A 143,731-nucleotide genomic window follows, 5' to 3' on the forward strand; every position below is an offset into this window, starting at 1 on the left:
GTCATCTGATAACATACATTGACCTGTATATCTAGAACAAGAAGACATAAGAGAGAGGAAAATTCAGAGAAGTCTTAAAACATCAAGGAGTTGTCCTATATAATCAACATTTACGAAGGCAAGCATATTTTTTTGTGAAGTAACAGGAATTATGAGTGCTTCTACAGTTAGTATTTATATGGTTTATTTATTACGCTTTGATAAATTAAAACAAATAGAAAATAAAACATCCCCCCTGGTTCTTCTGGTCTTAATCAACACCGTCAAGCAAGGCCTTCGATGAAACTCCATTAGCTACATGTGAGTATTATGGAATCCAGAGCTGTAATTTCAGTAACCATAAAAAGTTAAAAACACTTAAAAAATAAGACTACAGCAGTTTGAAGTTAGTCACTTCCTCTGAGGTAAAACAAACCATATATGTATATATGTCTACTAAATGCTCCCTATCAAATAACATAGGGTCAACACAGGGGCCAACTCTGTACGAAATCAAAATTAGAAAAATATGCAGTTTCAATACTGAATTGCAATCAGCACCTCATAACAAAATCACACCTGTTAACATATTGAGAAAGTAAAAGAAGACAAGAGCTGCTCAGCAGAAGCATTGGAACGCTTTCTGATGCCAAAGCACACAGCAAATTGGTACATAGCATCAAATTTACTTGTATTCATGGGTATTTTTTTAATGAACTTGGGTAACTATATTCACTCATAATAAAGAAACAGAGAGATATATTACTGTGAAGTGAATGACACTATTAAAACTAACATTGAGGCAATAATTCGGAAATAATGCAATAAAAGAAAGAAACATTCTACTTATATGTTCTAAAACGAATAATGAAAGGACAAACTGGCTTGCCCACTAATCATTCAACGTTTCCATCTTTCCAGTGTTGGAAAGCTAAAGAGAAGATATCCTCTCTGTTTTCTCATAACATAACATCTGCCTCACAGAATTGAGAGATAACATGAATCTATTTAATATGGTGCATTACAACAAACTTCCAATGTAAAAAGGCCAAGAAAGGGTTTACAAATTCACTTGTATTCAATCTTAAGCACAACAGAACAGACAACAGTTATATCATAACAGCAGTTATCTCATAAGTACTACTGCAGTGCATAAGTTGATCAGATTGCTAGTCCCATCCTTATATCAGAATCTTCAGTGAAAAAATCTAAATCAAGCAAGTAGAAAGTGACACAACAATTTCAAGGAGGTACACACCATGCCATAAGAAAATAGACGTCTTCATATTGCTTGATGCGCTCGTGGTCCTTCGTGTAGCTAAAAAACTGAAACATTGAAGTAAGAACTGCAAAGTTCACGGGCCGTGCACACTGCATAATTCAGCAATGCCCATCAAACAGCAAACTTCGTGAAGCAAGAATGAAACTGGCATGCATGATAATGGAAGAAACAGGGTACCTGGAAGAAGATGTCCGTGGGCACAGCAACAATTTGACGGTTCACTAAACGGTATGCGTGCTTGTTCAGATCAATAGTCGTGTCTAGCTTCTATGTCTCACACCTCTGAAAAGTTAGCGTACAACATGCACTAAATGACGTTTTCGCTCACCAGCTGACATACAACCGGATCCCTTCACTGTAGGCCAGCGGCTAGCAGGGGCCTCGTCGCAGCTGTTGGATAGGCCGGACTGAAAATGCATGGACACAAGTGGAGGAGGAGGACAGAGCGACAGATCAGACAGTGGGAAAGTTCATTGGCGGTGAGTGATGCGGTGGTCGAATGCTTAGAAATTGACTCTGCTTTTTGGAGGCGTCAGCTGGCTCAGTCTCCTTCCCATCAGCTTCCTCTCACGGCAGCGCCATCTTCTCATCGTCCTCGCACGTGCTGATCGGAATGCAGTGGAGATATGAGCACTGAAATCATACCCAGTGATGCAATCAGCCCAACCGATGAGCTCCATGGCTCCATGCCAGAGTCAATTCAGATATAAACACAAAATATGAACTGATGTCCTGCTGACAACGCAAAACACATGTGAAGAGGCGGGAAGGAAAGCCACCTGTGGCTCTGGCGGCGCTACAGCTGCCTCTTCGCACCACACACCGCTACCTATCGCTGGTCTAATCACCTCCTCAAGCATCTCTCTGAGCATAGCACCTGGTAAACCCACCCTAAAACCTAACCCTCTTTCCTAAGCACGTTGTCAGCCATTTTTCTTCACCAACACGTAAAGGATTTTGAAGTTTCAGATGCCTAAACATAAGGATGCGTGGAGAAGTAGAGATTAAGATTGGTTGAGTTCTTACATGTTTCATGCAACGGTCTTGCATTCTATGCTGGAACAATATCGGCCCAGGTTGTATATCACACAGGCTCAAGCGGTTAAGCCCATTAAATGAACAAAACGGTCCACTTTATGGCCCGCTGCAAAAAGTTGGGACTCGCTTGTAAAGAGTCGCCACCAGAGCCCTCTTGTCGATCTTGTTGAGAGTAATTTGAATGTAATCTAAAATAATAGATAAAATAATAATTTGAACTCTTTTTAATCTTTTATTGATGATTGTTGCAAATATGTACATGTTGATGAGATGTCTATTTGAGAGACATCCCTCAAATGGATACCTATTCGATCAATCAACAGGAGCAACTATCTGATAGTTAGATAAAGATCACTTGATTTCTAACACTCTTCTTGATCGATGCCGGTCTATTTATTTATATATTTCATCTTGAAAGCTAGTCTAAAAACTCTATAGAAAAAAATATGAGGAGAGTAGTAATGATATACTGTTAAAACTCCTTTAAAACCCAGTAAAAAAATAAGGAGAAAATGATACATCATATATTAATTATTGTCTCTTTGTTAATTCATATGAGAAAACCTTGTAAAAGAAAAAACACATAAGCGAGTTTAGAGAATAATAGATATGCCTTATATACATGATTTAAAAATCTGTGAGAGGTATGACATATGATCATGTGTAGATATTGCCTAATTAAAAACCTTTTATTAGAAACTTTGTAAATACAACTCAGAAAAGGGAAAAAATATAATATGATGTATGAACAGATTAAATTTAGGACGATACTCTCCCTGATTCTTGCAAATCTTGAGGTTGTCGCATACTAATATCATGAACATATTTTTGAAATATCGAAGTTGGTAAGGACTTTGTGAATAAATCTGCGAGATTATCATGAAATGAATGTCCCACCATATAGGAGCACAAAGCCTGTCTGTGATCTGGAGTTGTGAGGATCTGATAAGTAACCAGCATCACTGTATCCAATCATATTTAAATATTGGTTTTTTTTTGAAATTAAAAGAATAGACCAAAATCTTTGGTGCCTTGGAGATATCGAAAGATATTCTTGACTCCCTCCCAATAATATTTAGTTGGAGCAACACTATGCCTAGCTAGTAAGTTCAGTGCAAATACGATATTAGGTATGGTGTAATTTGTAAGATACATAAGCGCTCTAATGGCACTAAGATATAGAACCTTGGGTCCTAGTATCTCTTCTCCATCTTGCTCTATGTCTAGAGATCGGACAACTATGGGGTTTTAGCTGGATATGATTTGTCCATATTGAATTTCTCCAATATTTTTTGGATATAGGCAGCTTGATGTACCATAATTCCTGAGGAAAGGTGCTCAAGTTGTAGACACAAGCAAAATTTAGTTTTACCCAAATTCTTCATCTCAAATTCTATCTTTAGATGATCACGTGCTTTATCGATATCTTATGTGTTGCCAATGATGTTTAGGTTATCAGCATACACATAGATAATACAAAATCTTGTCAAGGATTTCTTGATGAACACGTAAAGACAATCATCATTGTTGGAGTAACCCTTTTGCAAAAGAAACTCACTAAGTCAGTTGTATCATAGTCATCCGGACTGTTTTAAGCCATATAGTAACTTATTAAGCTTTACACAATATATATTGCTATTTGCGTTTGGATTCGGAATTTGTATTCCATCGGGAACCTTCATGTATATGTCCGATTCAAGTGACCCATATAGATATACGGTCACAGCATCCATCAACTGTATAGATAGATGATTTTGAACTGCCAATGAGATGAGATATCAAAATGTGATTTCACTCATGATTGGAGAATATGTTTCATTAAAATCAATGCTGGGTCTCTGCGTGAACCCTTGTGCTACAAGCCTTGCTTTGTATCTTACCACCTCGGTGTTCTCATTCTATTTCTGGACGAAAACCCATTTGAATCCCACAGGGAAGACATTTTGAGGTGTAGATATTACTTTTGTGAATACCTCTATTTTTGTGAGCGAGGCTATCTCTACTTGGATTGCATCCTTCCATTAAGTCCAGTCTGAGCGTTGTATACACTCTGCTATGGTCTTGGGATCTGGATTATTTTGGAGGTTGTTTGCAATCATAGTGGAAAAATGTGTGTTGACAATTGTAGTCTTTCGCTTCAGAATCTAGATAGTTGTTGAAAATCTATTGTACCCTTGGTGACTATTCGTGATTTCCTAATATGATTGAGTCGGGATATTCCGATATCCCAGCATCATTAATTGAGTGCACTATTGAGCTGGGTTATGGATGTTGCCCATCCACTGGGTGTATACTACTCATTAGGTGTCTATCAACTTAAGATTGACTTACACTTATTGTTTTAGAAGGTTTATTCCTCTGTTTTCTTTGGCGCTTGCAAGAAGCTGTATCCTCCTTTGTGGCTGTACTTCTCCCTCTCTTATTTTAAACAGAGAGTTGAGTGGTTTTTATTGGTACCTACACTCTTTCGAGCACATTTTTGACAGGATTATAGGATTTTGTGACACATTTGTAGTCAATAAATGTATTTGGCAGGTTATTTGCAATATGTTACAAATTGATGATTTTCTGAACTTGGAGTCCAGATTCATGAGTACGTAGATCTGAGGCGGAAATGCCTTAGACATTCCAATTGATTTCCTGATATTTTTTCTGGTACTTGAAATCTCCCCCTAATACCGGGAAATGGTCCTCATTAGATATAAAATCATCATACCGGGCCGTGAATAGGTCTCCTGTGAATGGCCTGAGGTATTTAATAATCAACGGAGATTGATACCCCACATAGATCCCTAATTTCCTGTGTGGGTCCATGGATGTATGCTACGATAGTGAGATTGATATGTATATAGCGCAACCGAATTTACACAGATGAGAAATATTTGGTGGATTTCTATGTACTAATAGTAGAGGGGAAGTACTATGATATGCAGTAAGTCATAATTAAATTAAGTAAGTAGTGTGTAAAACTGCATGATCCTAACAAGAAGTTGGTAAGTTGTAATTCTGTAATAAGGGTTATGCAATAAGCTTAATTCTCTTGATAAGGGATTTTGCCAAACCGTTTTGAGTATGGACATATGGGACATAATGTTGAAATTGAATTCCTAGGGCCATACAATAGTCATTGAAGGCACATGAGGAGAATTCTGCAGCATTGTCCATTTGAATTGATTGAATTTGATTTTTAGGATAATGTGCTCGTAATTTAATAATTTGAGCTATTATTTTGGCAAATGCATGGTTTCTTGTGGACAAGAGATACACGTGAGATCATCGTGTAGATGTATCTATTAGAACTACCTGAATGGTCCAGTTAATAGTTGGATATGATCATATATATCGCCTTGAATGCGCTCAAGAAATTTGAGTGGTTCTGCTTAAATTTTAAGATAAGATGGCCTTAAAATTAGCTTTCCTGTGGCACATGCAGTGCACATAAAATCTAAAGATTGAGATAATTTAGCATCACATAAATCATGACCAATGAAATTGCTGATAATTTTTCGTATCATCCCTATGATGGGATGACCAAGGCAATCATGCCAAGTTTGCAATGCATTAATATTCTGAAAAAATACCTTATATGTAACATTTGCTACAGGTTTGATGTATGTGTAGTACAATCCTTATGATAAAAGAGGGAATTTTCTCAAGTACATGTTTACCATATCTGTTGTTTTTCGTTAAGAGGAGATATTCCTCTTTGTTGTCATCATGAGTTTCAATATAGAAACTATTCTGGAGGATATCTCTATAACTTAGTAACGTACGAGTTGAATCATGATATAATAAAACATCCTCGATTATAACTTGAGTACCCACAAGTAGAGTAATTATGGCATGACCTGAGCCAACAATTACTGCATCATGTTCAGCGATTGTCAAAATATTTTCTTGTCTCTTAGTAAGAGTTTAAAAATATTTTGTTTCCCTAAGTACAGAATTTATGGTGTCACTATCCACAAGGCGTATTTCTTCCTCCATCAGATTGACTCCCATAGAAATCTATATATAGAATTGAAGAATTTAATATAAAATTCTTTATCAGATATATAGAATACATACAAACTTTATTTAGTATCATAAGTGCTTATACAATATTGTGACATACAATTTATAATGATGACAACTTATTATTATAACAACTAATAAACGTAGATAACATAGTATCTTCGAAATTAGGAGACTAAATAAGGTCTCTAAACATGTAATGCGAAGCAAATTCGACGATCATATTTTTCGTGTTCATGGGATCTTCTGGCAGCTAAAGAGTCTGGTTTTTACTTGGTTCTTGTGGAACTTGTTGTGAACAACTAGTCTCCTTGACGGTGTGTCAGTTTAAAGATTGGAGTGTGCTTCATATATCTGTCCTTGAGTAGGTCGGTTACGTCCCACGGATTGTAAGTAGATATCAATTAAATATCTCGGGGTTCGATATTTCTTAGTAATGTGTTTGTAGCAGCCACACTTGCGATAGACATTAGATTTGTCAATTGGGTTTAGATATGACTTTCCCCTTTTTCGGTGCACGTGGCTTCTGCTTCTTGTTGTGTCTGCATTTATATTTGAAGTTCGTTTGCTTCTAGAAGAGCCATCAAACTTATTGTTATTCTAGATTGAATGTACTTCAGGTAAAAGAGCGTCGCATATTGGACACTGATGCTGATTCCTTAGAAGGAGTTCATCATGCTTTTTGGCCTAAAATAATACATATATCAAGTTAGAATAAACTTGATATTCTCTTACATGATATTACTATAAGATTCTATCAGCGAGAATCATAATAGATAAAGTTTCTCTATCTTTTTTCACTTATGTAGGTTTTTTTCATAAAAACTAAACTTGAAACATATCTTATGAACAACATGATTGTAATCTCCGACGTATTTGAAGTCCATTTATGACTTGGATTAGGAAGAATGACTACCTTCTGTTTTTCATATCTTGTTTTGAGAGCTAGTCACATTTTGCTTGGATTTTCTTCCATCAGATACTCAGATTTGATATTCGGATGGATATAGTGTCTTATTATGTATAATGCACCATATTTAACTTGATCTGTGATCAGTAGATCTCCCTCTTGTGGAGATTGTATATCAAACTCTTTGTTGGTCATCTTGACCTACATGAATTTAAACGATATATTTGATCCATTTACTATTGGTAAATTAAAAATCATCATGGTATTGTTGTAATATGATGCAAATATGTAAAATCAAGTTGAGACTTGAATTACATAGTGTAAACCTCAAATTATGTAGCTAACACGTTAAAGATAATCACAAAATATGATATAGATCTCTGAAACGCCCCGGGTTATCCCCGGTGCTTAAAACCATTATTATACCAGTTCCTAGATCAATCGCTGGTAAATAAAAGTCTTACAATAGGTAATATCAATGCCACACAACTCAAGGGGCGGTGAGCATAATCCACCAACCTAATAAAACATACAGCACTAAGCCCAAGTGCATTATTATAAGGGTCCACGACAACAGAATGCACAACAGAGACAGCATGGAGAACACTCCACTCCACAGGCAACTCTGGTGCGGACGCGACCAAGCCTACTCGTCTTCCTCACCATCTGCCTTGGTGAAGTCCAGATCGTCCTCTAAAAGTACAAGCAAGGGTGAGTACAAGATTACTCAACAAGCCTCAACCCTTGCCCTACGACAGGGGTACGAATACATGCTTAAGAGGATGACAAGGATAAACTGTAAGGTTGAATTTTACAGAAAGCTAAGTTATACACATGCATGGTTCATTTTATGTAAAGCGGTTTATGAAAAAGACATCAGTGATAAAATATGGTTGTCTAAGTTTTATTGTTGTTGGACACCCCATCCACGGTAACTCACGGCTGGACCTATATTCCAAAACAGGCATACCTTGCCCACTCACTCACAAGAAGAACACACGCAACCTGGCTAGTTGCTGCGACCGAACCATAGTTCGTCTATGACCGAGGACACAGCTATTCGAATAGTTTTACCCCTGCAGAGTTGTATACTTTACCCACAATCTGAGTTCAACAACATTCCACCGTCGTGGAAGCACGACTCAACAAAGCCATTACTCACCACAGCATCATCACACTAACTGCCTACGGGTGCTAACCAAGGGTTCATGACCTTTAGCCAGGCCTCCAACCGGGTCACCAAGCCTGCACCGTCTACACCTGCTCCATGCTTCCCCACTGCACGCCTGTCTCCAAGCGATAGTAGACTAGCTGGGGGATTTAGACTAAGCCCTGCCCATACAGGGTCGAGTGGTTGTATTGTATAGACTAGGTAGGATATCACATCAACTCGGTCCTTAAACAAGCCAAGGCAAGTATCTCCTCATATAGCCCGCCACACGGGCAGCACTCCTCCCGAAGCCTGTATCAACGACAGTGCTCCGACTCCCTAGGCATTCCCGAAGAAACCTTGATTTGCCCCAGTCTAACCCCAACTCAGGAATTAACCTTATCATCCGACCATAACCCACACAACACCAAGTTTTACACCTTTAAAAAGCTAGATATGAATAAGCATGAAGTAACAGTAAAGATTGTCATTCCTAAGCACACTAGTACAAGGTAATCGCCTAGGCTATGGTGAGATCCTAGGTTTACCAAGATTAAGCATACAGGATAATACAAATGGCTGGCTAAGACTACATTAGGTTATAACTAGATCAACAGTTTAAAATATGCCAACTAGTAACACTGCATGCATTATATCGGAGTGAAACGACTGCTACAGGTTGTGTTGATAAAACTGGGTTCAATATGGTCAAATTGAAACGGATTGAAACTTGCCTTCGTTTAAGTCCTCGAGGGGGTCCTGCTCGAACTCATGGGTTCCTGGCACCTCCTCCTCAACGAACTCTCCGGTGTCTAGTCGCAACAAACAAACAAGACAACACACAAATAAATAGAAATAAATTTGTAATAATTATGAAAATGGTATGAATGGATAGAACTTGAATTTAGAAGAAAATCGGTGGAAGAATCGTCGAAATAGAAGTTGAAACGGAGGATTTATGGGCTTTGGAAGTTAATTGGTGGAATAAAAGAAGAAGGGGGAATATTCTCTGAATATTCCACTGAATTTCGGTTTTCTGGAAAAGGTGAAAGAGTATTGTGCATGGCAGGCTATATATGGCGTTGGGCATGGTGATTGGGCTGGCCTTTCAGCCAAGCCGGCCCACATCGGCCCGGTGGGGAAGCTAACGGCCGGGCTAACGGTCGTTAGCCAGCCGGGCCCGCCTGTCGGATTAAGTGAGAGAGAGGGGGGTGATGGGAGGGAACAGCGGGGAGGAGGCGCCGTGGCCGGTTCTGCCGGCCGACTTGGAGACTGCGGCGTGGAAGGCCCACTGTGGTGGCTCGCCAGAAGACGGCCGGAATGACCTTCCCGACCGTATCTCATGACGGCGAGCACATTGGGAGAGAGAAGAGATGGTGGGGACTCCATTTTTGCGAAAATCCGGGCGAGGGGAGGGATAGGATGGGCTGGCATCTGGTGGCTATAGCGGCGGCTCGGGGAGCTCGGCGTGGAGCTCGGCGAGGACCGATGAGGAGGAGAAGGGTGTATGGGAGGGTGGAGGTGCTCGGTGCGGTGCTCGGCAGCCAAGAATGGCAGCGGTTGGGGCTTGGTCGAGGGAGATCGACGGTGGGGGTGAGCTCGGCTCAGTGGCGAGAGAGGGCAGTGAGAGTGAGAAAGAGAGAGATGGGAAGGGAGCGGCACTTGCCTCGGCGAGCGTGGTGGAAGGCGGTGAGGAGCAGAGGGTGCTCGACCGGGCTTTTATAGGCGAGAGCTTGCCAGCAATGGCACGACAGCAAGGATGGCATGGCACGCTCGGCGTTCGGCATCTTGAAAGCGGCCGCAGGCGAGAGGACAACACGGCGGTCGTGCGAGCTTCCGTACGCGCGTACTGGGTGGACGACGCAAGGTAGGAGAAGAGGGGGGGCTGGGGCGAGCGGTCAACACCGCGGTTTCCAGCGGTCGGCTTTCCCGGGCACGGTCGTCATTCGTACCGTGGGAGTTGACAGCTAGGATAGAGGGAGGGAAAGAGAACGGCACGACGGCGTGGGCGCGCGCACCGTGCGGCAGTGGGGAGTACGGTGAGGTACAACGGCGGTGAAGCTCCACGTGCACTCGCGTATTGGCTCGGTCACGGCGCAACGCGAGGAAGGAGAAGGGGGCATGCGCGGGCTGGGCTGACGCAACGCGGGAGGAAAGAAGGGAGAGGGGATGTGGGCCAAGGAAGGAGGGAAGTGTTCGGCCCTGGGGAAAAGGAATAGTCGGGCAGGGTGGATGGGTGGGCTGGCCGGTGATAGGGAGAGGAAGGGAAGTTGGGCCGGACCAATAGAAGGGAGAAGATTTGATATTTTGGAAAAAGAATTTGGAATGATTTTGAATTGTTTTGAAAGGTTTTGTTTGAACAATTTGAATTTGAGTTTTGGCCAAAAACTGGGATGTTACAATCTCGTAGTAGTAGGAGGCATAATCTGACATTTGTCAGTAGATGCATATGTTCTTGTTATCTTATGTTATGCTAAGTATAATATTTGAAAGAGCATATTGAAGGTAGTCATTTTTATCAAGATGATAAAATATAAACCTTATAGTAATTGTGATAATATGCAAATATGCACTAGATCCATATCTCCATTACCTTGTGTTTCACAAATATTAAATTGAGGTAATCACTTAATTTTATTTTGCATTGTAATTCTGCTTGAATTAAGCACTTTTGGGCATAAAAGCTCTTTGGGCTTAATTAAGGTGAATTATTGTATAATCTTGCAAGAAAATGAATCTCAATTGTAAAATTTAAGTTGTCGTAAATATAATTACCTGTTATAGGGAATACATGAAGAAAACACATTGAATATTACACAATATTCTAGAAAAATAGGGCCTGGAATGTTAAATTACAACAGTAAACAATACTAAATGTAATTATAGTCAACATCGAGGGCCTAAACATGAAAAGTACTTAATACATAGTAATAGTAATTGGACCATCTTGCAAATTGTGAGAAACCTGGTTTTTTTTTTCAAAACGGTTTATGGCCTTTGTGGTTGGCGCTAGCGCATAGGGGCCAGGCAACCTGGGCCAAAACCTAGGAGCGAGGCAAGCCGCAGCATGGGACTGGGCCAACACAGCCTTTCAGCAAGCCAAGAGGAGGGGTGCACGCGCGGCGTATAAGGGTGGTGCGGCTCCGCGATTAGGGTTTCAACCCGCCCCGCCCACCACGCCTCGCTGGCCACGTCACCGCACCACCTCCTCGGCTTCCGTCGTCATGTCGCCTCGCCGTTTAGCGCGGGGTGTACTCCTCCCCATCGAAGGAGGAGGTCAGGTCACTTATGTCGTCGTTGATGTGGGCCTTGAAGTGGAAGCCCGAGGATGGCAGGGTCCAAGATCCCAAGCGAAGGCCGGGTCGACTGTCGGTGTATCAGGAACCGGGGGTCCCTGAGTCCCGAGGCTAGGCCAGCCGTCCGCCACGTGACACCATCCCGCGAGGTTCCTCCTGCGGGGTGAGGAAAGTCCAAGTTCCGGGAGAAGGTGCTCGGGGCCACAGTCCCTGGTCCCCGAGCACCCCAGTTCCCCGATGGTCCGCAGAGTCTAAGTACCTAGAAGAAAGTGCCCGGGGAGGTGCCCGGTCACCCCTGAGCACCCTAGTCCCCCGACGATTAGAAGAGCTAAGTTCCGGGAGAGGGTGCTCGGGGACTGCGAGCGGCAGTCCCCGAGCGCACGGTTCCCCGAGGGTCAGTGTGAAAGTGCTCGGGAGAGAGTGCTCGGGGTTGCATGTGGCAGCCCCCGAGCTCTCGGTTCCCCGAAAGATCTGTGCAAGAGTGCTCGGGAGAGAGTGCACAGGGCTGCACGTGGCAGCCCCCGAGCGCTCGATTCCCTGAAGGTTCGCACAAGAGTGCTCGGGAGAGAGTGCTCGGGGAGGTAAACAGCACCCCCAAACACCCGGTGCCCCGAGGACAAGGATAGGCATTCCCGGGAGAGAGTGCTCGGGGAGGTGAACAGTACCCCCAAGCGCTCGGTGCCCCGACGACCCAGAAAGGCCCCCGAGGGGCCCACCGATGAGGTGTCAATCAGTCAGAGGTCTGAGGCCTCATTTAATGAGCATGCGCGGCCTGACATCCCCAACTGCTCCCGCCGCAGTGTCAGTTCCTGCCACGTTTTGGCAGAGAGGCGTGGGGCCATTAATTGCACGGGTCCCGTCCCGTATCACCCGATGTGTCTCGGGATAACGTCACCAGGATCAAGGTATTCCGCCTGCCGCCCTGCCGTGGCAGAGGAACAAGACAGGGCGGGCACGCCGGGTTGCTGTGTGGCTGCCCGGTGAGCCCTCTCTACGGCGCCCGTTGCCAGGGCGTTTATGGTGACAGGTGACCGGGCGTGCGCCACGTTTCCCACCCCCCGGTCACCTCGCCCAGAAGAAATGATGACGCCTTTTCCAGTCGTGGCATCTTGGAACTTGTGCCCCCTCCTTCCCGTTCGGGGCATGCCTCAGCCGGCGAGTGCATAAAAGAGTCGCACACACAAGAAGGAAAGGGGGGCCCGGAGAGAGACAGAGAAGAAACAACCCAAGAACCGAACAACCCATCAAGCGAACAAGCAATCGAGCAAGAGACCGCAAGAATCGAACCATAGACCAACTCGAGGCATAGTCCCTGCCAAAAAACAAGGAGTCTCATGCTCTTAGTTAGACAAACATTCTTGTAACCAACAACATCTTTGAGGGACTTCCTCAGGACAGTTATTACATCCACACAGGAGTAGGGTATTACGCCCCCGTGCGGCCCGAACCTGTCTAAATTTCCGGTGCATTTACTTCTATTCTGCACTAGGTCATCACCCCCATCCACCGGCCGTTGCATTTACTCTCATTCATTTCTCCGACGAACTCATTCAGGATCATCCCCCCGGCCGAATCTCTAAAAAGGGGTCTCTCGGGATCCCTGCGACAGGAGTTAATCCTCCGACACTGACGGTTCGCCATTGAAGTTGTGAAGCAACAGAGGACGCGGCCAGCCGGAGTATAGGGCTTCGTTGAGGTCCCTTCGCCTGCGGGAGTGGTGATGATGGGGCCTGCACCACGTGGAGGATAGGAGCCGCCCGAGATGGATCCAACCATCGAGTCATTGAAGAAGGGGGGGGGGGGGGTAACCCACAACGATCCACCATAGTACCACTCGGGTTAACCGAGGGCGTTGGCGTGACTTCGCGGGTCGCTGGCAGGACTCGCACCGAAACGGATGCGCCGCTACTGATGCAGCGCACCGCTGTGGCGGCAAGTCAGCCAAGGCGACTGTCATGCCCGGTTTTTTAAAAGAATAACCAGGTGCATTCCACATGTATGCTAAAATTAGTTTCATCATACATACAGTGACATTATAAGTGATATATAGTTCTATATCGAATAAAACAACTTTATTGAAAAAAATTACAGAGTCTACAAGATAGCGATGGAAGAACAGAAGAGGACTCATATGGATCATCTGGGCGCACCATAGGCAATCAACTGGGGGCAATATGACCTGGAATGCTCCATCTCCAATCAACGGTCTTCAACTTCCTTGATCTCCTTGTAGTATTCTTTAACTGAGCATCATTTATTATTGGAAAAAGTAAGTATAAGTATATAGCGTACTCCGCAAGTATAGGAAAGCATGACATGAGGCTTAAGTCAAAAAAAAGTTAGACACTGGTTTACTACAGTAAGCAACTTTAACCTATAACTATAAGAATCAGGCATCCTATTTACTAATTTTGAAGACACAACTTAAACAAGACAACAGCTCATCGGACTTCATCCGACTATCAAACTCACCAGATATTCTATATTCAGCTATCATAACTCATCAGGTAATCCCATTACCTGGCTACCCGGCCATCCATACCAGAACTATGATCCCAACTAATCAAGAAGAAGTTCAAGCCGCTCTTGACCTTGAGCACGGTTGATCGATCAATTTTATACACTGCAGAGTTTTCCCATCTTTCCCTACGAGTCGTGATTCCATCACATGCATTACCAGGTGACAGTCTCCATGTTGTTGTGCCATCCCAGCACTTACACACTTCCTATGGTGTGTCGCTAGGAGATCACTACAAGATATTTACAAAGCTCCCGTTGACCCACAAGCACCCACTGAGGTTTCACCACTAACAGTGATTACATCACTGCAGAAGCCCCCTCTTGTGCCACTCAACCATCTAATGGTTCTCACAGAATTATAGATGTGACTAATTAATTATCCAGGTCATACCCATATAGGCCTCGTGGATGGTTGTGATTTAGCTTGGTTACAGGTTTCAAGAACCGGTCATTAGGACCCCACACAGGAACAGACACATTCCCACCGTGCATCACAACACATGAGCCTTCCTGCACCATCCTCAAACCAACCATCCTATTAGGATCACTATACCATGTTGCTACAAAATTATCATTCCCGGTTCATGTTGCAATAGACATTATTCATGTACAAATTATAACCCAACCATGATAGCGATTAGCATATCTGCCCTTTAACCCAATGATTCATCAACGGCTAATCAAAGGATTCCAATTTAGACAATCATGGATGAAGGATAAACAATTAACTTAAAATCCTAGAGTATGTGCAATATGTTCAAGGGCACTTGCCTGGATGCTGCTCGTGATCTTCGTAAACTTGGTTCTGGCATATCTCAAAGTCTCGATCATGTAGCTCTTCGAATCTCTAGAAACACCATATTCTACTCACAAGATCTACCGATAAAAGAGAAACCACAAAACATTTAAGAAATAATACACCTAACAGAGACAACACCTCATAAAATCTCTATGGTTGGATAGGTCATGAGATTAGATGAACCAAGCAGTACTGCTTGGATTTGAATGAAATTCGTTGAACAAGATTTGAAAAGATGAATTCTATTTGAATTATAAGAGCTGGAACAGAATTAACTATAGAAGGCATGGGTTAACGTGTAAACATCCTAAATAGAAAAGTAAATATAGAAATAAGGGATCTCTAGAGGGATTGTTTGGGATTCTCAACAAGAGAGAGATATCAGAGAGCAGAGCATGGGAGTTCAGCGTGGAGGAGTCGGTCGGTGGTGGGCTCTCAACGTTGCGAGTGGGGAAAAGGCATGGGGTTGACGGAGATGGCGCAGACAAGGTCGCCGCGCAGCCATGAACTCGTGGAGGGCTCAGATTGACCCAAGATATAGAAGGACACACACACCGGCGAGCTGAAGGCGGCGAAGTGCATGATTAGATGGCGACGACGACTGCGATCACTGATGTTGACGTTGGGAAGCAATGGTGTTTCAACAAATCAAGGAGAGCACGGGTGTAGAACGCGAGAAGACAAGCTCAATTTTATGGTTGGTCTTGTCAGATAAGTTCCGAGGTAGCGGCAAAACAGAGATGAACATTCTCAGCTTCGATGGTGGCCGCACATAGACACAACAACGAAGACGCTCACATTCTCGAAGATTGTCTGTGAACTTTGAGAAACCAACTAAATATAAGTGTTCATATTTCTTGGGAACACAATGCTAGGGTGGAGTTTGGACAGCAATTTACTTGAAAAGGAGATCAAACAGCGGAGATGGGAAGGGTGATGGCTGTGGCATGCTTCGGTTGGTAACCACGTTCTGGTTGTGTAGAAGAATCTATGGGATATGTCGTGACACAGTCGATGCACCCATACGATCACTAGATCAGTCGGGGAACATCGAAGCCATTCGCAATGGCGTGCCAGTCTGTGACGGCGAAGACCGTGGCGACGCGAGGATGGATCCAAGGGGATGGGTGTTTGGCTAGGTATCACATGGTACGACAACACAGGGGAAAGTAGGAGGGGAAGGGGCTGGTCCTCACCTTGCTGCGATCATCGGGGAGGTGGTCATCGGGGTGCCGAACGGCAACATCGACGACAACTATAGCATTGGAGGTCCAGCTTGTGTTCCCACTGCATCGCTACCGATCTGAGTGATCCCTCCTATAGTCGCATAGAAGAGATGATTGGACACACCGTGACGTGGGTGGTGTGGCTGGATCTTTGCTGAATCATCAAGAACGCCGATGGAATTTTTGGTTCGCGCCCTGGACGCAAGCAGACACAGAGCAGCGCAGGCGGCGACGTAGATCCCAGTATTATCTATCCTCCTATAGATAAACTATCTAGGAACACGGTGGGGGACAACCTGGGGTACATCTTGGCAAAATATCAAGGTATTTGGCTGGAAGGATCGCCAGAAATGTGGATGCTAACCAGTGACGACATGGCTATCCACAACAATGAACGGCGTCCGGGTAGGACAACAGTGGTTGATAGGGTTTGGGGGGAAATTGGAAAGGGCATGGGACGCATGTTGTTCCTATTTATAGAGCTAAAGGCGGCTCACCACGAAGCTGGAAGACGAAAATGAACGGGTGGAAGATGAAACAAACAGCTCAAGTTTGTGGACGATATATTCACCGTCCAGACTCCAAATTGGACATTGTTTGCCCCTATCTTGTAGTACTAAAAAAGATCTACAACTTTGGTATTCATTGGAACTTCTAAAAATGTCACTTTGATTTACAAAAATGCGTCACAAGATAAATTGTCGAATTCAACCTTATTTGCGCAACACTGATCTCAGGGGCAATAACTCCTAGATCCATTATCCAAATGCAGACTTACATAGATGCAAATCGAAGCTTTCGATGAGGTCTACAACTTTGATATTGTCAAGATTTGCATTTGAGGCAATATTGTACTCTGAAACTGCATGGGAACATGAGGCTGGACGACGAGGAGTAACTGGCACCCAGAGTAATGACCACTAGAGACAATTAAAGGGTCAGTTATGACCTTGAATTGAGAGAAATAAAGAGAGAATTGATGAGGGGATTGAACGAGGACAACAACATGTTCAATATGTCAAATAAATAACTCGGGTGCACCTTAAATTCATTGGTTTTGGGAGCTCCAATGAGCAGTCATGGAGTCGGGAAGGTGAATGGTATTGTTCACGTCCTCCTCTCTATCTGGAGATGGAAGAAGTGACAGGGTAGCTTGGGCCATCTTTGGTATATGAAGGAATTATGGAGAAATAAAGATACGAAACTTCAGAGCTTTGGAGAAATGGTGACAAGATATAAAATGGAAGAAATTGATACAAGGATTTTGAATAATATTGGGAAAATAGAAAAATGATTTATCCAACCTTGAAATTCTTTAACCTATTCTAATATTTTATAAATACATTTTTCATCACACAAAACAAATTCTTTTTAAACTCTAAAATTTTTTAGAAAAGCTTTCAAATTTCGGGAAAATGTTATTTTATTGTTTTAAAATGCTCACAACCCAAAATCAAAAATTTGGGGTGTGACAGCGACTTAGGTCTGGTGCCGTCGAAGTGGTCGGCGCAGGTGTCGGTGAAGGGAGCGTCAATTCGACGTCAACGTGGACGTCAACCTCCATTGGTGGCGGGGAAGCTGAGCGGGTCATCGGTGTGTACGTGAATGGCGCAAAGCCATGCACATGACATTAGGCATGGACTTGTGCGCGTGAAGGGGCATCGTCACTGGGCACGGTCAGGGTTGAAGGTGGGTGGCTTGGGCCAGCATGGTGCTTCACCGCCAGAGAACAGCAAGGCATGCACGGGTCACGACCACCATGTCTGTGGGAGCGGCGGCCATGGTGGCTGCAATCCAGGGCGTGGTGGCGACGCCAACCACCATTCCGATGAGGACCACGGTGGCCATGGCCTGGCTGGTGCAGGACACGAAGAAGAACGGTGACAATCGAAGATAAGTTCATCCTTGCCATTGCTCACCTTTCGATCTTCTTCTTATCCTTATGTTCTTGATTACTCAGTGAAAAGCGTGTATGATAACGTGTTGAGGGTAATTTGGATTGCAATATGAAATGGTAGACAAAACAATGATTCTAATTCTTTTTAATCTTTCAATGATGATTGTTACAAATATATGCATGTTGATGAGGTATATGTTCGAGCAGACACCCCTCCCGAACGGATACCTATTCGATCAATCAACCGTCAGGAGCAATTGCTCGATGGTTAGACGAAGATCACTTGATTTCTAACATATCTCCGAATTATTTCTCGAGATGTGAGATGTGCTTCAGAAACAATTAAAATTCAAATGCACCTGTCAGGAATTAGATCTTCAAGGAACAGAAAAGAACAAAATCACAAGCCACAAGCTGCGAACTGCTCGCCGGGATGAACCTGCTTTGCTTTCCTCTTGCTCTGGCAAGATATCTGCGTGTCAGTGTCTCAGTGATCTGCCACTGGCAGACACATTGGCATCAACCCAACAATCTGGATCAGCGAGCGCTACATCATCTGCAAGGTGCGTGGCCAGGACATCCAGCACGGCAGCAAGGCCATCCAACTCATGCCCCAGGTCCTCCCCGGCAACGAATTCCCGCACCACGTTGTCCACCTCGATCAGGCTGCACCCCGGCGTCTTCCTCGTGCTCCGGCTCCTTATCGCCTTCCTCGTGCTCGCCACGTCGCCCCACCGCTCCGCTGCGGCGTACACGTTGGCCAGCATGACGAGGTTGCCCACGTCACCTGGCTCCAGCTCGGCCAGCCGCTCGGCCGCCACCACGGCCGTCTCGACGTCGCCGTGGCTGCGGCACGCGCTGAGCAGCGACCCCCATACCTTGGCGTCGGCGGGGACCGGCATGCCCCGTACGGTGTCGAGCGCGCGTTGGATTCGCCCTGACCGGCCGAGGAGGTCGACGGCGCAGCCGTAGTGCTCGACGCCGGGTTCGACGCCGTAGACGTCCTTCATGCGGTCGAAGTAGCCCAGGCCTTCCTCCAGAAGCCCGGCGTGGGAGCACGCTGACAAGAGCCCGACGAATGTGACGCCGTTAGGCCTCACCCTTCCTTCTCTATCCATCTCCGCGAACAATCTGACCGCCTCGTGCGCCCGCCCGTGCGCTGCCAGGCCGCCAATCACCGTGCTCCAGGAAATCACGTCCTTATCGGGCATGCCGTGGAACAGCTGCAGTGCTTGGTCGATGCACCCGCACTTCGCATACATCTCCACCAGTGCGTTGCAAATGTATGTCTTGCGCAGCATGCCGTGCTTATTGCAGTAAGCGTATATCCACCGGCCTAGCTCCAGGGACCCAAGTTGTGCACAGGCCGGCAACACTGCGACGATGCTCACGTCGTCTGGTTCGAAGCCTTCCATCTGCATCAGTCTGAACACCTCGATTGCACCGGAGAAGTCGCCGACTGCTGTGTACCCGGACACTAACGCGGTCCAGGAAACCACTGTCCTTTCAGGCATCGAATCGAACAAAGTCCGTGCCCTCCTCATCTGCCCCAGTCTCGCATGCGCCGAGATAAGCGTGTTCCAGGATACCACATCCTTCTCCCGCATTTCATCGAAAACCTTGCGCGCGAGCGACAGATCGCCGCAGCGCGTGTACATCTCGATCAGGGAGTTCTGCACGATGCCGTGGGACTCGCACCCGCACCGTACCACGTGCGTGTGCACCTGCTTGCCCAGGTCAAGAGCCGCCAGGCCGCCGCAGGCCTTGAGAAGGAACGGGTACGTGAACCGATCGCCGCCCCCGGAGAAGCCACCGCTCGACGGGAGCGGGGGGCACCTGAGCATGCGGACGTAGACCTCTACCGCGTCGCGGTGCCGGTGGTTCTGCGCGTAGGCCTTGATCAAGGCGTTCCGGAGGTGGAGGTTCGGGTCGGGGACCTGGGAGAACACCAGCGCGGCGTGGCCGGCGCGGCCGTGCGCGTTGCAGAGTTGAACGATCTGGGTGGCGACGTAGCTGCTCTGGGAGAGGCACAGCCGCACGGCGTGGCCGTGCACACAGAGGAGGTCCCGGAACGTGCCGCAGGCGCGGACCCTCTCGATGACCGCGTCCTCCAGCTGCCGCACTGCGGAGGACGGCGCCGCCATGGCATAAGCAGGCAAGGTGTTCGACGAATAGGCCGTCCAGGGGCGGGTGTTTTCGAGAGTTTTTCCGCGGGAGGACACAGATTTTGATTTGCGTATCAAGGATCACATTTGTTAGCAAGGTAGTAATTCTAGCGCTGTTCTAGTCTATTTTTGAACAAAATGAACTATGCAGGATGATGTTGGCAATGTATTATTATCGTTTTGAATTCTTGCATGTCCTAGATTTTGATAATGCTATGACCTGACATTAGCCATAGTCTGCCTACCAGCGTCACATCTCTCTAATATGCTCTCTTAGTCCAGGCTATTCTTTTCTTGGCTCCCACCTTTCACCATCAATCCTCTCTTTCCTCGCTATGGCGGTGCATCTTAATTGACCACCTCCTCCAATCCACAGTTGATGGTGTTGCTGCCGCTTGGGTTGTCAGCCGTCACACCCATGCCAAATCTAAGGTTAGGGGCAAGTGAATCCTAGACCCTAACTTTAAAAATCTATCGAAAAATTCTTCAGAGAAAAAGAGGCCATCGGAGCACAAATCATTATACACAAATCAAAGTTTAGATTTGGCTTTGGTTTTGGTTATTCCCATTTGAGTGATGGTTATCATGAACAAAACGAAAAAACGACACAAAAAGTTATCAAACAGCTTCAAAAGGAGGATCACATCATAGTTCTTGAGAAGGAACTAGAAAATGAGCCACGTTTCAACACACCCAACTCGAGAATATTTTCTTTTGCTCCTTATCCTTGACTCCACTTTCTCTCCGTGACGCTAACCTCCGTCAAAAGGCAAATTCTCTGGATCCAATTTTCGCAGACCAAGCAAAGGTATCATCTGAGCCATAACAAGCACAAAATGTTGCTTTGACCGGTCAATTAGCCTTGTGAAGCAGTTTAAGATACGCTCAATCGTTGTTGATAACGACATCGATCGCCAGAAGGACCTATTTTACACAAAATGAACTAGCAGCCTTGTTTGACTAAGGCGTATTGTGGGCTAGTAGCTGTGCAGGATGATGTTGGCGATGTATTATTGTCATTTTGAATTCTTGCATGTCCTAGATTTTGATAATGCTATGACCTAGCATTAGTTGTCGCTCGTACGCCTATCCATTGTCACCCCCCGACAGTGTAGGGATTAGTCGGCAAGCTCCTTCCTCGCCAGTCGTCACATTTGCCTTTCCTGTTCTAGTACGCTCTCTTAGCCTAGGCTATTCTTTTCTCGGCTCGCACCTTTCATTCTCAATTATGGTAATCGCCATCCCCTATCCTCTCTTTCCTCACTACGGCAGCACACCTTCATTGACCACCTCCTTCAATCGGTGGTTGGTGGTGCCGGTGACACCGCCTTGATGCACCGCTACCTCCGTCATCCATCATCAGGCTGTCAGCCTGCCACACCCATGCCAAATCTAAGGTTGGGGGCAAGTGAATCCCGAACCCTAACCTTAAAAACCCATCAAAAGATCTCTTCAGAGAAAAAGAGACCATCGGAGCACGAATCATTATACACAATCCAAAGTCTATAAATCAGGCTCTGGTTTTGATTGTTCATGTTTGAGTGATGGTTATCATGAACAAAGCGAAAAAACAACATACCAAGTTACCAAACACCTCCAAAAGAAAGATCACATCATAGTTCTTGAGAAGGAGTGAGAAAAGGAGCCGTGTTTCAGCACACCCAACTCGAGCATATTTTCTTTTGCTCCTTATCCTTCTCTCCATGACACTAACCTCCGTCAAAAGGTAAATTTCCTAATTCAACTTTTGCAGACCAAGCAAAGGTATCATTCGTGCCGTAACAAGCATAAATGTTGCTTGGAGCTAGTCAATTAGCCTCATGAAGTAATTTTAGATACGTTGTCATCGACAACGACATTGATCGTCGGAAGGGTTTATTTTGCACAGCTCCAACTCCAAAATTCATAATAAATCTGTAAACTAAAATAAAGTAATTTATATTTTTTTTATATAAAATAAGAATGAGATGACCTATTCAAACATCCTCATTTTATTAATACTCTCTGGCTCTAGCTCTAGAAATTTTTAGAAGTAGCTTGGGAATATGTGCACTCTTTTGTCGCTGGACCAATCATGCCAGCTTTACGGGATTCTCCTGCGTGCGCTTTCGGGAAAGAAGTGGCCACATTTCCAGCGTTTTTGTGCCGGCCGCGGACTGTCCAAATCACGGATTCTAGCTGATGCGCACGCTTCGAAGACGGGCAAAAAACCTAGAGTTTCAGTTTCAGTTTCAGGCTGGAAAAAGTGTCCCGCAAATCGTGGTTAGCTTCGGCTCATGCCTTCTGCATGCATGCATGCATCTCTCGACCGCAGAGTTCGTGTTAGAGGAAAATGTAGATCTTTTGTGATACTTAATCTGGCAACCAATGTGTCCTTGAGTGTTTTGCCTATGGTTTCAATCTCGATCGGTATCTCTATCCCACCCTTTGTAAATAAACTTTTTTTGGTAAAGTAGATTCTTATCTTTCAAAAAGTTTGAAAAACTTTTTCTTTGACTCCTTAGAACATTTTCTAGGAAATTGAATGTAGGGACATCTGTTTTGTATAAAATTTTAGTGGCACTAGTTTAGAAAAACTAAACCTCAATTAAACAGATTAATCATTGAGATAACGATCAAATTATTGGGTTTTATGGAAAGTGCACAACAAAAAGGTTGAGCAAACCAACTGCACCGCAGTCCAACCACTGTGACTGTGAAGCTAGCTGGGTAGAGCTTACGTCCTGTTACATGAATTCTAACAGAATTTCTACATTCTAAACACGCTTTACGAATTGATCCGCACAACTGACAGATTAGAAGGTCATTTGTTTGCACACACGAGATGCGCATTTTAAACTACTGCCTACCATGGGTTGAAATGCAAAATGAAAGGTCACTCTCGATATACATGAGAGAGATACCGTACGTGCATAAATTACCGTGCCGTGCGTACCTTGTGGTAACAAGAAAACGTGTGTTTATAGTAGTCAAACCGAGGAGCAAGAGCAACAGCAGCCGGCCAGCCTCTCCACCGATAGAGACGACGACCGACGACAACGACACCGGCAGCAGCAGCATCACCAGTCCACCGCCAGCTGACCCACCTTATCCGCGCGAGTAGCCCTGTTTGAAATGCATGGGTTCCTTTTTTTTTAAAAAAAAGGCTTAATTATTTATCACTGTTCTATTCTTCGTTTGAGATAATAAGTTTGACTCTATCCTGAAGCCATTTATATTTATCATCGGTATGGCTCCTCTTGAAACACTGCCGCTGAACGAGTGAATTCAGCTCGAATACGCAAGCCAAGCTCGAACCTAGAACCTGAACGGTTGCAAGAGCCCAGTGCTACTTGAGCGCTACGGACCTTTCGGTCATATGCTCGTTCGTAAATATAACAATTATATGGTAAGAACTGAGGATATAACAATTATCTAGACTCTAGTACTATAGATCATGGAACGCAATCAAATAAGCATGCGCGTTGTGAGTACTTTCAGGCTAGAATAACCGAACAAGTCATCGATGGACCTTTAGCTTTTGTGTCGCAGGCAACTTTTCATACGTAATGTAAAGTATATGGTTTCCATTTTTCTTTTGGATAACCAAATCGGCTACCAAAACTTCGACAGAGTAAATCAAGTAGATAACCACAGGCCTACCTTTGCTCGAAGACTGAATGTTAGGCTTGTTTGGATGTAAAATATTTTTGGAGTTCTCGAAAAATACTACAGTTTTGGAAAATATCTTTGTTTTGGAAAGCTCAGATATGTTTGGATATAAAAAATCTTGTACATTTGAAAACTACAGTATTGATAAAATTATGGTCTTTTGGAGTTCTAGAAACTTCACTTGAACCTTTTTTCTCTAAACTATAGTATTGCGCCACTCTAGTTTATAAAACTACAGTTTCTCAATATCATAGATTTAGAAACTACGACATCCAAACATACTAATTCGCAACCATATGAATTAATGAGAAACAAAAAATAGAATAAAGATATATAGATATATGGTAGAAATTCAGTTCAGAACCGTAGATTGAAAAACACTTGGGATTTTAAATGCTTGGATAGGTCACAAACTATGTTGACTCTATCGCCGCGTTATAAGATAGATACGGATATTTAGATTCCTACGAAATTCCTCTAAAATTACTGGGAACGCTCAAACAACACCCGTTTTTATGGAGTGATGGAATCCCATGGTTCCAAAGTGGCTAAGCTCATGCCAATAGTATCTTGTTTTCAGCTGCTCTTCGAAAGAAATTGCATTTCCCAGCTGAAAATTTCACCGGAGCAAAGCACGGAGTGGGGCCCACACATAGAAAAAAATCTAGAATGTACTGGCATCTTCGTCCCCGCACTTCTGTCCACCCGCTTGTCTGTGATGGCAGGCACGAGCCCGAGCAATCGTTCTAAAAGAAAACGTCAACACCACCACTACCCACACGGCCACACCACTTGACTTTGACCGTTGACTAGCCGACGTCACCCCACAGTTCTTAAGGCCCGCCACACTCTCTCACCTCCCCTGTTCCCACAAACTCATCCCTCGCTCACCATGGACGCGGCCGTCGTCGGGCAGCAGGCGAGGCGGCGGATCCAGCCACCGGCGCCGATCGTGATGGCCGCGGCTCCGCCGACGCCGGCCGCGTTCAGGTGCCCGATCTCGCTGGAGGTGATGCGGTCGCCCGTGAGCCTCCCCACCGGCGCCACGTACGACCGGGCGTCCATACAGCGATGGCTCGACTCCGGCCACCGCACCTGCCCGGCCACGCGGCTGCCGCTGGCGTCGACCGACCTGGTCCCCAACCTGCTCCTGCGCCGCCTCATCCACCTGCACGCCGCCACGCTCCCGCCATCGCCTTCGCCGGAGCAGGTGCTGTCGCAGCTTGCGGCCGCGGACGGGGAGCCCGCGGCGGCGGAGAAGGCCGTGCGCTCTCTGGCGGCCAAGATAGCGCCGGAGAAAGGGAAGCAGGCGTCCGTCGCGTCCGCCGTGGCCGCCGATCTCGATTCTGCTGTGCCGGCTCTCCTCTCATTCGCGAAGGGCGGGGCGGGTGCTGACGCGCGGGTCGACGCGGTGAGGATCTTGGCTACCGTAGCTCCGGAGCTGGTCTCTTACCTCACCGAGGACGGGGCAGAGAAGCGTGGGAGGATGAAGATGGCCGTGGAGGCCTTGGCCGCCGTCCTGTCCGCGGACCGAGTTAGGGAAGAGACTAAGGAAGCCCTCATCGTTACCCTCGTGGCCGGTGATTTGGGCCGCGTCTTGACGACGCTGCTCGGCGCGGGCGCGAACGGCGCCGCGGTCCTCGAGGCGGTCCTGACGTCGCCCGCGGCGGACGCCGACGCCAAGACCGCCATCGCCGACCGGTCGGAGCTATTCACGGATCTCGTGCGGATCCTCAGGGACGCCGCGTCGCCGGCGGCGATCCGGTGCATGGCCGCGGCGGTGCAGGTCCGCGGGCGTCCCGCGCGCGCGTCGATGGTGCGGGCCGGCGCCGTCCCGGCCCTGGCGCTGGCCGTCGCGGCCGCGCCCACGGCCGCCGCGGAGTCCGCGCTGCGGCTGCTAGCGGAGGCCGCCCGCTGCGGCGACGGCAAGGCGGCCATCGCCGCGGACGCCGCCGAGGTCGCGGCCGCCGTGATGGGCCGGATGATCCGGGTGGGGCCGGCGGGGCGGGAGGCCGCCGTTGCGGTGCTGTGGCTGTCCTGCTGCGCAGGGGGCGGGGAGCGGAGGATGCGGGAGGCCGTGGCCGCGGCACCCGAGGCGGTGGGGAAGCTGCTCGTGGTGATGCAGGGGGACTGCTCCCCAACCACGTCGCGGATGGCCGGCGACCTGCTGCGGGCGGTGAGGCTGGAGCAAGAGCGGAAGGGCATGACCGCCGCCTACGACAGCCGCACCATCCATGTCATGCCGTACTGAACCGCCGGCGCCAGAGCCGACCAAACCGCCGGCCGAAACGCGTCGCGCTGCACCTCTAGCTCGCAGTTGTAATTTATCAAGCTATCAAGCTAACCCCTCGCGATCAGCGCGTGAGAGGCATCAATTTGGGGTTGCACAATTGTAGTGTATGTAACGTAGGGGATCGGAATCGGATCATCTCATCTGCTTGCAAATACGCTGTTTGCATTGGAGAAATGAGAAATCGCTGTAGAAACTCGAATAAGAACGGGAATTTCGTCGCACAGACATGCCAAATTCTGGCACCGCTCTGATTGGATACGAACGCGCGGAAGTCAAAACGAAGACAAAATACTATCTCTGCAGCATCATTTGCACATGTGATTCTGATCTGTGCGCGTATTGAAGTAGACGGCTACATTTTGTTCCCTTCTGAATCGGTGATGCTTTCTGGAGCAGCTTACAGCATAGGAGTACAATTCAGTCACCTGTCGACGTCGTCGCCTCATCAGCACGAGACGACGGTCTAAATGAAGGAAATCTAGCGCACACCATGAAGCTTTTCTGAGCAATAGAATAGTAGTCCCTGTCATAAATATATATTTTTGGATAAGACATGTATTTAATACATAGCTGTTACTATTATTTTTATTAAATATATTTATAAAATTCATTGAATTTGTGATACCAAGAGAGCATTTGCCAAGACAAATATACAAATATGATTTTATTGAGACAAATATACAAATATGATTTTATTGTCTCCAAACTAAATATTTTAAAAACTACTAGTAGTTAAAATTTTAAAAGTTTGACCGAAACTTTTATAAAATGACATGAATTTTGCAGCTGCCAGCGGTATAAGGGTTATGACACATTGTTGTGTCACTAGATCAAGCATATGTTGCAACGGATCGGTAGCTATAATGAAGAGCATGGGTGAGATAGGATTCCCTTGCCGCACTCCTCTCCGATGCTGGAAGCTATCTCTGGGCTGACCGTTGAGGATAGCTCTTGAGGTTGTCGTACCGAAGAGGATGAAGATCCATTCTCTCCATCGAGGCCCGAACCCTAGCGCCTGTAAGACCACAAGGAGGTAACCCCAGTTGATGGTGTCAAAGGCCTTGCTAATGTCCAGATTCATGAAGAGTGAGGGAATCTTCGCCCGATGAAGACGTCGCATAATGTTTTGAGCGTATAGGAAGTTGTCTTGTATGCACCATTTCTTTATGAACGCACTCTGACAAGGGGAGACCAGATCGTTTAGGTAAGGGGCTAGCCTGTTATCCAGGAGCTTAGAGAGTATCTTTGCAATGCTATGAATGAGACATATCGGTCGATAGTCTCCTACATTTCTTGCATCCTCCTTCTTAGGGATGAAGACAATGTGTGTTGAATTTATAAGATCAAACCTGAAGGAGTTCATGTTATAGGGTTGGTTGAAGGCTACCGTAAGGTTCTCCTTTATAGTCCCCCAACATGACTTAAAAAAAAGTCTGGTAAACCCATCTGGGCCCGGTGCTTTGTCCCCTGGCATGGCGTTAATAGTGGCTTTGAGCTCGTCTTGGGAGAAGGCGGCATCCAGGGGGATAGGTCTCTGGGATGATATCTAAGGGCAGCCCAATCGAAGGTGGAGGGAAGAGGTTAGGAGGACCCAAGGTGTTGCTCGAAGTGCGCTTTTACCTCCTCTTGTTTTCTGTCTTGGGAGAATATCATTCCGCTATGTGTTTGCAAACATTGGATGTAGTTCTTCCTCTTTCTTGTGTTTGCTCTCATTTGAAAATACTTTGTATTTGCGTCCCCAAAGTGGATGAACTTGAGTCAGGCATGTTGCTTCATTCTCGCCTTTTCACTCAGTGCAAGACCAATGCATCAGGCTTTTAGCTTTTTGCGCAAGTCCAGCTCTTCCATTGTGAGCTGCATGTTTTCTTGTGCAATGTCGAGTTGAAGGTTTATTTCTTTGATAGTGGCTAGCTGAAGACGAGTGTTTTCGATTTTGTTTTTTTGCCATGCCTTGATGACCTTTGCGTTCATGCCATTTGGATGTGCAGACGCTTGATGGGATGGCTTGCAGAAACCGATTTGTTCCATGCCTTCTCAATGGCTTCTTCAAAGCCCTCTATGCCAACCCAAAAGTTCTCGAAGCGGAAATGATAATTGGCGACTTGCTAGAGTTCCCCATGGAGGAGCAACGGGTTGTGGTTAGACATGATGGTTGGGAGGGCGTGCAAGAAGCAAGAAGGGAAAATAAGGTCCCAATCCACTGCGTAGAACATCCGATCGATCCTTGTTTGTGTTGGCACTTTTTGCTCATTGGTCCATGTGAAGAGACGCCCATTGAGGTGAATTTCCTTGAGACGAAGATCATCTAGCATGGATTTGAAACATCCCATTAGTCTCCTATTTAGATTAATGTTGTTTTTGTCTGCTGCTTGGTATATGAGGTTGAAGTCTCCTATTATGAGCCAACGATCTTGATGGGGTACTAAGATGAGCTTGAGTTCCTGTAGGAAGTTTATCTTCTCTTGGTCCCCCTAAGGACCATAAACTCCAGTAATGGCCCAGGATGTTCTGTTAGCTCTCATGGTGATCGAAGTCGTGATAGCATTGGGAGAGAGGTGGATGTTGGATAGAGTGAAGTATTCATCAGAGCATGCGAGAAGGATGCCTTCGCGGGCCTGCTGCGCCAGCAGGAAGGAAAAGTTGTCCACAAACTTTGGCCCCAATGTTTGCAGCATGATTGTTATGTCGACGTTGGCGAGCTTGGTTTCTTGCATATAGATAATGGTATTGTGGGTGTCTCGGACTTGCTCACAAACAATGTCACGTCTGGTGCTTTCTTTTAAACCACACACACTCCAGTTGAGGATCACACGATTGTGTTGCAACATTTAGTCAACGTGGTAGCTCATGAAGAAGCCACGGGTGGGGCTCCAGAAGTAGCATAAACAGAAGCATTTAGGACTGCACTTATGGAGGAGCTGCTCGAAATTCTTTGGCCCCTGGCAAAAGACCAAGCAGCATATGGCATGTTTGGAACAGGTTGGCGGATGACAGCCATGACGATAAACGGGATAGAGACGAGATACATTCGCAGCGACATCGGCTGACTGGTGGGCGATAGAGGGTCAGTGACTACAAAGACAAAAACAGAGGACGCGTCCTCGGTGATGACACACCGAGGGTTGAGCCAAATGAGTTGATGAAGACTATGGGCGTGCGAAAACGCCGATGGTGACCATGGGCAATGTTGCAGCCTGAAGGGGGTGGTAGAGCGGTAATCCACGTTCACTTAGGAGTAACCATAGATAAGAGGCATTTTTATCAGCCAGATCTACAGAAGGGGTGCTAAGAAGAGGGGCAGCTGATAGGAACACAGTGAAGATGATGGCGTGTTAATAGGAGCGCTAACACTGTTGCCAGGGAAGGTAACATAGCGATAGCTTGGTTCTCGATGGTCAAGCAGCTTGTACTCGTGGAAAAAGGGGCTGGCGAGATGATCCAATGTTACGACAAAAGGTGACAAGGCCCTCGGATGATCATGCACGAGGGCGATGCCAATGAGTACGCTTGGTCATATCATGTTGTCGTTGGAGGAGAGTAGGAGCCAAATGAGTTGATGATGAGTGAGGTGAAGTCTAGAGGCAACGAGCGACTAACATTTTGTGGGGGCAACGTAAACCGATATGTGATCAATAAAATTGATCTTACGATTATACAAAAAAACGGTATGAAGGTGACCAAAGAAAAAAAACTTTGATTGAAACAATTTTATGATCGGAGCACACATCCATATACTACATGGGAGGATAAATATACTGCTATGGATAATCGAATTGAGCATCGTGGAAGTCTATATACAACACATGATGGCACGATCAGATAATAAGGTAATCGAAGATAAGAGAGAATCTTATAGAAGTGACTACAATCAATCAATCATAAGAAATCCTATCATAACAGTTGTGTGATACCCCAGGTTTTATACTTTTGTAGGGTGTACTAGTGGCCATTCATACGATGTTGTGAACGCGCTGAACATGCTGCATTGCCGGCATTAGAATATTCTTAGTCCGCATTGGTGTTCATTGCCGTAGCTATAGTCGAGAGCTCACTGTAGCTCATTAGACTTGAACTCAAACCTTCCGACTCTCAACCCACTGCTCATGTCATTCGTACATACACATACATTCATTCATACATGTACAAATACATGTTTGTTTACATATCCCGAATATAGAAATATTATAAGGCTTTGATCATGACATACATTTGCATTTACATGTGTTTTTCATACATACATACATACATACATACATACATACATACATACATACATACATACATACATACATACATACATACATACATACACACACACACACATACATGCATGCATGCGTGCATATACATACATACATGATTGCAAGAAGAGTTTAGAGTGGTGTTTCTAAAAAATGTATGCTTCTCCGAAAAGAGCATTTTTCTATAAGAGGCTAAGCATGGTAAAATCCAAAGCCAAACGATTTCCTAAATTCCCTATGGCCATTTATTTCTAACTATTATTTTCAGCTGACAAATAAATGATCATGGCATTTTAGGAAATCACCAAAAATCCAATAAATGAGACAAAAATCAAGAAATTCGACCTTCGACTTTTCCAAGCCATGATATTTTCCAAGCCACTCGATTATTTGCAGTAGTAAAGAGAACCATCACTTGGTTCTAACATTGTGATGTTCATCCAATAGATAAAACTTGACTAAAACTAGTGTTTTTAGAGTAACATTATTTTGAAATGTGCATCATGTTATCCCTTTGTAACCTTGAGAATTCGGTGATAACACGAAGAACATTCCTTGGATCATATTGATTGTTGATTGCTATATGGAAGTCCAGTATGACGTCCAGTACCATGAGGAGTATCCGGAAGATCAAGCTTGAAAGCTGAGGAATAGATTGGGGTAGGATGGTTAGACTTTTTGACCCACTTGTGTGGCGTGGAACTTGTATCTTCTTGCTTTTGTTGTAAATAAGAACCATCTCCTGGGTTTGGAGAATATCACGTTTGGTGACTTTCGTCTATGGATCTACTATTTACTTATGCTATGATGCTCTGATATGACAATATTCAATAATTTATGTTTATCGAAGTGATGACAGTAGACAAGGACATTCTAACTTGATAGTGAAAATGTTGGATCGCAACAAGCTAGATCCTTCCATAACAATATTAGGATTCTACCATATACTTTGACTTCCCTGTAGTTGTAGCGGAAGAGTCGCAATATATGGTAGGGTTCTACTTTTATGGAGTGATCTCACTGTTATGGTAGATTTTGTTTGGATTGATTTATCATATTCTCTAAGATATGATGTGGTCCTATCTCTAGTATTGCATTGTGATTCAAACCACCGTGTACATAATAAACGTTCAGTAGACTGAATACAAGTAACTATCGCAACATACAACTCTATAAATGCCCAGGGGACTGTACAATTATCTATCGCAATATATTCATCATATTACGGTTCTTCTCAACACCGGGGACGATTTGCCGAAGTCGCTTCGTGTCACAATTGAATATCGGCCGATCAACTCCACCTCTTACCAGCCTGATTTGTTCTGAGCTGGCTGGCTGTTTTTCGTTGAGATTTGGAAGCAATTTGTGCAACATCTCCCTGGGACGCGATCCGTGCTCTGGTTCGGAGTCGTCAGCCTCGTGTCGCGTTTCCTCCCATGCACGACTCGGAATCCTCGTCATGTTTCTTTCCGGATCAGGAGTCCGTGCGTCAATATAAGTCCAAGCCTAAACCGTACGCATCAAATCAAAACATATGTAAATTTTCGTGTTCCTCTCGTGTTAGGGCTACATCGATCCTCCTCCTCCTCCTCCGCCGCCGCCGCCGTTACAGGGAAGCGAGATGGCACAGCCACGGCCGCCCTTCGACTTCGACCTTAACGAGCCGCCGCCACCGGAAGACGACGGGGCGAACGACGCTTCTCCGGCACCGGTGCCGGTGCGTGAGCCCTCTCCGCAAGTTCCGATGCCTCCGCCGTCGCCGGTGTTAGACCTCGAGGCTCCACTGTCGCCTCTGGACGAGGACGACGATGACGCTGACGCGCAACCGCCTGGTCCACCCAGCCTGCCCACCGCGGCGGAACCGTGCAGCCTGGCCAGCTTCGTGGCTCCGGTGCGCTCACCTTCCTCCGCTGAGGGCGTCTCTGGTGACACACTCGGCGCGCTTAGGCTTCCGAGCCGTCACGGCGAGAGAACGTGGCCGAGGGCGTGCCTGCCCGCGCCGGACGGGGACACGGCGCGGCGGTCGTCACCTGAGACCTCGGCGCCGCATGGTCACTCCAGGGGGAGAAGCGAGACGACATCTTCCCACAGGTCGCGGCACAGGCGGCCCTACGTCGCCCGCGACGACGCGATTTCTAGACATCGCGGCGGCTACGATGAGGATGCCGGGTCGTCCCATGGAGGGAGCCGCCGCACCGGACCGCCTTCCCCACATCACCAGGAACAGACAGGTAGAATACATGCACCGGCGATTGAAGGCCAGCCGGGAGCGCCTCCGAGGAAACGATGGCGTCGGCGGTCGCAAAGGCAGCAGCACGGGTTCCAGCAGTACCACGGCCAAGATCAAAGGCGGCAGGGGTATCGTGGCAACGAGGAGCCGCAGCAGGGCTTTCGAGGCCAGGAAAGACCACAGGGCTATCAAGGTTATCATGGGCCTCGTGCCCACGGAACGCCAAGTTTTCCGGTGCAACAAGGCGGCTATTCTTCTTTTAGGCCGTCGTCTGGGCCGCACGGCAGGGAGGACTCGTACCATGCCCCGCGCGGTCCGGTGCAAGAACCCCCCAAAATTGGCAGGTATCGGCATAGGGAGGCGCCTACTTTCAGGCCGTCTTCTGGAGCGCACGGCAGGGAGGATTCTCACGGCGACCGCCATTGTCCGGCCCAAGAAACCCCCAACGGTGGGTATAATAAGCACAGGGAGGCACCTAATTTCAGACCGTCGTCTGGAGCGCACGGCAGGGAGGAGTCGTACGGTGGCCGGTGGAATCCGGCGCAAGAACCCCCCGTTGCCAATGGTTGGTATCAGCAGAGGGAGGCGCCTCGTGATCGTGGCCCCGTTCGGCCGTACCACCCGTACGCATGGGACGCCAATGCGTTCGACAGGGATAACGTCGGGAACCATGCCAGGCATGAGTCCCGGCCCGGTTACCAACACCGCCGCAATAGCAAGCAAAGCACGTCAAGAGGACCCGCTCATGCACGTCAATATTACGGAGATGTACAAAAAGTGAATCCTATCTCATTACCCTCATGGCAACTGCCTTGATCTTGCGTTAAGTTTTGGTTGAATTTTATTTGTTCTAAGGGATCCATCACCTATGGAACATCTGCTAATTTCAAAGTCTTCTATGCTCGTCCCGATGGGTGGTTAATTGGTTATTGATTGCTCCGCCATCACGATTCAGGAAGGCCTGGTGTGTTTTCATCATTCCATCTCTGCCCACGTCTCAGAGATATTTCGGCCGCGCGGGCCAATAGAGCCCCTCACGTGTCCTATTTTTTCCTGTGTACACACGTATCGCCTTGTTGGCTGAAGTCGAACTCGGCGCGACACATACCCGATGTGTTGTGGCCATGTCTAAGGCAGGGAAAGAAGTAGAAACGGACCTACAACACGTCGTCGCATACCGACGCCCATCTCCTTTCATTGGCTGTCATCCACATTCAAGTCGTGAGAGAGAAGAGAAGAGGCAACGACGAGGGAGGAGAGGAGGTGGCAACGGGGGAGGAAAGAAGGAGGCGGTGGCGATGGTGGGGGGACGGGGCGGGAGGGGGAGGACTCGGGAGGAGGCAGCAGGGAAGATGAGTGCATAATGCGTGTATTTGGAGGAGTTAGGGCGTAGCTAAATGGGCCAACAAATAATGGATTGATTATATATATTAAACATAAGTTGACGTCTCTATACACACATTCGGATAACAACTGTCTTGTACCATGGCCTGATGCCCAACCGTGCGAAACGAAATCCTCGTCGTGTAGGGAGTTGACGCCTACATGATGGATCGGAACTACAAGGGCTTTGATGTTTTGACGGAGGAAGCGTCTTAGCCGTCGATCACCGAGGGCTCAGATCATCCCCAACCAATTCCCGTCAGGGCCCAGAATCCCTTCACAGAGGGATTTTTTTTCCTTTCAACGCTCCAATAGTTCCCCTTTACGGTTCTCATTACGAAGAAATTCCTTACGTCATTCTCTTTAGGATGGGATTTTCTCTTATTTTTTTCGCGAATCTTTTCGAAAGGAAACTGTTGAAGATGAGAAAAAATAAAGAGAATAAGAATGATATAAATTAGAAAGAAAAAGAAATGAAAAGAATATGATTGGGATGAGCTCGGGACCAGCTGTAGGCTCTAGCCGTTTAGCGTCGGGCATGTACAGCGAATCCCCACGCGGTGCACAAGGACGCGCGGCTGCGTGTGAAGCAAGGCCATGTGGGCGCGTCACCATCCGGCACAAGAACTCCCCCCGCTACCGCGCGAGAGCGCCACCAACCCGTGGCCCCGGCCGGCCGGCAAGGCGCTCGCCTGCGCACACGCACGGCGCCCGCCGATTCGCTCGCGACTCCACCGTTCGCCCAATCTGCTCCCAGGGTCCTGCTCGTACCTGCTAGCCTGGCCACTCTCTCCGCTGTGGCGAGGAGGCGAGCGTGACGAAGCTCTGCCGCGGACATACTTGCCGACGTCCCCGTCACGCGGAAGAGATCGTCAACGCCGTGTTAATGATCGTGTTGATTATTTGTTGCGATCGAAGTAAGGGAGCGTCGATCGACGGACGATCGGTTCGCTAGGGTGCCGTCAGCCGGGCTTGAATGCTTGATTGCTTCTTAAGGAAGGGGCGCTCATAGGACGGGATAGGTCACATTCGCTGTCCGTGACGTGACACCGTAAATTCATTTCGAGTGACGGCCGTGCATCGAGTCGCATTGGCATTCATGACGTGAGAAGGAGAGGAAACAGACAGACCGGTCTTCTTTGTGTCGCTTGCTCGTGAGTTGTGACGAATTAATTCTCTTCCTTGTAAAAATATCGAACCATGCAGCTTATAATAAACTCTCTCTCTCTCTGAACTTTCAGAGCCAGCGTGATTCCGTCATAAACGACAAGCAATTGGGTAAGAGGTACGTGGAATATATTGACCATACTGGGAAGCTTTCTTTGCCTAGCGACAGTCCATCCGATCCATGTGTGATCTACGTGCTCTCTGCTAAGAATAGCAATTTGTATTGGCTAGAGGCAGCTGTACTAATATATATATATATAACAATGTGTAAGATTTTTTGGTTTAGAGATATTACACATAGCAATATTATATATATAATATTCCGGTAGTTTCCTGTAAGTCTCCTTTCTGATCTTGTCCTTCCTCTTGTCACCAAAAATTATCTTTTCCATAGTATAATTATCAAAGAAACTAGCCCGGGGAATAAGTTTGTGTTCAATAAAGCTATTGCAAAGCAGGTTGTCCAAATAAAATATCTAAATTTAAAGGAAAAACAAAATTAGTTAATCAAGCTATGGGATGATCAACAACAAAATCTTACATGGGTATGCCGCAATACTCACTTGCAATAGAAGTGCATAGCCAAGAATGGATTTGTGTTTTTCACTGCACCATATTAACACAGCTTGTCTCAAATCATCGATTACCGCCCTGCACCGGTTAATATCCTAGAATACCGACAAGTGATTGGTCATGAAGGCATCTTGATCCCTTATATTGTTATCTGAGCCTAGGAACAACAACATGTTGAATGCAACTTAAAAAAAATACTAACCACAAGGTCATCATCAATACCAAACTTTCTGATAAGGTCTATCACATGCTTGTGTATCACATCACTATTTGGTTAACACAAGGACAACTTTTTTAAACTCAGTCAAAGCGCGTTCATTATCCTCCTCGGTTAAGCTAGGTAGATCTTTATCTTCGTATGGTATACTGGGGATATTGTTGACGACCATTTGATTAATTTGTAGGCCATTCTCATGTCCAGCATCGATAGATATTGAATCTAGATTCAACTTGTCCATAAAAAAAAAACTAGAAGAGTACTATTCTCCAACCTATCAGCAGAAATCTGTAAGAGTCCCCCCAAAACCCATCTCAATAATCTTGCAACGCTGAGACATTATGAGGTACTCTGTAAATTGGTTGAAGATAGCAGGCACACATCAAGTGGAAGGGAGGCGTGCAAATTTAATAGCGTGACGAGGAGACTATGACAACCCAAAATTCTTAATTAGGTAATTAAGCATTCATGAGCATCATTAGCATCATAATTAAAATTTTGAGCAAGTAATTAATACAATTGAAAATTAAACAAGAATTGTTGAAATTATTTTTAAGTGATGTTTTGTAAAGAAACTCACAAAATCACCATGCAAGATAGGGTTAGAAATAATATAGAAATTAGTCCATGATAAGTGAAGAACATTAGTGATTTTCCCAGAATTTTGGAAATTATTTTGAAGCCCTAAAAATTATAGCAATTTAGAAAATATTGCAACTTTGACGAATTTTAATTTGAAATTAGCTCAAGCTATATTGGTCAAACAAGTTCAAATGGGTTGCACAAGAATTATAGTTTTGCACAAAAATTGTCATACAATTTTTAGGGCCTTGAAAGATCTCTGATTGGATCAGAAAGGAGAAAAGGATATTTCACCATGTTGGTTACTGTTCATACATGGTCCCACCCGTCATCCCCTCTTCCTCTCAGCCGCTCTGCTCTTTGGCCACCGGTTTTGTTGACCATGGAGGTTGGCCTCCGATGCCACGTCGTCGGCCACCGCACCATTTCCAAGGGCTTCGACCATCGTCATGGGCTCCTCCTTCCCCACACGTCTCTCTCGCTATATCTCTCCCTCGCGCACGCATCTGTCTTCCCCTTCCCTCTCCTAGTAGACCAGAGCAAAGCTCAGCACTGTGCACGCTGCTGCAAAATCCACTGGAGCCGCGTCGCCTTCGAGCCCACCCGGACGCCAAGAAGCTCGGAGGAGCCTCATTGATCTCTCCTCGTGCGATTCCCTGGTCGAAATCGCCCTCTCTTCCACCGGACCGAGCCCATCGCACCACTTCCTTCCTCAACTCCGATCGAGTTCTGCCCCTCACCGATGCGACGCTGGTACTAAGCTCCTTTGCCCTAGCTACTTAAGCGGTGAGCTTCACCTCGCTCACCTCTACCTCTCGCGCGTGCTCTTTTTGTTTTGGCCCGTCGCCGGCATGCCCATCCTCGTGAGCCATCCGCCACCGCCGCATTGGTGCATGCCACCGACCGTGCTCCGGCCATGCCTGTCAATCGAGGAATGCCCAGATGGATTGCCATCACATGCAGGTGCTTCAGGTGCGTTCATTCATGTCAATTTTGCCACCGTTTAGCCACCGACACATTGGATCGAACCGCCGCCATGGAGCTACCGCCTTGCGTCGTCGCTGACCACCCTCCGACCATCACCGTCGACCACGTGCACCACTGGTGTGTTCCCCGTGTCGCACTGGTGCCGCTCGCTAGTCGAGTCGCATCGTCGTTCGCCGCTAGCGAGCTCGCTAGTGCCAGCCGGCACTGTGCGACTCTAACTGGCTCAATTTTGACCCGAGTCAAATGAGCTTTGGCCCGCTATCAGCTGTAGGGTTATTTGAACCCCGGTGTAAAAAGATTTTTGGCCATTTTAATATTCGGTTAAATTGGAAAATGCAAATAGATTTATTTTCACATTATCAATTCGACTGAAACTCTAAAAAATACATAGGAAAATAAATATAGCTCTAAAATTGTGAAACCAATTTTGTTAGCTTTGGTGTTATTATACTCTACACAACAAAAATACTAGGAGCCATGAAATATGTATTTAAATTCCATGGGTTAATAAAATGTATTTAAACTTCATTAATTCATAATTAATTATTAGTTATTCCAAAATTGATGAAATCAATTTTGTTAATCTTAGTATATTATGCCATGTTCATTAGAAATACTCACACTCATATTAAACATTCTTAACTTTCTAATTTGTTTTGAGCTTGGTTTATGCTTAATTAAATCCATAAATTATTAAATGTTTAATATAAACTAGGTTAAGGAAATCCTTGATGCTTTAAGCTCATGTCATGATACATTGCATCTCCACTTTGGTCAGCGTTGTGGAGTCTCCTTCATTGCATGTTATCATACTCATTGTGATGCACTGTCATCTTTATTTAGAAACTAACGCTTCGAAGTGTCACGTGGTTAAAACCACAAACGATCAACCAGAGTTCTGTAAGTGTTGCGCAGGAAGCATCAAGGAAGCACCATGCAAGATCTATCATATATCTCCTATGTTTTGGTGAATAGTTGGTCAATATGTTAGATTTTGCTATATGTCGTAGATGCAAGTGATAAGGAGTCGATATCGGAAATTAAGTGATCCTATTTGTTGTATCGTACCTACCTTGAGAAAGTTGTTAATCCTGATCCTTGTAACCTGAGTATTTTCATGACATGGTCCAACTTAAAAGTGATACGGTAATTGCTTAGTCTTGCATAGATCATCGGTAAAAGTCGAGCGATGGATGTCACCGTCATTCACGAGCTGCAGAAATTTCAACTGCAGTTACAAATGAATGATAAGTTGGGATGATGAGTTGGGAAAAATAAGACGAGATGTGAGCGGGTGCTAGGAGCAGTTCGGGTGAGGAGACCCAGGTGTCATAGACCGCTTGCATCATTTAAGCACCGTTCATGGTGTCATTTGGCTTAAGCACTTTTCATACTTCTACATGTCGATCTAATGGTAAGATAAACCGATTACCGTATGATGTGCTGATGCTTGACTTGCGACCCTATGACCCTATGACACAAAGAAAAAGTACGAAGAGATGCAAGGTGGCGATGAGCTAGAGGTGTCCAAGACACTCTCGCAGTAACCCCAATGTCATAAGGGCATGTGCAAGTGGGTAGTTCCAGGTATGAGAAAAGTTATCTCGTAAGCTAAGAGGATGAACCTGAGTCATGTGGGTAAAGATGTACCCCTGTATGGTGTAAAAACAATTCGAATTATCACGCTCTAAGTTATGAGCATGCTTATGTCCATTGAGCAACATCGTAGAGTTTTGTTCAGTTGGGAAATGGAAAATATGTGAGCTTCTGGGAGAAACATGTGCTGGTACTAAATTAACTTGAGCAAGTTTACTTTGTTGAAGATTATGTTTATTATCAGTTTATGCTAGCAGTTCATATCATTACATTGGTTAAAGTATTTTTCGCTGAATCAACTTAACTTTTTGTCTATTCCTTTCTATTCAACTTAAAGCATTATCCTTGGGATTGGGATATGATATACTCATATTGTGTAAGTCTTGCGAGTATCTTCGTACCTAGGGTGTTACCCTTAAGTTGATGTAGGTAATGACAAATTCGTTTACGGATACTTTTATCTCACTGATGTTGGAGATGGCCAGGAGTAGAGATTGAATGTCTGAGCTAGTCTCGATGATGCCTTATGGGCAATGGTGCCACTAGTCTTTTGTTTTATTAATATCTTGTCGTTGCGTTTGAAAACTCTGATCTAAATAGAAACTAGAACTTAGAACAAAGTCTGTAATAAAAGTTAAAATTTTATACTCGATTGATATCTTGTGATAAAACTAAGTTGTAAATGGTATATACTGTGATCTTAGGCTTTATTGAGTATATATTGGGACTGCCAGAAATGCTTTCGTTTTAATCGACTTACTTGTTGATTAAGCCCGGTATAATTTAGTCGGGTTTGACATAGGATGAGAATATGAAAAAAAAAAAACAAGATGCATGATTAATTGATTCGACAGTGCATGATAATGTGAAATATCTATTATATTTGTGTGAATATCTCGTAAACATGATGCATGCCTTATTGATTGGACAATGCATCAATATGAGCATGATTGAGTAGGGAGTTAAAGAGTTCAGAAAACCACAAAATCAATAAAAATGTAATGGCAACAGCTCTTATAGCCTCATACCTTAGCAGATGCAACAAAATCAGCGACAAGTTTTTTATGTAGCATCTCACTAGTTAAGGATGGCAGTTGACCCCGTCGGGTCGGGTCCCCGTGGGTTTCAGACCCAGCGGGGCCGGATTCGGATGAAAAAACAACCCCGCGGGGGCCGTCATGTCGGGGCCCCAACCTAAACTGAGTTCGAGTCCGGATCTGGTTTTCCATCCGTGAGGCACCCAAAACCCGAAAATCTCAGCCTGCCTTATCTACTCACTTGGCCCTCCTGCCTTATCCACTCACATGGCACCTTATTCTCCACTCCTAACTCGTCTGGTTGAAGCACCGCCGCGTCGCCATCCATGCTATCACGCTCGCATCACCGCCTCCATCTCATCCTCATCCTCATGGCACTAGCTGGACCACCTGACGGTGCTCCTAAGCGGGTACTCAGAGCGTCGACTTCCACTCCTCCACACCATCACGGGTGCGTACACTACGCACCCACTGGTCCTCGCTGTGGTCATGCTCTGGTGCAACCCCTCCACCCTCGACCGCTTCCTCCTTCGCGACGGGTTCTCGCACCACATCATGTGCCGCCTCCGCGTCCCTCAACTCCTGCTTCCTCCCTGACCCCTCCATCCGCACCGTCACCATCACCGTCGTGGACAACAACGTCCTCCCTGACACTACCACGCTCTCCTTCACGTATGCTGCCTGGCAGGCAGCCTACTCAGGCTCCCTCGTCGGCTTCTTCTCAAGGTCGCACCACCTCGACCTCACCCACGGGCGGTGGGCGTACACGACGACGTAGCTGGGAGCCGTGAGCGACACGTTTGGGCGCGAGAGGGCGCAATCGTGGGCTGCATGGGACAGCGTCAGCACAGGCACAGACATGCGCTGGACGGCATTGGCATGGGCACGGATGGGCGCAGGACGACATCGGCCTGGGCGCAAGCAGCGATGGGAGCGACGACAGCAAGGTCTTCCATCCTGGTCTCCTCCCCGGCGCCCGTGTCACCCTCCCCAGCGAGCCACATCGCACGCCCTAAAGCGCCCCGCCCAGGCCCGCGCATGCCTCCCACGTGGCCAGGTTTCAGGTTGCCCTGTCGGGTTTTGTGTCCCCGTCAGGGCCGAGGGCAGGGGTATTTTTATAGCCAGTATTGATTTTAGGACCGGATCGGGTTTGAAGAATCAGGTTTTGGATTAGGTTTGGGCCGTCAAAACCCAACATAAGTAGACCCGTTGCCATCATTACAACTAGTACTGCAAGGACAAGTGCAAGCTTGATGCTTCTTTGGAGGAACGAAGTCATCATCGTCGCTGTCCATAGTGGTAGAAGAAGTGACAGCGTTGCACATCCTCTTTTATTCAGAACATATACATGCACGGATGTACCACATGAAAAATTGTGTGGCGCTGGTTTATGATCTATATGTGACTATCCATGGCCTTGGACAGACGCCACTACGGAGCGCTATACCTCTTGGGTGGTCTATACAGAGAAAGATTTGACCCTCCCTTTGAATTGCAGAGGAGAACGCATCTGGTAAAAAATAATCAAAACAACATCAGAGCGTCATGGCTCTTGGGTGGTCTATCTCAAGAAAGATCTGACCCTCTCTTTCAATTGCCGAGGAGAAGGCATCTGGTAAAAAATAATCAAAACGAAACTTATTAAGTGTGAAGTCATGCATTTGCTTGTAAACGTGTGAATTCAATGCTTTATCCAGCCAACCCAAATGCGAAGGAAAAACAACTTAAAAACTACAAATATGCCCCGATATTTTGGATATCCTCACGTTTCAACAGTTCTATATATCAAATGTTCCCCAATTCATAATGAATCTGAAAGATAAGAAAGCATCAACCACAAGCGGACAAGAAATCGAAACAATAACTGCACTCGAATAAGTGGTGAGGTTTCAGATTTGCGAACCAGTTCTATGCCACTCGACAGCCGATTCGAGCAACTGCAGGTCTGAATCTGTGAAGAGATGGTGCTGGAAACCACTGAACAGAGGATGCAGCTGCAGTGCCAATTTCAGACGAGGCTGTTGGGGCCTATACGGACAAGTTTTCATCAGCACGAACCAAATCTTTTGCCTAAAAAGCGCAGAGCTTGTCTCCTACACACTTCATATTCTGGCCTACAGTTGAAGTGCTTCGTTAGGCCCAACTGCATTTGGTACGTTTCAAAAAAATGCATTTGGTACCTTCTTGTCAAGAATCACCTTTTGAGTTCCAGCTGCCACTAGATCAAATTCTACTGCTAGTATCCTAATTTTGTGGACAGTGAGTGAGTGATCTAATTTACACCTTGTAAAGTCGACTTGCTGAAGAGGCAGAGTTCAACTGAAACACATGCACCTCCCAAGAAATATTCTGAGAAGTAAAGCCAACAAGTCAAGATTCCGGAACAATCTTCTGAACATATGAACGGATTCGTCTGGGGAAATGACTCGAACCTTGGCCGCTGGGGGATTTTGGGCAGAGGCGTTGTGAAACGGCTGCTCACCGTCTCTGTCTCCGCCACGACCCCAGCCGCGTTGTCCGCATACACTTCCTGGACGACGACGCCACCGACTCCGATGACGACGACCACCACGCCCGCCTCTGCGTCTGAAAAATTGACCTGCTTCGGTCTTCCGCGGTGGCCAGCCGGGGGACAAGGGCACGCGTGCGCCCCAGCACGAGCAAGAGCAAGAAGCGGCTGTGGGAGTACAGGGAGGAGCAGGACCAGGGGAGGCGATGGCGTGAAACAATGCCGGGGGATTTGGGTGCTCGGGAAAGGAAACAAATCGATACGCGAGAAATCCGGTTGGGAGAAATGCCGGGGGATTTGGCTGCAATTTAGGAAGATTTGAGCGGATCCAAATCTTTGGCCTGGCGCCATCGCGAGAAATCCGGAGGGGAGGGGGTCGGATGGAGCCAGTCGATTTGGGCAGAAGTAAAGATGGTCAACTAAGTTTTGCCTACTGAGTCGATCTAAGATATAATATCGTAGGTATAATTTAGGTATGAGATAGATGGGTTGAACGGTATGGCACGGCTAGCCGTGCTGTGCACGGATCGATATCTCGGTATGGTGGGTCGGCACGGTACTATCCGATTTAGACAGACCGATATGGGCACGACCCACCCTACCTCGCATCGGCCGCCCACCCCTATGCTGTCTCGCCGCGCCGCCCGCCTCACCCCGGCTGCTCGCCCCTGCATCGCCTCGCCTTATCGCCCACCCTCGCCCCCGCCCCACCCCTACACCGCCTCACCGCGCCGCCCGGTCACCCCGGCAGCTCCCCATCCCGCCCCGGCCATCGCCCGCACCTGCCCCGCCCCGACCACTCGCCCCGCCGCCCCCATCCCGCCCCGCCCGGTCGCACCCACCCTACCCGGTTGCACCGCCCCCGCCCCGCCGCTCGGCCCCACCGCCCAGCGGCCCAGCACGGCCCGTCGTGCTGCAACCATGCCTGAGCGGGTCCGGCATGGTACTGTGCTTCACGGACCGTGCCGTGGGCCTAGGGCGCGGCACGCGGGCCAGCACGACATGACCTGTTACAGTATCCGAGCCTATTGGCCCGTGCCGTAGCAGGGTCGGGCCGAGCTGGGCCCGTGCCTGGTCGGCACGACTGGCCTATTTGGCCATCTCTAGGCAGAAGGTTCATGTGAGCCGGTAAGCCTGGTTATAGAATATGTTATCATGTATGTATGTAAATTTAGCAATGCCAATTCGGACCCTCAGGTCTACTAAACTAAGCAGTAAGGCCTAATATCGAGGCTATATCGCCGGTTATAGACATCTTTTAAGCAAGTTAGTTAAATGCAATTAAAAGAGTCGTATTTCACAGAAAACAAGCCAATGGGAACCTGCTCTCCATCGCATGTTTAGGGAAGGCTTCGGGTGTTCCTACCTTTAGTGTGAAAGGCCTCATATTGCCTAGGAAAACAAGCTATTTCTTCACTTGGTTTCTCGGATTAGCCTTTTGGATTTGGAGATCTGTTAAAAATAACCTTGCCAAAGCAAAAATGGAAATAAAAATGGGCATATATTTCCATTTCTCAAGTCTTCCACGAGCACTCTCTCTCGTAAACTACCTCTTAAGGTCGAAGATATCCAAAATCATACTAAATATAGTAGGCAGAACCAACCATTAGCCTTGTCTCTTACTGTGATTCCATTCCCAGCACCAAGCCAAGTTAACTCGAAAGCAAGTAAAGAATTAGCTCAAGTAAATAAAAATAGAAAGAATCAAAAGAAAAAGAGCAGCAAAGCTAGAATGAACCTTGTTTAATAGTATACCTTCTTCGATCTCACGACCTAGATAGCAGTAGGCAAGTAGTGACTCATACCACATTCTCTAACCTCTGAGTGAACTTTTCAGGGCTATGACGAGGCAAGAAGGGTGTTTGACCGGTGGCTATACAGATTGACGTCCGATAAACCCAGAGAGCCTCAAGAAGGCGATCTGGCCAGTCTCCTCTGACTCAAAAGTGTTTGTAGCTATGGCATGGGTCTGGTCTGAAGACCAATGGGTCAAAAAAAGGGGATATCCTCTTCTTTGGCTACACCAACTAATGTAGTAGATTGCGTTCCCAGATGGCACTTTCTACATTTCGTCGGTACTGGTAACAACAGATCTTGACCTCGTTCTTTTTCTTGTTATTTGACTTCTTGGAATGGAATCCTTCTCATGGTAGTCACACAAGCGAAGGAGAAGAGGATGGGTCCCGAGGGAACTCTTTTTCTTCTATTCTAAGTTTTGATTGCACGAGCAGCATAACAACATAACAATTTTGTGGCGAGAGAGATGCCTCACGAACCGGGCTTTGGAGATGAGGCCTTTTGGCGAAGCCAAGTCAATTTTGGGCCACCAAACCTTGTAATTGAGGAAAAGGCCCTATGAAGTAAAAGGAAGCAAGTACGTTTTCACACTCCCTACCCTCCAAAGGTATCTAGAGGACGGGCTAGACGCAGCAGAGCGATGCCCAAGGAGCGGATTCCCCACGAGCAGGGGGGCAGGAGACGGCCATCTCGAGGCACATCACAATCTACAGGCAACACCAGCGAGACCCAAGAAGGTAACTCGATTGGGAGTCGGTGGATCCATAGTACCTGAAGCCTCCCGAACTTCATATTCATCATTTTTTAAAAGAAAGGGTAAGGGATCTCTTTTCTGCAAAGGAAAAAAAAATCCACTCCGCTGATTTGACTTGGCACAACCTAACGATACATTAAATACCAATGATCTCTACTCATTTAATGGACTACAGTTAGCTTTATGGTGCCTACTGATACAATACTCCTACAAAAAATTGACTATATAAAGAGCTAGTGTCAATAAAAAAGCTAATGACAGAGAAGAGTCAATCTCCTTTACTCCTTCTGACACCTCAAGATCAGAAAATCCCTTCATCTAGGCGGACGCCCATGCCTACTCAGGGAGCTACTTCTACCACGACTGACATATTATCTCCACAAAGACCAACGACCCATCCCGAAGAGAAGTTGACTGACGAGGATGTCTCGAGAAGAAATTCAAGAATTGGCAGCCTCCCAAATCAAACATACATTGACAGGGGTTGCCAACAAAAAGAGAGAAAAGAGGCCCTAGTGAATTTGGTATGGTACCGTACCCCAAGGAAGGGGAATACTATACTATGCCAAAATGCAAAATGTTGAATGGGGTAGGGAACCTTGAACAACACCTCGCTCTTTTCAAAGCTACATGCGGGAATACTGGGGGCAATGAAGCCCTTCTTATCTTATTCTATACTAAATAAACAATCTAATTCTAGGAAGAGTTTTGAATACTTTAACTTAAAGGAAGGGCGGTTAAAACAAAGCAGGGGATGACACTTTCAATGCGGGAAATCCGTTCCGAGTTAGAGTGTGAAACTTATTGTTGTAGCCGTTTTATTCGCTGCTTGCTACTTTCTAAAATGGAAGATGGGATGAATAGATTGAATTGATAGTCTAGTTCAATCTATAGTCTAGATTACATTCCCTCGATCCACTCTCATTTAAATGATGGGATTGGGCCATACCAACCTTCACTTAGTCTTTATATAAGATTGCTTCATATCTTCAAGGATTGGGTGGAGGTGGCGTAAAAAGGAAGGAAAAAGGAATTTAAAATCCGTCCCTTCCCACAGAATCATCGGGCTTGACTTTCCTTACTTTCCCAACCCCGCTACTGTAAAAAAAACTCTTTTGTTTTGAGACTAGCTAGTCGCTATGTTTTGCGGGAAAACTCTTCTCTCTCTGGTCTCACTTCGAGTCCTTCTAGAAGTAAATAAAGGAAATGCTTATTCAACTACAGCATTGTCGGACAACCGACCGGATAACTTTCTTGCCTAGTAAAATCTTTCTACATAAACTGCACCGGATTTTCGCTTTTTCCAGATGAAGAGTGCACAATTGAGGGAGCTCTGACTTTCTTTCCTTTTCCAATGAAAGATTCTACGAGAAAGCACCTTCTGGCGCCTCGCTCACACCAATGCGCGACTAAAGCCATACTTTTATTGTTATGAAAAATCCAGATGGGTTTTATCTCCCGTGAACTAATAGGAAGTACAATCAAGAAGGCAAGACAGCCAATGCTATCCTCTAGAAAAAGCTATGCCACCCACTGCTCATAGTAAGGAGTAGGAATCTTCAACCCAGAAGGGTGTGCAAGAGGTATTTGATGGCTATGGAAGCCCCAGTCACTACACTAGAATATTCAATGACAATGCAAGCAAGAAATCACTAACAGATGAATGGGAGATTTTCTCTGCTATATAACGAACGAAAATATGAATGTTAGGAGGTACAAACCTCCTATAATAACCCCTACAACCCTTCAACCCTCAGAGTTCTCTGACATTGGCTGGTTCTGTCATGCCCTCTACCTTGTTTGTATCAATAGATACCCCAATTTCATAAATAATATATTTCCTTTATTCAATTCACTATGTAATGAAGTTGATAAGCTCACGCAACCCATTCTAAATATTAGAGTAGGGAGTACCAAATTGCCACTAGTACTAGTACAACTATCTATGAGAAAAGGAAACAATCAAACGGCCTACACCTATTCCATTGGTTAACTATTCCGATTCTATTCTGGAATCGTAGTGAGATTATCTTGCCTCTGAGCACCGAGCAAATAGCTAGCCAGCTTCTCCAACAATTAATGCTCTACAACTTTGTAATTTCCCTAGCTTACCACAAGATAGAGTTTGAGCCTTATTGGATCTGTTATCTTTTCTTTGGCAACACTCAAATCTATCCATGGTTTCCTCCAATTTACCAGTTTGCTGGAGCTTATTAAACTCTTTCACCACATCTCTCTAACTACTTTTTTCCAATCGATTAAGTAACACCCACTGCTCATAGTAAGGAGTAGGAATCTTCAACCCAGAAGGGTGTGTAGGAGGTATCTAACGACTATGGAAGCCCCAGTCACTACACTAGAATATTCAATGACAATGCAAGCAAGAAATCACTAACAGATGAATGGGAGATTTTCTCTGCTATATAACGAACGAAAATACGAATGTTAGGAGGTACAAACCTCCTATAATAACCTCTGCAGCCCTTCAACCCTCAGAGTTCTCTGACATTGGCTGGTTCTGGTCAAGCTGTCATGCCCTCTACCTTGTTTGTATCAATAGATACCCCAATTTCATAAATAATATATTTCCTTTATTCAATTCACTATATAATGAAGTTGATAAGCTCACGCAACCTATTCTAAATATTAGAGTAGGGAGTACCAAATTGCCACTAGTACTAGTACAACTATCTATGAGAAAAGGAAACAGTCAAATCGCCTACACCTATTCCATTGGTTAACTATTCCGGTTCTATTCTGGAATCGTAGTGAGATTATCTTGCCTCTGAGCACCGAGCAAATAGCTAACCAGCTTCTCCAACAATTAATGCTCTACAACTTTGTAATTTCCCTAGCTTACCACAAGATAGAGTTTTAGCTTTATTGGATATGTTATCTTTTCTTTGGCAATATTCAAATCTATCCATGGTTTCCTCCAATTTACCAGTCTGCTGGAGCTTATTAAACTCTTTCACCACATCTCTCTAACTACTTTTTTCCAATCGATTAAGTAAGCACCCCTGAATTCCAACTAGGTTGCTCAAACGTCAATCTAAAACCACTGTACTATTCACTAGCTCGGTTCTAGTCTTTGTTTGAATTTGAATCGAGGTAGGTAAAAGAATCCTTACTCAAAACGAGTCCATGATAAAAGGTCTCAGTGATCTTTAAATGATTTTCCCCCTAGCACCGTCCTTCCAGCATAGCTTAGTTAGCTAGCTAGTTCGCTCATTTTGTACTAAAACCCCTCCATACATAAGTGCTCCTATTCCTAGATAGGTTCACTTGGTATAGATAGGATGTTAGCTTAACATCCTCTCTCTCTCTCTATATATATATATATATATATATATATATATATATATATATATATAATATATATATATATTATATATATATATATATTATATATATATATATTATATACTGTCAATCTAACGAGACGTGGACGATTGGCGTCCACGCTATAGTCGTCAGGTATCCAGCTGCACGTAACCCCGACCTAGCTACAACACTGCAGCTGATCATGTCAGCATCTACGGATCCATGCATGGAAGGTCGAATCGGCCCTCCCAAGGATCCCACTCTGCTGCTCCACCGCATGGCTAACCGACAACGATCGATCACCGTCTCTTTCTCATATGCACCACACGCATGCAGTTTCTGGTTCATCTCAACCAGCCTGTTGCATTGGCTCTCTCATCACTGTACTCTGTAGCCGTGCTGTCTGCTCCAACATTGAAGAGCCCAACTAATGGGCGAGCACGTACAGTGTACGTCCTGCATCTGCCAGAGTTCGCTGGATCAATTCGATCTCCCACCGTGCCGCTGTCCTTGGGTGCCGGGCGGCTTCTTCCTCGGAGCACTGATTGGCTGGTCGCTGCCTCGGTTGTTCATGCCATTTATGCGCGAGCGGCGACATCAGGGGAGGCGTGCAGGCTAAGGCATCGAGCGTACGAACGTCTGCAGCGCGGCCGTCCGGCCCAGCCGGAGCAGTTAGCATGAGCCATCATGTTCTAGCTGCTGTCTGCTGGAGTGTGCTAAAGCTTGCTCTGGCGCTATGTATGCACAGATGCTGTTGCTGTAGAGTGTAGTAGACTAGCAGTGCAGAAGCTGGCTCTGTGTCTGTCGCATTCGCACGTAGGGGAGCATCAAATGTGATGCGAAAGGCAGTGATACAGCAACAGTCAGCTAGCTAAGTACGTTAGCCAAACCATGATGACCGTAGAGCAATCTGTTCATGATAAGAGCCTGCGCCCTCCAAGCGATGGCATGAGCAGTTCCGCGTCAGGACAGAACCGTTCAAAGCATAGGCCTCATGCGCTCGCCTGCGTTTTTTTTTTTGTTCATGAGATTTCTGGTGTCAATTTCTGTTCCACCTTATTTTGTCAACATTTGTAATCCACATTAACTACGGCGTACTTAGACAGAGGTTGTATTATTATTCAAATCATATGAACTAAATCTTAAAATTCTCATGACAACCCCGATTATCCGATGATGCAAAAAAATTGTATTCAATAAAATTATTTTTTGGACGATTGACAAAAATAGAATTAAGATACCTTTGTAAATTATACTAATAAATTTGAAGAGTGATTCCAGAATTCAGAAATTTTCGAACGAGCATAAAGGAACCCTTGCTGCAACAGTCGCCGTAAATGGTTGAAACAATGGCAGGCCCACACAGGCTGAACAGTCCAAGGGCCCACCTCTTCTCCATCAGGCCCAATAGTCCACACTACTCTGCATGTGGTCGCGGCAACGGATCGGACTCTCGACCGGGCCCACGACTGACCTGACCCCTGGACCACATTGCGCCGGTTGGATCACAATTTTTTATTTTTAAATAAAAGATTGCAAATATATATGTCCATTTAAAAAATTATAAATCTAGACTACTGTTGCCCTATCGTTTGTAAGAGGCTACATGTTTAAAAATAAAAAACTTGCTTTCCAATAATTTCAAAATTCAAAACACTATAGAAAGTCATGAATTTTTTTGAAAAAATTATGTGGCATAGAGGATGCTATCATCTACTTTGCAAAAAAAAATTGGAAAAAAAAATGATTTGTACAATGAGAAACAAAAAATTCAAATTCTTATTCTGAAAAAAAATTATGTGGTGTAGAGTCATTGTCTTTTTTTGTTTCTCATTGCATAAGTGTTTTTTTAGTTGAAATTTTTTAGAACTTGATGATAGTGTCACCTACACCATATAACATTTTAGAATTTTTCATAATTATTTCAATAATTTTTTAATTTTAAAAACATTGGAACATATTATTTTTTATTTTTAAACATGTCATCTGTTGAAACACAGTCGCGGCACAGTACGGCAGATCCTGACTTGCGCCGGTTCCTTGCACGGAAGAGGGTGGCCATGGCGTGCCTAGAATACTAGATCCAGTCCATCTAGATCAAAATTTGCAACATATTGCTCCTGACGAATTTACATGAGTTGGTTAGTTCCTGCTGATGGCGAGGCAGAAATATATATTTGCTTTTCATGTCGAGCCTTCAGCATTCCATTAGAAACGTCAGCCCACCTCACTACTTTGGAACTTAGCAAGTACTTATAAAACACTTACTATACAGTAAAGGAAGGAGCCAATAATCTGCATCAATCAGGAAGCTCCAGAATCTGCACGGAGCAAGAAAACTCTTGAGCTCGAGGAAGCAACTCGACCACCCGTCGCTCCGTATGTCCGAAACCGCACTGGTGCACAGCCGGGTCAAAGCGCCCGGCGGTCGTTGGTTTGCCCGAATTGCGCAGCGATCGGATGGTCCAGGACTGGCCGACGTCGCGCGCGCCCATGTGCGGCGTGGCTTTCCGTTGCCACCGGTCGCTCACCCGGAGTTAATAACCCGCGCTGATCTTTCCACCACCCGGGACCCCGTAGCACCTTAGCCATCGATCGGTACGCCGAGACCGAGGCGCGGTCCGATCGATCTCAACCGGGGACAAGGCGCGCGCCGGCCGCACCATACCCCCACGTCGGGTAAGGAAAACCCTGCGGCGTGCACACGGCTGATCACGAGCCGCAGGGTCGCGGTGCCGTGCCGCGCGGCGGTAGGACGCGCCGTGCCGGGTTGGGGCACGCACGGCTATTGATTGGCCGCCCGCGCCCGCGGCTGGCGCGCGCAGCGGTACTGTACTGCTGCGTCGTTGTGTGGACGGGTCCAGCTTGTTGGCACTGTTCGTTCGGTCGGGGGCCGCGTGGCGGACGTCGCTCGCTCGCTCGAGCGCACGGGGTCTGCAGGTCCGTTCGTGGCGGGGGCAGGTTCTCGTGTGAGCGTACGCGTACTTGGCATCCATTTCAGTGCCCCGTTTGTGTTTGTTTGATGGGTGGGTCAGGCTGTACTGTGCAGGTTGGTTTGGCATGTCCTCTGAGTGAGGCCCCGTTGCTTAGTGGGTGGGTGGACCTGGCCGGCCATGCATCATCGGCCAGCATCGCATGATTGATCGTTCCTGACTAACTGGTTGTAGGATATAGGATATAGATCAACACGTATTCATGCTCAATTCACGAACCTGAGGTGTCATTTGGAAGTGGCAGGGCAGCCGGCAGCGATTTGGCGATATATATCTAGCTATAGGTCTAGCTCGAATTGAAATGAGGAGCCAGTTACTGACATCGAGCAGGAGCGGTGCTCAGATCGAGCACACATATCTGTAGGGGTGTGACCGATCCAATGGGCGACGCAGACTGCTAAAATTAAAAGCGTTGCGCCCCAATGCGTAATCGTGTGGGGGTGCATCATATGCATACATCACTGATCACACTACATGTTGGTACACCGTACACCCCCGATCGAATGAGCGCGACCCAACCGATAACAGAACGAAAAGGCCGATAAACGTAGGCGATCACGAGGCATCTACTTCTCGAACTCCCGAGTCCCGGGGCTTCACGAGGAACGCCACCACGTAAGCATCCCGGACCACGCGACGACTGCCTACCTGGCCGCCGGTCGAGCGCATGCCGACGACCATGCCTACCATGCACCACGCGCGTGCCCATCCCATGGCCCTGCATGCTACGGTTTCGGAGAACGAAGTAGTAGTACCTCATATGCGCAACACCAAATCACCAATCATGCACACACGTACGCACACAGCGCTCGTATTAATATGCATACATGTATCTTGGCAGTATCGGGATATGTATCTAGCTAGCTTGGGCGAAACATGGTTGTTGTATAGTCACAACTCACAAGCCATTGTGGCAGTGCATATATTTTCGTTGTACAGTTTTGCTTCCTCCAATGTCGCGAGATATTAAAACCTTGTGATCGTGACCTGATGCCGATCTTAGCGCTAATTAAAATCTCCAGCTCAGGCTCTCTCTTTTAACTTGAATTTTTTTTCTACATTCCCATCAATGGATGGCACTGTGCATGGCTGTTATGGCGCCATTACGCGATATCGGCATCTCTGTAGCTGCCGAAGGACCGCAAAAGCCACACTCGCAGCTTGGACAGACACATCCGAGTGTGATTAGCACAGACTCGCATGCACATGCACCAGTGCACCACCACCAACAACATAGAATGAAAACCGCTCGCCCTCCGATCCCCCACATATATATACCCGCCCATCCACTGATCTCCCCTGCAAATGAAGCTCTCGCCACATCTTGTGAGCTCGATAATCCTCTCAAGATGTTGTCTTCTCACTGTGATAGCATGCTGCAATACGCGGCCGGGCGGCGGGCGCTGCTGCTCGACCACCGGCGGTACCGGCCGAACGTCGAGGTGGCGCCCAACTGCCCGCGCTGCGACTCGCCCAACACCAAGTTCTGCTACTACAACAACTACAGCCTCAACCAGCCCCGGTACTTCTGCAAGGGCTGCCGCCGCTACTGGACCAAAGGCGGCTCCCTCCGGAACGTGCCCGTCGGCGGCGGATGCCGGAAGAACCGGCGGGGCAAGTCGGTACGGTCCATGGCCGTCGACACGGTCGCGGCCGATGGTGGCGCCGCGTTCTCGCACCGGTTCCCCGGCACGCTGCGGCCGGACCTGCTCCTGGAAGGCATGGTCGGCAGCCCGGCCGACTTGATGAGCCAGCAGATGGGCGCCGACAAGCCGGCCGTGGGCGCCGAGGGGTCGACGATCGACCTGGCATTGCTGTACGCCAAGTTCTTGAACCATCAGCAGCGCGCCGTCGTGCCGGAATCCGTCGACACCTCCAGTGGGTCAAGTGACATGAGCCCTAACGCCCCGCCGCCTGACCAGCCCTTCACGAGCCAAGACGGGTTCGGCGAGCTGACCGCACCGGCGAGCGCAGAGCCTGGGGCAACAGCGCTGCAGTGCCCCGACGCGCGCGCGGAGGCGTTTGGGGAGTTCAGCTTCAGCGTGGATCAGAGGTACTACGACTCGCTGGGGTTGCCAACGGACGGTGGCGACTTGATCTTGCCGTCGACGTGGGGTCAGGAGGCCAAGTACGAGCCGTTCGACTCGCTGCCCGAGGACGCCATGGGCCTCCACGACGGCGTCACCGGCGGTGACGATGTGTGGAGCAATTCGTTGGGCTGCCAAGGACTGGAAGCAGCTCTCTGCAGGCCTTGATTTTTTAACTCCTCTGTTAATTGGTATCCCTCCCGTAATTGCTTATGCACTCTTTTTTTCTTCTGCTTTTGATCGTGTTCAGGAGTAATTTGTATAAATGATACTTGTCGAGACAGCGCGGCATCATGCATATGAAGGGATCAAGGGGTATACATGTGAGATAGAAATATTGTAATAAAATTCGATACTTAGTTGGTACTACGGACACTCCTAATATTTTGTTTCTTACATGATATATAAGAGGAGAAAGAATAAGAAATTAATGTTAAGGAATAAGCTTGCAATGTATGTGTATGTATCTTGCTAGTTTCTTGAGATGTTCCAAAGCAATTTATTATCTCATAATCATCTAGGATTGTTCAAAGAGCTAGTTTCTTCTATAAAAAACAAGCTCATTCTCTCTCATCTTTAAATTACTTGTCATATCATCCTTTTGTTTATGCAAACACCTAATTAATATCTAACAATATCTCCAAGTGACACCACATTCTGTTCCCTATTGGCAAATTTAGAGATTTTTGACTAAAAAACACCCTCCAACAGCTCCTAAATAGGATCCCTATTTTTACCATTCCCCTAAACAGACCCCTATCCTAGCTACATCTACCGAGCGAGCTTCATTCCCAATCTATCCACCCCATCAGGTTCCAAGGCAGGGACTCTCCTTCCCGCGCCAACCGGGCACCCAAGTGACGTGCTCTACCGGCTGCCACCACCCCGCCCTCCCGTTGTGCACCATCGATGCCCACGATCGCAATGACCCCCGCCTAGCCCACGACTTCATCGGATGTGGCGACCTCCACCGGCCGTTCCCCTCCTCCTCCTTCCCGCACTCCTTTCCGCTCTAAGGTTGACTCTGTCGCTCCAAGGTCATGCTATGTCAGCCACCACCAACCTGCCCTCCCGACGCGCACCGTCGCCACCCCTGACCGTGACGAGCCCCACCTGGCCCACGGCCGACTTCATCGGAGGTGGCGACCTCCACCGGCCACACCTCCTCCTCCTCCTCCCACTCCAAGTACCCATTAGAAGAAGGTAAAATCAAATAGACAAAAAGGTTGTCTTGAATCTAGATTGTGTACTAGAAATATCCTAATGCACTCTAGAATTTTAGTAAAGCTAGTATCCAGTTGAAATGCCTTGTGAACACAGGGTTGTAGCCAGCAACATGGTCAGGGAGAAAGATAGAAATACCAATCACATTGTACATTAGCCTGAGTTATGCGTGCTGTGACATCCTTTATACTTTGATATGTGTAATTGCTCAGGGGATATGCATGGAAAAGGACACTTCCAAGTTGGTTCAACTGGATGTTACAATGATTTTTAGACATTATAGTTAAGCATATCTCTTTCAGGTACCTATTATACAAACAAATGACTACTTTACTATTAGCTTAGCATTTGCTGTTATAAATGAAATTTATGTGTCCATGTCTGCTTTGACATTGTATCTGTTTCTATCATGTGAAAATATATACCTAACTGCATAGTAGTCTGACATAGTATTCTAAAACAATTGACACTTTTATAAATTTAATAGGGACTATGGACGAAAATGGATATTATACTATCTTGATGAATAAGGGGAGCAATGAACTGGCTTGGGATGGACTGAGTAGCCCACCTGAGGAGCAAGTAACACCACTTGTGGAAGTTATTCCCACCGTGAGACTAAACCAAAAAAGATCAAAAAAATTTAGTGAGAAGGAAGATGAAATATTGGTGTCGACATGGCTGAATATTAGTATGGATGCAGTCTAGAACACCGATCAAATTTGTTCTACATATTGGAAGAGAATTTATGATTATTTTCACTCCAACAAGAAATTCAGCTCAGATCGCATCCAAACATTCCTCATGCACCGTTAGTTTGCTATTCAAGAAAATGTCAACAAGTTTGTCAGATGTCTAAGCCAAATTGAGAGTAGAAAGCAAAGCGGAGTGTCTTACCAAGACAAGTTATTGATAAGTTTCACTATAATTTTGTTGTCAATATATCTACATGAATTGATGCTAAACGTACTGACTTTTTTTTACTTGTATAGCTGATGCAGGTATGCACTTTGTTCAAGTTGGAAGATAAGAACAATAAATCATTTCAATTCATGCATTGCTGGAACTTCTTACGAACACATCCAAAGTGGATTGATAAGCAGACTCAAAAGCCATCTCACAAAAAATAAAAGACATCTGACACTTCAAGTCTGACTACATCTACTCCTATTAGCCATGATGAGAGTAAACTGCAACTCCAGAGTATTCTATATCGAAGAAACCAATATGTAAGAAGAGGGACAAAGAAAAATAACATCAAGGTGGAGATCTTGTGTACATAGAGGCGCTAGATAATTTGTAGGCTAAGAAGAAAGAGGTTGATGCAGAGAAAGGGCTCAAGAAAGATGAGAAATACAAATAAGCATATGCACTGGAACAAGAGAGGATTTGCACTTGAGACAAAAAATCTAGAGTTAAAGAGCAAAAAGTTTGAGTTCAAGAGAATGTTGGAAGAAGAGAGAATTATAACGATAGACATTAGTGGTATGTCTAGCCCGCAACAACAATACTACATGAGTTTTAGGATGAGATCATGACTCGACGATTGAATAGTTCGGGTTGATAGCTACTAGATGAACTATTTTTTACTGCAATCTACATGTTATTATCCTACTTGTCTGTAATTTATTATGAAACTATTAAGTATCTACTTGTGTGTAATTTTATTATGAAACTATTAAGTAGCTACTTGTGTGGAGTTTTATTATCAAATTGTTTGGCAGCTTTTTTAATATTTGTTACTGCAATCTATATGTTTTGTATCAATGGTTAGGATGTATGGATCATCTGGATGTTCACTGATGTTGCTAGTGAACTGCTATGCTATCCAACACCACTGAGAGAACGAGCAGGCTGTGCCCTTGATAGAGAATATATGTACTCAGTTGCTGCCTGAATAGAAATATAAAAATGAAAGATATGCCAATGTCTTAGCAACGAAATGACAATAAGAAAATGATTACTACTTCAATGATAAAAAATGGACATAAAGCCATATAAAACTTGCACTGTAAAAATATAATTATCATTAATACTGGTCTCTATGATGTTGCCACAGGTGCTCCACTAGGTCAGCTTAAATCTATGAGTGAATTTCATTGTCTCTATTTTTTGTGGGCTTCAATGAACTCATGAAGTTGCGTACATTTATGGGAAATTATCACAGTTTCTCCCACCCCATCAAAATTGAAGTCATTTTCTTCATCTTACTCATCTTCAATGATCATGTTATGCATGATTGCACAGGCTCTCATAATTTGTCTGAGTGTTTCTTGATCCTAAAATCGCAATGGTCCTCGAACAATGGCAAAACAAACTTGTAGAACCCCAAATGCTCGTTCCACATCATTCCTAACTGCTTCTTGCGCTTAGGAGAAATATTTCTTCTTATTGCCTTGTGGCATTTGTATGGTCTTCACAAATATGGCCTATGTAGTATATATATCATCTGTAAGGTAATATCCTATTGTATAATTGTGACCATTGATGGTATAATTTACTTTTGGAGTGTGACCTTTAGCTAGCTTCGCAGTAAGGAGCATTGAAGAACATTGATATCATTATGAGACCCAGGTAAATCAAAAAAATCATACCAAATCCAGAGATCTTGTGAATCAATGGCTTCTAGAAAGATTGTAGGCTCATGAATATGGTCATTGTACATACCTTCCCATGCAGTCGGGCAATTCTTCTACTTCTAATGTATACAATCTATGGATCTTAGCATTTCCAGAAAACCTCTTTCCTCCTAGTGCAAGTAATCTAGCAGTATCATTCTCATTTGGTGATCTCAAATACTCGTCTCTAAATATTTCGATAATAGATTTGCCAAGCCTTTTCAGACTATCTATAGCAGTACTTTCTCCGATACGAACATAATCGTCTGTAGCATTCGCTGCTACTCCATAATTTAGCATACTAAATGATGCAATAATCTTTTGCAAATAACTTAACCCAAGTTTATCGACTGCATTTCTTTTCTGCACAAAGTAGTCATCATGCTCTTCTACAGCACACATTATGTATACAAATAGAGAACACCTTATTCTAAACATGCGTAGGTATGGTAAGAATGAGCTATACATATCACGATCTACAACAAAAATAAATAAAAATATATGTACTGATTACAAACATACGCCTGACAAAGTAGGACTGTACGTAGGATCATCTGAGAAGTAGTCTTGATACAGTCTCAAATACCCTGTTTCTCTGTTCCGATGAACTACTTGATGCCCAAGGATATATCCGCTATGGTGCAATTCATTGTCAAGATAATATTGATTTGTACTATGTATGCTGCTGCAATAATGAATTCATTGTCATCATCCGATGAGGACGAATCCAAGACCTCTTGCATGAGAAAACTACGATGACTCATTGCAAAATAGATCAATTTCTCCTTTTTCTTCCCGCGAATGGTTCATGATGACAGAGGCGGCAGTAGAGTGCGGCGCTTCGAGGGAGCAGTGCTGGGAAGTGGAGGGGAGGGGAGGGGCGGTGCTGGAAGGGAGACGGGAGGGGCGGCAGGGAGACAAGGCACATGCTTGTGTCGCGGATTCGGACAAGGCGTGTACGAGGGACCGGTTGGAAGTTGTCTACGTGATCCAATTTTAGAATATAGGAAGTCACAAATTGAGTATCTGCTAGAGAGAGGAAGAGTTTAGGGAGAAAATATTTTAAGATATCTCCCTATATGAAAATATAGAGAACCAATTTTAAAATGTCTCTTAGAGATGCTTAAAAAACTAGTATCGTGAATGACCTACTTAACAGCACAATGTTCTCCACTTTCTGAACTAGTATCTGATCAATTGTTCATAGTTCATCAATGCATCCATTCAATGTTGTTTTTTTTAAGTTCTTCTTGTAACCATATGCACGTAAGCATATCATACATGTTGGTGAACGATGCTGTGACATGACAACAAACTCCAACTACAAATAAGTATCGATTTAAATATTGATATGATTTTCAAAATACAACTTTAACCATTGCTTTTCTTGTAATATATTGATTAAACATAACAAAATATATTGTTATAAAAGTATTTTTCAAAACAAATTTACCTACATCATTTTTAAATATTCAAACTCAATAATTTATAGCCAAAATTTGAAACGATTGACTGCACGTGATCCAAAATAATATTTATTTGTGATTGGATAGAGTATACGTGGTTTCTAACAGCCCAAAACAACTACCACAAGTTGCTGAAAGGCTGATATGGGTAAGTACAGTTAGTATATTTCGGGAAAAAGGTAGGACAAGTATAGAACAAGAGCAACTCGAAGTAGAGAGGGGAAAACAAATCGTAACCTGTCGCAGGGACGCCTTTGATGAAACTTCAGAATCAAAACTGTGCACCTTGCGAAAAGGGGCTGGTCCAATGATCCAATTTGCAAATTATGCCAAGCTGAAAACGAAACACCACATCACTTAGGCAAAGACTGCTCATTTACAAAAGAGGTGTGGATGGTGGTCACCAGTTGGTTCAACCTTCAGAACCTATCAGACATGCGAGAACAGCAAAATTTTAAAAGATGGTGGTTGCTAACGCGTAGGAAGGTGGCTCGCAACCAACGACGTTCTTTTGACGGCTTCGTCATATTCTTTTGGTGGAATATCTGGAAAGAAAGAAACCGGAGAACTTTCGAAAATAAAATCCTCCCGGTCTCTGAAGTGGCGTTCCGGATAAAAGAGGATATAGACCAATACCGCCCTAGCTTCTGTGTTTTCCTCTTAAACTTCCGGTTGTCGACCCTGCTTTTTTTCCTGGGTTTTCGTTCGGAGTCTGTGCTTCAGGCGTGCACCCCTACTTGTTGTTGGGGCGCCGTCTATTTGTGTTTGTAATCCCCCTTTCCTTTTCCTTCTAATATAATTGCGGCATCCCTCTTGCCGTCCATTTCGAAAAAAAAAAAAACTGTGCACCTTCTCTTCCCTGCCAAGCAACAGTTCTGGACGAACGTTGCTCCATGGTCAGCCGTAATCTGAATCTTGCAGAAGCAGAATCTCTAGAGGTTGTAGCTTGCAGTGGTGCGACAAGCCCGTAATCCTAGAGTCAGATTACGCAACAGACAGTTCGAGCAAAACCAAAGTGGCTGCGCAAGTTTAGCGATGACAGTCCAGAGATGAAACAGTGCATGAGGTTTGGCTACCAGATGCATTGTCGTCGTTCATTACACTGCGATTAGGCGAGTCTACGAAATTGCGAAGGTGGTTCAAGTACGAGGTCGCATGTACAATTCCAAGGGCATACGTGCAGTTCAGTCTTCATATGAGTGTACGTGCTCCATGAAATCTCACCTTTTTCTCACCGAAAAGAAACGTACACCAAATCCACTAAGCCAGTGCTGATGGCCTCCTTCATTAGTTCATACGCATTGATTTGGAAGCAGACGGTATCAGACTTAGCAAGACAGTGCCGTCTCATGGTTGGGAAAAGGAGCATGAATATTGTGGTCACTGCTCCGTTCACCAAAGCCATGTATCAAAAGCTCCAAGATCTACTCACGCTGTATCAAAAAACGGAGCGAAGTAGGAGGTGAGGATTGAGGAAACAGAAGATTGTTCGTGGTTCATACGAGTCCTGCCCTGCTCGTACGTGCAGGGGGAGAACTACTAATTTATCGAGTCAAAGCAAGGGGAAGTACTAATTCATCGAGGTCAAGCTTGTCCTGGTTGATCAAATCGTAACAGACATCGCTGTACGTCATCGGCACCAAATGCATGATTAGCATCTCTGAAACACTCGGCCGCGGTAGCCGATCGATTCAGGTGGTCGAGGGCTGCACTGCACCTGCAGGCGCCCCAGCACATGGGCTTCCATTCCATCCGATCGAGAGGGTAAGATTGGCCCATGATCCAAGAAACGCTAGTATCCAGCACCAGTACCAATCTTGACTGGATCGCCAGTCACTTCACTTCAATTCACTTCGCCCACCACCACCGGTAGTAGCTACTGCTTACTCTGCTCTTCTTCTGATCTTTTTGTGTTTGTTTGGGCTGAGTTTTTTAGTTTTTAGATGAAAAAAGCTGGCTACGTCTGATGGTTTTTTCTATCGACTTTTGCAATAAATTTTTAACTTTTTAGCACGTCAAAAGTCAGAAAAGTTTCTTTTAATCAGATTCTCAGCTTTTAATTTATTTTCTTAGAAACCAGTTTTTCAGTTTTTTAAAAACCAGCTTCTCACCAGTCTATTTGGTCAGGCTTTTTCTGGTATGACCTTACTCCTCACAGACAGTAGCCAACCAATTTGTTCCGCTTATCTACTTTAGTCTACCGACTGCAGAGGCCGGGATATGTTTGCTCATTCCATTATCTAAGAAAGGTCTAGAAACCGCAAAGGAGTGCAGTGCACCGAATATAAGTCTTTTCTCTTGAGATGCCCGAACTTCCGTACCATTGCTGTGACTCCACCGGCGTGCAACTGAAACGGAACCGATCAGTTAATCGCCTGACCATTCCCATCGCTGTGCAATTTCGTTGCTATTTGCATGCATGGTCCTGGAGTCAATTGCCTGCATTTCGAGCTCGATTGGCACAGGCAGTGCCAGGCTGCCAGCTGCTCTTCTCCCCATCTTTTTTTGATAAAGAATTTTTTATTAATTTTTATCGTCATAAGAAGAGATACAATAATGGATTAAAATTTCATCAAATTTTAACAAATTTAATGAATTTAGAGACAAACGAAATATCTAATTCCGAAATTTTCTTTCTCCGATATATAGGATCCACATAGCAGATGACTAAAATTTCATTCTTTTCGCTGGTGAAAGAGAAATATTGTAAAATGAAATTAAAATCCCTGGGTACAACTGTATAAAAATTCGTTCCCGACCTCTGTATGACCAAGATATACACAGCCCATTCTCCACATCCTTTAATGCTCTCTTCTCTATAGTAGAGTGTTTGGTTTCATTTGTCTCATCTAGGGTGGGATGCAGGGTGCAGTGCAGCTCGCCACCCCCCTATCGTTACCAGCATAGAAAATAAGAAGGGAGACCTAACACTGCTCAGATGAGCCAACGACAAATACAAGCCATATGCAAACGAGTTATACAAATGAAGGTAGCAAACTTGCTTTTTGGCATCTCTTCTATTTCTTGTATCTTTTTCGCTCGGAAGAGACATAGACAATCAGCAGTCCATGCATTGCATCACAACGATACAAGAATTCTTAATACTGGAGTACCGCGTGGTTGGAAATCAAGCCCTTTCATTTTCATAGAAGCATTGTTCGCATATTATGGCACTGAATTGTGATGTACTGATGTGGTCAAAGTTTTTCCAATAAAATCGTGATCTGATAGACACAGCATCACGTAAAAGGTCAGCAATTGCCTTTATTTCTGTTGTATTCCACGAAAATGCTTAAATAGTTTTTAATCATTGTTACCTTCCCAATCATTTTCATTAGCTCAGAGCCGAAAATATTAGCCAGGAGCAATGAACTAGGTCTTGTTAAAAACCAACTCTACTTATATGGCCTGTCTTTTTCATGAGCGCAGGACACTGATGTACATCTTATCTTATATGTTGCTTATTCAGATTTGCATCAGACAAGACCATGACATCTCTGTTTATATTCACTAGTCTCCATCTTGGATCCAATCCAACTAGATTACGTGAGTTTGTTGGCCTAATTTATTTATTACTTCCACCATGTCATGAAATAGATATGTTTTTGTCCCTTCCGATCCCCTTTCAGCAGATAAGATGAAACTTCAAACTGCTCTATATATGTTAATTGAATTATAATGTCATGCTTGTAGACTACAGGTTTCGTTTTTTTATATATCTGTTTCGATGAAATGTGATGTCCATTGGTTCCACGCTTTTGATTGTCATCTGGTGCAAGATAGTCAGATAGTCGTTTCTATTTGCAGTTATCATACTTTCGCCAAAACTTTTGATGTAGAAAGTTGTGATAGTGGCTTCACTTACGCGGTTGTGTGCTTGACTCTTGTTTCTAGGGTAAATTACCGTGCAAATATATGTATCTATATATATGTATACCGGGTAACAGGAGGGCTTAAACTTCTAAGTGAAGCATCAGAAATTAGGAGTCGGTTACCCTCAAGCTAGGAGCACTGGAACCAATGCCGTGCTCAGACCACACCATGACCATGACCCCTTCAGCTGGGGTAACAGCACGGCACATCCCACACACAATGAACCACGAGCTGCTTCGAGCTGCCGCGACCGGCGACCAGGCCCTCCTAGAACGTGTTCTGGGTTTGAGAAGCAGTGGCAATGGAGTCGTGCCGCACCTGCAGCTGCAGCCAGAAGGTACTCAGCAGGGCGGCAGCCGGAGCTGCTTGAAAGGCGTCACCTCGGAGGGGAACACGGCGCTCCACACCGCCGCCGGCCGTGGTTACCTGGAGCTTGTCCGCATAATGTGCGGCCTGGACGCTTCGCTCATCAAGTCCAGGAACAACCTGCGCAACACGCCTCTGATCTGCGCCGCGAGGGCCGGGCACGTCGACGTGGTGTCCTACCTCATCGAGCATGACGCCGCCGAGCGGGAAGGCGCATGCGTCGGCGAGGATTCCATGCTGAGGGCGAGGAACTCGGAGGGTGGGACCGCGATGCACGAGGCCATCAGGAACGGCCATGACGCCGTCCTGCAGAAGCTCATGTCCGCAGACGGTGGGCTGGCCGCCGTGGTGGATGGCAAGGGTTTCTCTCCCTTGTACTTCGCGGCCGCGTTAGGACGCGAAGACATGGTTGACATCCTGATCAGAGGCTCTCCTCCTGACGGGGTGAAATCTCCGGCCTACTACGCCGGACCAGATGGCCAGACCGCCCTGCATGCTGCCGTCCTTGTCAACGAAGGTAAAAGTGCCGATCATTTTTTTGTACATTTCATACTTTTGATGTTAGATTCCTGATGCGTTGCATGCAACTGGATTGCTAGAAATGAGCAAGTCGCTGTGGTGCTGGGAGCCGACGCTCGCGAGGAAGGTTGACAACTGTGGGAACACTGCTCTTCACCACGCGGCGTCAGCTGGGAAGATCGGAGCAGTGAACCTGCTCCTACTGGAGGACTCCTCGCTGGCGTACATCCCAGACATGGATGGGCTTTTCCCCGTTCACACCGCCGCCAAGATGGGCAAGGTCGCTGTCATCGAACAGCTCATGGAGACGTTCCCGAACTGCGACGAGCTGCTGGACAACAGGGGGCGGAACGTCCTGCACTGCGCCATCGAGCACAAGAAGGAGAAGGTTGTGCAGCACATGTGCAGGAACCCGAGGTTCGGGCGGATGATGAACGCGAGGGACAGCAGGGGGAACACGCCGCTGCATCTGGCGGTGAAGCACGGGCACGACAGGATCGCCATCCTGCTGGTGCAGGACGTGAGGGTGAACCTTAGCATCATGAACAACGATGGCGCGACGCCGCTGGATGTCGCCATCAACGAGATGGATCACGGCTACACGTGCCCAATGGTATGGTATTAATTGGCCGGTTCCTGATCAATCATTGGATCAGTTCAATTGCCTAGATCATTGCCAGATTGTTCTGAATTCTGATCATTGCATGCAGAACCCGGAGGTTTTGATAGCGCAGTGCTTGGTGTGGTGTGGAGCTCACCGCAGCCCGCGGAGGCGGGACGAGTACCTGAACAAGCGCACCGGAGTCGGGGACTCGGAGAGGGAGCTGAGCAAGCACACCAACCTGACGCAGAACCGCGCCATTGGGTCGGTGCTGATCGCGACATTGACGTTCGCGGCGCCCTTCACCCTGCCCGGGTCCGCCGACGCCGCGGAGAGGCCGGCGTTCAAGGCGTTCATCGTTTCGAACACCCTGGCGTTCCTGTGCTCGACGGTGGCGACGTGCCTGCTCATGTACGCGGGGCTCAACACCGTGCACCCCAGGCACCGAAGCCGCTACCACGTCTGGTCCTCCAACCTGCTCCACGTCGGGATCCTGCTCGTCATCGCCACCTTCGCCTTCGGCGTGCACCTGACGCTCAGCCCGCCGGGGACTGCGGCTCCCGTCCCCACCGGGAACCTGAACGTCGCCGTGTGCGCCATGGCAAGCGTGTCCGTGGTCTTCACGCACCCGGGCACCTGGTGGCCCATGGTGCTCGCCAGGCCCATATGGGCACGCCTTGGGCTGAAAGGGCTGATCAGCGTGCTGCTGGGCCCGCGGCCCATCCCCTGCCAGAAGCTGCTGCTCTCGCGCACGCCATGGCTCAACCTCTTCAAGATGCTGGCCACGCTGCTCATCCTCGCCTTGATCCTCGTCACGTTTCTCTTGGACATGGCCTACCTGCTGACACCTCCTCACAACCGCTTCTCTTCCACTCTTCTTCTCCAATCTCAATGCCACTCCTACTCCTACCCTACTTGATATCAAATTTTAAAGTTTTTTAGATAATAGGATAAAATCATATCCCACCTCTTATCCAAGTATGTATGTAGCCGAATCAAATTTTAAGGCTAGCTTCAAATAGACAGGCCTCAACATTTAAGGCTGAATTGAGCTATGTACCGGCACCATTAAATCATTAATTTGTTGTTTAGGTAGGATAGTTAGCTCAGCACCAGAAGCAGCTCCTCACATCTTTAAAAACGGCATCAGCAAAAGGTTGTTGGCTTGTTGCTGCCTCATCAGGTGGTTTCTGCTTATGTAAAATAAATAAATCCTGCCATTAATGTGAAACTGATGCCAAAAATAGACCGTTCTGAACTGTCATTTGAACACAAGTTTTCTCGATTCAGATTTGAATACGAACATCGAACAAGACACGACACTTTTCATTCCTGATACACCGCTAGCAATTCATACATGGTACACGTTCAAACAGATACAGATGCTGCCGAATGGAAAGCTCACTCTAACAGAGTTTCAGCAGATTTTGAACGCAATGAACCAACGATTCGTACATGGTACCCACTCACCCAGTCACATCACATGATGCAACTAAGACGCATCGTTTACTTAGTGCTAAGCTGCCGCCGTCATAGCTAACATCTCAGACTGCACACATGCAACATCAAAGCTACTTCTACGGCCATAGGCTTCGCCGGCAATGGTGGCCTCGGCAACTCCCGTCGTGGCCCCGAAAAAAAAAGAGAAAATGAATTATTTATCACCGACATGTTCTACTATTCACCATTGAATACTTCTAGTTTCCTTTCATATCATGGAATAGCTTGTTTTCTTTCTTTTATGCTATTGGAGACCTCCGTTACGGTATAAAATGACCATTTTGCCCATGTTTCATTATGTGAGTAATTTTCTTAATTGCACTGCGAGGTTGCTAGTATACGGCAAACAAAACAAATTGAATATATACAAAACAGGCAATCGAATGCATTCTCATGTCCCATGCCAACATCACACTCTCCCCATGTCTGCTGCAAATGGAATAATCATGACACAGGCAACAAAACAACTTAGACAACAAGAATAAAACATATCATCCATTGATCAATAACACAAGTGCATCATTTGTCGAGAAGTAGGCAAAAAAAAAAAAATACCAGTATAGGTAGCATACAAGTGGCATGACACAAAGTCACAACACATCCTCACAGAGAGAAAAATTAAAGCATGAATTCATACAAGTAGTCTTTTTTTTTCTGCTTCTAGTCCTCATGGATGGACTATCCGGTGATATTAGTATCACTGTTTCTCTTGCCCTTCCCTCTTCCCTTGGCAGGTGTTGTAGTAGCCTCAACAATAGCCATAGAGTCATCATCTGGTTCGGTTAAAGTAGTAGCATCAACACTGATAGCTTGAGTTGAAGTATCGATCTCCTTTTTCTTTGTCCCGCCGCAAATTCAATAAACAGTTATCATGAGTTGAAGTAACAATGGATGGTTAAAGACATTAAAAATATAATTATTATTTATTTAGAATCTTAGCATAAGCTTCTTTGGCTTCCAAGTCAGCCTCTTTGCATTTCTTCCATGTGTGGCCATGCCCCATGCAAATAGGACACTTATGCCTACCCTTTCTACCCTTGGGCTTCCCCTCAGCACCACCCTTCATCCTCATAATCCTATGTCTTCTTACAGATCTCTTCAGGATTGGTGGATGAAAGTAAAAGTCATGAGTATTCTTTGGCCATTAAGTCATGACAATTAGTGCAGGTATGTATAGAGTGTATGAAGCTTTGAATTTGGATACACTATAGTAGTCATCAACATAAGGTTCAAGCTTGAATCTAATTGTAGAGGAAGCACAAGGCATGTACACAAGGCTTCCCAGACCCTTGCCACTCCCTGCATGTACATATCGTTTCTTCAATGTTAACTACATGCCTCTTGCCACTTGGGCCTCTTTCAGTCACTTCTGCTACACAATTATCACTTCTATTCAGATTTTTACTTTTGTCATGTAACTGTCTCATACACTTGGAAGAATTATATACCCCTGCAACTTATTAGCAACCCTTTTCCTCTTTAGAAACTTTGCCATCAACTTCTTCCTAATGGTATCCGCCAATTCAAATAGCATTAAACCCTTGTGTTTTTTTGATCCAATTGTTGAAGCACTCAGCCAAATTGTTTTTCACATAATCAACCTTTGAGTTAGTTGAGAACTTACTTCTTGTCCAAATCCTACATTTGAAAGAAATAAACCATTAGATGCAATTTTAGTGCAAGGATAAATGGTACTGCCAATTAAAATAGCTAGTATTACCTTTTGTGCCAAGTGTTCAGGTATGCTATAGCTTCTAGCTTCATGGCCTCCATGGTAGCCATATGCTCATCGAATCCTTCTTGAGTCCATGAATATGCAGCATGCCATAAATGTTCTTCAAAAACCTTACCACGAAACTTAAGTTTGAAATTGGTGACCAAATGCCTCATGCACTCCTTATGTTCGGCATACCTGAAGAACTTCTCAATGGCATGATCAATCCATTTCCCCGCATCACTGCATATTGCTAGACCTGGTGGGTTTCCAATTGCATATCTTAGTTGCTCCATAAACTAGACCCAATTATCACTTATTTTTTAGTCAATGACACCATATGCCACAGGGTATAACCAGTTGTGGCCATCAACCGAACAAGTTGTTGCTAGCTGGTCTCTATATTTTCGTATCAAATGTATGCTGTCAATAGCCAAGTATGACCTGCAGCTAGCAAAGAACCCATCAATGTATGGCTTTAAGGCAACAAATAGCCTTGTGAACCTTTTCTTTGCTTTGAATGTCGTATAGTCAATGGAAACTATACTTGGTGGGCACCTCTTCTCAACCTCTAACTTCCAACTATTGAGCTTGTCAAAGCTATCATCCCAATCACCAAATAACTTCTTCATTGCTAGTTCCCTCCCCATCCACACTCTCTTGTAAGCGATCAATACCTTGTATTTGTCTTTCAATTTCCCCTACAACTCCTTTGTGCCTCTACTAGGGTCTTCCCTCGATCAATTTGTGACCTTCTCACATATCCATGTCTTGGAAGCACTTTTCACCTTCTCATTTTTTCTAGTACTACAACAATTATGGTCTTTAATATGGATCTTGAACTAAAAGAACAAAGATAATTAAGAGTACAGTCTGCAATGGAATAACAAAGGAAAACAAGGAGAAATACCTTAAATGTCACATCCTCCTCTAAGGTTGATGCTTGAATCCTCCATATGCACCCTTCCACAGCACAATTAGCTCTGAATATTTTAGGCTCACATTTTTCAATATTATACTCAAATTCATGCTTTATGGAATACTAATCAATGACCAATCTAAGCATCTTAACTGAGGGATAAATTGTGCCTATTTTCATTGGTGGATCATCTATGTTGTAAGCTACATCAGGGGCTATATTTGGGTTAGCGTGTTTTGTGACCCACTCATCGTCATCCGTTGATTGTTCAGTGCTTTCCTTAGCATCATCACCTCTCCTTCCTTAGGCTCATAGTCTTCATCAGTAGCATTGTCATCCTCGGCCTCACCTACTAGGTATTGGTTCTCCTCATTGACCCTTACGTGCTCAAATTGTGGAAAAGGGTATTTTTAGGTATGTATCAACTAGCTCATGGGTTGAGGGATGCATGTCTCAGGTGGAATTACATTTGACGCACAATTAGAATTCAATACGATGTTCACTTCACCCCTGCACCCAATTCTGACTTTCATGATGCAAACACGGCACCTAATTTCGCTACTCAATTTTCAATATGTAAAATGTAATAGTGAAGGAAAATGATTGGTACCCATCTAATGGCGGTTGCGCATATGCAGAAGCGGGAAGTAGCACGGGCTCAGGTCGCACTGCATCCATGGAAACCTCCACATTGGGCTGCAAAAGCTGGAGACTGGCATCGGGGCAGTCCGATGGGTCCACAGCGTCAGTGTCAGGGGCGAGCTGTAGGCAGCTGACTTAGGGGCTCAGATCCATGACAACAGCGTATAGGGGAGCATGAAGACTGACCTCAATCGATTCAGATCGAGCATCTCCATTGTGTACGAGTTGAAGTGAAGAATGGTTAGCAGAGAGGTCTAGTTGCGAGAATAGATGGGAGCAAGGTAAGCCTCGTCATTTTTGAAAATTGGGTTGTGTTGGGCTAACGAGGATGGACGCCGATGGCATAAAAGGATGAAAATGGGCTATTCCATGGCATGGAAGGAAACCAAAAGTATTTCATGGAAAATAGTAGAACCTGTCGCTATTCGATGGTAAATAGTCATTTTCTCTCTAGTTGAGGAATTATTTGCTTGCAATGCGAGGGCAGTGGGGAACTAGAGATGATTATTTTGGATGCTATTACAGCACATAAATAAGTGTGTTTATGCCTCCTAATGAGCAATAGGTGATGAGATATTTTTCATTCGTGTTCGTCATGTACCGTCCACTTCGCGCTACGCGAACATTTTCACCGAAAGCCAAATGTTCACTAAATTTGGGGGATGTCCATCTCCGTCTCTCGACCGCACATTAGCCGTCCATTTTTTTAGCTTCTTTTTTTTTTGAAAAAATGGAAGGAACATTGATCTTTAGATGTAGGGTCGTAGTCTTATCGACCCATTTTTTGTGAAGTAAAGCAATGTTGGAGGATGTTGCAGATGGAAAGTCTTAGAAGGGAGCTTGCTGAAGTCCCCTTGGGCCGAAGATGTGTTACATAGGTTGTTGCAAGCACCATTGAAGAAACAACTACTGGTGGTAGTTGTATGGAGGATTTGGTGGGATCACAAAATAAAATTCGTGAAGGTGGTTCAAGTTTCATGTGTCAGTAGCTGCCTTTGGGACCATGCATTGGCTCTCTTACCTTAGAAGCTGATGCACAACTCCTCGTGGCCCTGCTTTAGAGAAGGGAAGCTGACTCATCTGCTAATGTTGTAATCATCCAAGAAACGAAATTGATGGAGACATTCTTCCAGGGACACATAGTGTAGTTTGCTAGGAGTGGATGCAATGTAGTAGAGCATGAGTTGGCTAGTGCGAGGTCTTATCTTCCAGTTGATTCCCTGCGTGTTGTTGAGGATAGTCATGTACTAGCTTGTATAGCTGGAACTAGCGAGGTGGCTAGCACAATTGTGTGATTAGTATCATCTAATTGTGCATATACCGTTTATCATCCTAATTTTATTACAAATTTATATTTTTACCGTACTATCGTTCTTCATTCTGACACTACTATCTTGGTCTTTTATAGACATAAACTTGAACCTAGCCTTACCATAAAAACATGTTCATCTATTCAGGCACTATAGCCATCTTTTTGCTCTATTTCATGTAGATTATGCTCCGCGCACACTTACTCTTGTTTTTCTTTGATATTTCACTCAAGTAACTATTGTTTGGGTTGTGAGGTCATGCTCCATCATCTATGTGGTCTACAGACTATGCCTTTCCCTGTCATTTTTCTGAAGTCATGACCATGCGATTCAAGGTCAGTGCAACGTAGTCTGATCCTACTGTATTGTTTCACTCTAGTGTCATACTCTGTAGATCAATGACTTCGTTGGTGTTTCTTGTCGCTACCAAAGGTTATGGTTCCACCATTAGCAATCTGCGGGCTATGTCTTTCTTTGTCGGTTGGCTGACACTACAACCTCTAGTTACAGGGGTCCAAGCCTGGTGTAGCCGCGCCTATATCCTCCTCTATTGATGATGTTGATGGATGTACGGGTCAATATGCTTCTCTTTTTTGTTGCATCTGCCTTGGTAATTCGTAGGGGTGGTAACGGGTTGGGTCAAGGCCGGGTGGAGCAAGAACGCACTCGATCCAAAACCCGAATCCCTAAACCTAACCTAACCCAAAATTATGACTAGGTGCAAAATCAGCCCCGGCCCCGACCCCGGCCCTGGCGGGAAACCGGGACTTGATGGGAGAACCCGAGACCTGGGACCTTCACGGCCCAGGTCCGAGGGCAGGACTCACCGAACGTACCTCAACACTGACGCAACAACACAATGGCCGACACCCACGGCGTACACACCTCAAGCTCAACGATGGCGTAGCCAAAGACCATTCACCCACAACGGAGGTAGAAACAGATCGACGGTGTCACACCCTTGTTTTTCCTTGAGAAAAAAAAGTCCACAAAAATCCCTCTCTCTGTCCCATCCCTGTGACCAAGTACCGCTCGCTGCCGCGTGCACCAGGGCTCTTCTTTGCACCATGCCACTCGTTATGTCGCTGCGCGTCGTAGCCATCCTCGTGCCCTGCGCCACCTCATGCCCAGCATTGCTCCCTTGAGCCCCGCGCATCGCCTCGCGCCCCGTACCCCTGCTGTGCCCATGCCATCACCCCTATAAAGATGAACAATACCCTTTTCCTCCTCCCTCCACACCGCACCACACCACCTCTCTCTCCAACACCTCCACCGCCTCCCTCACTCCTTCTCCGAGCACCGCCGTCGCCACCACACTAGAGCCCGTTGTAGGTGAGCTCCACCGCTCTTCCCCTCTCTCTCTCCCTTCTCACTCGAAGCTACCCGAGAGCCATACCCTAGCAACCTTCCTATCGTTGCTGATCACCGCTTTCTTGTCATCGCCGACTGCCGCCCTCACCGTTGCTGGCTAGATCTGCCCCTGCCCAGGCCAGATCCGGCCATCGCTGCCCTGCCCTGCCGCTCACTGGAGCCCATCGCCGCTCTCCATCTCCAGTGCGTTGTCATTGCCCGCCGCCCCCCATAGGCTCCTCCTCTCTCCCTCTTGTTCTCTCTGCCCGAGTCGGCCGCCTCTCTCCCCCTTATCCTCTCTCTTTCCCTCACTGATAGGTGGGCCCACCCTTTTAGCCGAGCCCAGCCGTGTCGCACCGAGCAGATCCTGAGCCCCGAGCTAAGCCGCCTCCAAAGTCGAGCTGAAATTAGAATATTCCAAGAATATTCTGCTCTTTTCCTTTTTTTTCTGATTTTCTCTCACGACAAAACTTCTAAAGCCAGTTTCTCCTCCGTCCTAACTCCATTTTTAATGACTGTTAGTTTGAAGAAGGAGCGGATGAAGAGTTCAACAAAGGCAAATTCTACACTGTTGATCATGTTGATCCTATATTTTCAAAGATAACCCGTAGAGTTATTGTTTCAAATTATAAGGATATGCGTGATTAAGTTAATAATTGTAATTTTAAAAGAATGTGCTAATGTAGTTATGACCTAGCTTGTTTATACCATATCTTGATATTATCACCTTTATTCCATTGAAACCCTAGAAGGTCCCAAACATTAACTATAATGATTGTTTGGATGAATGCTTATTTACTAGCATGTTTATGATTGATTTGCTTAAATGAAAGAACAAGGATAATTACATATGTTGATCATGCCTTATCAAAAAAGTGTGAAGTGTTATGTGCTTGATGTGTGTGTAAGATGTATTCATGAAAATTCTAGTGTGTTTTTGACGGGGGTAAGTAAGGTACCCCATAAATGTGGGTATTACCTTAGAACAAGGTTTGCTTTTGTGGTGTTCTTGCTGGAAGACACTTATCTCGGTCGTATAAAGACCGGTTTGCTGTGACATCCTACCAATTAGGTCATAGAACCACATGAACTAAATGGGCAGGACTTGACACAACCCCTTCAACTTAGTTCGGTACCCGCTCAGAGGCTGGTAGTGGCAACGGGGACTGGGAGAAGACCTGGGCAGTACGTAACCCAAGGTCCAGTTGGTGATGTTCTTAAGGCTATGTTAGAGCCTTGGGATTGCTAAGTGGTCCTTCTTGTTAATATTCTAAGGCCCTTGGTATCTTAGTGTCATGTGGGTGGATATTGTGGCTATGTTGTGAGGATATTGTGTCTCGTTATGACAATTTCATCAGTTGCTAAGGTTAGACTATGTGCATATCTTGTAGCTAAAGTGTACAACTTCTGCAAAGTGTTATCTGGATAGCCGTGTCCTCGGTCAAGGATATGCTATGGTTTGGTCACAATGATTAGCTTTTCAGCATGTGTATCTCCTTAGCGTGTGAGTGGGCAGTATGCCCGTGTTTTAAAAAGTGTTAACTATGTACCTAGAGTATCCCGGACTATGTGTCCACCAGCAAAAGAAGTGTGAGAACTGATGGGATGCAAATATCTCCCCCAGGGCCAACAATCCCATAAACTTAGCTTATATGTTCCCTCAAAAATGTTTTAAGATAGTCTTTACAAATTGAACCTTGCATCAAAAACTAGCTTTCTGCAAAACCTAAAGACTCTACAACCTTATCCTTGATCTACCTTTATTTATCTAATGTCTCCCTTTGAGGTAGGACTTGCTAAGTACTTTATGTACTCACTCTTGCTATATGTAGATTCAGATGATCCAGATGCCAAATTCGTCAAAGGTGAAGATGAAGAATAGAAAAGTTTGGTTTCGTCCGCACTTAAGCTACCTATAGGGCTTGGGTCGCTTTTACGTTGTCTTCATTGTGCTGTGAGGTTTTGTTTAATTATGCCTATGAGCCTTTATTGTAATTAACTTTGTATTGTACCCTAATATCGTACTTTAATCAATGTATGATTGCGATATCTACTCCTGTTCGAAATATGTGCATACCAGCTATTAATCCAGTGACTGATATGAGTTGCACAAGGTGACCCGAAGGAAGGGTCTGATAGACGGCGTGCCGATTGGATCAATATGCACGACAACAGAGAAAATAACTAAACAAGTAGGCCGATGACCATAAAACACAAAGCACACCTCACCGGCTCATACATCAACGTAACGAACATGGAGGCGGGAAGCCGGCAATACACATCAGTAGAGTTCACACCGGTGACAACGCACAGCACCAGGCTGCCTCGCCATGCCAGCATATCGGCATGCGGCATGGTGGTGGTGCCCTTGGCTCACGCACAGATCAAGCGAGAAAGAAGGACAAAACACAAATCAACGCACGGAGACAACGACAACATACCTCGTCAGCACACCAGAGCTTATCGTAGGGCAAACCAGCATGCCGCGCTGACGGACAATACTCACATTCCCACCGCCGCCTTCCAACTCACTAATGATGACTCGCAGCTACCGCTCCTCACTGACAATGACTCAAGGCTACTGCTCGTCGACCTCGTGTCCTCGCTGATCCTACCACATCAATCTGCCTGCTCCAGTGGATCAAGGCCATTGGGGACTCAGGATCGACAGGCACTCCTTTGCCGCCGCCTTCTGATCGCCTCCATCCAAGAACCTCACATCATCTTGGCCCCTGGTGGCCAACACCCTCCGTGGCCAATCTACGGCGTGTGGACCAAATCCATCAACGGATCTGCCCCTCCCGCATCCCACCCACCAAATCTGTCTACAGATTCCACCCCCCCCCCACACGTGTGCGGCCTCGTTAAAGAGGTAGAGGGTGAGGCTAGTGGAGATGGGGAGCTAGGGAAGGGGAGATGGTGGGGGAGGTGGAGACGGGAGGGGGAGGGATCAAGAGACGAGAGGGAATTGGAGCGGGCACCGATGACTGGTGGTGGCGTTGAGGCCAGTGGTCGGAGGGCAGGGATGACCAGATGAGTGGGGGTCATGCCTTTAGGGGAATAAGGCATGTGATGAGGGACGAAAGGAGAGATGGAGAGTTGGAGTCTTGGAGAGATGGCATATTTTCGTGTTTTGGGTGACCTGCGGGTGAAAAACTAGACCCGGACCTGGACCCAAACTCGATTCAGGTCAGGGCCTTAACCCAATGACCCCACAAGGCTGTATTTCCACCTGAACTGTGAGGAACCATCCAAACAGTATTCCAATTAATCATTATGATGATCATTTACTTAGTCACGTCCACAATGATTATTTGGAATACCATCCTGGAAGTCACGGCACGTGTTTTGTGCCTAAGATTGGCACACATGTCTTTTCAACATATCACATCATAACAAAGCTTAATGAAGGACGAGTAATTAAATTATATTACAAGTTCTTAAGTATCCACAAGTTCTTATAATTTACAGCAAAGAAAGCTAGGAGGAAATAAAAATTAACTCAACTTCTAACAAAAAAAGAAACTACGCAGTGGAAGAATAAAGACTATATAACAAAAGAAAGATGGAGCCATATGCTCTTCGGCTCCGTCACAAAAGCACGACCTCCGAGTAGTTTCCTACTCGTGCCCGTCACCACCCTTGGTGGGCGTGAAGTAGCCAAAAATCAACTCATCCTCGCCGGTAGCACCTGAAAGAGCATCGTGAGTATGAAGGTACCTGCAAGATTTAATCTATAATGGATACTTATAGATAACCCGACTCCAAGGATTATACATTTGGATGTTAGAAAGAAAACGGCCACTTGGTTAAAGAGATTCATATGCGAGAATAGTTTGACATAAACATGTGAGCAATTATAATATACTAAAAGTACCATTTTACCATGTAACCAACATCATGAACATGTAAATAATTGGAACCATATTAGCATAACTAAACAGGACCATCTCAACCACACCAACCCACAATCGTGACTTTACGATCGACTCCGATGGATAAAAGCACGCTCATGACCGAGAGCGCGATAATTTGAATTGATTTTACACCCTGCAGGGGGATACTCCTTTACCCACACACCCCGGGTCCATCTTCTTGGCTCCCGAGGCAACCTTTCTCATACCCAGAACTACCCACTCGCACATACCCCTATGGCACCAGGGTCACCGCGAGTGTGCCCGAGACACTTCCGGCTCCCTGCCATCTTGCTTCTCCTCATTCTTTTTTCATATGCGTCATAGGGCTGCAAGGCGGGTGTCAACACGGCGTATGGTACTAGGCTTATCTTACCATTAGAACAACATGTGGTGAGTATAGGAAGTACTAAAGCCAACGACACCGATGGACGGTGTTTAACCGATGCAAGCAGCCTATGGCATCCAGGTTCCTTTCCCGACCTAACCTTAGCACCGCCCACATATCGCCTCATCGTCACACTCAAACATCCCAGCATCTTAGTCATATGCTTTGTGAACAAATAAGTAAGCCCTAAGCTCACGAAAGGGGATTGAACCACCGCTCGACTTCTGCAGAAAGATCTATGCATTTCTAAGCATTTTAAGCGACTCTTAAGTTAGACACCAACAATATTATCAAGGCTACAGGGATACATGTTACCAACAATACAAGGGAAAGATAATGCATCAACATAGGTTCTACCCACATCAACATAGGTTCTACCCGTATTAACCCGACACTCGACTCATTCCCATGCAAACATACATAAAGCATAATTTATCACAATATACACATATTGATCCAAAGTACAAGGAAGAGTATACTTAGATGCTTTCCTTGCTGCTCTAGTGACCACCTAATGTTACCCATGTAACACTCGCAGAATTCTGGTAGATTGGTGTCGTATTTGCCCACGCTCGCATCACACTCTTGTTCTTCACTAAAGAAGAACGCATGCAATGATGAGCATGAATGAGGTGCAACAATGTATGCTATAATATGCATAACAACATGTTAAGAGAGCAAGATATGCGAAAGTTAAACAATGCCGAAAAACTAATAGGAGGCCAAAGATTTCGGGGTTAACTCAAGACATCCGGGTTCTGGAACCTCCGAGATGTACTTCGGACAGGGGTTCTCGGTTAGCCAATTTTGAATTAACTCAGAAGGTCCGGACTGAGTCCAAAACCTCCAGGTTGGGCCGGAATATCCGGGTGGGACTTCGAATGGGGGTGCTCTCGATTTAACCTGGAACCTCTGGGTGGTACCCGGAAAGACTTGAACTTCTCGATGATTTTCCTCGGTCGATTTGACTCGCATGTTAAATCTATCCTATATAGACATGCATACACATTATACAAGGGTTCCTAGACCCAACCCAGAGGAAAGTCAAATCGAGAGAAAACCCTAGAGGTTCCAGGTAGCCCAGGGAAAACCCTGCTGTTTTGTACTCAAAAATCCTCAAATTCGTTCCAAGGCTCAAGAACATGAGGCGCTTCACAACTTTGCAACCGAAGCTCCAAACTCTAATTTCAACCAACCAAACATTATATTCTTGTAATGGGAGCCTGGAAGACTCACCCAAGATGCTTTTCTAAGGTTGGTAACCGTCAGTGGAAGGTGGAAAAGCTCGGGAAGAGGAAGAACACCGGTACTCCTCGTGCTTCAACTAAGAACACCAAAAGACATCAAAAAATGGCTCAAATCCTTTGGAAAAACAAAAATGAATTAGATGAATGAGGATCTTAGGAGCTAAAGAACGTGTGAGTACCACATACATACCTCGATTTGACTTCTAGAAGGCGGATTCGAGGAAGAAAGAGAGAGATAACTTGAGGGGAGGGAGAGGGGAGCTGCTCCCTTGCCTTGGTCGGTTGGAGAGTGTGTGGGGGAGTGAGGGAGAGAGAGGGAGCAGGTGGGGCTACTGACCAAGGGAGAGAGGGAGTGGTTGGCCACCCATGTGAATCCAACATGCTAGAGAAAAGAGCCCATTTTAACAGTGAATTCTATTCTCTTCTCTCCCAAATTACTTTCTCTCAATCGATTGGCTCTAAACAAAATGCACTAGCGTCCCAAAACAAAAAATTACACAAAATTAAATATAATACTTATGAAGCATGATTATGCTTAGTTATGTGATTACAGTTTTAGGATGTGACACGAACCCAGCCCCGCTGGGTTTGAAACCCACGGGGACCCGACCCAACGGGGCTAACTGCCATCCTTAGTCATTTGCCATTTCATATGCAGTCTGAGCTAGTGTCACGCTTCAACACCACAACTCTTTCTGACATCATTAGTGTCAATGTTCTTCTGCCCGACACTGCACCCATCTCATTCCGCTATTGCAAAGTGGGCAATGACGTCAGCCAATCAAACTGCCAACCTGTCTACGTCATCTGGGACAGAGAGAGAATAGATTACATTTTTTATGTGAGTGGATACTTACTTATTTTCACAATCTGAATAGATCAACCATCCTCCTATATCTAGTTGAATAAATTGGTCATCCTCTTGTATCAGGTCCAACCTCCTTTTTCTTTTTGAGTAAATTTCACAAAACTTTATATTTAAACAATAGTTTCACAAAACTACAGATTTAATGTCAGTTTTATCGCAAAACTACATATACTTTGATAAAATTATCACAAAACTACAGATTTAAGCAATAGTTTCAAAAAAATTACATATTTAGTACTGATTTTATCGCAGAACTCCAGATACTTTGGCAATATTATCACAAAATTACATATAAGCAACAATTTCACAAAACTACATATTTAGCGCTGGTTTTATCACAAAACTACAAATTCTAGAGGAGCTATTCCCAGTCCCATTACCATGACGATTGACCCCCACTTGTAGTCTCACAGTAGCTACCAACTCATGAAATAGACCATCCGTGAGCTCATGAAACTATAGATATTTGGCAAAATTACATATTTAAGCAACAGTTTTACAAAACTATAAATTTAGCATTGATTTTATTGTAGAACTATAGATTCTATCGCAGATCTGTTAACCTAACGAATGTGCCACGCTTGCAGTCACATGAACTCCCAAATGTTCTGTTTCATGAGTTGGCAGCTACTGTGAGACTACAAGCGAGGTCCGATCGTCATGGTAATAGGCTGGGAACAACTCCTCAAAAATCTGTAGTTTCGTGATAAAATTGACGCTAAATATGTTGTTTTGTAAAATTGTTGTTTAAATTTTTAGTTTTGTAATAATTTTACGATAAAATCGGCACTAAATCTGTAGTTTGTGAAATTATTGTTTAAATATATAGTTTTGCGATAATTTTATCAATATATATGTAGTTTTACGATAAAATTGGCACTAAATATGTAGTTTTGTAAAACTATTGTTTAAATCTTTAGTTTTGTGATAATTTTGTCAAATATGTAGTTTTGCGAAATTTACTTTTCTTTTTTGTTTTGCACCTGTCGTATTGAGCTATATGTTTCTATTTTATTCTTCTTTTCTATTACATTTTAAATCAAAATATTATTTGAATTGTAACTTTGATCTCTTAAATGAATGTAGGGTGCAACGAACTTATGGATTAATTATGTTATTTTTTGCTGGCATTTTGCTTTATTTTTCAATAATGACAGAGGTGGGTAATAGAGAAGCAATTATAGAGGTATTTTAGGTTAATTTTTTTAATGACAGTAGTGAGTAATTTATATATATGTCTACATAATTTAGTTTTTACTTTGATTAACATGGTAGTTTCTAGACTTTGAGAGCAAAGGAAGATGTTTCTTTTGTTAGCCAATTACATAGATAATAGAAGATAGGTTGTAATGGGTGAAATGGGCGTTGTCGTTGAGTAATAAAGTGGCAGCATTATCGTAAAAAAGAGTTGCACACGTAAATTACCGTACATGAACCAATTGTTTCAAGGATACTAAGAAGACATTGAAACTGCAAGCATGATTGTACATCTTTGCTGCAGTAATCGATAGACTCGTATTTTTTTTTTTTTGAGAGGTTACATTTAGGATGTACACAACCGTGTTGCACACGTATCTAACTATGCTTGTACACACATGCGCATACACATTAGTGATGGACGGATGGGCCTGGTGGGAATGCCCGCCATGGGCGCAAAGCAGCTCAATTTGTTAGACGCGGTCCATCACGCACAATACTATTGGCAGGCAGTGTCATGCTAGCTCACGACATGATTGACAAGCCGTGCCGTGCTAGCCCACTGTATGATAGGCCCGTGAGGCATGGCTGGCCCATAAGGCATGAAACGGCCTGTGAGACACGACTGGCCTGCAAAAATCAATAAAATTATAAAAAAAAGAACATGGTAGCTGTGAAATTCAAAAGTAAAGAAAACTCGAGATAAATAAATAAAATCCTGAACACATAATTGGAATCAAATATAGGCAAAGTTTGGTGATTTTTTATTTTTTCATCTTTTTATAGTTCAAACAGTAAAATATGGCTGTATTTTCAACAAATGGGCTAAACAGATTAAACAGGCTAATCGTACTGCCTGTTAGGCATGGTCACTATTCGGGCCATACCATGCTGGTCCACCGTACCAGGTGGCGGCCTAGGCACGTCCTGATTCTTCGTGCTGGGTTGGCCTAGCACTATTCTAGTCAGACAGAGCCAAGTCTAGGTCATGCCTCCAATAACATGCATTGGGTCAATTATAGCATTTAGGTTCCTAGTTAAGTGGTAAGTATTTCGATAATCAATGACAATCGTATCATTATGACTAATATGTATATTTTAAAGGGAATAAAAAAATCTAGTTCACAATATTGTATGAGGTTTTTTTTCCTCATGAGTTTTTATTGGACAATCAAAGGACATTTGCGTCAAAATTAAGGATCCTCTAGTGCTAAGTATCACAAGGTGATGAAGTATACTTAGAGTAGATATAGGTTCCTTTCTAGTTTTTTTTATCATACTATAAAGTGGTGGTTAAGTGTTGTAGCTTGACCTAATTAAGTCTAGATTTAGTTGGATGCTTACTTACGAAAATCTAGTACTAATTATCTCAAAGAAGCCCATTGGTCAAAAGTCAAGAAGTTAGTGCTCAAAGTCAATTGAATTGGATGAGCCTTAGAGTTTTTGTTCTTATCAGATTGTATGTTGCTGAAGGACTTGTACTCACCGAACCTTATTTCTGTTCTGAGCAGAAGTTGAATGACCTCACTAGATTATCCGGTGATGGTAAATATGTGCATCGAAATATTTAACAGACATGATATTTTCTGAGGAAAATTGAAATTAAGTACACCGGATTATCCGGTGTTCAGAGAAGATGACCACCGGAGCATTTAATAGAAAGTTGGAATTTTTGGAGTAATTCGAACTTAAGGCACCGGATGGTCCAGTGTTGAGATGTGCAACATACCGCAACATTTTCAGACTTGGTGTCTCAGTGCATAGGAAATAAATTCACCGGATTGTCCGGTGATGTGGTATGAAGAACACCGGAGCTTTTCAGGCAACGACTACTGACAGCTGGCAGGTCAGCTTTTGAAAAGGTTACTTACCGAATTGTCCGGTGTGTATAATTGTGTGCGCACCGGACCATCCTGTGTTCACAAAAAGTGTGGGTGGTTGGACAACGGCTAGATTTAGACCTCTAACCTATATATATACCCCCTCACTCGATTTCTTTCGTCTCTCTTACAACCCAGAGGAGTTCATACATTGTGTGCGTCATCAAGAAATAAGAGAGAGCACTTGAGTTGATTTTTAAGTACCTAATTGAAGGTTAAGGACATCATTAGTGCTTCAAGAGTAACGAGTGTGCATCTAATTATTGTTTAGGTTTGATAGGGATCAAGTGAACCTGTTAGCATGCTACTCTTGGTGGTTGAAAACACATAACCGATCGTGGTGATTGGAAGTGATCTCAGTGAGCTCTTAGAGTTCTTATGGGAGCCTCAGGAAGAGCTTGTACTTGGTTTGATACCCGCCAATTCAGAGATAGAGATAGAGAAGTGGCAATCACTAGTGAGCACTTGAGTTTTGATGGCTCAAGGAGGAACGATATACTTATGTAGATGCTCCAACGAGGATTAAGGGAGAGTGCTAACTCTTCGATACCTCGAGAAAAAATCGGTGTCCTCTTTCACTACTCTCTTTCCATTCCACAATTTACTTTTAGCATTTACTTTCATACAAGTTTCAGTTTCTTAATTTACTCTGAAGTTATATGCTGGCATGTTTGCTCTCTATGTTCTAACTTGTTTGCTCGAGTAGTTGCATTTTTTTTTTCTTTTAGGCTAGAGATGGCCAAATGGGCCTATCGGGCCGGCCCGGCTAGGCACGGCTCGATAGGCTCGGCTAGTGTAACGGGTCGTGTCATGCCAGTCCACGTGCCGCATCCTCGGCCCACAGCACAACCCGTCATGCATCCGGCCAGCCCGGGTGGGCACGATGGGAACGGTGCCACGGGCAGCCCGATGGCCCAAAAAATAAAAATAAAAAATAGCTATAAAATTTTAAAAATATATACAAAATAGATAAAAAGTAGATAAATGAGATAAAAATATAGAAAATAGATACAAAATTAAAATATGTAGAGAAAATACAAAATAGCTGGGTCCAAACGTGCTGGGCCGGGTTGTGCCTGTCCGAGCCGGCCCGCGCTAGGCCATGCCCACCCGGCTTAGCCGGGCCGTGCTGTGCCTACAGTGCCGAGTCTCGGAACGGCCCAATAGGTATGACCCATTTGGCCATCTCTATTCTAGGCTAAGACTGCTCCTTAATCTAGAAATTGATAGTTATTTTAAAGTTTGATTAGAACCTTATTCACTTCCTAGGGCCATTAGATACTTTAATCAGCCTAGTAGACGCAACCCATTTAGCAGATTTATTATACACATTACGTGCACATGTGTACCCACAACCTCTCTATTATCTAATCTCAGGGTGAACTAAGGGTGGCAATTTCCCCTGTCGGGTCTGGTCCCCGCGGGTTTCAGACCCGACGGGGCCGGGTTCAGGTGCAAAAAAAAACCCGCGAAGCTATCAGGTCGGGTTCGGGTTCGGGTATGTTTTTTCACCCGTGGATGTCACCCGAGAGCCCGCCCACCCAGCGCACGCGCCCGCCCCGCCCTGCTCCGCCCCATCCCGCTCGCCCGCCCCTCCGCGCCTGCCCTGCTCGCCCGCCCCGCCCCGACCCACCGCCGAGTTTCGGGTCCCTGTCGGGGTTGGAGGCGGGAGTGGTTTTACACCCGATATTGATTTTGGGTTTGGATCGGATTTGACGAGTCGGGTTTTGGGTTCGGGTCCGTTCCAGTAAAACCCGACGGGACAGAGCCGTTACCATCCCTAGGGTGAACTCACCTGCGAATAAATCCCAATCTCATCCATTGACTCGGGTGGTCCAGGGTTTCACGCACACCAGCACATGAGCTTCCAGCCGATCGAGTGGATAGAATTGGCCCATGATCGTGACTTCAAAAAAGAAGAAAAAACTGGTCCATGATCCAAGGAACCAGTACTTCTGTCTCTACCTTACTAATAACTTGCTTACGCCATATATACAGCCAAGTTTAATTTGTGGTTAGATAGTAAAAGGCTGTTGTCATAACTTGCATCAGTTTCAGCTCCCATCAGATGATCAGAATGAAGTGCCTCAGGTAGTCAGGTCTGCTTATAAGAAAAATCTAAATCTTCCTATCAAGTGACACTAACCGCAGAAATAGACCAAGCTGTCATATAAACACAGATTTTCTTTATAAGTCAAATTGGAAATTACGAACAAGACACATAGCAGCCTTTTTTATCTTGATACGCCACTGGACAAGCCATACATGGCATACACTCATACAGATATTGCCGAATGGAAAGCACACTTCAACAGAGTTTTAGCAGGTTTTGAACACAATGAACCAACAATTCATACATTTAGCAGTAGTAAAGTAGGTCTGGACTGATGTATATCTCTCCAGAGCTTACAACAACAATGCTTCTTTTAAGCAGCGACTGTGGTCGCGGCGGGGCTTTGTGCCGGAGCCACCAGCTGAGTGATGTTCTCCACTGCACGGATCCTGCCGCTTGCAAGTCCAGCCGTCAGGTCCTCAACTTCCACTTTCACCACATCACGGCGGTTGCCAATGTCAGCTGCATACCTGCTGGCGCAGTACACCCCGACAGCCATCACTGCCATTCCATAGATATTTGTGGTGACTAGGCGGACCGGGGTCGAAATCGCCGCAGCAAGAGGTCCACCGATGATGGAGATGGCCTGCCCACTCTGCCCGACAACACCTCGCCCCGCCACGAGGAGGCCAGTTTTGCAGTATATTGCGAAATCCTCGCAGTTGCTCTTGAACAGGTTGTAGCACCTGAAACCGTTGCTCAGCAGGTATTTGGCACGGCGGACGACCGTCTCATCAGGATCAGAGGTTGCAAGTGTGCACGTCCCTCCTCGCGCTTTGGCAAGGAAAAGCGCTGGGTTGACTGCGTATTCGAAACGGTAGAGGGCACCCCCAGCCAGGAAGCACTTGAGGCAAGAGGATACCACGCCGTTTGTCTCCGCGGCGATGGTCGTAGTAATTTCGCTGGTGCATATTGAACATGGCGTGTTGCTTCTATCAGGTCCAGAGCTCACGAGAAGAAGATCAATGAAAGTTCCTGTTCCGACCTCCTGGCCCCTCCCTCTAGTAAAGTGGATCACCTTATCTTCACCCACATATATTCCTGCACCAGGAAAATGAAGTTCACTCTACACAAAGTCGTCTCAAATAGCACCTCAAACAAAACACCCATACCATCTTCCTACAAAGTGACCACAAGATCCAGCAAGACCTGTAATATGTTCTTGCAATTTCATCAATGATTCCCAAGTATGTGGCTCTCACAGGCCCGATGGTCAAACATAAACCTAATCAGGCAACCACTGCCATGCCTTGACCCTTGAACAAAGCATTCAAAAGAATTTGATGGCCTAAACACAGACACAAGCTTGACATCTGATTCCATGATAGAGTTTGTGGCACACAAGTACATGCTTCGATCTTTCACCCACCCTAATCAAAGCATCTCATGGTTCATCAGTCATATATTACCTAGACATACCAATCAGCTAAAAAATGTCATTCTGAACACATTTGCAGGCCAAATCAGTTCCCCCTATAGCAACCTAAAATTCACAACTTACCATCTTTCGAAGTTGTACACACATGGATTGGATTTTTCTCTAACGACATGCAACACGTAATATCCAAATTAACCCCCCCCCCCCCCCCTTTGAAATTCATTAGTCCAAAATCTAATCCAATTAACCCGATCCAATCATCCAACCAAAATGTAGACAGAGCGGAGCAAGGGATACAAGACGGAACCCCGCACCATGATGCGCGTAGACCCACGCGGCCCTCCACGAGTAGATGTGATCCCCCGCCCTCAGGCTCTCCTTCCCAATCCTGTCCAATACAAGCGGGGGGAAATCTCAACAAAAAAAAAACGAAAGAAGGAATCGCTGCGCACTGCGGCCTGCGTAGCAAAGCAGACGAGACGTCTCGATTGAACACAGCAGGATCCATGCAATGAAGGAATACGAGGACGACCTGTTGGAGAGGAGGCCCATGGAGACGGGAGGCGGGCGCGGTCGGTCGGGTCTGGGAGAGCGGCGAGGCGGCGGTGTAGAGGCAGGGACCGAGGGAGAGACGAGCAGAGAGGAGAGGAAAGGGACGGAACCAAAAGGTGCTCGCCTAGTAACCTTGCGCTTTTGAGTAAAGGACAAAAAGGGGAAACGGGCGGCCGTAGGATACCCATCCCACGCGCGCCAGCGTGACAGCTATTGCCGAATGGCCGTAACTGCTGGCTCTAGTTCGTAGGCAGGTTTTTTTACTATAGACATTTTCACATCATATTTTATTGTAATTTGTGTTTTATCGTATTGCAGATTATATGTATAAATACTTCAGAAGTTCAGATTAATGATTGAGGCTGAGTGCTCAATTGCCGACACCCCCACTATCAATTTGTTTACTGAAGGATCAAAAAGTTGATACATGGCCATCCTAGCTGTGTATGCAATACTTGTCTTTTGTTGAATTAATTTTCTTGCTCCCCTTGAAAATAATTTAGTTTACTGGGTTTGAAATATAAGTAGTGAAATGTGACCTTCAGCTACAAGAAAGATGAGGTAAAGGCAATAAGAGCAAACTTTTTTGCCAACTGAATCTTGTCCTGAAACAAAGACAAAAGCTCATCATCCAGCATGTCTTAAATTTGTTTGGTGTAAATAATGTTAAATCCCTGTTTATTTCTCGACTGAACTTAATGTTCGCCGAATTTTGGTTACTTCCCTATACAGGTACGCAGTGTCATTAGTGAGCAACCAATGAACTAGAACCTACAATTTCTACTTGTCCTGAACATGGTTGATATCATACAGAAATTTGTTTACATCAACTGTTACCTATTGCATTAGCTTGTCTTGCATGTGTAGCATGAGCTATAGCTTGATCTGGATGTTGTATACTGCCAGTGCCACTGCTGGAATGATTGAAAAAAAGAAAATAACATAATATAATTCATTTCCCTTTTTTGTGAAACATGTGCTGTTAAGTGTCTGCCTGATATTTGCCTTACATTTGTTTATTGTCATGCAACCATGATGTGTCGCTTACTCATCTTGTGTATTTTAATGTCCTCATAGGCCTAATTTGGATCGGCTAGGAGCTTCTTGTGTGATGATTTTGCAGAATATATAGGGAGCATTTTATCTAATATGTTCCTGAATCTCATAGTTCAATTATTCTCTTACTTGTATGGATTAATTATCTGGGCATGCACTTCGTGTTCTGTCCTCTACCCTAGTATGAAAAAGAGTATTGAGGCTTTGAATTAGTAGATGGCTATTACTATTGACGAACTTGATCGGATGCATATAGTATTAGTTGCACTTTTTTAACTTGCAGCATGTATTGATGCTTGTTTATGAATTTTAAAATTCTCTACTTTTTTTTACAGAAATTTCGGGATTTCCCCCAACTTTTTTGAATTCTTTGAATTTTTCTGATTTTTTAGAATTTTTCTGAATGGCTGGGATTCTTAACCCTGTGTCTTCCAAATGACAGCCGGAAATATTCCTCAGCTGGGGTTTCTATCCCTTGGGGTGGAGGGGGATGACATGTGCACATGAAAAATCCCCTTCGTGATTTAGTTCCACATGTTTTTTCTCCCTAACATCCAAACAGGCCAAATAAAATTTATTGGAGACCATGAGTAAACATGATTTATCATATTTATCAGATATACTAAATAAAATTCAAAAAAATAAATATAATTCAAATAAAATCTAAATAAAATTTAAACAAAATACAATAAACATGTTAAAAAATTTCTACCGGAGTCCACCGGTAGATTCGGTAAACCGGATATATTCGATATGTAGGGCCGAACTTTTTTTCGCTCAATGTAGAGATGTTAATGGAGACCTAATCCCTGATTCTCCATGAGATATTCCCCTATTAGGAGACAGGAATGGAGAGATTTTGTCTCTCGTAAACTCCTATATAAATGTGCAAATATTATATTATGTAGAGTAAATAATAAATTATTTTTATTCTTTTTTATCTAACTTATGATATTTAATCAATTTTATATTAATTATCCTCATATACATCAATAAATTATTTATTTATACTACATACACATCGTTAATATATAGAAATAATCAAATATAATTTAATTTTACATCTCAATTGGGAATATATCCTCGCAAAATTCCTCCCCGGACGAGGATTGGAGAAATCTTTTCTCTTATAACTAAATAGGGATAGAAATAGGGATGAGTAAGGATTTCCCGACCAGGATTGACACTGGTTCGCTTGTGATCTGTGCGTGAATCGACCATGCACAAGAAATAAATCAAGCTTTTTATGCGAGAGCTAAATTGGATATTCTGCGCTGACAACGATTTCCGTACTCATTGAATAGGGAGGGGGCATACCGAAGCCTTAAGGGCGAAGGCTTCTGGAGCCCCGCTGTAAAATGAAACCGAGCAGCAGCTGTGACGCCATGGTCGCGGGTCGGCAGGCAGCACAGCACAAGCGTTGTCGGCAGGGGCGTTCCGCGGCGAAAACGCGTTTCGTTCTGGGAGCACAAGCGCGCACAATACAGCCAGGCAAGCAGGCAGCGAAACAGGTCTACCCCCGAAGCCGCGGGTCCGAAACATAGCCAAGTTGCACTGACCATCTCGTGACCCTCATCTAGCAACGAACAAGCAGGTCGTCTACCCCAAACGAGCAGCAGACACCTGCGCAGAACAGATTCATCACACATTCAGCTATCCGGCACAGTTAGCTGGACGGACGGACCGTAAAACTCCAAACACCGGAGTCATAGTTGTACACCGAGACATTGGACCTGTGCCGGAGCAGAACACAAACAGAAATTCACTATTCACCTCACTGCAAACTCCGGGACTCAAGATGGCCTGACCACCTCGGATTGACGCTGACATTTGATTAACTGATAAGGCGCAAAAGAATCTGTGGAGCACTGCAGCGCATGATTGTCACAAAATGTGAGGCGACGTAGAAAAGGCGAGCATATGCAGCGCAGGTGGAATATGATGCGATGCGAGGAAGACGTTCGTCGCCAGCCAAATAAGGAGGTCCGTTCCTTCCCGCTGGTCGTTTCAGAAAGGAACTGATTCTTTTCAGTATTTCTTTGAAAGCACTTTCCAATTCTGGTGGCAAGCATCCTTTACTTGGAATAGAGAATCAAGACTTGCCAACTGGTCTGCATGGGCCGATTGCCATTGCCATCTCCTGCCAGAAAAGCGAAAAAAGACTGGTTCTGAAACTCAACAGCGGCAGCAAGAATTGCTTGAATAGCATACAACGTGCAAGGAGATAGGAGATTAATCTGTCATGTACAACATCGATTGAGAGTCAGGGGTTCGTAAAAGCCTAAACATGCACAATATGATGTGATTCAGATCGAGGTTTGCCACCGTTTGATCATGAAAGCAGGATGCATTTTGAAGTTCCTTCAACCAGTGCTCTCCCTAGACCAATAGAAAACCATGACCATTTGATTTGAGTATGGAATGGTTTGAAACTGAGGCATCCAAAACATAATTTCTAAATGCCATTCAAGAAACGAACAGATTCTTTCCAGCAATTCTTTATCATGTCAACAACTTTCATAGTGTATTTCTCATCCTCTGGATAATATCCAATCGGGTCATCCAGCAGTGAGGCTTGCATATCCAAAACACCTTCCAGTGTTGCATGAAGACAATATGCTGAATAACTGATGTGGTAACCCCCTTCCTGGACAATCAATATTTTCCCATTACAATGTTGATTAGCCATGCTCCTCATTACTTGTCCAATTTTCCTATAGCCGTCCATGGTCAAGCATTGTCTTCCATTGGGATCGAACTGCACGTACATAAACCATTATTAGTAGTCTACGAGAGCCTTAGTTTAAAAGGAATGCTTCTAAAATATCAACATTATGCCATCTAAAGAACCTTCCGTTATAAGGTGTGCAATTATCTCCACCAATTCGTGGCACGGTATTTAGGTAAACAAAGAAGAGGGGAGACAAGGGGAATTAGGTCATCCAATGAGACAACATGTGAATTAAAATTTCATATCAGAAACTCCAAAATAACGACAACAGCAGGGGCCTAAATATAACGCTTCAGGTCATACTTGAATGAGAGTATAAAAACTGAGTATAATAACCATATACTTACTTAAACGGAAAATCTTCTCACACCATTACTTTCTGCTCATGTAACTAACCTGAAAAGATATTACATACAACAATTTGGAACACATCGGTGGCCTGTGGCTATCATATCCTATGCAACCTTGCACTTTTTCACCATCTGCAAAGGCTACCAGCCCACCAAGACCATGCTTGAATGGTCATTGAGCAATTCGTGGGTCTTGTTGAACAGAGGACACACTAAAAGAAGGGAAGCAGTGGAGCTGATATGTATCAGCAGCCTGAAGCACATCTAGTGCATCAATTCTGGCTAGCAGCCTGCACAGTTCTCTTCTCATGCTCACGCCGCTGTACTCACTGTGTCAGTTACTAGCAAAAGCGACAGAAGTACACTACAGTGAATGAACCAGTAATATATACTCTAGCATGTAAAGAGAACTTAGCTAAATTTAATTGCACCTATCTATTCTAAACTGCAGTTGTTTTATGGCTTTCAGATTTCCTTGATGAAACAAAGAATGGAGGATCCATTTAATGGCCACAAGGTCCCTGATCAAAATGACCAAAGGAACGTCTAGGATCCATTTAATGCCCACAAGTACGACCTATTTAGTCTATGTGTATATTGAGCATCACAATTGGTAGAGTATCTCAATCTCATCAAGCAATTCAGGTGATTTTTGCTTCGATATTTCAACAGCCAGCGTCATTTATACTGAAGACAGTTCCTCCTCTTTATCTTGCGTACCTTCCTTCCATTATTTGTTAACCACAATTTGGCTTCTATTATTTAACTCTAATTTCGCTGTATTTGTTTTCTTTCCCAAAATTGTCATCCTTATGTGCAAATGCATAGAACTTCAAGAAGTTTAGTGTGAACGCAACAAGAAATTTACTAGCAGAATAAAGAAACTAAGCTGACTCACCGCACTAGAATCTTGACCAATGACAAAAACCAAAAGCTGAGGCTGAAACTTATCAATAGCCGGAACAACCAACTCGTTCATCGCATATTCATACCCTGCATCCCCACTTCCATTAGGCAAAGGTATATTAAGATTGTACCCAAGCCCCTTGCCTTCACCAATCTCATCGACCGAGCCACTCTGCGGATGCGATGGACCCCATGAACCATGCCTCATGTGGAGAGAGATCGTCAGCACCCTGTCTGTGCGATAGAAGCCCTCCGCAGTACCGTTCCCATAGTGCACATCAATATCGACAACGGCAACCTTTGCGCACCCTCTATCCAGAGCCAGCTGCACAGCAAGCCCCGCATTGTTCAGAAAGCAGTAACCATCGGCACGGTCGGGCTGCGCGTGATGGCCAGGGGGGCGGACCAACGCGTAGGCCAGGTTCCCGTGCCCATCGAGTATGTGCTTCACGGCGGATAGCGTGGTTCCGGCGGCCAGAAGCGCCGCGCCCCAGGAGCCAGGGTTCAAGAAAGTGCCTTCGCATAGCTTCTTGGCTCCGGCGGCATTTGCCTGCACGAGCTCCTCTATGTATTCTGCCAACCACATCAAGATTTAGTCACTGCACCGTGATGATTACTGATTAATTGATTACACTATCTTATAATAACGCAAACACGAGAAGACGTCAGATCAATAAATGCGATGGGAAAGGCAACAAGTGTTCCCAATCCATGAGGTTTGGGACGAGATTTGGGGCTGACCGGCGGAGTGGAAGGAGAGGAGCTCGGAGGCGTGGGCGGGGCGGCCGGAGTGCCAGGAGAGGAAGGGAGCGATGGGCCCCCGGCGGAGGATGGAGACCATGTTGCGGACGCGGTCGGCGTTCTCCGGGTGCTGGTCGAGCACGTCGAGGAACCCCGGGTCGCGGCCCGAGTCGAAGACGCCGCGGCCGGCGTCGTGGGCCAGCATGCCCTCGTGCCAGAACACCGCCAGCTTATCTCCCGTCGGTGGAGGCGCCTCCACGGCCGGGGAGGAGCCGGAATCCATCGGCGCGGGGATTTTGCGGTGGTGGCTCCTGTTGTTCAACGCCTGCGTCTGTCTGACTCGGCGTTCGGGCAGAGACGCGTTGTTTGGAAGGAGAATGTGCATGGGCCAGCATGACGGCCCATGGGCCCAAAGTGTGCACGTTCCTCTCAAACGCGTCTGCTGCATGTGGTGGATGTTGCCATATGGGCCTTTGGCAGCTTATCTTCGATCTTTTCTATTTTTATATTTTTAAAATAAAAATTGTAAATATATGTTTATCTTGAAAAATTACAAATCTAGACCCATGTCGTCTGTTAAGGACATGTTGTCCTTCCAATAGATAATAAGTTTAAAAATAAAAAAATATTGCATTCTAATACTTCAAAATTTAAAATACTATTGAATTAGTCATGAAAAATTATTAAATATATATATATATAGTCTAGAGGATGCTATCATATATCTCTAAAAAAATTCAAATCAAACAATTACTTGTGCAATGATAATTTTCTGGAATCCTGAAATTTATCTTTTTTTTCTCATTGTACAAGTCATATTTTTGTCTAAAATTTTTTAGAGAGCTAGATAATAGTATGCTCTACACCATAGAATTATTTCAAAAAACTTTATGACTATTTCAATATTATTTTGAATTCTGAGAGTACTGGAACATTATGTTTTTAAAAAAAATTAAACATGGAAGTGTGATATGTGTCGTGGGACACTGACCTGTCTACCCGTTACGCGTTTACCCACAGGTAAAAACCCTAATAGGATCAGGTATGGGTAGCATTTAGATTCCATATGTATATTCGTAGACAAAAAATACTACCCAATGGGTATACGCATACGTGAGTATGGGTAAGACCACATGTATAGTCCCCACAGGCCACATGCCCACATCTACCTACCCTCATCTCATCGACTCATCCTCATTAGCTCACACGCCACACCCCACCCACACGTGGCCTTTGCCTCTAGCACCGTGCCCCGTGCCCTCGTCGCCTCCAGCTCCAGAACCGCCACCACCACCGCTAGGGATGGCAATCAGGTACCATGGATACAGGTAGTGCTCACCCATACCCATACCTGTTAGGTTTTTACCCGCTCGCGGGTATACCCCCGAAAGCCCAAGGGCGAAGAGCAGCTCCCAAACCCATTACCCGTGAGTACCCGTTACCCGTTTACCCACTAGTGAACCATACTAGTCTGACAATCTTTGAAGAAAATTTTTCTCAATTCATGAAAGACAAATTAACAATGCCTTATTTGCTTCTTTGATCAAATAAAGAAACCACTGATGCATGCAGTTAGGACTCATGGTTTGCACTCAGTTCACCATTCACTTCAGAAACACCTTGTAAATTGCATGCAAAAAGATCCACAAGTGCAGTCAAAGTGTGTACTGAACTGGTGACTGACAAACCATTTCTATTATCCTACACCTATCTCTCATGCTACTATTAATTCAGCTAAGCTCAATGTGCAGTTGAGGGTTGAGTTGGCCCACCTATCAGACTTGTTTCACGGGTAAACGGGTTTCGTGGGTATATATATGCCTTACATGTCGGGTAGTATTTTTTTGGGATAAATGCAAAAACCCCCCCAAAAGTCACTTGGATTTTGACTTTCCCCCCCAAAAGTTGTTTTGTTGCAAAAAAACCCCCCAAATGTTTGATTTTGTTGCAAAAACACCCCCAAAAATTCAAAACAATTTAAAACAAATCACAAAAAATTCTAAAAAAAACTAGAGACAATTATAAGACCTTTTGTGAAATTTGTTTTCAAAAATAATATCCTTTGCATCATATTTCATGGAGAGTAAGTTTGAAAAAAAAGAAAAATGTGTAACTCATTTATTAATTCGAGTTAAATGCATAGTTAATTATTTACTAATCCAAAAATCATGAAACAAAATTTTTTAGTCTTCTTACATGATTATCTATCTTGTAAAAATACATGAAATCTTGAAATAGTTATTGTAACGTGCAGGATTCAGTAAATGGGTTGCAGATAGATTAATTCATAACTAATCCATTACACCCCCAAAATTAGTGAAACCACTTTTATTAGTTTACTTAAACAATTATTTGTGTAGGAAAAATAATGGTAGACATGACAAAGTTAAAATAACATGAGTTAATAAATGAGCTACACATTTTTCTTTTTTTCCAAACTTCCTCTCCATGAAATATGATGCAAAGGATATTATTTTTGAAAACAAATTTCACATAAGGTCTTAGAATTGTCTCTAGTTTTTTTTAGAATTTTTTTAATGATTTTTTTATTTTTTTGAATTTTTGGAGGTTTTTTGCAACAAAGTCAAACTTTTGGGGGGCTTTTTGCAACAAAACAACTTTTGGGGGGGAAAGTCAAAATCCAAGTGACTTTTGGGGTTTTTTTTGCAGTTTTCCCTTTTTTTTTTGCCCATGAACATACCTATAGGTACAAAATGCTACCCATACTCTATCCCATTTTGATATTTACCTACGGGTAAATGAGTAATTGGAATAAATTGCCATCCCTAGCCATTGCCTAGCACCCTAACCCCGCTTATCGGTCTCCAGGACCGCACGTCCGCACCCCACCTCTAGGATCAGGACCGCACCACCCCTCCAGCAGCTCGCCCCGCCACCTCTAGATTCAGATCCGATGCCACCACCGGCCATTGCCCAGCCCCGCCTCCAAGTCTCTAAACCCGCGTGTCCGCACTCCACCTCCACAAGGACCAAGAGTCCTTGATCTTGAGGGGAAGAGAGGGGTGCTCATGCTTTGATCTCACCCATCGTCATCTTAGTCGCAATCCAGATCCGAGGTCAATTTCCTAGCCTCCCCTTCCTTTCCTCGCATCTCCTCGTGCCCCATTCCAGATCAAGACACCTCTGCAGACTGGTGAGGAGTGTAGATCTATCTGGGCTTGTATTGATTTCTTCTTTTGTTGGTGAGGAGCCCTAGTTTGCTTCGAGACAGTTTGTTTTGTTCCGCAGAATCGAATGTTTGTTGCGACGAATCAAAATCTTTCATTCTGGTATAGATAATACTATCTCCAATCCGTCTAGTTTATTGCGAATTCGTTTGTTGCATTAGGATCCATTCCGATTGGATTGCATTTTCTCCTCACGATTCATACAATAGAGTATTGATAGCAGTTTATTTTTTAAAGTTTGTAGGGTCCAATCAAGATCAGAAATTTGACAAATTTGTGTTTGTAATCTCTGTAGAATGTGTTCTACTTCTACTACTCTTGAATCTTGATAGATTGTGTTCTAGCAAGTAATTAATCTCAATCTGCTTGCATGAAGTGGATAAATGATTCTGAAATGCATGCCACGCATGTTCAATCCCATGCAATTTGCCTGCTGTGTTTGTTTGATTATATTAAGTTAAATAGTAGGAAAGTTGCTTACTGATTGATTGTTCATCTGGTGTATTCAAATTTATAAGTGTTGTTACAATAATATGTTGATTTTCTGATGATGTCCTTGTTCATATGTTCATTTGAGCTTTGAGGTGCCCATCTGTTTATTTGGGTAGAGATGAACAAAGCATTTAGCTGGGAGGAATCAATATTTTCTGATGATATTCTTGTTCATATGTTCATGGATTGCTCAATGTTGCTATACAATCATTGTAAACATGGTGTTTTTTTTTTACTATGAATGGATCTAGTCATGGTATTCCTATGAATGGATTGCTCAATGTTCACTAGTTTTTTTTAAAGATCCAGTCATTGTATAAAGGCTGTTTTTTACTCATGGATTGGTCAATGTTGCTATGCCAGTTTTTGTAAGATCTAGTCATGATTTTTCCTTGGATCATGTTCATGCTTTAACTGATATTGGTGTATTCAGATTTCAAACCTTATGTCTTACAATTAAAACTGATAGCTTCTTGTGCTGATGCTTCTTATGGTCCCTTTCAGCAAGACAACAATATATCTTATTCTTATGTCAAAATTGTTCAGATCTTGTATTGCAATTAAAATTGTTCAGATCTGTTAACATTTTGTTTCAGTCAACTGGTATGAACAATCCTAGTATCTGAAAAGGTCATATCCTCAAATTGGCAATCCTATGAATTTCTTTGTGACCAGTTCAAATGTAGAGTTAGTATTCAAATGAGTATGCATATGGCTAGTGGGTAAACAGGTATACCCACAGGCGACGGGTACCCTACGGATGACGGGTACCCTACGGATGACGGGTTTGGGAGCCGCTCTTTGCCCGCAGGCATTCACGGGTATACCTGTGGGCGGGTAAAAACCGACGAGTATGAATATGGGTGAGCACTACCCGTACCCGATTGCCATCCCTAGATAGGAGTATAGATTTGCAATTTTTCAAAATGAGCGCATATATTTGTAATTTTTTTATTTAAAAATAAAAAAAATCACTTATCTTCATCATTTAGTATGTAGGAGTACTAGCACCTAGCAAATACGGAATCTCTTTGCACCCGCGCTCAGGGCTAGAGCAAGGATTGAACGATAGGAGGGGTCTAGGAGAGACAAATTTGAATCGGTTCTAGATGCTATTAAATTGATCCTTATAAAAAACATAATTTTCTCTTGGTTCCAGAAGCTATTAAATTGATCCTTGTAAAAAACATAATTTTCTCTTAATATTGGTTAGTCTATTTTCGATTCTTTAGAAGAACAAAATACAGGTATTACGATGAAACCATGTTTCATGATCAGCTTAAAGCATCTTTTATCTTATTCATGCACAAATTCGCCTACAGTAGCAAATGTATGACCTTTTATATAATGTATGATGATATCTATCCATTGAACATCCCGATATTACCTTTGCTAGTTTGGTATGAGCCTATCATAAAAGTTGCTAAAGAATCTCAATAACTAAATAGTACAATAATGGAACATAAATCATGATAGACAAACGCTTTAAACTTAGTAAAATTTGGCAAGAAAAAACACTATGTTACATGTATTCACATTAAGCATGGGTAGTAAATTATATTTAATCTAATATCTGAAATGTGTTAAAAAAAGATATATAATATTTGAAACATAGAAATAGATAAAAGAGATTTTATATGCTGCTAATTACATGTATTCACGGAAGCATGTTGGGGAACCCATCATACATATATAGGGGAGGCCTTGCTCTACGTGGTAGTAAAAAAATGTTACTGTAGTAAAAATGTCTCATGCTGTTCATGCTACTTCTCCGTTCTCTACTTGGTAATAAAAAAATGTTTCTGTAGTCAGCAGACGAGTTTCCTGTGTCGGCAGATCAGTTTTACTGCCCATAGAGATCTCACGGTAATGCTGTAACTGTGATACGATACCTGTACTTATTTTGCTGTAGGCATGGTCAGCAGGACACAACCGATGAACAAATGTTTTCCTGCGTGAAGGAAACTCTCGCGTCATGTTTGTTTCATCTCACTTCAAGCGATATCCAAGGTGACTTCAGCTTCATTTCATGCATGGATGTCGACTGGCAACCGAGCAGTTGCTCGCCTGGCCGTCCTGCTCCTCCCACGGCGTCTGCGATGTCGCCGCAGAGACGGAGCCAGGAACACTTGTAGGCAACGTGCCGCTGCTCCCCGTCGGATCGGCATCTTCTTCGTGGCCGGCGCGGGCGCACGTGGATTCCACCCTGTTGCCGATCCAGGCTGCGTCGCCGATTAATTCCCGTTGCGACTTGCGAGGCTCGGGTCAGGTTCGCTCGGGTGCGCGCGTCCTGGGGCACACGAGCGAGATGCTCCCGCGACCAGTGCAGCTCGCTTGGTCCAAATCTCTGACATGTGTCTGGCCCATTTACAGATTTTTACTGAAGCAAACCTGTGGCCCATTTCCCAGAGCTCTCGGCTCAATTGGTAGAGTTTGCTTACAACTATGGGAGGTAATAGTTATAAAAAAAACTCTGGAAGGTAATAGCTGGCTTTCCTCGACAGTAGAAACCTCGACAGTTTGATTTGTAGTACAAAATTAAAATCTGAAAGCTTTTCCGGGTGTTTCTCGTCTGAAATGACAAGAACACTAATTTTTCCAGTGTGGTTGGACTGCACGCATGCAGTAGAAACCTCTAAAGAAACATTGCACCACGATGATGTTACGTGGAACCCTCTACGAGGGGATCCGTTCACACTCCCTTCCACAAGTAGGTGCATCAGTGCATGTAGGTGGCACGAGGCAGACAAAACGTTCTCTCCAGAATCCCAAATCAGCTGGTAATGCATGGACACCCCGATTAATAGTTGAGCTACGCTAAAGTACAGTACTTTATTGGAAGGAAAATATCAAATCACTTGGCCAACTGGAGCAGCAGTACAGGAGAGACGTCTCCATCGACCGCCCAAACCGGCCACCTCTCGGTCTCGGCTCTCGATCGCTTTTCCGACACAGCCTCGTCGCACACTCCAACCGAAAAGCGTCTTCTCTTCTCGCCAAGAGAAAATCATGTCCAAACCCCTCTTTAGTTAGGTCGCCGCTGCGGCTTCCGGCTGGCCTCCTCCGCTTGTAGCTTTCCCTCCGGTGGGCGCGCGGGTGGTTGCGGCGTCCTTCTCCGGCTTTCTTCAGACCGGGATATTATTCTGGAGGCTGGAACCCGTAGCTGCGAGGAGATTCGGGCGTCGCCATCTGTCCCTCCCTGACGCCAATGGCGCACCAACCTTGGATGGGGTTCGTACAGCTTTTCCAATCCAGGTTTTTGAACTGGTTGTGAGAGATTATAGATTATAGAGAGAGAAACCAAAAAGGTCGGTTTGATGCAGAGATGGCTAAATGAGTAGCCCGGTTCGATACGGGTACTGAGATACTCCTATTAGCTAAATAGGCTAGGCCGTGCCGGCTCACGTGCCGCGACTCCAGTCCAGGCACGACTCACTTAAGATCGGGTCGTGCTGTGTCGTCCCGTGGTACGGTAGGTCTGATGATTTTTTTGGCTCATCAACCCGTGAAAAATTAAAAAAAAATCACAAAAACTTGCTTTCACTCGGAATCGAACACTCAAACTTCTACTTGAAAGTCAAATACACTACCATTGCACAACATATTCTATAGGGTATTAGATCTAAACAAATTATATAAAATACTATAAAAATACGAACAGTTAAACGGACCGTGCCATGCCGGCCTATCGTGCCGCGGCTTCGGCCTAGGCATGACCCAAGTCGTCGTGTCGTGCCGGTCCGGCCCATTAACCGTCGTGCCGTACTGTACCTGGGCTGGGCAAAAATGGTCGTGCCTCGTGCCGGTCTATTTGACCTGGCCCACTTAGATATCTTTAGTTTGATGACGAAATGTACGGTTCGCTCGGTTTCTTTGCATTTCTTTTCTTTTGTTTTGCTTTCTTTCTTTCTCCAAGACACGACAGTAATTAGGGAGTATCGCTTGCTAGCTTTAGCATATTTTAATGTAAGAAATCAAGTTAAAATATATCCTGATTTATTTATAATGAATGATTGATATTGATATTTATTTAGTTTGATTATTTTCAATTTTGTATAAGCTTTGATGTGATTCAAATTGTTTAGGGATTTCATTTGAGCATATTGATTATGAATTAATTGGAATTGCAGTTGGAGATATGTGTTTACTTATCTCATGACGTGTAGATGATGGATGCAACTTGACGATCGATAGCGGGATGATCAGGATCAAGCGGAGTATTTGGTGCCAAATGATAAAAAAAATCGTGCGGAGTCAAAGGTGATCCTAACTGAACACATGGATGTCAAGCAAAGCATGATAGACAGATGAAGATGACGTGTTGACAAAATCAAGCGAAGGGAATACCGGTGCAGGTGACAAGGCGGTTCGAGGCATCCAGAGTATGAAAGACTTACCGGTGGTCATGGTCGCATGACAGAGTATATGCGTCGATATCAAAGCACTTGCTTAAGGTGTAAGTAAGGCGGCAAGTCACGCTTTGAAAAACGTGCAGGAGATTTCATGGTTTGGCTTTAAAATCGTCAGAGGATTGGAGGAGTACATGGCACCATCGCAAAGCTTGCGTTAGTGCGAAACTAAGTTGTGAAGACACCGTGGCCGTTCGATGAATGGAGAAGAAAATAGACCAAAATGATCTTGGTGGTAGATAGGGGTGTATTACAAGAGAGATATTTTAAGAAAAAGCTAAGAAACTTAGGGATTAAATTTTCTAGACCTATAAATAGAGATGTAGAACTATGAGTGAGTTTGAAACAATCATTTGAGCCCCTTTTTGTCACCCATTTGAGAGATTAGAGCTACAGTTTTAGAGGAAAGAATGATGAGTGCTTAGGATATGTAATAGATGAGAGTTTTGAGAGATAAATCTCTGTAATCCGCTTAAAATAGGCTAACATATTTGAGTAATGAAGTTTATGTTTTTGTATATGTTTGAATTCCATTCCTTCTAGTTTTCATCTATTGATTCCCTTACAAGTTTGCAAGTTTTTCGGTTTTCTATTTTGATTTTTGTTTTGATTTTTTAGCTGAAATTTCATCACCTTGTGAGATTATTTTTCTTGTTGCTAGAGGTATAAAGTTCGCATACACATGCTTATATGATGGGGTCTTGAATTCCCTTACATCTTGATAATTAATTTGGAGAGTTTCGTTGTTTCGTATTATCTTTTCTTGTTTATTTGCAAGTTATGATCTTTCGAGTGCTAAGATATATTGATTGATTTTAAATGAAACATATAGTTTATATATCATTTGTAGAGTTGAGTTGTCTTAAATTTCTCTCGTTAAAATTTCTCTTTATTTTTGCTTCTATTTGAGTTTAAGGTACATTTGTGGAGTTGAGTTGTCTTAAATTTCTCTCGTTAAAATTTCTCTTTATTTTTGCTTCTATTTGAGTTTAAGGTACGTTAGATAATTTAAATAGGAGAAAAATATCAATTTCATAAAAAATTTATTGAACCAGCTATTCACTCCTCTGATCGTTAATCTCGTTTTATATAATGACTTGCCTGCAGATCACATTGCTGCTGTACACGCACGCAATGACAATGCCTGCAGATCATGGATGCAATACGTATGTTTTCTCTGCACTACAAGTTCAGTACGATAGTTCATACTAATCATCGACAATGAACCTGAGACTATGGCCGATGCTTAAATCAACTGCGCACTTATTTGCAGTCACTACTAACAAGCACCAGCAGGGGGCATGGAGAATCACTAGCACGCCGTTACCTGCTGTGCGATCTGCCAAAGTCTGACAGGCAGGGAGGTCAAAGCCTTGGTTTCAGCGGAGCGAACCCAACCATGACCCGACCTTGAGGCTCGCCCCCGAGCACGAGCACGAGCACGAGCAACCGGCAAAGAAACGTCACGTGCATCTCTGTGTTTCTGCGCCTCTTGATTCCTTATCTGCTTGCCGCCCGGTTTAAACCTCGACCGACATGGTAGGCCATGGCGTTATCTTTGCTGTGGCTACGGTCTACCTGGGGTACCGGAGGGGTAGCACTAGTAAACACCGGGGCCACTTGTCATTGGCGCAAGAAGCAAACAACAGTTTGCCGGATGTGACATCGGTAAAGCATGCAAGCAGCGCCTGAGCGCCCGAATTTATTTGCTGTGCTCCGTATTATCCCTCCGATCATAAATAAGTTTTGAAAAAAGTTCAATCAAAATTTTAAAATTCTGACTAACAATGGCTTTCAACATATTTAATTTGGAAATCTTAAAATCATACAGATAGAGTTATCTTGAAAAAATATTTTAAATATCACTAATTTAATTAATTTATAAATATATTATAATAAAAATAGTGATTAAAAACATATATTAGATATTATATCTTATTCAAAATGATATGTATTTCTAACTAGACTTTACTCCCCTTCCAGTCACGAGGGGAGCTCAGTCATGCCGCACATTCTCTGTAAATTAATTATTACCCCCCCCCTCCCCCCTGCACAACTTAATATGAGTCTCTTGTTTTCCCTAGGCTGTGATCGCCAATAGTCTAGCAATTAGATGAGTGCTGCTATTCTACAACCAATTCGTACAACTCTTTTACAACCAGGACATCTAATGGCTAAGATCACTTGCGTGGAAACACCTGGTGGTATGTGAAGCATTTCCCTGATTAGATAGGTTTGTCATTTACCAGGAAGTAGCTAATAAATCTTGACCATTTATTTGTGGTACAAGATATCTTGATTCTGATGTTCGGATGCTTTTTGTTTTTATGCTTGTGTTACTGCTATTATCGAGGAGAAACTATTAAAGATAATCGTTCTCTAGGTAACCGTCCTATCTAATTGACCTCAATTAAGAAACTGCTAAATAGTACAGTACAGTGCAGCAATATAAACCAGCCATATGCATTATAAAAAATTCAGGCAAGTTGAGGTACGCATGTGAACGATAATTTTAACCAATTGTACAGTTGGTCATGCCAAACACGATGTGGGTCAATATCTGATGTAATTGCTAACTTTTTTTTCTTTAATTTTTGTGAGGATGTGTTATGGTTCTGGTGCCTCGGCTCAGACATCAAATCGTTGCGTGGTACAAAATGCACAACCAAATGCATATTTTCGAATTCGTATATACTAATCTACTGTACAAAAGATTACATCAAACTAGTTGGTGATGGTGACAAAAATAAACAAAACTATCACAAAAGCCACACTTTTGAGGATGTACACAGAACCCTATGACCATTTTGGTGAATAAAACTGGCATCTCAGCCCCACTAGCCCTAAGGCATATTCCCTTCATTTCGTTTCTTTCCCGATTCCCTTCCTCGTTCTCATTCTCTTTATTTCCTCTCATCTCCAACAGCTTCCCCTCGAGGGAAATCTCGAAGGGAAAGGAGAGAGAATCCCATCCTGAAGGGAATGACGCTGGGAATCCCGTCGTGACGGGAACCGTGAAGAGAAACCGTTGGAGTGCTGAAGGGAACGAAAATCCCGTCGTGAAGGGATTTTGGTCTCTGAAGGGAAACCGTTGGAGATGGTCTAAGTGCAGCATTTTGTAAGAGCTTTGTGCAAACATATTCAACCCGCTATGTTTGTGCCTGTCTTCAACATTTTTTTCTGCACTTCTTTAGAAGTAGAAAGCCGGAAATTCGTAAGGTTGTGCTTTCATGGCTTTTGTGGGCTTGGTCTTTGCCATTAGTACCCAAATTGAACTTCAAAATTGCAGAGTCTAGAACGAAAATTGATTAATTTATAGCTTATTCAAATATTTGAACTTTTAAATATTTTGGAATCAAATAAATAGTCTACATTTTCTTAGTATTTCAAACATCGAATTCAAATTTCAAATTGAATTTTGAAATTTTGAATAATTGAAATCATGAAAAATTACTCATTTAAAAATGGCAATTCCGTTGAGCTTGGTAAACTAACCGATAATTTTCTTACACTAACAGAGGTCACGTGACAGTAATTAGTGGGAGCCACAAATGCAAATGGGCCCTTTTAAGCCAGCACAGTCATCTCCACTGATCCCCTTCAGCTGATCTGCCTTTAACCCCCCACCGCACCGCACCACCACCGTCTGCTGTTGCGGCCACGCCGTATATAAGCTGGAAATAAATTTTATTTTATCTTATTTTGAGACTTATTTATATTATTCCTCATAATCTAATAATTAAGCTGAAGAAGTAAGAAAAAGAGTGAATATGTATTAAAAAAATCTTTAATAAAATAAAATACTATAAAATTTGAAGCCGCCTGCGCTGCGAAAGCCAACAACCAAATCAAGTCCAGAGCCAGCAGGGCCGCGAGACCCCGCGGGGCGCGAGAGAGCAGAGGCGCCGCGTCCTCGAGGCGGGAGATCTCGCCGCGACGCCGTCCCGTCGCCGCCGGGGCCGGAGGAGAAGCGCCTCCACCGCCGCCGACGCATCTGGTGGTTCCGGCTGCTGGCCAATGCAGGTGGAGACCGCCGCGGTAAGTCCCCCCTGTCTCCGCCGGGTTGCGGTTGGTGGGAGCGGTGTGCTTGCTGTGTGCTATTGCAATACTGTTGCAGAAGTAGTTGTAAATTTGCCTCCTGCTGTTTTGGATAACTGAGCACTAGATTCTCGTGGAGCAGTTTATCGATTCCCGTGGTTCAAAAACTTTCCTGCACCACATCATCTCTCCTTTCTAAAAAAGGCACATGTCGTGGATTTGATTGGGTGGCACGTGACTCCGGTGCGCTTATATCAAAGCTGCTTGGCTTATTAGGTGTCTGGGTGCTTTGTTTTGCAGAGCTCGCTTAAGATGTGGAGGTGTTTGAGCTGCAGCTGGGCTGGAGAAATGTGATTGGTTTGGGTACTTAGAGATTGAGACATACCCGCGAGTTGCTGCTGTAAACCTGTGATTGTTTTTTCACGGATTGGGGCACATGGAGTCGCGGATGGATCAGTACGAGATCATGGAGCAGATTGGCCGTGGCGCATTCGGTGCCGCCATCCTTGTGAATCACAAGATTGAGAAGAAGAAGTATGATATAGCACCCATCCATCAGTGTGTTGACTGTTTTCTCCTTTCATTTAGGTGACAGTATGCTTGTCTTGCAGGTATGTGTTGAAGAAAATCCGGCTTGCAAGGCAGACAGAGCGTTGTCGCAAGTCTGCCCATCAAGAGGTTGGTAGAAATGTGAAATTCTTAGGTTTTATTCTTGATTTACTGGTTGTGCTTTCAGGACATTATTAGAGAAAATGTTAATTGCAGATGGCTCTGATTGCTCGACTGCAGCACCCTTACATTGTTGAATTCAAGGAGGCTTGGGTTGAGAAGGTTTCTAAGTTTAAAAAATTCTTCTTACTTTGTTTCTTCTGTTTGAACTTGTTTAGTTGACAAGGTGAATTATGCAGGGCTGCTATGTCTGCATCGTCACAGGCTATTGTGAAGGTGGAGATGTGTGAGTGTGATTTAGCGCTTTGGATGTTAGTTTTTTCGTTGCCATATTATAGATTGTGTTATGTCTCACTTTCTTCTTGTATTACAGGGATGAGTTGATGAAGAAATCAAATGGTACTTACTTTCCTGAGGAGGTATGGGATGACTTGTCTCTTCTGTTGGTCTGAAGGAAGGAAGGAAAACATCCAACATTGTGCTCCTGACACTGAATAATCTTCAGGTATTGCTGAAATGGTTCGCTCAGTTGGTATTGGCTGTTGACTACTTGCACTCGAACTATGTCTTGCATCGTGACCTGAAGGTAAGTGGCAATGGGTAGAGCATCATCAATTCATCATTGTCAATTTTTAATGCAGTACATGCTAAGCTCCTTTCTCATAATTGCAGTGCTCCAACATATTTCTCACCAAAGACCAGGACATACGCCTTGGTTAGTTTCTCATTTCAAATACAGTAATGCGACTCTGTTGCTGACATATTACTTTTTTTATCTTGTAATGCTTCGTTTTATCAAGTTGCAAATATTATGTGTTTTGCATGCAGGAGATTTTGGCCTAGCTAAGACTTTAAAGGAAGATGATCTAACTTCATCGGTATTATTGTCCTTCCTGTTCCCTTACTTTCGTATTTGTTTCTGCCTCAACAGTCCACATTGTGTGTCATCTTAAAATTTCCTGTTTTGAGGGAAAAAACATTCACTAAGTTATCAATCACTCATACATTGCATCATTAAGACACTAACCATGGTATCATGAGCATGTCATGACTCATGAGTATGTCCCTCATACCATCAATATTTGGATTATTTTCCTTTTTAGCACTCAACTTGAACCTCATTTCCTTCTCTTTCACTGGATGAGCTTTAGGGGGGTTATTTAACAATTTGCCACCCTCTTGATTTAGTGGCAATTTTTTTGCCACCCTGTCCCTCTGCATGTCAGTGAGAGCGGGTAACTGTAACTCGCCCACTCCTATAGTCCTATGGAGTGGCAAGGCTTTGATCCCAAATTTCAGTGAGAGAGCCTAGTAGCAAAAAGAAAATTCTAAGTTACAAAAGGAATTGAATTTCAGAACCAGTGGCAAAAAGGAGTTTTTCCCCTTTATATTTCTTCCCATATTTACCATGAACCATGTAGACATGCAGGTTCATCTCAGAAAAAAATGAAGGCATAATTCTTGTTCTATGCTCATACTCTAACTGGTGGTATGTCCTTTCTTTAGGTCGTTGGAACACCAAATTACATGTGCCCAGAGCTGCTAGCCGATATTCCCTATGGATTCAAGTCAGATATATGGTCTCTTGGTATTTCATTTTATCTGACTAGTTCTCTTCGTAATATAAGATGTTCAATTGACTGCTCATTAATTCTAAGTTTCTAATTTAACATGTATGCATCTGCATAGGATGTTGTATGTATGAGATGGCAGCTCATCGACCCGCCTTCAAGGCATTTGTGAGTTCTTAATCAGATATTCTTTCTTGCTACAATGATTACCCAGAAGTAGATTTCCTTGGTCGATATGAGTTGGAAATTTCCCCTTTCATGTTACATTACATCAAAAAGGGTTGCAGACAAAACTAGAGGATTCCCTACATGTTCCTGTTTAATTATTACCTCTAAAAATGATATTCATCATATTGTGAATAGTAAAAAGATCATATTATGGTTAGTCTCCGGTTTTTCGGATGGCTTTGCCTGCTTCTCTGCACAATCCATTTAAGCTTTGTCAATAGTAAAAATATACAAAATGCAGGTATTCTTTGGCGCTTTTTTAGTGATACTACTATTTGTAATTGCTGCATAAAACTTTCAATGTACTTATCTGATCAGCATTGTTTACAGGATATGGCTGGATTAATAAGTAAGATAAATCGGTCTTCCATGGGTCCCTTGCCTGCCTGCTACTCGGTGTCTATGTAAGTGTACTTCTCTATACGGAGTAGGTCTTGTGGTAGTTGAATAGTTGTCTTTTTATTGTTTACAAGTGATCTTGGTAATAATTTCCATCACATAGTATTCACTTTCTGTAAGTAATGCTTATGCTTATTCTTGGGAACCAAGTAATTCTTTGCTAGCATATGCAGTACGAATGTCAACTGGCTAAATGTTTCTTTCCTTTTTTTCCCACATTAAGAGTTTCCTATAGAATATACGACTCAAAAGGTCTTTCTTTACTGTTGGGTACAGGAAAATCCTAATCAAAAGTATGTTGAGGAAGAGTCCAGAGCATAGACCTACTGTAAGCTATTATGAAGCTTAAAAATTCCATGCAATAGTTGTTCCTTTCATCTGGATTCTGACAATACATGCCATATCATTTGAACAGGCATCTGAGATTATGAAGAATTCATATCTGCAACCTTATGTTAATCAATACCGTCCTCTATCTGATGCCTCGAACCCCATGCGGATGCCAGAGAAACCATTACCCACTTTTCGGGGTAGCCAAAGAAGCATGTCCGACAGCCAAAGCAGTAGTATTTCTAGTAGTGACATAGACAGTATCCAATCAAGCGATAGAAGCACATCAGGCGGAGCTGCAAGTACTGATAGAAAGACCACTGATACTGATGTTGATCGAGCTGACTCAGACGAAAAATGTGCAACACCAGAAGATCTTAGAGGAAACAAAGAAATTTCTAGTGGTCAAATAAAAAGGCAAGATTCATCTAAATCAATACATGTCATTCACCATCCCAGAACTGAGAGTAAACAACCAAAGATCATCGAGCAGATAATGACAACCCTTAGAGAGGAGAGCAGGCTTAGAGAAAGCAATTCTCCAGTCAGAGTTGGTGGTGTAAAGCTGAGTTCAGATCTCGGCAATAATAAGCAAGCAGAGCAACCTTCACCGGTTTCAAGGCCAAATAGGTACATGTCATACGGTTTAAAGTCTGGTGGTATTTTATCTCATGACGGACAAGTGAATCAAGTTGAAGCATCACCACCCTTGAAGCAACTGGTATGGGTTAACTTGGTTTTTTTTTTGTCACACAATCCGTTTGTTCTATTGCTTACTGATTTCTCCTGGTAATGGTCTTGCAGTCACCTATTGCTGAACTTGGTCCAAAGATCAAAACAGCTGGCTCATCAACTCCTGAACCTGCCAAACAGATCACAGAAAATGGCACTGTAGCTTCAGAAAAAACTAAGAGCAAGACACCACCTGCTACTACTAGACACCCTAGCCCTCAGAGGCAAGCTGGAGTAGGGACTCCAAGCCTCCCAGTCACAGTGACAAAACGAGTTCATACCAAGGTCATGCCAGCGAGTGAGAGAACTACACAACGGCCATCCCATGGTCCAGATAATGCTCTCAGTGATCTTCCACGTAATGTCATGATGTCTAGACATCCTTCAGAAGGACAGCATATGAAGCTGGATGCTTCACATGAAAAATCAACAAATCTTTGGGAATTTTTCACTGTAGCAGCCAAGGAAGACAGCAGTGCTTGCACAAGTTCTACATTTGGTTGTACTGAAAAGATGGGCCACTCTGAACTATCTGAATCTAATTCACCAGTCTGCTTGATTTCACCATGTACAGGATCTGCGCGCAACACTGTCAGAGAAGAGGATAACTTGAACACCATACCATGTTTGGAAATTAACACCGACAAGAATATTGTGACTAGTAATGGTGGTTTGAGCCTGACCTCTGCTTTGGAGTCATCCTTTCTGAGTTCTGAACAAGAGTTTGTTTCCAAGGATGACGTGCAATCTAGCAATCATGGGCAGAGCACAATCACATTCCCAAATGGTGAGGATAAGTTCACTGTCCAAGAGTGTCTTTCATCAGCACCAGAAGTCGCTCCTTCTATTTCATCGGCACCAGAAGTCACTCCTATTTCATCGGCACCAGAAGTTGCTCCTATTTCATCGGCATCAGAAGTTGCTCCTTCTGTTCCAACCACAAAAGGCACACTATGGGAGGAACCCAATTCTGTTCAGTCTTGGAAGAAACATGTAGTTTCTCCTTTAAGCCCTCCAGTAGATGATGTGATACCGACCATACGACACAACACATTACTTGTCAACGACGAGCAGCCAATATCAGAAAGCGTTCAAAGGGGAGCTCAGAATATGGATGTCATCCAACATCTGAACGTGGTAAGAGAAGATGCCGATGTAAGGAGCGGCTCATCAAACACCCTGCCTTCAGGACTTCCTTCAGTCACTGCCAGATTGGATGTTTCAGAGGCTAATACTGCTAGCAAGATACTAACTGCTTCGGATGTGGTAAAATTATCTACAACCACATCCGACGCCAGCAATAGTGTCGAGACGTCCCCTGGTAAGGAAGCACTTGATGTTACATCATTCAGGCAGCGAGCGGAGGCTCTTGAAGGGCTCCTGGAGCTCTCTGCAGAGCTGCTGGAAAACCATCGGCTGGAGGAACTCGCCATTGTTCTCAAGCCGTTTGGGAAGGATAAGGTCTCCCCTCGAGAAACCGCGATCTGGCTGGCTAGAAGTTTCAAAGGGATGATGAATGACGAAGCAGGTCGCACGTCACTGTGAGCACAATGTTTGTTTTGTTTTTCTTTTCGATTCCTTTTCTTCCTTGCTTTTCCCTTGCGCTCTGAGTAACTCGAAGCCGCTTGATTTGATAATAGCAATGCTCCGAGTTACTCAAGTTGCCTGATTTGATAACAGCTTGTGGTCTTCTTTTTTGTTTTTGGGAAGACAGCTTGTGCTCTGGATCTGTTGCCAGTTTTTGCCTTTTTGATTGTTCCATTCTTTCTGGCGTATGTTGTACATAGCCAAGAACTGTAAACTGCAATAAATCTTGACTCCGGTGTGCTGCAGAAAATTATATGATAAAGCTAACAGATGAACCCTTTTTCTGAGGAAATGCTCTCACTTGCCAGCTGCTATGTTTACCCTCTCCCAGCAAAGGTATTTGCACGGACGGGCTACTGATCATGGCGCTTGTGAGCTGTTCGAGTTGTACTGTGACTACAAGCCAGAAAAGAACGCGTCCTCGTCAACTGGACATCATATCCTTTTCCGTTTTGTTCTAATCTCTATTATATAAAGCACAATTTAATTTTTACACCACCTCTTTCCTCTATTATCATCTCATCTAATAAAAATCTCTAAAATTTAAATATTTTCTCTAATTTTATTATTCTTCCTCGTTCTAAGCCTCTTCGTATTCTTGTCGGTTACAGATATATGATTTATTTTACTAATAAAAATAAATAAAGAAATTAGTAGAAAAATTAGTAGATAATTTCTTTTCTATCCTATCTAAAATCAAATTACAATATTGCTTCTGACGTATTTATTCGATGATCTCTTATGTCGTAATCATATCTTCATATTTTAAATTTAAATTTTATATTATCATATTAATGTTTATATCTTCGCACCGGTACTTAGCCTTCATATACTGATGTTTAGCTAACCAGTTCCCAAAATTTCGTTGATTCACAAGCGAGACCTGAGCTTGATCCGAACATAGGGAGGAGCCTATCAGGTCGAGGGGCCGGGACCCGGGGGAGGGAGGGTTGTCCTGACGCTTGTGGGCAATCATTCAGTCTGGCACTGAAAGGCTCGCGGTACATGGAAATAAATTCCGGTCGATTAGCAGATAATGACATGGTCACATGGACGTTGGAGGATTGGATCCGACCGGAATGAGAGGCCAGTACTCGTAAAGTCGTAAGGCAGCTGCAGCTCCAATTTGTCTAATAGCTATAATATCTACATATCTCATCCACTTAGAATACGATTGTTTCAATTATAGATTATAAAAAATAATAGATTATAAAAAACTAGATTGTATAATCTGCAGAAGCTGGTGGAAGTAGAATTGCTGAATTGGTATAATCTAAAAGCTAAATTATACCATCCAATTTTTATAATCTAATCTATTTATTTTATCTTACATATTATGATTATAATCTATAATGTGTAATCTAATAAATTGATTCTTAACAGAGACGACACTAAAGATCACTCCCTCAACTGTCTGTCTTTTAACACATTCCCCCATACAAATATGAGTCCCATGTATAAGTTTTTTTTAGAGCGAATTATACAAAACTATAAATATTATATTATTTGTAACTAGATGCGGAGCGCAGTGAGGTTCAGGGGAGCTCGCTGGCCGGTGGCGCTCGGCCTGTCCCGCACGGATCGTCGCCTTCATTGACGTGCCACCACCTCCTGCACAAATCACCGCCTCACCATCAATGCCACCGTCGGTCCCATGAGAAATTTGGATTTTTTTTCTACTCTAAAGAACGTGGTTCATATTTTTGCCGTCTAAAAATTAGCTTCGCATTATTGACAATCAAAATATTGTCTCCTGATTTTCTTGCTATTACATAGTTTTAAAATATTTTTATATCATTATATACCGTAGGATTGATAAAGATAATTAGAGTATGTAAATAGACGTTTTACTAACTTCTTGAATGATTTTTTTTCTAATTTTTCATCCAACTTATCTCAAAACAATATGTGTGAGTAACGGTACGTCTTAAGAAGGGGTAAATTAGGATACTTAGAAACTAATGACTTCAAAAATTTCAGAAGATAAATCTATCTTAATTTTTATCTAAATATGATTTAAATTTATCTAGTGTGTCTACTCTACCGCTTAAGAGGATTGTAATCTACTCTAACAAGATAAATTGCAAGTATGTAAATACGAAAATGTAAATAGGATAGAGAGACAAACTCGGTATAAGAGATTTTTATCTTATGGTATCGATAACATGAATGTCATCCATAATCTACGTTGTATCTCCACTAAATATATGCTCTCGATCGGCACCCGATCATAACTCTTGAGCTACCAAACCACTAAGACAAGGCCTCAAGTCGAATGAGTTACCAAGTCATCAAAGCAAGATTTTACCATTAGCCTCTCTTCTAGTCACTTGCCACTGTAATCACTCCAGAGCTTGAGCCACCAAGGCAAGGGTCTCCACGTCCCTATACACGTGTCTTGCTGCCGCTCCACACCAAGTCGGAGGGTCAACATGCATGAGCCACCAAGACCCAAGATGCCGGTGAGTCACCAAGACTCTAAGGTACCGACATACCACTCGGTACAAGCTATAATCGCTCCTTGATCCCTTTTTAAGCTGTAACATCCAGCTACAACTCACTATATACCTATAAGCACTAAACACTATCTAATCTTGTGCTTAATCACTTTAAGCACTTTGGTGGCTTAGATGCTTTCTCAAGTGTCTATGAGATTCTCTGGACTCTAGCAGCATGCCACACATTCAAATGACTGAGTGGAGGGGTATTTATAGTATCAAATCTGCCAACTAGTCATTTTTCTAATAGCTCAGAAAAGATGTTAACATCGGATGATCTGGTGAGAACAATAGTACTAACACCGGATCATCAAGTGAGTACAACCTCAGAAACTAGCCGTTGGAACTCCACTCAATATCTTTGTGAACACCAGACATTTCAGTGTACCTTCAAATCTATCACCGATCCTTCCGGTGAGTTATCTTAAACCATCCAAGCCTTTGCAACCTCTCTGTGTAAAATACTCCGGTGCATTCATCCGGTTTTCATTTCATTCACATCGGACCATCCTGTGAGTTAAACTTTATATTTTTCCCTAGAAATGCTCCGATGCAACTATATTTGTGATCACCGGACTGTCTGGTGAATTGATCTTCATTCTTCAGCACTTTGAATCGCCTTTACAAGAAATACTCCGTTGTTTTATACCCTTCATCATCAGACTATCCGGTACGGTCCTCAATCTTCTCCCCCTTTATCAGAAATACTCCAGTGAATTCAACATACAGAGTATCGGACCATCCGGTGGGTTGATCTTCAGTTTTCTGCACTTGCATTCTTCTCTACAGGAAATACTCCGGTATTACCCAGCGCAGATCACCGGAATATCCAGTGAGGTCCTCAACCTTCTTCCACTTTATCAGAAATACTCCGGTAAGTTCATGTCATATCCATCGGTCTATTCGGTGAGGCTATCAGCCTCTGGACATAATGCTTCGGTGAGTGTAAACTTCTCTACATCACCATCCGGTAAGGCAAATCTTCATGGGACTTTTCCAATTCAATCGAACTTTGTCCCGGCTTCGGTGGCTTCTTGATATATTGTATCAGTAAGACCTATTAACATATATTCTTGACAAACATGTTAGTCCCAATGATTATATTATCATTAATCACCAAAATCACAATCATAATCTAATAAGGCTATTTTCGCTATAATCTCCTCCTTTTTGGTGGTTGATGACAATACTCCAAAGTAAGTGGTAAATAATAAATTATACCAATCGTAAAGAGCACAAAGTCTTACCATATTACTTGGATGTATGTTCTTACCATTTAATCCTCTTTGTTGTGGCTCCTCTTTTCTCTATTGCCACTATCTCCCTTGATCGACCCATGCAAGAACTTCTCCCCCTTTGTCAACCAAGGTGCCTCATGTTGCTTCTTGTATCTTCTTTTCTCCTTTTATCAATTTTGGCATTCCTGGACATCTTGTATCTTGCTTTCTTGCTTTGGTCATCAAACTTCTCTCTTTGTCAACAATCTCAAAAGGAGCTACAACCATGTGTTGAACTCGAGAGAAACCGTTGGAGCACATAGAAGAGAGTTTCATAAATCATGATCCAATGAAATGATACCAATTGAATAGATATACCAATTGTCAGGATATGAGACATTGATATCAATTGCAAAAGACAAACAAAGATCATAATTCATGAAACTCACATGATATAATCTAAACTTCTCCTTTATGTGTGTATACATATAATGAGACCCACTTGTGAATACCACTTGTAGGAATATAGCAATATATGCACATCTAGACAATAAGTAGAAGTAGAAAGTTTAAGTCATATCATACATGGAGGTAGCTTAAATGTAGAAATGAATTAACAATTATACCAATTAAAACCTTTAAACTGTTAACATCGGATGATCCGGTGAGAATAGTAGTACTAACACTGAATCATCCGATGAGTACAACCTTAGAAACTAGTCGTTGGAACTCCACTTAATACCTCTGTGAACACCGGACACTTCAGTGTATATTTAAATCTATCACCGGACCTTCTGGTGAGTTATCTTAAACCATCTGAGCCTTTACAACATCTCTGTGTAAAATACTCAAGTAAATTCATCCGGTGTTCATTCGATTCACACTGGACCATCCAGTGAGTTAAACCTTCTCTTTTTTTCACTGAAAATACTTCAGTGCAACTATCTTTGTGACAACTGTACTATTCGTTGCGTTGATCTTCATTCTTCAGCACATGAAATCGCCTCTGCAAGAAATACTCCAGTGCTTTATACCCTTCATCATTGGACTATCCGGTACGGTCCTCAGCCTTCTCTCCCTTTGTCAGAAATACTCTGGTGAATTCAACACACAGAGTACCGGACCATTCGATGGTTTGATCTTTAGTCTTCTGGACTTGTATTCTCTCTGCAAGAAATACTCCGGATGAGTTCATGTCCTATTCACCGGTCTATTCAGTGAGGTCCTCAACCTTCTCCCCTTTGTCAGAAATACTCCGATGAGTTCATGTCCTATTCATCGATCTGTTTGGTGAGGCTATCATCCTCTGGACATAATGCTCCGGTGAGTGCAAACTTCTTTGCATCATCATCTGGTGAGGCAAATCTTCCTGAGATTTTTCCATAAGATCAAACCATCTGGTGAGCATCATCAAACTTTGTCCCGACTTTGGTGAGCATCATCAAATTTTGTCCCAACTTTGGTGCCTTCTTGATTGTATCCATAAGATCTACTGATATATATTCTTGACAAACATGTTAGTCCTAATGACTATGTTGTCATTAATCACTGAAATCACAATCATTGTCTAATAGGGCTTTTTTTTAACAATATGCGGAAGCAAAAAACTCAAGAGAAACACGTTGCATCAAAATATCATCTAAGAAAACATGAATCTTATGGATAGAATTGAACTTTAGGTTCTATTGAAAACTAATACATATGTCATCGCACATAAAATCTTACAATTTGAGAAAGAAACACTTAAATTCAAGGACATAGTCACCGGATGAAGAAACTCTTTAAGTTAATGATTTAGAGGCTAGCGAATTCAAGACCAATTCTGAATGTGAATTTATGCCTCTAGTACCAAGAAGAATCACTTCAACATGGTAAAAAAATTTCAGCTCTCAAACCAAAACGAAAATCGTAATAAAAATTAAAACACTCTGAAAAGGATCTGATGTCGCCTAGAGGGGGTGATTAGGTGGAACCTGAAAATTGTACAAACTAAACGTAGTGGATCAGCAAAAAGTGAACCCTTCGTAGATTTTTTTGAAACATCCGCAAATATACGGAGGTTCCGTAGAAATCTACGGATACTCTGGATATTTCTGGGAGAACTCAAATTTATGCCTATACAACAGTAACGTGGATCAAATTCACGAATTACCAAGCACCAGAGGATGTGTTCCAATCTATTTCTCCAAGTACGTGCAGCTCAAACCTCGCAAAGAAATAGATCGGGTCAAAACCCTAAAAATCAACAAGAACAAGAATATGTAACAAATCATAAGAGATTGACAAATGAGACAATAGGATTTATTCACCAAAGTTTTACCACTCCACAAAGATGTTCCTACATCTCCGTTGAGGTGCTCACAAAGAGCCAAGTTTCTTTCAACTCTTTCTCACTTAAGCGACCACAAAGATCGAGTTAGGACTGCTTACTCAAATTTGCAGTGGTGATACAAACTTCCTAGAGCTCACCACAACATTGGGAGCTCAACAGACGATGCCTAATCGTCTAGGTGGACAAACCATCAAAAGTAACAAACACAAAATCATTGGCTTGACGAAGAGAAGTAGTGCTCAAAGGGTGAATTTGAATCTTTACTAGCACTTCTCCTTGCTTTTACTTAATCCTACACAAGATTTCCCCTAGAATCACAAAGGGGAGTGGAGAGGAGAGCTTTGAATGCTCTTGAGTTGCTTGTATCCAGTTAAGTCGAAATGAATGAGCTAGTTGCTGTTGGAGAGAGAGGGTATAGGGTATAAATACTCCACACAAAAAAAACTAGCCGTTACACCTGTAAAAATGCGGACACTCCGTAACGGTGCGGATCTTCCGCACACTCTTAGTTAACCTAAACTTTGCTAGAGTGCGGACTATCCACCAAAATGCGGACACTCCGCATTTGCACATTTTGAAAAAATTAGGGCTAACGTAGGTGCAAGTGTTGTGTTTGATATGTCTCTCGTAGGTTTGTTAGATCTTTTGAGAACTTGTTTTTACGCAAATAAGTAATTTTGTATTCTCCTTAATAGTAGGGCATCCTAAACTCAATTTCAATAGATAAATGAATTTAAAACTATAAGATCCATGTACCGCTTTCCTTTTTCTTTTTTGGGAGGATCACCCTGCATCAAATTTTTACTTGATCGAATTACACTTGTCCATACTTCATAAAACTCATTAGTTCTTTAATTGTTTTGTCATTATCAACAAAACCCACTTAGAAGCCTAGATGCACTTTCACACTCGCAACGAAACAAGGGAGCCAATAGAGAAAAACTAGAAATAGATGAAAATAAGCATAAGAGGCAATATGAACTTCATTACTTGCAAAGAGCGGCCCTATTTTCAACATATTATAAAGTATTTTGTATAAAAAGCTCTCACATAATACACAGGCTAAGCTCTCATCTCACTCTCCTAAAATCCTACCACATAACTCTCAAATGGCTGGCTCAAAGGGCTCAACCAGCCCTCCCCTCTATTTATAACCTAGGTTCCTTGACTCCTAAGTTTTCTAAGTTGTTCCCCAAATATCACTCTCTTCTAATACACTCTTAACTAACACCGATGGTATTTTCATCCATCTTTTTACTAGTCCATCGAATTATCGTGGCATCTTCATGACTTAGTTTTGTCTCAACGCAAGCTTCGCAATGATGCCACGTACACTTCACACTTTCCCACGGTTTTGAGGTCAAATTGCGAAACCACCTCACACGTTTCTCAAAGCATGACTCACCGCCATTTACTTACACCTTAAGCAAGCCACCCGATGTCGACGTGTGTACTCCGTCTTACGATCTCGATTGTCGGCAAATCTCTCATACTTTCGATCCCTCAGGTCGCCTTATCACTTGCAACGACATCTCCTTCGCTTGACTTTATCAGCACGTCGTCTTCATCTGCCTTTTCACGCTTTACTTGCTCTCCACATATACAGCTAGTATCACCCTTGACTTCGCCCAGCCTCTTTAATCATCCAGCACATAGCACTCCGCTTAGCCCTGATCATCCTACCGTCGACCGTTAAATTGCATTCATCACCTGCACATAACAAGATAAATACAAAAATGTATCCAACTTTATCTCAAGTTAATTAAAAAATCAAAATTTTCAATTTAAAGCACATCTCAGAAAAATCAGAAACACTGGATGATCTGGTGTAGGAAGAGCACCGAACCATCTAACGTTTGTAATTCTGACTCCATTGAAAACTTTCTGTAAAATCCTTTGGCGAAGCATCCTGTGTACACTCCTCCATCGCCGGACCATCCAGTCCGTACAACTGCACCAGTCACCTTATTTTGCAACCTCTTTGGAACAATTGCTCTGGTAAACTCTCCGACGAGTACATCTTCAATCAACGAACCATCCGGTGTGTACATCTTCATCAGACAAGCTTCGTAACCTCTCTGGAAAAATTAGTCCGGCGTGCACTGCTAACCATCGCCAGACCATCTCATGTTGCAATGGATTTTCTCTTCTGAGTCAAAATCATCTAGCGTGAAACCTTCCTGAGCGGCAGACTATCTGATATGTATAAACTTTTTAGTACCGGATCATCCGTTAAGTACAAATTTTCCTGGCTCAGAGATAAAAATGCTAATTCTATTTTTCTCTGTAACTTTGGTTAGCCATGATCATAATTACAATATATTAACATGCTCATATAATCTCAAAATTATCAAAATATATCAACAATATTATTAATCACTCGTTACATATAAATTAAGACATATTTCAATTTAGTATCTCATATATAACATGAATTTACGTAATGGAAATGAAGTCAATAAATTAATGTTTTAAGTGATAATTCTACTAAGCCAATCTTTAAATTAACAAATCTACCAAACCAACTTTTGAGGATGGCAAAAATCCAAATTTCTCAATTTCCCTCCCCCTCTCCCATCACTACTTCCTCTCCCCTATCGACGACCACGCCAGTAGGATCCAACGAGCGCTGTCGACGGGTTCAAGTTCCTGATGGGTCGGATAGGTGGATGACGAGGCTGGTGTAGATCGAGCTATAGTAGCAGGCGCTGGCATCGCACGCTTCCTCTGGTTATCTCCGATTCTCCGCTTCCCTCGCCGAGCAAAGGCTGGCAGGCTGTCGCCCTGCCCTAATCGTCACCGCCCATTCCCTAATCGGTGGATTCGTTCTCTCTCCCGCCACACACGACCTTCCTGCTCCTCCTGCATCGTCCGTTGTGCTACTTCCTTTCCACCAGGTGCTCGACTCGAAGTTGTCCTCGCCCACCCATGAGTCCATGACGCGGATCGTCGAGGTCCGTTCTGTCGGGAGGTGGGCCCCGTGAGCGAGCCTCAGGAGTCAGGACACGCTATCTACTAGCGCCTATCTTTTCTCTCCCTGCTCTCACTTTCTCCTCCACTTGAAAAAAAAAATCTGATGTGACATACATCAGAGATGTTTGGTTGTTTGTACGCTGAGTTTCGCCTATAACTGTGAGCTCACAGGCTCAGCTTAGGTAGGCTGAGTGTAATAGCATTTTGTTTGTTCGATTGAAAAGAGATTTGTTTGGTTGTCCTGTACGAGTATACGTTACAGTAACATAAATTTTATTTACATAAATACACTATGTAATACTTAATTTATCATATTAAATTTTAATCTAATTTAAAATGTATTTAATATGAGTTAATACCCACTAATTATATGCTAATACTATTATTAGCTGATTCATACCTGTATCCCGCCTGCCTGGCGTTGAAGAAACACAATTAAAATCTGTTTCACAGAAGGCAGGCTCGCACAGTAATTTGTATCCCGTGAGCTAGGCTCTTAAAGTGGTACAGGCAATCAAACATCGGAATGTTCTACTATAAGCGAGCCTATTTAAGACATATGCACAGGTCCTAAAGATAGCTGATATGCACTGTTGAAGCTACCTAAGGCTAACCCTAGCAGCACCAGTATTCAGTGCTACAGTACTCCGCAAAGTACTGTAGCACTGAAAATTGCACTCAGCAGTACCTCATCCACGGCCAGTGGGGACGGGGTAGGAAAACGCGCCGGGTACTGTAGCATACTGTGTCAGTACTGTAGCAACACTGTTTACAGAGGCTGACAGACGGTCCGGTGAGAGAAAAAGGGGTAGAAGATAGAAAATAGGATAGCTGTTGGAGATGAAAAAATAAAGGATACTGTAATAGTGATAGAGGATATTGTAATAGTGTTTTTAAAGGTGAAAATTTAAAATAACTGTTGTAGATGGCCTAAACTTGTATTACGGGATTAGGCCGATCCGGCCACTTTTTTTCTTAACTAGATCGCTTTTGTGTCATGACTTGATCAACGTAAGGTAATATTAGGACCGCTGGGGTGAGTTGTGAATCGATTAGTACTATTTCTGGCTGTGCTAGCTGACCGTGCCGGATTCGGCCATGATTCACGGCGTGGCGCGCGTGTGAAGAATCCCATCAGGCCTTTTACTTCGGTCTGCAGTGCACCGCACACCCAGCTTGATACGAAAAAAGTAGCTACCTACTGTAGCTCGCTATGATACAGTTTTTGCTTCGATAAAAGAAGGAAAGCTAATGGCCAGCCCAAGACTGCTACGGGCTGCTTTGGGTCATCGTAAAAAGTTAGAATTTTTTTTGCCTTTTGATCATCAGCCACACGTCGCGATTAACAAGCAGCTCGGTACGTGGCGCTGCGCTGCGTGCGTGCTGGTAAGGCTGACGACTGACGTTACAGTATGCACGTAGAGTACTTCTGTCGCACTCCTCACTTGGGTTGGAGCACGTACGTACTCACAACTCCATTCCTCCTGGAAAGGCCAAAAAAGGGAAAAGAAATATTACTCTCAAAATCATGGTTCAAAAAAATTATTCTTAAAATTGTCGCTGTAGTACTGTATGGTACAGTGGACGCTTGTCCTCACGTCACGTGGTGAGTTGGTCAACTTTCGTTCTGTCCTACGAAAAACTATTTTTACCGCGCACCACCCTACACGTCCAAGCTACTGGTAACTATGGGGTACTGCTGACATGGGGAAAAAATGTAACCTAAATTGATTTCCCTGGTACTGCAGCTTTCACCCCATTCACGTCTGCCCAGGCTTTTATACTTACCGCAGTAAAAAGGACTTGATCAACCCACCGACAGGTCATGTCAAACCAAACCAAACCAACCATCGAGGCGATGGACACGCACACGGCCTCCCGCTGCTGCAACACTCCCCGAACCATCGATTCACTTTACTGCACCGCCATGATTCGCAAGGTACACCTCTAGCTAGCTAGCCTACTCCCCTAGCAAAGCAAGTGGCAAGCATCTTGTCACAGCAGGTAAATAGTAATTTATGTCCCACTGTTCGCCGTGATGATGGCACTCCTACGTAAAATGCAACTCCTCCATTCCTTCCGCCACTAAGGCTGGCCATGGATCGGGATGAATGAGGTCTCCACAGGTTTTAAACCCATTAGAGTAGGAGCGGTGCAAAATTTATCTCACTAGGGTCACGACTCACGAGTCGGAGACCCAATATGTGTTCAGGTTAGACACGGGATAGTTTTCGCGCGTCCACGGGCGCCCAATAACAAATGCACGGTTACCGGTCCAGCCCATCGAATCGGCGCCCAGTGCAGCCACCTCCACCTAATCCTAACCTGGCTCGTCACACCACTACCCATCACTGCTTCTGCTCGTCGTGCCGCCGCTTGCTGCCGCTCCGGCCCGTCGTGCCGCCACTCTCACCCATCTCAGTGTCAGGTGTGCTGTGTCGCCGCTCATCCCAGGGCGTCAGTGATGTTCGGCACCTAGCTCCCACCCGTGGAGTTCACATCGATTTAATATTTATCCAGATTCGGAGGGCAGGGGTGAATTTTCACCTGATAAGCTATTTTAGACTCACGTCAGGTGTTGCAATTCGAGTTTGGGTGATCATGTGGTCTGTATCTATTTAATATTTATCCATCTATTGATTATTTTATCTAATTTATAATTTTTTAACCTATATTTGTAAGAATTTTTTTAATATAAATAAACTGTGTGCGCCCACCACGCGGTGAAATTTCCGTTCCCACTACTATGATCCTCCGGCTCCCTCTTCACTCCCCCATTTAAATCGGCCGCTTCTCCCCGCTCCCTCACGAGTTCACAGCTGACAACACCCTAGCCACGTCCACTTCTCCAAGAACTCGGCCTCGAGTGATCTTGCGCGCGCGCGTGGAAGTTAAGCGATTGCCATGTCATTGTCAGGTGCATGCAGCCGCCGTGGTGGTGGCAGGTTCCAGTTGCCGCGGCGGCGGCGGCCGCCGGTGGTGGACGTCGGCTGCAACTGCCGCACGCCGAGGCTGCTCAGCTCCCTCATCTCCTCGCTCAAGTCCCACGCGCGCGGCGTTGTCGGCGGCGGCAACTTCAAGTCTCCGCACCCCTCCTCGTCGCGGTCGTCATTGACCACCACGGCCTTCACGTCGTCCACCACAACCATGGCCACCTCCGCATCGTCGGTCGACCATTCGTCGTGGGGCCCCGCGACGTACTCCGTCGCTAGCACCCTCTACGAGGATGAGGCCGAGGCGAGGCGTCAGAGGCAGCGGCGGAGGAGGAGGAGGCGATACGAGAGGGAGCAGGCGAGGAGGGAGGAGACGGCCGTGGCGGTGGAGGTGGAGTCGTCGGCGCCGTACGAGGACTTCCGGGAGTCGATGGTGGCGATGGTGACGGAGAAGGAGATGTACGCGTGGGAGGACCTGAACGAGCTGCTGCACCAGTTCCTGGCACTCAACTCGCCGCGCCACCACCCGCTCATCCTCACCGCCTTCGCCGACCTCTGGGCGCCCCGCGGCGGCCTCTTCTGCCCTCCCTCCCCCTGCCTCCTCTGAACTCATCGCGCGTTCCTCCCTACCTTAGCCAGTAGCTAGGCTCGCCGGGATGATATTGGAATGCATTGCGCTACAAAGCTAAAGCTTGTAATCAAAATGCTATTATCACTAGTATTGTTATGATGTGAGATGCGCTAAGAAAGCATGCATGTTATGTGATGTTACGTTACGTTACGTTGTTTAATAATGGAATAAGATTCATATCCCAGTCTCTACATATACGCAGCCAAAGCCATCGGCTAGCCAAATAGGAACTAATGAAATAATTCTATCTTTTTTTTCCCATCGTAGTCATCTTAGTCGGGATGTGAGAACGATGGTGGATCTAAGATCTCAAGATAGGCTTGTTTTATTTCTCTCATCAAATAAATACTTTAAATCATTTCATTCTTCATACATAAATAGGGCTAGTCCATCTCACACTATCTAACAAATAGCAAAAGTTTATCAACATAACCAAAATATGGCAACATCAAGCATAAATCCTTTTATATTACACAAGTCTTCTTTTAAATTACTTCTCTAATGTGAGAGCCGGTCAAACCATTCAAGAAATTATTAGGGTCTGATACAGATATCTCATTACAAATTGTACTAACCATCTCCTCCAAAGCAGTTTAGTTTTGCACGCCTCCTAATAATTTGGCGCTTGAAAAGCTAAAGATCTTAGGCGACCGAGTGAACGCCAATGAGTTTAGTGGAGAGGGTTAGAGTTTGGGTTAATCGGCGACCTTGGGGGTAGAGGGAGGCTAGGGTGGTGGTCAGTGGTGAAAGACATGCGCTGGGTGGGGTTCATGGTGTGGGTGATGAAAACGAAGCGGTTGACGTGGCAGTAGGCGGTGGGCGTGGATTTGGTGACAGGATGTGGGTGGACGGGGCAAGGGAGATTAACGTAGGTTGAAGATGACGCATGGACGATTGTTTAATTAGAGGTTGAAGAAAGAAGGTGCACCGTTGGATTCACATCCGGCAGTCCAGGAATGTTGATCCAAGGATAGCTTGTTTTTAGATATCTCATATATAGCAACGCTCTTAGTTTTGGTTCATATGAAAACTAAACTGCTCCATTTGGACGGGATGGTTCATATGAAAACTACTTAGCAATCAAACTGGATCAGGCGTGGTGAGTTTGATCATGTTCGAATATGGTAAGGCTTCCGTATTGAAAACGAAGGTACCTTGTCCTCATCCATCACTCCGGGCTAAGTGTTGACGTCAAAAGATCACTTTGTGTGCAAAATACTGGATCGGATGTTCCGATCCCCAATCAGATGTTACGATCAGCGTCGGATGTTCTGATCTGAATATCTGACGGACAGCACCTAGGAAACCCTAGTCATGGTGCCGCACCATTGGACCTTTGTCGTTGCCCACACTCGGGAGGGACACCGTCATAGTGTAAATGGCCGGCGGTTTATCCTTGGTCATCAAGATCAAGAACAAAAAAACAATAGGGAGGATGGAAAAGAGAACTAGGGCAAAAGGGATTAAAAGAAAAGGTAAAGTTAATTGTATTTATTTGATTGGATGTTGGCTGCTATCAATCGGCCGTAAGCTTTAAATATACGGAGGGTTGGTCTTATCGTGTTTTGAATTGGAATCTACCAAAATTTATCTTTAAATCTGACTTGATCTCTTCCCAAAATCCAGATCCAGGTTAGATCAGATGTTCCGATCCATATCGAAAGATCCAGTTTTTTCAACTGACCTCTCTGTTTGGCATAAAAATATTTAATCGGATGATCTGATGATAACATTGGATGTTCCGATCCAGTCGAAAGGTACGTTTTTTCAAATACCGACATCTCTATTTGGCAAAAAGATTTAATCGGATGTTCCAATCCTCCGATCGATGTGTTGAAACGTTTAGCTCTGAAACTCTTACAAAATACCAATTTTTGTCATCAACACATGCCCTATTGTCTTTTTTTGTGATTTTTGCTTACTAAAAGACATAGCATCTCCCATTCTACCTTTCTTAAGGCGATGATCAAAACATCGGCCATGAATATTCCTTAGGACGATGGTAATCGATTGAAAAAATCAGTGACGTCATATTTAAGTGTGCTCTAGGCTCATCAAGTATGTCTACTCTACAGTTCAAAGGTATGCAATATATAGTCAATCCTAGTATGAAGTTAAACATGTTTTGATAGATTGTAAGAAGTAAATGCATAAATGTAATGATGGTATCGATGACATAAACACCACCTTTAGTCCATGTTAGAGCAGCCAGCTAAGATATAGCTCCCGGACAACACCCAGTCATGGCCCTTGAGCCACCTAGACCTCAAGTAGGTTAAGCCACCAAGCTACTAAGACAAGGCTTCACCATAAACCTCTCTTTCGGTTACTTGCCATTGTTTTCACTTCGGAACTTGAACCACCAAGGCAATAGTCTTCGCATCCCGTACAAGAGTCTTGCTGCAGCTCCACACCAAGCCGGAGGGTCAGCAAATATGAGTCATCGAGACTCACGATGCCGATGAGTCACTAAGATTCCAAGATGCTGGCGAACCACTTGATATAAGCTAGGATCACTCCTTGATCATCTTTCTAGGCAACAACATCTAGCAACAATTATCTCTAGACCTATTAGCACTAAGCACTCCCTACTCATATGCTTAATTACCTTAGGTGATCACTTTTAGTATTTTTGTGACTTGGATGTCTTCTCAAATATCTATGAGCATCCTTTGACTCCAGCACACTCAAATGACCGAGTGGGGTGTATTTATAGCCTTAATCCCGTGAACTAGCCATTGCGCCAATGACTCCAACAAACTATGAACACCGGATGATCTGGTGTCAATAGCAGTACCAAAAACGAACCATCTGGTGTGTACAGTAGTACAAACTAGCAGTTGAAACTCCACTCAAATCTATTTGTAAACACCAGATGTTCTGGTGTATTCTTCAACTCGATCATCAGACTACTCGGTGTGTAGACTTGAGCCTGAGCGAGCCACTTCTCAGTACTGTTCATTGTCCGGTGTGTATACTTTTGATCACCGGACCATCTGGTGTGTACAACTTCTCACACATTTGAAAACCTTATCGAAAATCATCCAGTGAAGCATCCAGTCTATTCTTCTCTTTATCGTCGGACCATCCGGTGAGTTCAAAACTCTTTTGCACCGAAAAACTTTCTCTTGAAAAATGCTCTGGTGTGCATTTCTCCTTAACACCGGACCATTCGGTGTGTTGAACTACATAAATCTCTCTGAGACAAAATGCTCCAGTGTGTGCACTAATCAGAGCACCAGACCATTCGGTGAGTTCTTCTTTCTGAGCATCAAACCATCCGGTGAGTGGATTTTTCTTCTGAACTCTTCGAATTCAACCATTCTTGAGTACGGCTTCGGTGGTTTCTTCATGTATTGCATCCATGAGACCTACTAAGGTATATACTTGACAAACATGTTAGTCCCATTGACTATGTTATCATTAATCTCCAAAATCATATATATGCCCTAAAATGGCCATGTTCGCTACCATCTCTCCCTTTTTGTGATTGATGACAACACAACCAAAGTAAAATGCAAATACTTAAAATATACCAATTGAAAATAAAAAACAAAATATAAATGGAACAAGGCCTTACCTACTTGCATAAATGCATGGTAAAAAAATGATAGCAATTATAAGAAAAAGATCCTATTTTTTTGTCATACATTGTTCTTACCTTCACTTTATTCCTTTTTTGTTTTGGCTATCATAGAGATAATTCTCCTACTTTCTCCATAACCACTATCTCTCTTGGTCGACCCATGTAAGAACTCTTTGCTTTGCATGTTTCTTGCCTTGATAACACTTGTAATTCTTCCATGCGCACTTCTTGCATCATGCTTATCCCTTTATCAATAATCTTCAATAACATCATGCAGCTTGAACTTACTTTGGTCATCAAAATTCTCCCTATTTATCAATAATCTCAAAAAGACTATAAACACATGTTGAACTCAAGAGAAAATATTAGAGAGCTTCTTAAACCACGATACAATAAGATGACACCACATGAAGAAATGGATTTAGATCATAATTCATGAAACTCATATAATATGGTCTAAACCCCCCTATGTGTGTGCATATGATTAGACCCACTTGTGATGAATCACTTGTAGAATACTTTCACACTAAACAATATATTAAGATAGGAAGTTTAAACCATATTATGTATGAAAGTACCTTAAATGTATAAATGATTTGACAATTATACCAATTGAAGTATTTAATCATTTGATACCTCTGGGGATTTGTAGATTATTCCATGAGACTACAAAAAATACGACTTACAACAAATGTTAGTCTTAAAATCACAACCCATAGAATATGCCCCCCTAAATACGTGTATAGAAGTATCGAATACTTGTGAGAGATATATACTTATCATTGATAACAATAGAGAATTTAGCATATAGATTGGACACGTGGCACAAAAATAAAAGACTTAAAAATAAGTATCATGAAAAAAATCTATAACTAATAAATCATGTAGGTTACTAACGGGTTAGAGAGAAACACAAACAATCTACCATATGAAAAACCTACATTAGACATTGTAAAGAAATTAAATATGCATATGCAATCCTTGACAAGACAAAGATACTAGATGCAAAATAAAATGCATGAACAAAAATCTAGCTAACACTACCTCTTAACCTTTGGATGAGAGATTTGGGTATATGATGATCAATATTTTCATTAATATGTCTAATCATGTATACTTGGCTTCTCGCTTGAACATTCACTTCTTGCTTGAGCCCTGCTCATTGGTTCGGTATGTATACTTGAGACTGACCGAGCCACTTCTCAGCACTGTTCATTGTCCGATGTGTATACTTCTGATCACCGAACCATCCAGTGTGTACAACTTCTCACACCTCTGAAAGCCTTCTGGAAAATCATACAATGAAGCCTTCGGTGTATTTTTCTGTAGGCACTTGATCAAAGAAACAAGGAAGAATAAGGATCCTCTCGGATTTCTTGACCCTGAGGCCATCACAATTTCGGTTATCCAACTTCACCCTGACTACGCTTTGGACTATGTGACAAAAGCAATACAACATTATTCCAAAATGAACTACCTGTTGGGCGCCCACAACACCTGTGGTCATTGAATCTTACTGGTCATTTGCTTCAAGTGGAACTTAGTGTGGTACATCGACTCATCAAGATTAGTAGGATCAAACGTAGAGAGCGTGATTACAGTCCTGTAAAAGGACTCCTTGGCACGTAAGTTCTACCGAACTTAGTTTATATATTTAACTTTTCTAACTTTCAAATGTTCCCTAATCGATCCATCTTTATGACAAGTACCTTCAAGCTAATCCTGACTACAACGTGACAGACGGCCACAAACTGAAACACAAGACCGGATTTATGGTAAGTGCTACCAAACATATGTACCTTCTAGCTTCTTTCCTTTCGATCTAAACATAAATTTTTTTTCCTTAGTGTTACCAACAACCATCGGACAACGCTTGCAGATTCTATGTTGCGTGGAACATGCTCCTCACGCTCCAATCAAAGGATATCAAATCTACTGATGTAAGTTCAATACAAGATTATACAATACTAATTTCAGTAATTAGTTTAATTCCCTGATAACGTGACATTGGTTACAAGTCAAATTATGCATGATTTTTCAGCTTCTTTTCTCGACGATGGTGCACTCTCGAGGATTCAACAACGGATCGCCGAGTTCATGATGTCTGAAGTCATCAACCCACACGACGAGTTGCACTATAGAAACACCAGAGGTCTTGTATAATATGAGTTGATTAGAACTTTGTAACATTTTTGATTCAGTAATGAATTGATGAAAACTTTGTAATCTTTGCGATTCTATGATGAAGTGAGTTCTTATATAAGTGTGTTTGTCGATATGGATTTAGATGTCTTGCTGTTGTTTGTAGGGAGAAGACGACTACCAAATTCTGCCTATGTTCTAGGATACAACCAAGAAATAATACAATCATATAGGATAAATACACATAAGTGACGGGTAACTTTGTAACCAGCACTTATATGTTCATATAAGTGATGGGTAACTTATTAACCCATAACTTTTGTATAACATAAGTGACGGGTAACTAGGTTACCTGCTAATTATGTCTTCTCCTCAACATATGGGTGAAAGACATAAGTGACGGGAACCTTAGTTACCCGTTATTTATGTTAAGACATAAATGATGAGTGAAGATGTTACTCGTCACTTATGTCTTGCTCTCAAACACATGTGAGACGCTCATATGCGATGGGTAACGATTACGACCCGTCACCTATGACCTTGTTGATGATAGGTTCTTACTCGTCATCAATGATTAATCATTAGTGACGCGTTTAAAGTGACATGTAGTCACCCATGTCCGTTATGACCCATCACCATTAGCCTTTTTTCACGTAGTGCATAATGCACTTGCTCTAACCAGAACTTAGGTGTCATCTTTGAATTAATATTGCATAACCATTCACCAAACACATGTGATACACTTTTAGGGGTAAAATACCAAAAACAATTTGCACCGCTCTATAAATGAACAAAGCAAACTGGCAATAAAAAAATGTCATGTAGTCTCATTGTTATTAAAACATAACATTTGACATTACCTTGCAAGTTTTGCTTAACAAGATTGTCTTTGATATAACACCTCTAATTACATACCACATAAAAATCTTTATTTTTAGCGATAGCTTTAATTTTCATATAAAACAGTGTGGACTAACGAAACTTTTATTAATTAAAGTTTTGTACATAGATTAAACGGAGAACATCCTAGTGGTATGTAAAGACCGCCTAAAAGTATCATCTTGGTCGTTAAGTTGCATAAATGCCACTTTAGCAAGTTAGCAACCAAGTTATTCCATTCATTTAGTTTTCTCCCTATTAGAGTCCTACAAAAGGGCATATTAAGAGGGTCTGAATTTAACAAGTCCTTTACAATTTTCTTTCTTACAATATGATAAAAGTATGGACATTGTTCTTGAAAGGTGGACGTACAAGCCATCTATCCTTAGAATTTAATATGGGTGCCATTATTTAAATTAAAAGCTCACAAGACTCAAGAATTGTGCAACCCATGCATTATGGCTCGGATCCATATGTCGACGATGAAGAACGTGGTGGGTTGGTATATATCCTTGTACCCCTTTCCACCAGAAAACCAGAACCTTTGGGGCAACATCGATCTTCCACACATGAGACCTGATTAGGTCTTGACACGATGAACCAGCCTGTCCCTCCAATTCTTCATGGCGCAGTTCATCAACAGGTAGTCGGTACGCAGACAAAATCGAGTAATTGCTTTTATTTTTATATTTTTACACAGATAATTAAATAAATATATCTCAAATAAAAATATTTATAAAAATAGACGATTACTACCCTCTCATAAGATGGTTATGCCCTTACCACCTACTAAAAGCGTAATAATCAGTTCGCTTGGCCCTTACCACCTCATCAGAGCGCTGGTAGCCCACGGGTGATGAGTACTTGACCAGAGTATTATTCACAGATCAAATTTTCTATTGTACTTTATCTGTACAAAACAGTGATCTTCTGTTATTATAAAAAATTCTAGAACTTTTTTACGTGTTTCATAATCTATTTGCAATCCATTTTTATTAGATTTATCAAAAAACCTATGTAGAATTTAAACTAAAATTCTCCAAGAAAACCGACTTTATAACTTGGCACAATTGTTAGGGACTCAAATAAATTTCTAAAAATCTAGAAAATTCACTAATATTCTTCTTATGTGATGGACTAATTTCTAAAATTAATTGTAGCCCTAGATTATATTGTGAAAAAGTGAATTGCTTTATAATACTCTATTTATATGCATTTTTATCATTTCATATGATATTCTTATTTTAATTCAATTTGAATTCAAACATATGAACCCTTTAACTATACCAGGTATACTGTTCGCAGCTCTATTTTCCCCTCCTAATGGGAGGGGAAAATAGAGCTGTGAATATTTCTTCTGGCGCAGTTAAGTGGTGCATATGTTTTAATTCAAATTGAATTAAAAGAATAATATCACATGAAATGATAAAAATACATATAAATAGAGCATTACAAAGTAACTCACTTTGTAACCATATAACCTAAGGCTAAAATATTTTAGAAATTAGTTCATCACATAAGAAGAATATTATTGAATTTTTTCAGATTTTTGGAAATTTATTCGAGTCCATAACAATTGTTCGAAATTATAAAGTAGATTTTCTTAGAGAATTTTAGTTTAAATTATACATAGGAATTTTAGGTGAATTCAATTAGATTGCAAATGGATTATGAAACACGTATAAATTTTTTAAAATTTTTTGGAGCAATAAAAGACCACTGTTTTGAACAGTACTCGGGTCGAGTACTGTTCACCCATGGGCTAACCGTCCTCTGATGAGGCGGTAAGGGCCCAGTAGACAGAGAGTGGTAAGGGTCTAACCGTCCTATGAGAGAACTGTAGGTTTTTATTCTTATGAAAATTTTTCTCTGGTGTATATTTATTTAACTATTTATGTCAGGAAATATAAAAATTAGAAAACTCTTAATTGCCGTGTGTTCTTCTCAGGTACTGCCCATGACCAAACAGCCTGTGTCGCGCCAGACCAGTTGTAGCCAAACATAGGTTGGGCCGAGTGACTGCTCGATCTGTTGGACTGGGCTTCTGCCGGCTCGGCCCAGATTGGCCGACTCCTGGATGTCCAGTCTCCAGTCTGCAGCAAGGTACGCGGCAAGGCTACATAATTTTGCCTTGCGCGGTGTTGCAGTAATCGATCGCATAATCACAAGTCGCACGAGAGAAGCAAGTGTTTAAAGGAAGGCACGGGAGCATCACGATGGATCGGTCGAGCTCTGTCCCATTCGATCTGGCCCCCGTGAAATGGCTGGTACGATCGTACGTACGATCGAGTCGCGAGCTGATAGCTGAGTGGCAGCAGATGATTGCAGTTGCAGCACGCTGCACCAAGAACGCAAGCGAACAAGGGCAGAGCCTGACCACCGGCTCGCTCTGCATGCAGCGGCCGCCCAGCGCTGAACGGGTTTTTTCTCTGTGTGTGTGTGGGGTGGGGGGGGGGGCGGTGGGCACGGGGAAACGACGTGCGTACTGTGCCGGGCCCGTACGTAGCTGGGTGTGGGTGTTGTACGTGTGCCGGTCTGTACAGGCTGTACACCGGCCGGTTTCTTTTGACGATGGACACTATGGCCGTTTTGTGGTACGTACGCTAAGGCTAGCCTTAACGGTTTTTTTTTTTGACTAAAATAAATTTGGTTGGGAAGGGATTTTTATTTATTTTAGCGTTTTAACGGTTTCTCTTCATGATTCTCTTTACTGCGGGATTCACAGGGTCATTCCCTTCAGGACGAGATTTTCTCTCCTTTCTCTTTGCGATTTTCCTCGAAAGTAAGTTGTTGAAGATGAGAGAAAATAAAGGGAATGTGAATGGGGAAAGGAATCGAAAAATGAACGAAATAAAAGGAATATAGTTAAGTATGGTCTAATATGAATCCAACGGGGCTCTCCTACTGCTTTATAGCAACTGGAAATCCTATTCTTAATATTTTTTTTAACGAGGAAAAGGAAGAAGAAAAAAGAGAAGAAAAAAAGAGAAGAAAGAGGGAGAAGAAGGGGGAGAGACAGAGGTGGATTAATTTGCTACAGACGAGAGTAAGGAGAAAAGTGAGAAAAAAAAGAAGAGAAAGAGGAGTAGAGGAAGAGAGAAGTGGATAAAACCTCCTGTTCCTCAGTATCCGCCACTATCTATATTGTTGCCTATTGATCATGCAGTAATCACTCTACACTTGTCTTTCGTCCATGCCTATGAACAGGCTCACATCGATGAGGGTGATGCTTTTCTTTTATCTCACTAGGGTGATACACTGATGTTGGCAACATATATAGCGCGATGGATAATTGTGCGAACAAGTGTAAAACTTAAATATGGGGCGTTCAACCTGGGAACCAAAACTGAGATGCAGGGCACACTCCCTCCCTCTCAAATTACCCATCCGTCCGTATGCTCATTTCCAATTACGCATACACTCAATCATTCATTCTCTTAAAGAAAAAATGCGGGAGAATTTTATTTGTTTACCACTTACATCTAGAAAATTTAAACAAAAAAAACTCCCGGAAAAAAATCAAATTTAAGATGAGGGAACGAATCATAGTGGCAATGCGATTCCTGATCCCAGATTCAAATCAAAGTGGAATAGTGGATATGTGCTTATTCATGGTGATCGCGGTGACAGCGGTCAGCGGGTTAAAGAGGAGTGCACGAGCGGGCCGTATGAAAAGTGAAATAATTCTAACTCGGCGAAATGGCAGGAAACTCTATTTCACTAAAATATTTATTGCAACAATTTGATCATCAAGTACTGCAAAGATGAAGGACAGACACCCGCCACACGTGGTAATCTTTTGATAATTTGTGAAGCTTTTCAAAGTTTGGAAGATGTACCAATCAGCAATTTCATCATATGCCCATGTGTAATACCTTGCTAATAAAAACAAATTCTATAAAATCCTGTTCTACAAAAGACTCTCTCTGCCGTGATAATACGTATCCACTCACTTTCTTTCCTCTTCAACTCAGCTATTAGATTATAAGATAGATGGTATAGATGAGATCTTATAATGATCTTTCTATACAGGGTCTTATAAAATTTATTTCCCTTAGCAATGGCACCGAGACCTCATAAATAGGCCAGAATTACTGGATTGGAACAACTGGGTGTACCAAGCGCTATGGTCCACGAGCAGGTGAAGCGGAGTGCATGAGATTGCTAGCTCCGCAACACTTTACGCCTATCTTAATTTCCGGAAATCCTCATTTTTTAATATTTAAATAAATATATATTTGATAAAAAGATTTACACAAATAGACGACTACCAGCTTTTTCAGAGGGCAGTTAGCACACCACGATGATATAGGTATCTCTTATCGTCCTCTCTAGAGATGGTTAAGCCTTACCATCTTAATCGACTCTGAGAGGTCGAGTAGGCTCCACCCCTCAAGCATAGAGCCAGTATCGCCCCTACCCGCCCACCCAAAAGGCGGGTAGACCCTTCAAGTGCCCCATACCACCCTCTGAGAGAACGGTTAGCGCCCTTGCCGCCCCCACCCTTTGGCCGCACGCCCCTCCTCCACCTAACATGCTATAAAAAAAATTGAAAATTATTCAAAATAGGCATTTAAATATAGAAAAAGAAAGAGAGGGGATGAGAAGAGAATGAAGGCAGCGTGATGAAGCCCTACTATTTCTGATCTGCGGATTTTAGATCTCGGTTTCTGGCAATTTTTCTAGACTAAAGTTTTTCTAAGTAATTAAAATACCACTAGTTCCAGAGTTTAGCTACATAACAGTAATTACATTATATGAGAACTAGGGTTTAGCAAGGTAATCAGAAAATGAGCATTTTCTGTCTTTTGTAGTATATTATAAAGATCTATTTCAACATGATAGGATAGCCACCAAATATATAGTTGTATTAAGAGTACGGTAGTTTCAATTATCTAGATTTTATAAAATAGTGATGTAGTAATAAGTATAGATAATTAGAAACTTTATTAAGTAGACGAGGATTTAATTAGTTTAAATTGGTTAGTTTGCTTAGGAGCAATATTGATTGTAGTGAACTAAACGTATTATTAGGTGATCATCGGTTCAGGTAATGTTATCATGGTTTTGATAGTCAGAAGTATAGTTTTCCGGTATTAACATTGGACATATTTTTAGATGTTTCTAAGGATGTCCGATAAGCTATATTTTCATATATATTATGGTGAAGGTCAGATTGTTTATGTTCCTAACGGTGTAGATCTCTCTGGATTTTAGTATATATCTGGATTTTAGTATGTCATCAAGGGACTTAATAGAGCTAATGAGAGGACCATAGTGGGTGTGTGTAAGTGGCTGATGTACCATTTTTAACTGGATCTCCAGCAACATGAGCTTAAGCTGAGAGCTGTGTTAAGCCGTGCTACTCAAGGGTACTTCAGGGAGCTTATCCCGATTAATGAGATATCTACTCAGAGGCAGTACGTAGATATAGCATGTGAACGTGGTCTCCCTCTTGTGCTGCTAGTTGAGACGTACCAGAAGGATCCAACAGAGAAAAATGTTAGGAAAACAGTAGCAGGAACAAGTTAGGCAGTGGTGGATGAAGCACACCTGGCAACTGTGGGGGGTAAGCAAGACGTTAGGGATGTATAGAAGATGCAACCGAGGGGTGTAGCTGATGAGGGGGGCACATCTCTAGCATAATTGAAGAGATGGAGAGGGAGGATCAGGAGCTCGAGGAAGCTATTGTCGATGAGGATTCATCCGACGATGAGTAAAATACTCCTGTTCTTGCAGAGTGGAGGAATAAATTTTTTTCAAAGCTAGTGATCAGTGAGGGTCATCGGACACCATGGAAATATCATGAGAATGAGGTGTCTCAGAGTGCTATGTACTCTACTAATGATGTGCATGGACTGGTGAAATTCTGGTGAAATTATGATCCTCCCTCACTGACGGGTGCACGCATTCAGGGGGAAGTGGGTTGATGCAGTGAAATTCTGGTCGCTGTTTGATGTCAAATTGTCCATAGCGGGTGCACACATTCAGAGGGGAGTGGGTTGACCACTATGAGTGCCTAATAGTTAGGAAGCATAACTATCACATTGCGAAAATAGAGTTCTCCCATCGGAACCTGTCATCCGCTTTTGTTGCTAATATTATGTACGGAGAGATTGTGGACAACCTAGAGTACGAGCCACGTTCAATAATCCGTGCTATTGAGGAAATGTTCCAATACATAATAAACTACGCCGTGGTATGGAGGGAGAAACAAAAGGCTATTGAGATGAGGTTTGAGACATACGAAGATTCATATAACAACTTACCACATCAATTAGCCACAATATATGCGAGAAATCCTGGAAGTTACTTTGACATCAAGCATTACCTCTCGAATGAGAAGCCTAGAAAGCGAGTATTGCAGCGTGCTTTCTTTGCATTTGCGGCAACCATCAAGTCATTTAGGCACTGTCGACTCATCATTTGCTTGGACGAGACGTTCCTCACTGGGAAGTATAAAAGACATATATTGTTTGAAATTGGGTAGACAGGAACAATCAAGTCATGTTACTGGGGTTTGCCTTCGTGGAGAGCGAGAATGGCGATAGCTGGTATTGGTTCCTTAAGCGGGTCAAATATACTATTGTTCTGGGCTGACTTGATGTATGTTTGATTCATTATAGACATGCAGGGTTGCTGCATGCTTTGCTGGATATGCAATACGGTAGTGTTCGATGGTGTGTAATAGCAAAGTGACCTGACTTGAAGAGTATGTGGTGCATGAGGTATATGGGTGCAAAATTTTATAGACAATTCAAAAACAAAGACTTGATGAATCTTTTCAGGAATTGTGCAGCCAAAATCAGCAAAGGAAGCTCAACACACTATGGGCAAGACTAGATGAACTAACCATGAAGAAGACAACTGAGGTAGTAGACACCGGAGATGAGCCGGTTGCTCTTGGATCCATCCCAACTGATACTTTCCAGATAGTAAGGAGATCAGAGTTAGCTGTTAGGAACTTTTCGCAGTAGATAAAAAATGAGCCAAGAGAGAAATGAGTATTGATGTACGACACTGGAGAGGCAAGGTATGGGATAATGACAACAAATCTTGCTGAGATCTACAACTGGGTTATGCGAGGTATGAGGTCCCTCCTACTTATTAGAATTATTGAAGGCATTCTACATGGAAGTTACAGATATTTCATTGATCACTACACAGCTGCTTCAAAGGCAATGGTAGATAACCGTATGTTGTATGGATCGATGCTATGTGGAGAAGGCTACGAGGAAGGCACATATGAACCACGCAAATCAGAAGGGAACTGCGGAGCACAGGTTCAGTGTCTTGTACCAGAATAAGGGTCGTAGGGGTGGCAGATGTGAGCACCATGTGCAAGAGTGCGTGCTTAGGAATGGAGCTGGCATTTGTACGTGCCAGAAGTCACAATTGGTACATAGGCCATGTACAAACGTCATAGCTGCATGTGGGGAGTCCAATATGCTGCCCTGATAATATGTTTCACACTACTTTATGAAGGATTAGATATTGAAGATATAGAATCATGAGCTTTATGGCTACGACATTGTTGATACGTTTACAATTGATCTAGGTCTCATGCGAATATACGTGGTAGACAAAGAGAAGATGAAGTACACACTGGGACGTCGACAAACTTAGCGGATTCAGAATGATATGGATGAATCCGAGACAGATCCAAGGGTGAAGCAACATAGCAAGTGCAATGAAAATGGTCACACATACAAGAGCTGTCCAAAAAATGGACATGCTTTGTAGACGGAGTCATGACGATGGTCAAATGTGAATGTGTTTAGCGTATCTCGATGTTATATTTGTAAGGTTTTCGCCTTACCTATGTATGTTGTATTTGGACATTACATTTCTATTTGATTGTGTACCTATATATTGTAATTTGTTCATGTAACTGTGTGTACCTATATGGTATATGATGTTTACGTAACTATGTGTATATGTAATATGTTCATGTAACTCTGTGTACTTGTATATTATATGTTATTCACGTAACTATGTGTATATATATGATACCGACTGTTTAAATTTAGTTTCAATGCAGATATGGCACACCCATCGACCCTTGAGCTTCTTGACCCTAGAGTGGACAAGAAGTGTTGCAGCTTCTTGTTTGCCATTCACCAGATAGAGTTAGGAATTTTCTGACCATGTGGCCTCAGGGAATTACTTACGATCGATGATCGTTGGAATCACCGGTATGTCACGAGTTAGCTGCGTATGTTCTTGATTATTTATTTATTGCATGTTCTACATTTAGTTAATATTTCAAATGGTACAGGTTGGTAGCATCTGGACTCCTACCGTTGTGTCGTTTGGTGGAGGTCCGAGTGACAAAGAACCCTGAGGCAGGTGCAAGGCGATTCTATTTTAACCGCTCTCTGATCGCTGCACTGGTCGACTGGTGGAGGCTTGAGACTCATACTTTCCACCACCCTTGCGGTGAGATGACTCTGACGTTGCAGGACGTAGCCTACCTATTAGGCTTATCTTGCGCCAGAGTCGCCGTTGAAGTCGTCGATGTAGATGCAGACTAGATGAACATCATGCTTGCGCGGTTCGCTCTAGTTGAGCGAACAGACGATGCACCTGCCTACGTGTCTGAGTTCCTATCAGATCCGCGAGGGCCCACGAAGAAGTGGATCCTCTAGTTCTATGTACCTTGTATTTTACCTTCCCATTTACTTTATGATTTTCAAGATATTTTACTTGTCATGATTTGCATTACTTCAAGTCTGCATACATCCACCTGGACGTTGATGTGTACTTGATCGCGAGACACTTAGAGGCCTACCTGCTTTGGTTGTTCAACTGGGTTATGTTCACCAGTGACCAAGGTCACCTAGTGTCGAGGACCCTTCTTCCGTAAGCGAGGGGGATCACTGATGCGGAGCTCGATGATGTCCCCTAATTTAGCTGGTCCTCGATTGTCCTGGCGGTGACATATCAGGCCTTATGTGATGTGTGCACGAAGAAGGAGCCACAACCCATATTTGCTGGGTGCCCACTTCTGCTGCAGTTGTGGTCGTACGAGTGGTTCGTGATCGGTCGACTCGTTGTGGACCACTCCTCGTACCCTGAGGACTGGTACGGGAACCCGAGGAGGACAGACCCACCATTGGCTCGTTGTGGTGTTGGTGTCGAGTACGTAAGAAACATAACTCTGCTGTACTTGCCACATGTTTTAAGTCAAGTTTCTTATTATTTTTCTCCACAGCCGCACTGGGCGCACGAGAAGATCCATAACACGTACGATCTTTTAGGTCATAGTTCTACCGTATGTGTTTGGAGGACGTGGTTTGGACCCCCTACATCCACTTGATGATACAAGATCGTGCACCTTTCGGTCTGTCTCCATTGTGCGGCTGCGAAGAAGACTACTGACTTACGAAGAAGCCGCTCGTCTTTGACATCTACGTCGAGGAGTACTCACCCCACCGTGTGATGAGGTAGTTCGGACACTTCCATGCATTCTCCCTCATTAACGTTCGCACGGTTCTGCCCTGCGTTCACAGGTAACTAAAATCAAATACATAATCCGACTACACGTCGCTTCGACTACAAAGGCCTACCCAAGCCATTGGGACGAGAATGTTGCAATAGTGGTATGTTTAGTTAATGTATCTTTTTGTCATCGTATAATTCCATATGAACCGCTATGAACTGAAATTCTCATTTCATGATTTTTTTCAGCTGGCCAATATCATATATGATATCCATAGGAACACGGTTGGAACCATGGGATCCCCAGGCAAGGGATTCAGCTTTGTGTGGTGGATATTGCGGGATTTGTGAAGTTGGTTTACGACAAGACCGCCTGGGCCCTGAATCTTACCTAATGCCGATCCACCATAGACGTCGTCGGTGCTCCTTCCAGGTCCAATGGGGTCCACATAAGTCATCCAGGAGGTCTGATGTGCAACGACCTCCCTCGAGACCGGCATCCACACCGCCACCTCGACCACTGCCTCTAGGGCCGGTAACAACAGGCATGCATTTTTCATATGCACGGCGTTTAGCGATATCCTTTTGTTACTGATGCATTAGTTTCAAAAAATATATTAGTTGCACCTACACACTTATCCATCAATAGTATATATAATGTAATCATCCTTCCGTAGATTTCTACGATGATGAAGTCAGGACGTCTTCATCTGCACCTCCACCGTTTGCACCATACTTCGGCACTTAGGCCTGGCCATCTACCGCTGCTCCTGCATACCATATAGGTACAACATTGCATTTTTACTAATACATTCATTTCCACATATATCGTATCTAATATATTCATCCGTTCACAGGCCCCTCTCTAGTGATTATGAATGGACGACAATGGCACCATCGCAGTCGTCTTACCCGAGTGAGGAGGATGGGCCTAGGTCAGACTCCCCCACCCCCCCGTTCGACCTCGTGAGGGACTTCTTTAGGGTCACACCGAACTACAACGTCATCACACGGTTCCAGTTGCCCACTGCTCCACTACCGATGTAGCAGACCTAGGAGGAGGCCTCGACTCCCGTGATCGCTACGAGATCTACCAGGCAGGTTGTTCCACCGAACAACCAACCTATTCTAGGAGCCACGTGAGGGCGAACCAGCGGCAACGACGATGGGACCATGATGGTGGGAACAGTCAATGATAGCGGGGGAGGGAGTAGTAGAATTTTATCTTTGCTTCGGAACTTAGATGTTTGTTTCATGATGAATGTTCGATTCACAAACTAGTCTTATATATCCGGACATGTCTATTTTTTATGTACTGCATGTAACCACATGCTAGTGCCTTCTCAGATTAGCGAAACCACCTTTTATGAGTGATGTGACTGCACACTGTCGCCTTTTATGAGTGATGTGACCACATGCTACCACCTTTTATGAGCGATGTGACCGCATGCTGCCAACTACTCTGCGTCCACTAACCCCTCGCTTCTGGAAGGCATCCAATGCATTCACTATACGCCAACCGCTTACTGCCAAAAGGTATGCCGAGGCTCGAATGCCATTGTCGACAGACATGCAGCGTTCGATGTTCATTTGACTTGGATGCATTCAGGAGGCGGTATTTTTGTTGTTTGAACATAGATGCGCTTTCCAAAAAGAGCAAATCTTCTCAGTTAATCAATCCTAGAAAACACTACTTTCCGTTCACTTCTTGTACTAACACATTTCATCCGTAGGCAAAAAATCACATCCAGTCACCAACGGGAGTGTGTGCATTTCACCAGTGGATCGATTACTTTATATCTCCCAAGGACCAGGAATGTGTGGATCAAAGGAAGAAGTGGGACGAGGACGGAACTGGAGGTGTGAGAAAGAAGCCCGCACACAAGCGCATAAGAAAGAAGCATCCAATGCCAAGGATTGACTCTAGTGCGACTCCACTGTAGGCTGGCTATTTACTTTCACTAAGGTGTGTCAACATGTTATGCTTACGTTTTGTATCAACAATGATACATAACGCCGCAAAATTATAATTTCCCTATGTGTGTGATGTATGACAGTGTAATTGTGTTATGTAACCATACTCGAATGAATTATCACCGACTGTTATTCTACAAACCTTTTTTACCTCACATATTCGTATCTCCCTCCGATGATCTGCCTTCGTCAGCTACGTGACGAATGGCATATACGACAAGTCTACTCTTACATATTCGTACATGTCTGCTTTTTATGTATTACAAGTTCAAATATTACTACTTACCATGTCATTAATGCATTTTTAATCCCATGTGACATCACTTTACCAGCTTCTTAGAGTGAAGTCACCTCTCGTTGCCACCTTTTCAGGGAGATGCGACCCCTCGTAGTCAACTTTTCAGACAGATGAAACCGCTCGTAGCCACATTTTTAGACCGATGTGACCGCACGCTGCCAACTACCCATAGTCTAGTGACCGCTCATTGCAGGAAGGTATCCAATACGTGCACCACCTCTAAATTACATATCTACACTTAGTGCATATACCATCGATCCTTACTTATAAAAGGCGAGGCCGAGACAACGAGAAGGTCATGACATCGCAGTTTTCCAAAACACCACTACCATCTGATACCTAATACCAAACCATGGCCGCCTCCTCAAGCAGATATTTTTCGTGGACATCTAAATTCTCAATGATATCCCTATAGATTATGAGGGAGACCCAGACAAAAGGTGGTGATGTGTTCAAGGATGAAAACCTGAACAAAGTGCTATCAAAATGGCATACCATGATCCACTTTCCCTGTTTCACCACAGAGGAGTGACGGCAAACTGTAAGCTCTGTGACCTCTATAGACCTAAAGACTCACTTGTTAGAGTGCCGTTAGAGATATATCAGAGTGTGCGAACTAGCTGACATAGCAAAGTGTTTTAGCAAGCGAGCACACACAATATTTATGCACCCTAAGCAGTACACATTAAGGTATGTTCATTGTTATTACATGTACCAGTTATTGTTATGTTGCACTTCTAAGGTACATTTATATTTCCGTATGCTCTTTTTATGTACTAGGTATTCCCTCGTGATGAAGAGTTACTGAACAAACCCATCGAGAATTTTTTAGGGCTGCATCTACTCTTCGGTGATAGCTACCTAACCAGACATAACTGAAGCCGCAAATGTGGTCATTCGAGACCTTCATGAGGCAATGGTTCGAGCCACCGTGAAAGAGGTGGTCATTCGACAACAACCACAAGAGGACGTGCTTTTACCACTTCCGTCACAACCGAAGGGGTTGGTTCCGATGATGATTACTTCGTGCTTACTCCTCAGAGAACACCACGCTGTTATGGATCCTCTAACGACGGGTAGACGATGGGTATACTGGCACCACGTAAACCAAAATCTTCAGAATATGATTACCATTGGATAGAACGGGAGATAAGGCACATATAACTTCATGGGCCATTTCGTCCATAATATATGTGCTACTAAATTTTATACTTGTTGAATTCAAGGTGGTTATATCATTTTTAATCTATTACCTAAGTTGTATATGTATCTTAGATATAGCCTACATGCTATTAGTAATATTTAAATCCTATGTACTCATCTCATGTACATATTCTATCTAACAATTAGTGTAGTTTTTTTATTTCACTTACATGTATTTATTCTATCTTCACATTAATAATTTCTGAGATTTTTGTTATTTTTATCTTAGATAACTTCTAGGATTTTTGTTATTTTTATAATAAAACTGGGCTAATCGCGACCCCTAAGAGGACAGTAGGGGTGGACACGCGGAGTGGGCTAACCGCCACTAACACGGGCGCTAACTGCCCTCTCAGATGTATCTGTACCACCGTGATATACTTACCGCTTTTTGAAAGAGCTGTAGCCTTTTTAAAGGACGATAGACGTCTATTTGTGAAATCTTTTCATCATTTATTTAAATATTAATGTTAGAAATTGTAAAAATACTAAAAGTCTTTCTAAATGAGTAAGCTCTAAAACTACTTACTTAAGGGCGTCGGACAAAACCGGACAGCTGCCACACGGTGGGCCGCTGCTCTGGGCGGAGCAGAGAAGCAGTTGCCCCTTGCATCCAATTGAACTACCAGCCGTTAAAACTCGGTCGTCTCCATTTCTTTCACGGTTTTCACCTGAAATCGTTGAAGGATTTGGCGGTTTGCAACGCGTACACATAGGCTCATCGATGTCTCATCTGCTGTGGTCCTCAAGACCTCAACATGGCGTAAGGCAAAGGTTGCAGCCGAACCGTAGTAACGGCGCGCCAAAACCAAGCAAGCACCTGTGGCGCAGGGCACGTGTAGCTAGGTGCATGCGAGCTACGCGCCGGCGGACTACAACTGGGGCGCGCTGGTGCACGTAGGCTAGCTAGCCAGTGGGCATGCCGCTTGGGCTGCGGCTTCGTTGTCGCATCAACGTCGACCGGCCTATCCTGCTGCGCGCGCTTTGTACGTTCCCGGTCTCGCGATGCCGATCGATCTCGACGGCGCGTGCGTGCAAGCCGCCCGGGGACCATGGCATATCTGACGAGCCAGTCTCCAACCGGCGCCCGGCGGCCACACCGCTGCAGCTGATAAGACTACGGCGTCCGCTGTTCGTCCGATCCCACACGCTACGCCGTAGCTGTTCGCGGGTCGGGCGGGTCCACGGGATTCCGGATTCATGTGCGCGCATACATACGGCGTCGCTTTCCGGTCAGATCCAAACTTGCTGGTGCGCGTTTGCGCGCGCGGCGCGAGCGTGATGTGTATATTCTTCCCCAGTGGCGCATTTCTGTTAAAAGTACCGTGTCACGTCGCTCACATCGTTGTCATCGTTTGCTGTTGGATCGGCCGGTCGACATGTACGTTGTGCCTTTGTACGTACCGGTAGTTAGCTCTAGCAGGTACTGACGTACGTTTTACACTACACACAGTTCGCTCGATAGTGATCTACGTAGCACTTCACAACATATACACGAACCATGGACCAAGCTAGTTTAGGCATGATCCATGAACTAATCATGCATGGGCTATTACAAGTTCACACAACAAAATTAACGGACGCTAACACACCTGCTTGCACATGATGATGAAGCTTAGACGATGAGTCTGAAGCGGCTAATTTGATTTACCGCAGACCGATAGAGAATTGGCCGCCGGCGCTACTGCTCTCGGCGGGCTCGCTACTGGGGAGCGTGAAAGAAGAGACGCGAGAGGAGCTGCAGGCACAGCCGGAGGCCGAGGCGGCCATGGAGACGACGAGGTCGACGAACGCAGTGATGATGGCGGGGTGGGTGTCCGTGCTGTTGGCGCCGAGGTACCACGCGAGCATCCTCTCGAGCCAGTCCCAGTCGCCCGCGCCGTGCGCGGCCACCATCTCCTCCATGGACGCCCGGAAGTCCCGGTACGGGTCGGCCGACTTGAACGTCACCGCTACGCCGCCGCCGAAAGACGACGCCGCCTCGGCCTGGTCGGCGGCCGCCGGAGGCTTCCTCTCGAGGATGGAGCTGGAGGGCGCGCTCGGCTCGAAGAGGAGGCGGTCGTCCGAGCAGAGGCCGCGGACGATGGAGTCCGCCATGTCGTCGGCGGCCGCGGCCGCGGAGGCATCGGACTCGGTGGACAGGCTGTTGGACGCGCAGTCGACGTGGTGCGTGCGCGCCGAGGAGTTGGCGAAGGACGACTCGGCGGAGTCGAGGAAGAGGGACGCGATGGTCTTGGCGGCGGCGGACGGGTAGCGGAAGGACCGCGTTCTTGGGTGCTTGCAGGAAGGCCACATCCACGCCGGTGGGGTGGTGACTGTGGCAGGCTGAGGTGACGGCGGCGCAGGGCGCAGGGTCTTGGGCTGAGTTAGTGGTGTAGAAGAGGGAGCTAAAGGGCAGCCCCCATGCTCGTGTCGGATTTGTTTGAACAGCGACGTGCAGCAGCGGCGCGAGTAGCAGCAGGCCGGGGCAGAAGAAGTCGGGTGGGGGGACGGATAATTTGTTTTAGACTTGGTGGTAGTTTTGTTTTTGAAGGGGTTTGTGGGAAGGGAAGGAGGGAGGAGCGGATGGAGGATTTTCTATGCCTGGTCGCACGGTAAAATATGTCTCCCACCTCCCTTCACCCATGGGATCACCTTGCGATTTGTGCTTCGGCCTGGTTGGTTTGTTTAGTAGGGCTCCAACTTTAAAATAACTAGGGACGACAGATTTTATGAGGTTTTTTACATGTTTATGTTCCGAAAAACAAAATAGTGTCTTGGGCCATTCATAATTTTAACACGACCTATGTTAGTCAATTGCCGTTGTAATGTGTTTAATAGTGCACACTTTTTACATCTTAAGCATCGAAAGATTTCAGATA

General features: G+C 44.0%; 11 protein-coding genes and 2 pseudogenes across 17 annotated transcripts; 8 read left to right on the top strand and 5 right to left on the bottom strand.

The window, feature by feature from the left end:
* Positions 1-18,437: 18,437 nt before the first annotated feature.
* On the bottom strand, positions 18,438-20,435 carry LOC133884265 (pentatricopeptide repeat-containing protein At2g20540). Its single transcript, XM_062323615.1, has one exon. The coding sequence runs from the start codon at positions 20,253-20,255 to the stop codon at positions 18,591-18,593; it is 1,665 nt and encodes a 554-aa protein (XP_062179599.1). The 5' UTR covers positions 20,256-20,435; the 3' UTR covers positions 18,438-18,590.
* A 4,304-nt stretch (positions 20,436-24,739) lies between these two features.
* On the top strand, positions 24,740-26,542 carry LOC133884809 (U-box domain-containing protein 29-like). Its single transcript, XM_062324370.1, has one exon. It carries the CDS (start codon positions 24,820-24,822, stop codon positions 26,176-26,178), a length of 1,359 nt encoding a protein of 452 aa, XP_062180354.1. The 5' UTR covers positions 24,740-24,819; the 3' UTR covers positions 26,179-26,542.
* A 5,540-nt stretch (positions 26,543-32,082) lies between these two features.
* Positions 32,083-33,507, top strand: LOC133884095 (uncharacterized). The gene has a single exon (XM_062323474.1). The coding sequence runs from the start codon at positions 32,083-32,085 to the stop codon at positions 33,505-33,507; it is 1,425 nt and encodes a 474-aa protein (XP_062179458.1).
* A 4,048-nt stretch (positions 33,508-37,555) lies between these two features.
* LOC133884096 (glycosyltransferase family protein 64 C3-like) lies at positions 37,556-41,011 on the top strand. The gene is made up of 2 exons (XM_062323475.1): positions 37,556-37,585; positions 40,652-41,011. Exons 1-2 carry the CDS (start codon positions 37,556-37,558, stop codon positions 41,009-41,011), a joined length of 390 nt encoding a protein of 129 aa, XP_062179459.1.
* Positions 41,012-41,590: 579 nt separating this feature from the next.
* LOC133883926 (uncharacterized) lies at positions 41,591-43,175 on the bottom strand. 5 transcript variants are annotated; one of them, XR_009903028.1, is made up of 4 exons: positions 42,666-43,175; positions 42,517-42,582; positions 42,137-42,347; positions 41,591-41,845 (listed from the first exon to the last, which is right to left on the bottom strand). XR_009903028.1 is itself a non-coding variant. In XM_062323333.1 (2 exons), exons 1-2 carry the CDS (start codon positions 43,091-43,093, stop codon positions 42,304-42,306), a joined length of 621 nt encoding a protein of 206 aa, XP_062179317.1. In that variant the 5' UTR covers positions 43,094-43,175; the 3' UTR covers positions 41,591-42,303. The 5 variants fall into 5 exon arrangements, 1 of the variants encoding a protein (XP_062179317.1); XR_009903027.1 differs by having other exon boundaries at positions 42,432-42,582; XR_009903026.1 differs by having other exon boundaries at positions 42,414-42,582.
* Positions 43,176-52,702: 9,527 nt separating this feature from the next.
* Positions 52,703-55,536, top strand: LOC133885331 (dof zinc finger protein 4-like). The gene is made up of 2 exons (XM_062325032.1): positions 52,703-53,888; positions 55,409-55,536. The coding sequence occupies exon 1, from the start codon at positions 52,705-52,707 to the stop codon at positions 53,863-53,865; it is 1,161 nt and encodes a 386-aa protein (XP_062181016.1). The 5' UTR covers positions 52,703-52,704; the 3' UTR covers positions 53,866-53,888; positions 55,409-55,536.
* Positions 55,444-56,485, top strand: LOC133885333 (glutathione S-transferase T3-like; annotated as a pseudogene).
* A 6,348-nt stretch (positions 56,486-62,833) lies between these two features.
* Positions 62,834-65,576, top strand: LOC133885301 (ankyrin repeat-containing protein At5g02620-like). Its single transcript, XM_062324992.1, has 3 exons — positions 62,834-63,761; positions 63,844-64,376; positions 64,474-65,576. The coding sequence occupies exons 1-3, from the start codon at positions 63,026-63,028 to the stop codon at positions 65,281-65,283; spliced, it is 2,079 nt and encodes a 692-aa protein (XP_062180976.1). The 5' UTR covers positions 62,834-63,025; the 3' UTR covers positions 65,284-65,576.
* A 17,881-nt stretch (positions 65,577-83,457) lies between these two features.
* On the bottom strand, positions 83,458-85,466 carry LOC133885550 (protein LEAD-SENSITIVE 1-like). Its single transcript, XM_062325279.1, has 3 exons — positions 85,317-85,466; positions 85,099-85,172; positions 83,458-84,447 (listed from the first exon to the last, which is right to left on the bottom strand). Exons 1-3 carry the CDS (start codon positions 85,334-85,336, stop codon positions 83,720-83,722), a joined length of 822 nt encoding a protein of 273 aa, XP_062181263.1. The 5' UTR covers positions 85,337-85,466; the 3' UTR covers positions 83,458-83,719.
* A 3,109-nt stretch (positions 85,467-88,575) lies between these two features.
* LOC133885233 (histone deacetylase 8) lies at positions 88,576-91,465 on the bottom strand. Of its 2 annotated transcripts, XM_062324911.1 has the most exons (4): positions 91,121-91,465; positions 90,372-90,952; positions 89,471-89,519; positions 89,010-89,150 (listed from the first exon to the last, which is right to left on the bottom strand). In XM_062324911.1, exons 1-3 carry the CDS (start codon positions 91,401-91,403, stop codon positions 89,496-89,498), a joined length of 888 nt encoding a protein of 295 aa, XP_062180895.1. In that variant the 5' UTR covers positions 91,404-91,465; the 3' UTR covers positions 89,010-89,150; positions 89,471-89,495. The 2 variants fall into 2 exon arrangements, with proteins under 2 accessions (XP_062180894.1, XP_062180895.1); XM_062324910.1 differs by lacking the exon at positions 89,471-89,519 and having other exon boundaries at positions 88,576-89,150.
* Positions 91,466-103,040: 11,575 nt separating this feature from the next.
* Positions 103,041-109,038, top strand: LOC133884649 (serine/threonine-protein kinase Nek4-like). Of its 2 annotated transcripts, XM_062324138.1 has the most exons (15): positions 103,041-103,247; positions 103,548-103,781; positions 103,859-103,925; positions 104,013-104,078; positions 104,156-104,202; positions 104,290-104,335; positions 104,422-104,502; positions 104,589-104,631; positions 104,745-104,794; positions 105,423-105,504; positions 105,606-105,655; positions 106,046-106,119; positions 106,391-106,442; positions 106,530-107,165; positions 107,249-109,038. In XM_062324138.1, exons 2-15 carry the CDS (start codon positions 103,684-103,686, stop codon positions 108,719-108,721), a joined length of 2,865 nt encoding a protein of 954 aa, XP_062180122.1. In that variant the 5' UTR covers positions 103,041-103,247; positions 103,548-103,683; the 3' UTR covers positions 108,722-109,038. The 2 variants fall into 2 exon arrangements, with proteins under 2 accessions (XP_062180122.1, XP_062180123.1); XM_062324139.1 differs by lacking the exons at positions 103,041-103,247; positions 103,548-103,781; positions 103,859-103,925; ... (2 more) ...; positions 104,290-104,335; positions 104,422-104,502 and having other exon boundaries at positions 104,590-104,631; positions 105,423-105,496.
* Positions 109,039-120,558: 11,520 nt separating this feature from the next.
* LOC133885832 (transcription repressor OFP8-like) lies at positions 120,559-121,444 on the top strand. Its single transcript, XM_062325586.1, has one exon. It carries the CDS (start codon positions 120,688-120,690, stop codon positions 121,321-121,323), a length of 636 nt encoding a protein of 211 aa, XP_062181570.1. The 5' UTR covers positions 120,559-120,687; the 3' UTR covers positions 121,324-121,444.
* Positions 121,445-142,517: 21,073 nt separating this feature from the next.
* On the bottom strand, positions 142,518-143,352 carry LOC133884097 (transcription repressor OFP13-like; annotated as a pseudogene).
* Positions 143,353-143,731: the final 379 nt, after the last annotated feature.

The sequence above is a fragment of the Phragmites australis genome, chromosome 11 (assembly GCF_958298935.1).
Source record: "Phragmites australis chromosome 11, lpPhrAust1.1, whole genome shotgun sequence".
Lineage (NCBI taxonomy): Eukaryota > Viridiplantae > Streptophyta > Magnoliopsida > Poales > Poaceae > Phragmites > Phragmites australis.

Coding starts and splice junctions, on each gene's coding strand:
- LOC133884265 (XM_062323615.1), bottom strand. CDS start 20,255: ATGGCGGCGCCGTCCTCCGCAGTGCGGCAGCTGGAGGACGCGGTCATC.
- LOC133884809 (XM_062324370.1), top strand. CDS start 24,820: ATGGACGCGGCCGTCGTCGGGCAGCAGGCGAGGCGGCGGATCCAGCCA.
- LOC133884095 (XM_062323474.1), top strand. CDS start 32,083: ATGGCACAGCCACGGCCGCCCTTCGACTTCGACCTTAACGAGCCGCCG.
- LOC133884096 (XM_062323475.1), top strand. CDS start 37,556: ATGGATTGCCATCACATGCAGGTGCTTCAG. Junction 37,586..40,651: donor ATCACATGCAGGTGCTTCAG/GTGCGTTCATTC, acceptor GCGGGTACTCAG/AGCGTCGACTTCCACTCCTC.
- LOC133883926 (XM_062323333.1), bottom strand. CDS start 43,093: ATGGCGCCAGGCCAAAGATTTGGATCCGCTCAAATCTTCCTAAATTGC. Junction 42,348..42,516: donor CAGCAAGTCGACTTTACAAG/GTGTAAATTAGA, acceptor CTTCAACTGTAG/GCCAGAATATGAAGTGTGTA.
- LOC133885331 (XM_062325032.1), top strand. CDS start 52,705: ATGGCGCCATTACGCGATATCGGCATCTCTGTAGCTGCCGAAGGACCG.
- LOC133885301 (XM_062324992.1), top strand. CDS start 63,026: ATGCCGTGCTCAGACCACACCATGACCATGACCCCTTCAGCTGGGGTA. Junction 63,762..63,843: donor TGCCGTCCTTGTCAACGAAG/GTAAAAGTGCCG, acceptor CTGGATTGCTAG/AAATGAGCAAGTCGCTGTGG. Junction 64,377..64,473: donor ACGGCTACACGTGCCCAATG/GTATGGTATTAA, acceptor CATTGCATGCAG/AACCCGGAGGTTTTGATAGC.
- LOC133885550 (XM_062325279.1), bottom strand. CDS start 85,336: ATGGGCCTCCTCTCCAACAG. Junction 85,173..85,316: donor ATGGGCCTCCTCTCCAACAG/GTCGTCCTCGTA, acceptor TGTATTGGACAG/GATTGGGAAGGAGAGCCTGA. Junction 84,448..85,098: donor GTGGGTCTACGCGCATCATG/GTGCGGGGTTCC, acceptor TTCCTGGTGCAG/GAATATATGTGGGTGAAGAT.
- LOC133885233 (XM_062324910.1), bottom strand. CDS start 91,403: ATGGATTCCGGCTCCTCCCCGGCCGTGGAGGCGCCTCCACCGACGGGA. Junction 90,953..91,120: donor CCTCTCCTTCCACTCCGCCG/GTCAGCCCCAAA, acceptor TGTGGTTGGCAG/AATACATAGAGGAGCTCGTG. Junction 89,151..90,371: donor TTGGTCAAGATTCTAGTGCG/GTGAGTCAGCTT, acceptor ATGTACGTGCAG/TTCGATCCCAATGGAAGACA.
- LOC133884649 (XM_062324138.1), top strand. CDS start 103,684: ATGGAGTCGCGGATGGATCAGTACGAGATCATGGAGCAGATTGGCCGT. Junction 104,203..104,289: donor TATTGTGAAGGTGGAGATGT/GTGAGTGTGATT, acceptor CTTGTATTACAG/GGATGAGTTGATGAAGAAAT. Junction 104,795..105,422: donor AAGATGATCTAACTTCATCG/GTATTATTGTCC, acceptor TCCTTTCTTTAG/GTCGTTGGAACACCAAATTA.
- LOC133885832 (XM_062325586.1), top strand. CDS start 120,688: ATGTCATTGTCAGGTGCATGCAGCCGCCGTGGTGGTGGCAGGTTCCAG.